This window comes from Phocoena phocoena, chromosome 12, assembly GCF_963924675.1.
Source record: "Phocoena phocoena chromosome 12, mPhoPho1.1, whole genome shotgun sequence".
NCBI classification, from domain to species: Eukaryota; Metazoa; Chordata; class Mammalia; order Artiodactyla; family Phocoenidae; genus Phocoena; species Phocoena phocoena.
In genome coordinates, this window is record NC_089230.1 from 30,685,925 (window position 1) to 30,807,820 (window position 121,896).

The 121,896-nt window shown below is 38.3% G+C and overlaps 2 protein-coding genes across 2 annotated transcripts; one reads left to right on the top strand and one right to left on the bottom strand.

The window, feature by feature from the left end:
* Positions 1-7,996: 7,996 nt before the first annotated feature.
* CCN2 (cellular communication network factor 2) lies at positions 7,997-11,202 on the top strand. Its single transcript, XM_065888489.1, has 5 exons — positions 7,997-8,278; positions 8,387-8,609; positions 8,882-9,133; positions 9,265-9,476; positions 9,874-11,202. The coding sequence occupies exons 1-5, from the start codon at positions 8,213-8,215 to the stop codon at positions 10,168-10,170; spliced, it is 1,050 nt and encodes a 349-aa protein (XP_065744561.1). The 5' UTR covers positions 7,997-8,212; the 3' UTR covers positions 10,171-11,202.
* Positions 11,203-56,323: 45,121 nt separating this feature from the next.
* Positions 56,324-121,676, bottom strand: ENPP1 (ectonucleotide pyrophosphatase/phosphodiesterase 1). Its single transcript, XM_065888627.1, has 25 exons — positions 121,437-121,676; positions 88,499-88,571; positions 86,187-86,303; positions 85,329-85,454; positions 84,363-84,423; positions 82,124-82,221; positions 79,942-80,021; positions 78,922-79,041; positions 77,521-77,630; positions 76,075-76,140; positions 75,695-75,767; positions 74,433-74,541; positions 73,321-73,452; positions 71,151-71,182; positions 70,275-70,402; positions 68,940-69,009; positions 67,983-68,070; positions 66,369-66,538; positions 65,481-65,532; positions 63,906-64,060; positions 61,984-62,113; positions 60,831-60,911; positions 59,869-60,001; positions 58,089-58,251; positions 56,324-56,494 (listed from the first exon to the last, which is right to left on the bottom strand). Exons 1-25 carry the CDS (start codon positions 121,674-121,676, stop codon positions 56,324-56,326), a joined length of 2,778 nt encoding a protein of 925 aa, XP_065744699.1.
* Between the last annotated feature and the right edge of the window lie 220 nt (positions 121,677-121,896).

Sequence of the window (121,896 nt, forward strand, 5' to 3'; positions counted from 1 at the left end):
GGACCAGATGGCTTCACAGGTGAATTCGATCAAACATTTAGAGAAGAGCTAACACCTATCCTTCTAAAACTCTTTCAAAATATAGCAGAGAGGAACACTCCCAAACTCATTCTACGAGGCCACCATCACCCTGATACCAAAACCAGACAAAGATTTCACAAAGAAAGTAAACTACAGGCCAATAACACTGACGAACATAGATGCAAAAATCCTCAACAAAATACTAACAAACAGAATCCAACAGCACATTAAAAGGATCATACACCATGATCAAGTGGGGTTTATTCCAGGAATGCAAGGATTCTTCAATATATGCAAATCAATCAATGTGATACACCATATTAACAAACTGAAGGAGAAAAACCATATGATCATCTCAATAGATGCAGAGAAAGCTTTCGACAAAATTCAACACCCATTTATGATAAAAACCCTGCAGAAAGTAGGCATAGAGGGAACTTTCCTCAACATAATAAAGGCCATATATGACAAAGCCACAGCCAATATCGTCCTCAATGGTGAAAAACTGAAACCATTTCCTCTAAGTTCAGGAACACAAGATCAAGAAGACAAGGTTTCCCACTCTCACCACTCTTATTCAACATAGATTTGGAAGTTCTAGCCACAGCAATCAGAGAAGAAAAAGAAATAAAAGGAATCCAAATCGGAAAAAAAGAAGTAAAGCTGTCACTGTTTGCAGATGACACGATACTATACATAGAGATTCCTAAACATGCTACCAGAAAACTACTAGAGCTAGTCAATGAATTTGGTAGAGTAGCAGGATACAAAATTAATGCACAGAAATCTCTGGCATTCTTATATACACTAATGATGAAAAATCTGAAAGTGAAATTAAGAAAACACTCCCATTTACCATTGCAACAAAAAGAATAAAATATCTAGGAATAAACCTACCTAAGGAGACAAAAGACCTATATGCAGAAAATTATAAGACACTGATGAAAGAAGTTAAAGATGATACAAATAGGTGGAGAGATAAACCATGTTCTTGGATTGGAAGAATCAACATTCTGAAAATGACTCTACTACCCAAAGCAATCTACAGATTCAATGCAATCCCTATCAAACTACCACTGGCATTTTTTACAGAACTAAAACAAAAGATTTCACAATTTGTATGGAAACACAAAAGACCCTGAGTAGCCAAAGCAATCTTGAGAACGAAAAATGGAGCTGGAGGAATCAGGCTGCCCGACTTCAATCTATACTATAAAGCTACAGTAATCAAGACAGTATGGTACTGGCACAAAAACAGAAATATAGATCAACGGAACAGGATAGAGAGCCCAGAGATAAACCCACGCACATATGGTCACCTTATCTTTGATAAAGGAGGCAAGAATATACAGTGGAGAAAAGACAGCCTCTTCAATAAGTGGTGCTGGGAAAACTGGACAGCTATATGTAAAAGTATGAACTTAGAACACTCCCTAACACCATACACAACAATAAACTCAAAATGGATTAAAGACCTAAATGTAAGGCCAGACACTATCAAACTCTTAGAGGAAAACATAGGCAGAACAGTCCATTACATAAATCACAGCAAGATCCTTTTTGACCCACCTCCTAGAGAAATGGAAATAAAAACAAAAATAAACAAATGGGACCTAATGAAACTTAAAAGCTTTTGCACAGCGAAGGAAACCATAAACAAGACAAAAAGGCAACCCTCAGAATGGGAGAAAATATTTGCAAAGGAAGCAACTGACAAAGGATTAATTTCCAAAATTTACAAGCAGCTCATGCAGCTCAATAACAAAAAAACAAACAACCCAATCCAAAAATGGGCAGAAGACCTAGACATTTCTCCAAAGAAGATATACAGATTGCCAACAAACACATGAAACAATGCTCAACATCACTAATCATTAGAGAAATGCAAATCAAAACTACAGGGAGATATTATCTCACACCGGTCAGAATGGCCATCATCAAAAAGTCTAGAAACAATAAATGCTGGAGAGGGTGTGGAGAAAAGGCAACCCTCTTGCACTGTTGGTGGGAATGTAAAGTGATACAGCCACTCTGGAGAACAGTATGGAGGTTCCTTAAAAAACTACAAATAGGGCTTCCCTGGTGGCGCAGTGGTTGAGAGTCCGCCTGCCGATGCAGGAGACGCGGGTTCGTGCCCCGGTCCGGGAAGATCCCGCATGCCGCGGAGCAGCTGGGCCCGTGAGCCATGGCCATTGAGCCTGCACGTCCGGAGCCTGTGCTCCACAACGGGAGAGGCCACAACAGTGAGTGGCCCGTGTACCGCCAAAAAAAAAAAAAAAACTGCAAATAGAACTACCATATGACCCAGCAATCCCACTACTGGGCATATACCCTGAGAAAACCAGAATTCAAAAAGAGTCATGTACTAAAATGTTCCATGCAGCTCTATTTACAATAGCCAGGACGTGGAAGCAACCTAATTGTCCATCAACAGATGAATGGATAAAGAAGATGTGGCACATATATACAATGGAATGTTACTCAGCCATAAAAAGAAACGAAATTGAGTTATTTGTAATGAGGCGGATAGACCTAGAGTCTATCATACAGAGTGCAGTAAGTCAGAAAGAGAAAAACAAATACTGTATGCTAACACATATATATGGAATCTAAGAAAAAAAAAGGTCATGAAGAACCTAGGGTAAGATGGGAATAAAGACACAGACCTACTAGAGCATGGACTTGAGGATATGGGGAGTGGGAAGGGTAGGCTGTGACGAGGTGAGAGACTGGCATGGAAATATATACACTACAAAATGTAAAATAGATAGCTAGTAGGAAGCAGCCGCGTAGCACAGGGAGATTAGCTCCGTGCTTTGTGACCACCTAGAGGGGTGGGATAGGGTGGGTGGGAGGGAGGGAGACGCAGGAGGGAAGAGATATGGGAACATGTGTATATGTATAACTGATTCACTGTGTTATAAAGCAGAAAGTAACACACCATTGTAAAGCAATTATACTCCAATAAAGATGTCAAAAAAAAATCCTCATACGTTATCTAAAAGTACTTTCATAAACATGGTCTCCTTGGGCTGGAAAATAACTATGAGCAGGTGGGAAATTGGGGGCTCAGGGGAGATTAGGCCTGACCCTGAGCTCCCATGGCAGGTAAATGACAGGTGTGGAACTCACACCTCCACCCTCCTAGCCGGTTCTCTGGGTTCTACCTAATGATTTTCAAAAAGTATTCCAGGAAGCCCTGAAGTTGTGAGAAGGGGCTTTCAAAATATTTATCGTTTCATTTACTCCCATTCTTTGAAATAAATTCTCATCTCAATTCTGTCTTCCTCTTAAACCTTTTGATTTGCTTTCCCCAAATCACACATTTGAAAGAATGGTTACCTCCATTCTTTTCATTCCTACTCACCTATCTCCTTAAGTATCACCGAGGGGACTCTACCTGTTTAGGTAGAGAAAACAAGGGGTTGTAAATACTCCTGGTTGCTGTGGTAATACGTTTGAGTTGCTAATCTGTCAGGATAAGTGTTAGAGAGACCCCTCCATGTAGAAGCATCTGTATTCTCCAGCACCATCTCAGACTAATGCAAGCAGACTACAGGCTAACTAAACGAACAGGATAAGTGAGACAAGTAGCAAACTGAAGGAAATAGCATATTTAAAAAAATTCTTTTCCTTCCTCACTCGTCTAAGCCTCAATTCCATTTATCAGCAAGTAAATGAACAGGCAAACATGAAACACAGACCACATGCAACAGTCTTGACTACCTTCTGACAAATAACTTTGCATCAGAAAATATCCTAAGAAAGTCAGAGAACTAATTATAAGGAGGGAAAAACATGAAGGAAATGAATGTAATTTAGATAGTAAACATCCATGCTTCCTTCCCACCTCTGAACTCCCAGGGAGTACGCCCTCTCTTTAACCTACGTTTTAAGCAAATACAAGGAAATGTAAGCCAAGCCAGGGTCCCTGAAGATTTTAGGATAATATTTATGACTATTTTTCAAAAAGCCTTCTGGCACACCATGTTTTTTGCTGGAATTCATTTACATGATTGGATTTGAGGCATGTCAGAAATATCGGAAGCCCACTCCCAACTGACCATCACGACAAATCATTCCCCGTCCAGATGTCCTTATACGGCCAGACTTCCTATAAATCTGATGGCTTAGTGTATGCATTGCGTATGGGTCTTGGCTCTGAGTCACATTCCCTGGGAGCTTTGATTTCCGCTTTGAGGGCTGGCACAGACTCCTGCTTGCTCTTATAAGAAAATGTCTACGACTGAAAGCTGAAATGTGCAAGATTCCTTCTTCAAGTACACAAACACTCCAAGTCTGGCCACTTTCCTGTAGTCCTGCCAGGTTTTCTCTATGTCTGATACCTGATCAAGTAACCTTTTTTTCAGGGAAAAAAAAAAAAACAACAAAAAACATAAGAGAAGGAATGTAGTACATCCGCAGCTGAACATCTTACAAGCCTTAACCAAACGACCTGTACAAATGATGCCTGAGTAGACACACACGTACCTTATATAGCTCTGTAAATAGGACTCAGTGGCCAGCTCAGTGAATTCCTCATTCTACCAGGAAAAAGAAAAAATGCTCTCTAAAAAGCATTTGCTAGATAAACACTTGCTTACAAGACAAAATTAGTGCATCTTAACCATTTTACACACAAATTCAAAGGCCTTTCTCTCCCAATTCTGACCTGCTGTCAATCAAAAGGGTTGGGATAAGTCAGAGCTGGAAGAAGTTATAAGAAGCCACGATCTCCACTTTACTGGCCAGGCACACACAAACATTTGCTGAGTCATTTATAATAGTGCAAGAATTCAAACCCCATGGCATGAGTGAAGGACAGAGTGTCAGCCTTTCCCTTTGAATTTCCTGGCATTTGATGGTCCATATCACAATATAAACATACTTTTGAGTCTATGAAAGTCTTGGGTGTATTCATTCTTTCTCTCCCGCCCTCTTTCTGTCACTGTCTTAATAATCTTTCATTTTAAACCTTTCAAAAGAGTTTTGGTCATAAAGTCCCAATCTAACCTTACATGCACGGCATGTTTTTCTATTCTGAGATTCCATGTTCTGTATATTTCAATATTCTTATTTTCTCTTAGCCAATATTAAAACCATCCAACTGGAGCTAACTATGGACTTTTGAGACTTTGAGGGACCACGTGAATTTTATTAAAACCAAATTCTTTTTATAATACTTCCCGATATTTTTAACAACACAGCAGAATAGGAATATACTTGTTATGCTTGTGGAGAAAGAGAAAATCAAGAAAGATCAAGAAAGATTAAATTAAATAATTTAAAAATAAACTAAAATAAAATAAAGCACCAGTTCTCTGAGAACTGTAGTCTAATTAACTATCATTAAACCATCATTTTATAAATGGAAACTCAGGAATATGACTCCTACTTGTGACTTCCCTAAGATTTGTGAATGGCAGCTCCAAGAATACAACCCAGGTCACCCAGCTGTAACCCAGTCCAGCAATTTAGCCCCTCCATGAATGAGAGTCTCCACTCTGCTGGGCATGAAGTGGTGGCTCTTAGACTCTCCAGAGTATTCAAAAATTCCCAACCAGTTCTCCCATCTACCTCACCCTGCAAGCCACAAGAGCTCATGGCCCAGGCCACATGTCACTTTGGGTGAGGTCCCAGTTTCACATCCCTCCCCTTCTCCATCCACCACACCTTTCCAACCATTAGTGGTAGATATAATTGGGGGTTTAGGTCTTGAAAGATTTCACTGTGGCTTCCCACATATTTTGGACTTTTAAAATCATCCACAGGGGAAGAAAAAGTTGGGGGCCAAGTTGCCTTTAATACACATGTAGCTATTAACATAACTCGGAATGTTCCTTCTTTAAATAGGAACTTTTAAGGCCTCTTCTCTTTGAGGAATGCTTGGAAAGAACATGAAATAACAATGATGAAAATTCTTCCTGAGCTTCAGAGACCCCCGTCGTTGGCTGGCTAATCCCACTGTGGACATGCAACTACACTGTACAACATGTGCACTGCTTAACTAGGTAATTGTGCACAGATGATGTGGTCTGTGCTGAAGTTGGAGTAGTTTTTTTTTTTTTTCTTGGCTCTTTTTCAACAGAATGAAATGAAACTTGAAAAAATGTGGCCAGTTTAAACAGGCTATTTTCAAATTATAAATCTATAATGCTTCTGAAAGTTTGCCTTTGCATCTGAAACAGATAGGTTAATTTCAGCCTATACAAGGGAGCATCAGCAACTAAAATGAATCTACTCATGGGTAATACCAGCATCAAAGGATGTGGCATTACAATAGGGAAAAATGGCATAGCCCTGGAATCATTCTCTTTACATAAAGTGGAAACTGGAGTTATTAACAACAAAAAAAAAAAACTAAACTGGGCTTCCCTGGTGGCGCAGTGGTTGAGAGTCTGCCTGCCGTTGCAGGGGACACGGGTTCGTGTCCCGGTCCGGGAAGATCCCACATGCCGCGGAGCGGCTGGGCCCATGAGCCACGGCCGCTGAGCCTGCGCGTCCGGAGCCTGTGCTCCGCAACGGGAGAGGCCATAACAGTGAGAGGCCCGCGTACCGCAAAAATAAAAAACAAACAAAAAAACTAAACTATAGATTCTAGAGGGAAGCACAGTTAATTAACTGACTCCTTATTGAAGCTAAATAGCAATATTAGGAAAGGGACATATGTTTAGACTTTATTGGCCATATTTGATATCTGCACACAAGCAGAGGGAATAAAACCTATTCTTTCCTTGTCCTGATCTCCCTCTATTAGGCTACAGGCTCCCTGGGTAATAAGAAGTAACAATTACTATTCACAGATGTGTGGAGAGTCACTAAAATATATTACTTACTGACACTCTTAGTTTATAACCAAATATAATGGGGGTACAGTGTTCTCGTTATATAATCAGATTTTTTTTAACTGCAAGACAACTAAATCTTCACATTTGAAGATTATAGGTTTCAGCATAAGAAAAATCACTCATTTCTCAAAGACCCACCAATGTGTTTAAAACTCCCCAAGTGAACCCCAAGCTTCTTGCTGCTCCCCTCCTATATGGTTCCCCTGTCTTCCCACCCCTTTTTCCATCCCAACACCCAGGGCTTCTACCTACCCAACACATAATCACTTGCTCTGACATAACAATAGATGGATTTTTCTGGAAGTGTTGATGTCCACTCATCCCTTTTCCCTCTCTATAGCCCCAACGATAAAACTGCTACACATATTAAGAGAAAACAAAGCAAGAGTGGTGGAAATCCCTCCCAGAAAACTTCATCCATACTCAGACCCCTAGCTTTATTCTCCTTTTCGTCTGGCATGGGAATCCAAACCGTTATTCCAAGTGACAAATGATCAAATTCCTGCATCTCCAATGTGGGATTCAGGAATTTGCAGGTATGCTTCTGCTTCTAGGGGATTTCAAGCAGTTAAAAGCAACGAACTCCTTTTCTGCTCTCTGAAGAGTTTCAAAGGCAGACAGCCTCTAAAACTAAAAATCATTACCAAACCAATAAAAAAGGAAACCCTTTCGAATTTTTTAGGAATCCCTGCTATTAGCCTCTTCAGCTACCTACCTCCTACAAAGGATTTATGTCAGTGTGCAGAACAGGCACAGCTATTAGAAACAGAAGTGAGTGGCATAAAAATAATGATAATCACTGCCGATGTGTTTTTTAAATGATATAAATCAGGAGTGATGCGAAGAGGCAAGAGAAAAAAAAAATCCTATTTGGTGGCTGGAAATACTGAGCCTTTTTTTTTTTTTTTTTTTTTTTGGTGAGCTGGAGTGTGCCAGCTTTTTCAGACGGGAGGAATGCTGAGTGTCAAGGGGTCAGGATCAATCCGGTGTGAGTTGATGAGGCAGGAAGGTGGGGAGGAATGCGAGGAATGTCCCTGTTTGTGTAGGACTCCATTCAGCTCATTGGCGAGCCGGGGCCGCCCTGAGCGTATAAAAGCCTCGGGCCGGCCGTCCTGGCCTCACAAAACAACTCTTCCCCGCCGAGAGGAGGCAGCCAGTGCGACTCCCACCGCCGGCGACCCACTGTCTTCAGTTCGACGGCAGCCGCCCAGGCCGACAGCTCCCGAGACAGCAGCCCGGCGCGTCCCGACCCCGCCTCCGGCCCGAACCCGAGCCGCCAGCCCGGCTGGCCGCGCCGCGCCACGCCCGCCCCGCCGCCTCCCGCCGCCCGTAGCGCCCCGACCATGTCCGCCACCGGCCTGGGCCCCGTCCGCTGCGCCTTCGTGCTCCTGCTCGCCCTCTGCAGCCGGGTAAGCACCGGAGACCCCCCGCGGCGGCCGGGGCCGGGCGGGAGACCGGGAGGGACCCGGGCGGCGCCGAGGGGCGTGCGTCCGGCTGACAGCCGCCTCCCTCCGCAGCCCACCTCCGGCCAGGACTGCGGCGGCCGGTGCCAGTGCGCTGCCGGCCCGGCGCCGCGCTGCCCCGCCGGCGTCAGCCTGGTACTGGACAACTGCGGCTGCTGCCGCGTGTGCGCCAAGCAGCTGGGCGAGCTGTGCACCGAGCGCGACCCCTGCGACCCGCACAAGGGCCTCTTCTGCGACTTCGGCTCCCCGGCCAACCGCAAGATTGGTGTGTGCACCGGTAAGACCTGCAGCCCCCGTCCCCTCCCCGCGCCCCTCGCCCCGCGCCTCCGCCACCGCCACCGGGGCGCCGGGGGACACTCGATGACCCACCACCTCTTCCCTCACGCTCACCGTCCCTCCGGAAAAGAAAGCCGCTCGAATTGCGTCCTTTCCTCAGGCTGTTTCCCTGGAGCCCTGCTCCCAGCTCGCATCCCCGACGCGCTTCCTGTTCAGGCTCGAGAACCGATGCTTGACCCCTGCACGTCCCCTTTTTCCCTTCCGCTCCTTCAGCCAAAGATGGTGCCCCCTGCGTCTTCGGAGGGTCGGTGTACCGGAGCGGAGAGTCCTTCCAGAGCAGCTGCAAATACCAGTGCACTTGCCTGGACGGGGCGGTGGGCTGCGTGCCCCTGTGCAGCATGGATGTCCGCCTGCCCAGCCCCGACTGCCCCTTCCCACGAAGGGTCAAGCTGCCCGGGAAATGCTGCGAGGAGTGGGTGTGTGACGAGCCCAAGGACCACACCGTGGTCGGCCCTGCCCTCGCTGGTGAGCTGAGTCTTCCTCTAAGTCAGCCTCGTGATTCTCGCCCCTGGGGCTGAGTCCTGACTTTGCCAAGGGCAGGGGGAAATGTCTTAGCCTGGGGTCTTACCTCGTGTTTGCGTTCCCTGCTCTCACAGCTTACCGACTGGAAGACACGTTTGGCCCAGACCCAACCATGATTCGAGCCAACTGCCTGGCCCAGACCACAGAGTGGAGTGCCTGTTCCAAGACCTGCGGGATGGGCATCTCCACCCGGGTTACCAATGACAACGCTTTCTGCAGGCTGGAGAAGCAGAGCCGCCTCTGCATGGTCAGGCCTTGTGAAGCTGACCTGGAAGAGAACATTAAGGTACGTTTTCTCCTCCAATTAACTCATAATCATGGAACAAGAGTGGACAGGACCAAAGTTAGGACAGGACCAAAGTTAGGTCTCTTACCACCCTTGTTATTATAGGCCTGTCATCTCCAAAAATATCCAACCATTGAACTGTTTTGATGGAATGAGATGTTATGTAATAGGAGCCACCAGTTTTCCACTCGGAAATCCTCCACAGTGTTAGTTCATTCAAGACATCCCAGAAGAGGCCATGTCTATTTTTGGAAAACTGGCAAATGAGACTCAACCTTCCCATCCTCAAAATATAAACAGAAGTCAGACAGCCCTAAGGCGAGAACACACAGAGGTTGAAGAAAGCCACACCCCTTGCAGAGTCATTGATCTTTCTCTCCTCCCTTGTCTTCCTCAGAAGGGCAAAAAGTGCATCCGGACCCCCAAAATCTCCAAGCCTGTCAAGTTCGAGCTTTCTGGCTGCACCAGCGTAAAGACATTCCGGGCTAAATTCTGCGGCGTGTGCACCGATGGGCGGTGCTGCACCCCACACAGAACCGCAACCCTTCCCGTGGAGTTCAAGTGTCCTGATGGCGAGGTCATGAAGAAAAGCATGATGTTCATCAAGACCTGTGCCTGCCATTACAACTGCCCCGGAGACAATGACATCTTCGAGTCACTGTACTACAGGAAGATGTACGGAGACATGGCCTAAAGCCAGAGACATGAACTCTTTAGGCTGTCACTTGAACTGATTCACATCTCATTTTTGTGTAAACATGATTTCAGTAGCACAGGTTATTGAAATTTGTTTTTCTAACTGGGGAAAAGAAAAATTCCCACCAAGCTCAAAATCTTGTGCCTTATGACATTCAAACAGTCTGTCAACCCCAGACACTGGTTTGAAGGAAGTAAGACTTGACTGTGGGACTGCATTAGTGCATAGCACCAGCATGTATGCTAGGAGCAGTGGGAGGGGACCAATAGAAAGCCTTGTCATCTTACAGTAGTGATGTGCCTGTTATTTGGAGTGTCACTGGGAAGGAAGACTCACTGACCTGCCTGTAGCTCCAGTGACAGCTAGGATGTGCGTTCATGAGGATGAGTCAAGTTCTTCTCTAAGTCATAACAGCAGATTCAGCTCTGACCTTCTGATTCGGATGACAGTGTTCAGGAATCAGAATCCTGTCTATTAGACTGGACAGCTTGTGGCAAGCTAATTTGCCTGTAACAAGCCAGATTGTTTTTTTATTGATATTGTAAATACTGTGTGTATATATATATAAATATATATATATTTGTACAGTTATCTAAGTTAATTTAAAGTTGTTTGTGCCTTTTTGTTTATGTTTTTAATGCTTTGATATTTCAAATGTTAGCCTCAATTCTGAACACCATAGGTAGGACGTAAAGCTTGTCTGATGACTCAAAGCATGAAAGGGATATTCAAATGGAAATTCTGCTCAGAGCAGCAGTCCATCGAAACAGGATTTTTGCTGAAGGTGAGGCAGCAATGTCCTTGAAGTCTGATTTGTAGGTTGGAAATGTGGTAGGCTCACTTTTAATGTACAAATGACCTTTATTAAAAAATGAATGGCTCTGTATAGCTGATTGGTTTTTCCACCTGGAAGCATTTGTTTCTACTTTGACTATGACTGTTTTTTTGGACAGTTTATTTGTTGAGAGTGTGACCAAAAGTTACATGTTTGCACCTTTCTAGTTGAAAATAAAGTATATATTTTTTCTACAAAGGGCTTGGTTATTCATTTATTCTCTAAACATTTCTGAGTAAAAATGGAAAGCTTTTGTTTGTCTTAAAACAATTCACTTATAATTTTCTAGATATCTTTTATCATCTAATCAATTGGTTAATCCCTTCAATAGAACTTTTACATGAATACACCTCACACTGAATCAGGTGTCACAAATTTGCAGGCATATACACTGTATTGAGTACACAGGCATTTTTTTGTTATCTTCACAGTATTTTATAAACACTTCAATGCTCTCTAGATTATTTCAGTCTCCACTAACCCCTGTTGTATTACACTTGGCCCTGTTTACATTTAATACCTCTCTGGCCATTGTAGGCATCTAATTTCCAACCTGTCATCACACAATAGCCCATGTGCCTTGCACATAGAAAAATTTTTTGAATTTGTATGCTCTACTGTAGATCACACACTAGCCTATGTGCCTTGCACATAGAAAAATTTTAACTATTTTTTGAATTTGTATGCTCTACTGTAGATCTATTTCTGAACTTTAATATCTTACTGTTAAGTCTGGAAAAGTATAAAATCTCCACTAAAGTGGAACAACTTAATAAGTCTTATTTTGCATAGTTCTGCTTTCAGTTGCCAGAAAACAAATCACAAATACATGATGGCATAAGTAGAAAAAGAAGGATAAGCAAATCTTCCATTCATTTGTATCATAGAAAGTTGCCTTAAATTAAAAGCAACTCCTCCATTTCCCCAGGCTTTTCACTTTATCACATCTCAAAATCAATAATTTAGCAAATGGTTTGACAAAATGAAATTGTTCAAGAAGCCCTGTGTAGAAATGATATTGGACCTCACCAGGTCTCCACTGAAAAATCAACTGACATAAATGGCAAACAAAAGAAACACTCCAGGGATGACTAAAAGCCCATTTTTTTCTAGATCAGAATAGCTGTGGATTCTAGGGGAAAAAAAAATAGTTGCAGGCAGAAAAGGCCCTCACAGGGTAATCAGCAATGTTGTAGTGCCAGTGTCATTCTAAGAGACAAAAATACATCCGAAAATAAAGACTAGTTCTACAAACAGTACCCATGCCACAAACCAAAGGGAAAGCTTCCCATGTTCAAAATGTGAAAAGTATTTCTGGTCAAAACATTGGACTTTTAGGATACACCTACATACGTATACAGCAATGCCATCAGTAGCTGCACTCCACTTCCCCAAATAAGCCCACATGCAAACACACACACACACAGAGCACACTGTTTGCTTTACATTTCCTTTCTGTCAGTTGACTCCTAGCTGCAAAGATGAAGGGCCATTGTAAATGAGCCTAACTGTTTAAAAAGGAATTTGAGAATTCTGGGAAGATAGTAGTAATAACAGAAGCATAGATTTTAGATTTTCCAAATCTCTACATAAAAACAGAGTAACTAGATTACAAAATCAAAACACCATGAGACATATTTACAACAAAATTAGATGACAAAGCATCCCTTGCCCCAAGATAAGAGAGGGGGAAAATCATCAACCACCACAAGACCCACACTATGTCAGCATAAATGTGAGAAAAAGCAAAGGCATGCAGCAGGGTATCTGATGCTTCTGAGAAAGGGAGAGCTCCAAAATATCCAACAGTGAAATATAGGAGATCAATCTGAGGATAGCTTATGAAACTGGTAAAAGTTTTGCCCATTCCAACAAAACTTAGAAACCAAGGCTCTCTCCCAAGGGAGGACTCCACATTCTTGGGAGTAAAATAAAAATTAAGCAAGTCAGAGACAGCAAAAACATTGAGAGAGAGGGCCCAGGTAAAAATGAGAATAGAAACAGATTCAAAATCTCAGGAAGCAAATGACCATATTTTTAATGCTGCATGAAAACAACCAAAGAGGGAGCTCTACGAAATCAGAAAAGCTATTTAACCCAAGCCTCCTTCCTAAATAAAGTCCAGGAAAACTAACTTTACCTAAAAAATAGAAAAACAAAATTATCAAAGCCAAATCCATAATGATAAAAATCCTCCAGAAAGTAAGCATACAGAGCACTTACCTCAATATAATAAAGGCCATATATGACAAACCCACAGCCAACATCATTCTCAAAGGTGAAAAACTGACACCATTTCCTCTAAGATCAGGAACAAGAAAAGATTGCCCAGTCTCACCACTATTATTCAACATAGTTTTGCAAGTTTTAGCCACAGCGATCAGAGAAGAAAAAGAAAGAAAAGGAATCCAAATCAGAAAAGAAGAAGTAAAGACGTCACGGTTTGCAGATGACATGATGCTATATATAGAGAATCCTAAAGATGCTACCAGAAAACTACTAGAGCTAATCAATGAATTTGGTAAAGTAGCAGGCTACAAAATTAATGCACAGAAATCTCTTGCATTCCTATACACTAATGATGAAAAATCTGAAAGAGAACTTAAGGAAACACTCCCATTTACCATTGCAACAAAAAAATAACATACCTAGGAATAAACCTACCTAAGGAGACAAAAGACCTGTATGCAGAAAATTATAAGATACTGACAAAAGAAAGATGACACAAACAGATGGAGAGATATACCATGTTCTTGGATTGGAAGAATCAACATTGTGAAAATGACTATACTACCCAAAGCAATCTACAGATTCAATGCAGTCCCTATCAAACTACCAATGGCATTTTTCACAGAACTAGAACAAAAAATTTCACAATTTGTTTGGAAACACAAAAGACCCTGAATAGCAAAAGCAATCTTGAGAAAGAAAAACAGAGCTGGAGGAAACAGGCTCCCAGACTTCAGACTATACTACAAACCTACAGTAATCAAAACGGTATGGTACTGGCACAAAAACAGAAATAAAGATCAATGGAACAGGATAGAAAACCCAGAGATAAACCCACGCACATATGGTTACCTTATTTTTGATAAAGGAGGCAAGAATATACAGTGGAGAAAAGACAGCCTCTTCAATAAGTGGTGCTGGGAAAACTGGACAGCTACATGTAAAAGAATGAAATTAGAACACTCCCTAACACCATATACAACAATAAACTCAAAATGTATTAAAGACCTAAATGTAAGGCCAGACACTATCAAACTCTTAGAGGAAAACATAGGCAGGACACTCTATGACATAAATCACAGCAAGATCCTTTTTGACCCACCTCCTAGAGAAATGGAAATAAAAACAAAAATAAACAAATGGGACCTAATGAAACTTCAAAGCTTTTGCACAGCAAAGGAAACCATAAACAAGATGAAAAGACAACCCTCAGAATGGGAGAAAATATTTGCAAATGAAGCAACTGACAAAGGATTAATTTCCAAAATTTACAAGCAGCTCATGCAGCTCAATAACAAAAAAACAAACAACCGAATCCAAAAATGGGCAGAAGACCTAAATAGTCATTTCTCCAAAGAAGATATACAGACTGCCAACAAACACATGAAAGGATGCTCAACATCACTAATCATTAGAGAAATGAAAATCAAAACTACAATCAGGTATCACCTCACACCAGTCAGAATGGCCATCACCAAAAAATCTAGAAACAATAAATGCTGGAGAGGGTGTGGAGAAAAGGCAACCCTCTTGCACTGTTGGTGGGAATGTAAAGTGATACAGCCACTCTGGAGAACAGTATGGAGGCTCCTTAAAAAACTAAAAATAGAACTACCATATGACACAGCAATCCCACTACTGGGCATATACCCTGAGAAAACCAGAATTCAAAAAGAGTCATGTAACACAATGTTCATTGCAGCTCTATTTACAATAGCCAGGACATGGAGGCAACCTAAGTGTCCATTGACAGATGAATGGATAAAGAAGATGTGGCACATATATACAATGGAATATTACTCAGCCATAAAAAGAAACGAAATTGAGTTATTTGTAGTGAGGTAGTTGGACCTAGAGTTTGTCATACAGAGTGAAGTGAGTCAATAAGAGAAAAACAAATACCATATGCTAACACATACATATGGAATCTAAAAAAAAAAAAGGTTCTGAAGAACCTAGGGGTAGGACAGGAATAAAGACACATATGTAGAGAATGGACTTGAGGACACGGGGAGTGGGAAGGGTAAGGTGGGATGAAGTGAGAGAGTGGCATGCCAAATGCCACTACCAAATGTAAAATAGATAGCTAGTGGGAAGCAGCCACATAGCACAGGGAGATCAGCTTGGTGCTTTGTGACCATCTAGAGGGGTGGGATAGGGAGGGTGTGAGGGAGATGCAAGAGGGAGGAGATATGGGAATATATGAATATGTATAGCTGATTCACTTTGTTATACAGCAGAAAGTAACACACCATTGTAAAGCAATTATACTCGAATAAAGATGTTTAAAAAAAAAAGCCAAATGCATACAAAGCTTTATATGAAAAAAATAATAAAGGACAGAATAACATATCTACAGATAGTAAAAGCATGCCAGAAATGCATGCCCAGAAAACATGTCAAAACTATAACCTACTCTTCCAAAAGAACATTAAGAAAATAACACTGGACATAAATGATTAAAAGGTAATGACTAATGACATAAAATAACAACATAAATGAGTGAGTAAAACCTGGAAATATGATGATAAAAACTCAAGAAGGAATTAGAAATTAAAGAAATGTTAGAAAAATAGAAGGAACACAAGAGTGAACAAAGACAACAGTTAATTCCTTAAGAAGAAGAGATAATGAGGAGAGAAATTTTTTTTTTTTTTTTTTAATTTTATATATTTATTTATTTATTTATTATTTTTGGCTGTGTTGGGTCTTCATTTCTGTGCGAGGGCTTTCTCTAGTTGCGGCAAGCGGGGGCGACTCTTCATCGCGGTGCGCGGGCCTCTCACTATCGTGGCCTCTCCTGTTGTGGAGCACAGGCTCCAGACACGCAGGCTCAGTATTTGTGGCTCACGGGCCTAGTTGCTCCGCAGCATGTGGGATCTTCCCAGACCAGGGCTCGAACCCGTGTCCCCTGCATTAGCAGGCAGATTCTCAACCACTGCGCCACCAGGGAAGCCCGAGAGAAATTTTTTTAAATAAAAAAAGAATTAAATGGTTTCAAGAAAAAGTGGTAAATATTACTGATAGGCAAAGAAGGTCCAACATATGAATAGTAGGAGTTCCTGAGGAAGAACAAACCCAAAAACTATAAATCAAGAAAACTGAACTAAAAAGTGATTTGAAAGTGATACTGAAAAGAAAGAGAGAAAGAAAGAAAGAAAGAAAGTGATACTGAAAAAGAATGCCATATACCTAATAAAATCAGCCAACACTAAGACATATTCTAGTAAAATTGCTTCACTATAAAGAAAAAGGAAAAACTTTTGGGACATCTAGGCAAAAAGAACATGAACATTATAAGTAAAAGGAAATTAATTCATTATTCTGATAATGACAGCAACACTTCAAATCAGAAAAATTACAATAACATGTTTAAGATACTGAAGGAAAGAAAATGTGAGCCAGTGAATTTTTACCCTTCAAAACTGATATTCAAGAATAAAGGACACAGACAAATCATCAAAACCATGTAAGACCTCAGGGCATATTGTTCCTATGAACACTTTCTGAGGAGCCTACCTGAGAAGAAGCTCAAAAAACAAAAATGTCTAAGAGATGTTAACGTAAGGACTGGTGGTGAGCATTAAATATAGCTTATCTTTAGAACTAAGACTAAATAAAGGCTAAAGAGGAAAAAGTATAGTATACAGTGGCTATATACTCTGATAGTGTGGAGTGCAACCAAAAAATGTTTGGGGAGAGAATGAAAGTAGCATATGCCACACACACACACACACATTTAACTCCTTTCATTGGTGGTGGTGGTGGTGGGGGTATTGTTATTCTTAGACTGTGGGGTATGTAAGGTGAGATCAAGTAAATTAGCCATTATGGATATTCTAACACTATCCCAAGTGGTGGTGAGTTCCTAGGATTCTTAGTGAGGAAGTCAGAAAATACAGATGTAATATAAAAGTGATTAAGTTAGATTCTGTAGTCCTGACTTTGAATTAGAAATATCAGCGTAAACTTATGATGTATTTTATCTTTTAAAACACACACATGTATGTACATTTCTTCCTACGTCTGCTCACTGAAAAAGCTTAGCTACAATGACAACTAAAAAGCAATGAGCATCCCTAAGTCCAGATTGTGCTCTTGTTATTTTCCACTAAAAGAACCTAAGGCTTCTTGGAGAATGGCTGACTCCAGGACTGAGGCAGTAAATGTGTCAGATAAATACTTTTATGCAGGGAACACCTTTATATATTGGATAATAATGAAGCTAACAAGGACCATTAAGATCATACTGAAAGGATTCAGGAGGCAAATTGAAGAGACTCCTACTAACGATGGGGCAATTTGAGCTTCTATGAGAATAAGAATTGCAGTGTATTAAGCCTATCATCTATCCTTAAATTGATTGGCTCATTATGATAGCTAAAGAAAAAGCCTAATCGACCACCTGAGAATATTAGGAAACCTATTCATTATACACTAAATATAATACTTCCATGACTTTGGTTTCATATCTTTGTTCACATCTTTGTTATTCTACACAGCTCATGGTGCTTCAGAAGAGATTGGTTTAATCTGTACCAACTCCAGACATAATCCAGAGATGACTTTTAAGAGAAATAAATCTCTTAGTAGTATTCATCTCATGATATTCAATATAAAGTAATTTTATATTCTTTAAAAACAATTTTCTATAATTTTCCAAAATGAACATGCATTTTTTTATAATCAGAAAAAGTTTTAAAAAATAAATCTTTTAACTCCTCATTAAAAAAATCGCAAGAATATGCCCAAAAGTGTTAGAGTTTTTCATGATTTCAGATTTCAATAAACAGCTCACGATACATAAACAGATGGCTAAGCCATTCAAGTCACTATTCCTTAATGTGCCAGGGGCCCAGGAGCATGTGCAACACACATATAACCTCTAGGCTACATGTATTCATGTATATTAAGTGTACTCTCTTACCTCATTTTCCAATTCCATAAATAAATTCATGGAAGATTTTCTTCTGTAACTTTACAATAACTATTCTTTATCTCATGAATCATACTGATTATATTTAGACTGTTGCTAGGACTAAGAATAAAGTAAGCAATGTAAAATGTATTCTTAAAATACTGTCACATTCCAAATCTAAATATAGGATCCAAAACAGTAGACATGGAGACCCTCTTCCATATTAGATATTTAAAAGACAAAGAATAGTAAGAAATGTAGAATGTCACTGATTAATTCAAATTTATGTCTCAAGAATATAAAACATATGTAAGATTTGCATTAGGTCAACAAATTCTAATACAGTTTTTGTCAGCACAGTTAACACAATTGGGTTAATTCAAATTGGGAAACTGAGATCAAAATTTAAATTTATACTTCTACATTAACTGCTAACAATGTTTATATTCTCCATTTTTCAATCCAATATATATTTATTTATTCTATGTTTGAGATTGAAGTCCTTTAAAATGGAAACCGTTAGCATTAAAAAAAAGACAAACTATTATTATTTTATTCTTTTTTCAAATGTTCTTTTATATCATTCCAGAGGAATTTTTTTTTTTAACTAAGCATAGGCTCAACTCTTTATTTTTCTCCCCAATTCTTCTCTTCCTGGATTCTTTCTGATCTGTGGTCAGTATTTGTTGTATCCTCTCTAGTGAGTTACTATGAAATACTGAAAATGACATTAAATCCAAGGGCTTAGGAAATATTTTCTACATGACTGTTTTTTGTTTGTTTGTTTTTGCATTTTGCTTATTTGCTGGTTTTTAAACTTTACCCATAATTTGGGCTGATGAATCTCAATATGAAAACTATTTCATGTCACTGATAATTTGTAACTCTAGGCAAGTTTCCATGTTTATATTAAGGAGCTCTGAGAAGTCTGAGAAATTCCCAGAACTCCATTTGCATAAACACCTTGAAATAGGGATGTGGTGAGAGACGGGACATGTGTGGGGCATGAGCCAAACACTAAAATTGCCTAGATTTGAGGAGGGAGTTATGGGATTTATAATGTGACCACTGGGAGATACATTTTAAGGAAGACGGGAGCTTGGCTGGAAGTCTGGGGAAGTCAGTTCATGTGTTCTGCCTTGGTGAACAGCAAAAGAAAGTGGGAAAGACAACTGAAAATGGTGTCCTGTATACAGAATAGTGTACATATTCTCAGTTCTCTCATTTCTGGTTTCTGGTGGCTTTCAACCTTTTGGGATTGAGTCTTTGTCAATTTTCTAACTATCTTTTCCAGGTAGTCTTTCTGTTTCTCTGCTCCAAACATAATAGTCTAGTGACCTCCTACACCCAGAGATGGCTCGGCTAACTGGAGTACATAGAGGACCCCACAATGAGTAAATACCCATCAGTCCTTCAAGCCAGAAGCCCAGCATCTCTGTCTATGGGACTTTTCTACCAGGTATGTAGAGTAACCAATGGAGATATAAAGGACTTTGAAAGAACGGTGTGACATCTTAACTGCCCCTAAAGGGCTTACTAGAGAGCCTACTGAGATATGGGCTTGAGGAGTGATGCTGGAAGTCTAATGCTCCCATTAGTCACTGAGGGAAACCAGAAGACTTTTGAGAAGATGTATGGGATTGAGGTCCTTTACAATTAAATCTTTTAGAATTTAATGGGATTCCAAGGATAAGCTGTCAAGAGCTGTTGGCAATCTCTTGGAGGAAGGAAGGAAGAAAGGAAGGAAGACCTGCTGGGATGTGTTGCTGCTGGTTAGGATCTGTGACAATACGGGTGGCCACTGGAAGCTGCTGCTATGGAAATTCTGGCTGACCACTGTTGGAAGTAGTGGCCAAGAAGTGGTCATTGCCAAGAGCAACAGCCAAGAGGCTCTCCTGGGAGATGTTGACTGGAAGCACCCTTGGGTGTTTTTAATAGAGAGCTGGGTCCAGGGATCATCTGCTTGAAGAGCTTTTTGAGGGAGGATGTTGTTCGTTTTGTGTAAATATGCTTAGGTGAATCATCCTTGATGTTAGGGAAAAAAGAGGAATACTATTGGTCTTATTATGATCCTCACTAAAAGAACATCATAATTTCTCTCAAAATCAACTTCTCTATGTGACTCTGCATTTCTATTAATAGCACTATTAATCTACTTGTTACCCAGGTGGGAACACTCCATTATCATGGAATCCTCCACTTTCCTTTTACTCATACTCAAATATTTTAACTTCAATTTAGAAATTTATTTATAGAGAAAGTAGTCCCAGACCCAGTCATAAGGGCAGGCCCATGCTTTTGTGAATCTTACCTCCAGGAGCTCTATGAATATTGAAGGAAAATCCCCTCTTGCTTGACGCAGGGGAAAGGGAAAAGTGACCATTTAAAAATACACCAGAGCACTCTGTTCTTCTTAACAAGGCCAGGCCCAAGGAGAAATTATTTTACTAGAGCCTTACCTATTGGGATTTTGTTCGAGTCTAACCTACATGGAGGAAGGAAAATACTTAACTTCAGCTCCCTCTAGCTATGTGATCACACCAAAGGGGGGGTTACTGAAAGTACAGAGGCACAAGCTCACCAAAAGACTGAGGCCCAATCATAGGACTATAAAATGCTTCCCCTCCCCCAACACCTTACTACTACATTACTAAAGGCCTATTTACTGAAGTTCCTTTCACTCAGTACATCATGTCTACCTTTCAATAAAAAATTACAAAACATACTGAAAGACAAAAAACAAACAAACAAACAAACAAACAAACAAAACAGTTTGAAGAGACTGAACAAACATCAGAACCAGAGTCAGATATGGTAGAAATATTGGAATTATCAGACTAGGAAATGTTTTTAAACTATAATTAATATGCTGAAGAATTTAATGAAAAAAGTAGACAACATGCAAAAACAGATGGACAATGTAAGCAGAGAGATGGAAATTCTAATAAAGAATCAAGATTAAATGTTAGAGATCACAAAACACTGTAACAGAAATGAAGAATGCTCATCAGTAAACTTGACACAGCTGAGGAAAGAGTTTCTGAGCTTGATATGAAATAGATACATCCAAAACTCAAAGGCAAAGAGAAAAGAGACTGGAAAAAAACCCAGAATATCCAAGGATTGTAGGACAACTACAAAAGATGTAGCATACACATAATGGGAATACCAGAAGAGAATAAAGAGAGAAAGGGACAGAATTGATATTTGAAGCAATAATGACTGAGAATTTCCCATAAATTAATGTCAGACATTAAACCACAGACCCAGGAAGCTCAGAGAATACCAAGCAGGATAAATACCAGAAACGAACAAACAAACAAACAAAAATCCAAAAACTATACCTAGGCATATAATATTCAAACTTCAGACAATAAAAGATAAAGAAAAATTATCAGGAGAAGCCAGAGGAAAAAAATACCTTACCTATAAAGGAGCAGGGATAAGAATTACATCTGATTTCTCTCCAGAAACCATGCAAGCAAGAAGAGAGTAGAGTGAAACAATTGATGTGTTTCCAGCAAAAAGCCCACAAACCTAGAATTCTGTACTTTGTGAAGCTATCTATAAGAAAGAGCATCAAAGAAGAAGTAAGTAAAGTAAAATTAAAACTTTTGCTTTTCTTTAGTTGATCTAAAAATAATAATTTGTCAACAATATACTTATGTATGCTTATGTTTATGAACTAAATAACATCAATGATACAAGAGACTGGAGGGAAGAGTTAGGATTATTTTATTATAAAGTACTACCCGTGAAGTAATATGATGTTATTTGAAAATGCACTTGGATTATTTTAAATGTATAGTGTACTCTAGGGCAATTACTAAAAAAAGTTTAAAAAGAAGTATAACTGATGTGCTAAGAAAGGAGTGAAAATGGAATCATATAGATAATCACATTAAAAGTCAGTGTTCCAACCTATTAAAAGACATAGATTATTAGAATGAATCAAAAAACAAGACCCAACTATAAGTTGTCTACAATTAACCCACTTTAACTGTAAACATATATGTAACTTAAAAGTAAAGAGGTGGAGAAAGATAAGCCATGCTAACAGTAATCAAACGAAAGCAGGAGTAGGTATATTAATTTCAGACAGAGCAGACTTTAGAACTAGGAAAATAAGGAATACAGAGAGGCATTACGTAATGATAAAGAGGTCAGTAGCCCAAAAAGACATAAAAATCTTTAATGTGTATGCACCTAACAACAGAGCATTGATGTATGTGAGGCAAAAACTTAATAGAACTATGAAAAGCAATAGATGAATCCACTATTATACTTGGAGACTTTTGAATCCTCTTTATCAGAAATGGACAGATCCAGCAAGCAGAAGATCAGTAAGGACATAGTTGAACTCCAAAGCACCATCAATCAACTGGATATAATTGACATCTATAGGCTACTTCATCCAACGACAGCATATTACACATTCTTCTCAAGCTCACATGGAACACCCACCAGTATAGACCATATTCAGGGCCATAAAGTATTCTTTAATGAGTTTAAAAGAATTGAAATCATATCATGTCTGCTCTCAGACTACAATGGAATTAAACTAGAAATCAAGAACAGAAAGATTTTCAATAACACATGGGTCAAAGAAGGACTCTCAAGAGAAATTTTAAAATATTTTGAATTAAATGATTCTCTCAGTAGGGCTTCCTAATGGGGCCCAAGCAGTCACTGGGTAGTTCTACTATGTCTTCCGCTTCTCTAACCTCTCAGATGCTTCAGTGAACAGTGGAAACTACTAAGTCCTCTTTTCCTTCTCTCTGAAATCTTCATAAAACTGTTAATTGGGTTGCAGTTCCCTCCATCTTATTCCCAGGTGTCAAAATCCCTTCCCACCTTAATGGTGACAGCTATTACTGCATGCCTACCTTCACAAATCTCTATAGATTTCTATTCACATGCCTCCAAACTCAGAAAATTCTAAACCATCTCCAGCTTTCCATTTCTGTCATTCTTATTACAGATTTCACTACTTTTGCCAGCAATATTTGTATGAGTCTGCTAACTAGTTTTCCTGTTCCTCCACAATTCTTCTTAATTACTGCCATCAGATTATCATCTCTGGTCACATAAGTTTTGTGCTCTGAAAAAGATGCAAAAGTTATTATCAAGGTAAATACCATCTTTGCAGGATGGTATTCAAGATCTACAAAATAACATCAAAGCATCTACTCAGAATAAGTTCATATTACTTTGTTTTTTGCTTTTTTTTTTTTTTTTTGATTGCATTGGGTCTTCCTTGCTGCATGAGGGCTTTCTCTAGTTGCGGCGAGCGTGGGCTACTCCTTGCTGTGGTACACAGGTTTCTCGTTGCGGTGGCTTCTCTTATTGCAGAGCACGGGCACTAGGCACGCGGGCTTCAGTAGTTGTGGCACGTGGGCTCAGTAGTTGTGGCTCGCGGGCTCTAGAGCTCAGGCTTAGTAGTTGTGGCACATGGGCTTAGTTGCTCTGCGGCATGTGGGATCTTCCCGGACCTGGGCTCGAACCCGTGTCCCCTGCATTGGCAGGCGGATTCTTAACCACTGTGCCACCAGGGAAGTCCAAGTTCATATTACTCTTGTACATACTTTTTATGCCAAAACCAAACTGGGCTTACCATAGTTTCCAAATAGTTTCCACATTTTGCCTTCATTCAGTCTAGTCCCTCTGCCTGGAAAATTCTTCCCCTGATTCTTCCATAATGTGTATGTGTGTAAATGCATAAATACATTTATATATGTCAACCCTACACATCTTTTAAAACCCTTCCCAGAAGTCACTTGCACAAATCCTTTCCTGGTTCTCTTGACCTATCAGCAGCCATCTTTTCTTTAAAACTATCTAGCAAACATTCTGTTTATATCTGTACTATGTCACTTATGTCAATTTTACCCACATTCTAGTTCTTTGCTGTCCAATAGACAAATGTGGCTATTAAACTTAAATGAATTAAAATTAAATAAAGTGTAAAATTCAGCTTCTCTCTCACATTAGCATTATTTCAAATGCTCAGAAGCCAGTGGCTTCCAGATCAGACAACGCAGATATCGCAAACATCTTCATTATCACAGAAAGTTGTACTTGAAAGCACCATTCTAGTTGTTCATAGATTTACTTTCTCTATCAACTCCAAAGTTCTTGAGCTCAGAAACTCAGCTTCGACATGGAAGATTCTCAATAAACATGGGTTAAATTAAATGGGTTATTTAATTATGTGAGTACATAAATATATGGGTCATATCTTTAAATTAATCAGGTCTCATGTTTATTTGTGAATAATTTTAAAAATTTAAATATCTTTTTAAAGAGTTGATCATTTGCATTTAAATTCCAAAGCTAGAAATGCAAGACAAATCAGGCATAATATATGTAAATAGCTTATTGAATGGATTGAATTCAGTAGAGTACACTTAGGAAATAGTTTAATTTCTCACCCATCCCCAAACCCCTAGCCATTACACATTTTTTATAAGTATCCTGATCCTATTTCTTTATATTTTAGGTAGATCCCAGAGATTTGGTTTATTTTTAGCTATTATACAATTTTTATATTGAGGTATTTAAAAAAAATCTATTCCAATCTAAATCAAAACTATAATCTGCATCTAATTTAAATATCTTCTCCTTCCAAGTAGGGAGCAAAGTTTGCAGGGGTGGTGGGGAGGGAGGTGGCACTTGTTTTCTCTTTCACTCAACTTGTTCTACTTCATTTTGCCTCATCTTTAACTTGTAGCTTCAAATTAAACTGCTACCAAGGCGCACTCAGTGATTTGCTTACCATCTTTTAAGTCCTTACTATGGTAGTGCTATGCATTGTGTTAGGTTCTAGGGGAAATGCATAGGTGAGTAAGATGTGCTTTCTGCTCTCACAGACCTTAAAACCTATGTATAGAGTAGAAATATTTCCCAAATAATCACAAAGTAAGGTAGAACATGTTAAATTTCCCAAGTGTTGCACTGGAAAAAGATCCTATAGGAGAGGAAAGGAATGAAAATTCACTTTCTGCTGAGACTTTATGACAAAGGAACAATTTGAGTTGGGTTTTCTAGGAAAGATAAAATGTCTAAGGCATACATTTCTTAATGTCATCTCAACATCAGACAAATCACATATATTATGACTCAGCATGACATCCATTTACATCTATTATGTTTCTTTCAGTGGCAAATGACCAAAAAACTCAGTCTAGCCTGGCTTAAGCAAAAAGGGGATTTATTGAAAAAAAAGGAATTTAACAGAAAAGTCCTAGGTACACTGGTTTGAGACAGGACTGGATGAAAGAATTCAAAGTACATGACCAGGGTTTGGTTCTCTCTCCCTCTCTCTCTCTCCCCCCACCCCCCTCCTTCTGCACCCCCTCTTCCTCTCTCTCTCCATCTCTCTCTCCAGAACTCTTCTTTTCCATCTTGTATTCTTTTGTCGCCTAAAAAAGAGGTACCAGCACTTCTAGACCTACAGCCTTCTGGATTCACAAAAAGCTGTAGTCTTTGACCCAGAATTCCAGGCAAAATTCTGAGTTCTCATAAATTAGACCAGCTGAGGTCAGCGCTCACTCCTGAACTGGTCACTCATGCCAGTGGAAGGGAATGTGGAGAGTGGTTTAACGCAGGCGGACCTTGGAGTCTATGAGTGGAATCAGCCTTACCCAAGGCACCTGGGTTGAAAGCTGGAGGATGATGATTCCACCAGTGCAGGGATCAGCAAACTTGTTCTGTAAAAAGCCCCATAATAAACATTTTAGCCTTTGAGGAACATATAGTCTCTGTCTATTCAACTTTGTCATTTGTAGCTCAGAAGCAGCCATGGACATTATGTCAACAAATGGGGATGGCCTCATACCAATAAAACTTTATTTACAAAATCAGGAGGCAGGCCCTGTACTAGAGAGAAATTGAATACAATTATCAGGATGGAAGTCAGGCAACAAAAAAACAAACAGTAGGTATCTACGACATGCATAGTACAATATAGGTACACCTGCTTCTCTGAGTCTTCAGCCCTGCCCCCTCTTTATAATGAGAATCTTAACAGATGACTTTCAGGAGGCTGCTTTTCCTTTAAGTCCACCTGGCTTCATATTAAAATAGTCTACTGAGTGTCCAGGTGGCTCTTACAAATACTTGGAACCCAGGAAGAAAGGTGACAGCCTTCATGATAACAAGTACCAGTTCCAGCAACAGATAATATGCCTCTGGATACAACACTTTCATGTGCTAAGATATATAATCTCTCCCCACTGCTCCACACCCAAATAATTTGCTTCTTCCCCAGTCTTTTCCATGCCAGGTAATGCTACTGCCTTTTAGCCAATCATCCAGACCTAAAGCTGAGGTGTCGTCCTTGAATATTTTTCTGCTCACACCCCACAGTCAGCCAGTCAGCAAGATCTACATCCAAAATACATTCTGAATCTGACCCCTTCTTCCTACTGTCACTGCCACAACTCCAGTCCACGTCACATCATCGCGGTCCCTCTCCTGGATTTCTCTAACCACCTTCCCAGAGGTCTCCCTATGTCCTCTTGCCCTTCTACTCTCCTTTCTCTATTCAGCAGTGGGGTGATCTTTGGAAAATATAAATCCTCCCATGGCTTCCCATTACGCTTGGAAAAAATCTGGATTTCTTAACATAGTTCACAAGGCTCCCATGATCTAGAGTTTGTCAACTTTCCCAGCCTCATCTCCTAACACTCTCCCCTTTTTAGCTCTATTTCAGCAACATTATCTTCTGGCTGTGCCTTAAATGGTCTAAGCTCAACCATGCCTCACAGCTTTTTGACTTTCTATTCCCTCTACCAAGGCAGATCTTTTCCTACAAATTTTCTAACAATGTTAAGTCCAATGGAATAAGATATTGTTTCTCTTGTATATCGGTAGGGAATACAACAGTACTTGACATGTAGTCAATAAATATCTTCTGGATGAATGAATGAGGCAAATGTGGCGGGAAAAATAAGGGCAGACACAGAGACAATGGGATAACGCAGAAATGTTCAGATTAGTGCAATTCCAAGGTTCCACAAGAAGACAGACCATCCCTCTGTATAAAGTTTTACTGTCTGGTCCGAGAACTACACTAAGAAAAATTAAAAGTAGCATTCACTCAATAAATAAAAGTAAACCAGAAACAACAACCACAAAAAAATAATCTTAGTAGTTGCTGCTTTAATTAATGAAAGGTTACGTTCTTCTGAGTCAAGGTACTTTATCTAGAGCTCAGAGAAGAAACAACAGATTTTCACCATAAAGAAATAAGTAGTGTGCTAAATTAAGCCTTTGGGAAATGAGTTGATTTAATTAATGCTGATTTTCTAAGTACAGAAAGAACCTTGCAAAGAATTCCTAACACTAGCAAAATTGGCAACAAAAATACTTCACACTTATAATTGAAAAACATAAAATGCCTACGTCAGTAAATCCCAGAAGATGTCATTAGGGACAAATAAGTAATTTTACTGGAGTCCAGATATCTCTATGACTCCATCCTGACATGGACCCTTGTGGCATGTGACAGGTGGCACAGGGATTATACCCTTAATGTTAATTTACTCATTCTGTTTAAGTGTTAATTACTGTAAATTATGCACAACCCTATTCTGGGGAGAGTGAAACATGCTGGTGTTCTTTACTGCTTATTAATGCAAAAATCGTCTTTTTCAAATTAGATCAATAAAAGAACAAGGCGAATAATCCTCTTACTTGGAAGTGTCTACCTCCTAAACGCCTGTATTAATCGGCTTTCCTGTGGTGACAAACAAGTCCCAAATCTCAGTGACTTGTAACAACAAATGTTTGTTTCTCGCACAGTTCCACGTTAGTAGCTTTGCCTTGGCTGCTGTGGCTTTGCTCCATGTGCCTTATCATGCCAGGAACAGGGCTAAAAGAGCAGCCCCTCTTTGGGACACTACATCATTATTGAGTCCAAGGGGAAAGGACAAGACGCAGAGCCAAACCACCCAACTGCCCTTAAAGCTATTACTTGGATGTGGCATTTGCATTTCCATTGGCTGAAACAAGCCACATGGCCAAGTTGACACGGTGGCCAAGTGTATTCAGCCCATAGGGTGGCTCTACAAGTCCTGTGGCAATGGGTGAGAATGCATAATTATCCTACAGGGAAGGGGAGTGAGTCGTGGGTACAGTGATGTAACTACCATGAGAGTCAATTAACGTAGGTATCTTAAGTGTATCTTTCTTGCAGTAAATGATGCTGAATTTTGTAAAGTTTGTGGTTCTGAAACCTCCTGCAGTTTTTAACTCCTTAGTTAAGTCCTTGATGACGAGTTCAGTTTTATTCCTCTGTTTCTGTTCTGCCATGGGATACAAGGATTTAACCCATCCTCTCTCTTTCTAGACTGTCCTACCAACCTGCTAGATACTGAACTCAGTTGTCATCTTATGTAATCCTCCCAGGAATCTCTGAGTATTCAAATAAATGAAAGGTCTGAGAGGCTTATGAAGTTGCCAACTTTCTCACTGCTAGAAATTGATTTGTCCAGGATGTGAATTTCATGGACTTTCTAACACATCATGCTGTCTGCTGTGTGGACTTGTCTTATCCAGGAACAGAAAAGGCGGGGTATGGGCTGGGTGGAGAGGGGTTTTCAGGGTAATTTTAAGGCCTTGTTAGGCCCTGAGTTCTTTTATTATGGAGGCTTCACACTGCATCACATAAAACATATCAAAACAAATCTGCATCCTACACTAAATATAATTTTCAGCTGTAAATTTTTTTAAAAGGATGCTTATAATTTTACCTTTGAAGTTATTTGGCTACAAATAGCATTTGATTGATGGTTGACTATGATTTGTCAGCTATCACCATGTATACTTAGGAAGTATTTCAAAGTAAGAAATTCCAAATACCAAAATTATATTCAAAGGCAATGAAATTGGTATAAATACTAAATTTGACAATTAATACAGTTGACATGGTGCTATATTTGTAGATTTTAGTTAAACACTTATTACTTTCAATTTTCCAGTCTTCTTATATTATTTGGAGCCATACGTGTTTTTCTCAGGACTCAAATATTTTACGGGGGGTGGGAGAGGGGTCTCTAAAATGCTTATAGGCTCCAGGATTTGTGCATACGCCGCCCAGTGGGTTAAAGCTTTATCCTAGAACTATTCTGGGTAGGGAAAAACACATCCTCAAAATGTGGAGCCCAGAGACAGAGCTTCGAGAAGAAATTAAAAGTCAGATATCATCCAAAGATCAAAGACTAGAATCTATGTGTGAGACAGCAGGACAAAAGTGAGAAATTTGAGATTAAACCTGAGGAATATGAGTGAATGGGAGAAGTGTGGAAAGAGATGCTTATGCAGTGAGATGCCTGCAGACACTGGTAGCTCCGTGGCCTCTGGGGAGGTGGGAGCTGCTGAAAAGCTGGCTTTTAAGTCCAGCACATTTTTGTGGTTGACCCAGGGCAAAAATGTGCCTTGAACTTTCTGGCCCCAAATGACTGCTCCCCCAGACTCCAGAACTCCTGCACTGATACCATTCTCACTCTCTCCATCTTTCCAAGAGATCTCTGTAGCTCCCCTTCTGGGCTCCTTGCAGGAGGCACTTCTTTTCCTGAGTGGCCCCAAGGGTTTCTCCCTCGGGCATTTGGCTGTCCTGAACTTTCAATGAAGGGTCACTGACTTTGATCCCAGGAAAGCCTAGTTCCTCTTCCTGATTTAACTTGTCCAGTGGAAACTGTTCAGTTGTTGAGGCAGATTCCTTCTGTAAGTAAAGCTGCATTTCTGCTCCCAAGATTCAAAGTGATTTCTACATCCCACTCTCACTTTATTACTCTACAGAAATAACTCTATTACTTTTAGAGTCATGGGACCTCAAAAATTAATGGATTTCTCTTACTGTGATGGAGCATCTCAGCCCTCTGGTTTTTTCCATTTCCCATTGAATTCATGTTTCTAGTCTAAAGAAGATACCACTAGGTTTCCTCTTGATTTTGAAGCAGAGGTGATTGATATACCATTAGTAAAACTGTTTCCATAGCTTCTCTTTAATGATAAAATCAGGTGACTCTTCACCTAATTCCAGCAAGAGAACTTCTGGAATCTAATTACTGTTTCATATTTTTATAAAAATATTTTTTCACCTTCAGTACCTTGATTGATGAGGACCAAGATTATGAGTCTGACTCCCAGGTCTAATCTCATCCCTTCTTCATCATGGAACATAAGGATATTGTCTCAATCAATTTCTAATCACAGAGCTATTACGGAGGTGTCCGTTCATGTTAAAGAGATCTTCAGAGGAGACGTGGCTGCCTGCCTGGATTCTGGGCAGACTTGGAGGAAAGTTGAGGAGCTGGAGCAGAGCACATCACAAGAGAGATCTGATGGAGGGAAAACCTGGACCTGAGGGTGCTCTGGATGGCCCGCCCACCAGGACAGTCTTTAGGTGAGACTGACCTGCAGCAGCATCAAAGTCCACTAGCAGGGCACTACAGGGCAAGTGGTATCCCCTGGAATTATGCTGCATGCCATCTGTGTAACTATATACTGTGGGCCTGACAAAGGGAACTGTGTCTGCTAAGAGAGAAATGGCATTGGGAGCAGGCCAAGCTAGCAGAGGGCAGAGCCTCAGCTGTCCTGGGCGTCAGAACAGGAAGACCATCCTCTGCGGTCTGGAAGTGATTATGCAGTCAGAGACTTCGTGAAAATAATGTTATTACCGCACCATCCAGAAAGGCAGCCACTAGCCACATGTAGCCATTGAGCACTTGAAGTGTGTCTAGTGTAACTGAAGAACTAATTCTTAAATTTTAATTTTTTTTTTTTTTTTTTTTTTTGCGGTACGCGGGCCTCTCACTGTTGTGGCCTCTCCCGTTGCGGAGCACAGGCTCCGGACGCGCAGGCTCAGCGGCCATGGCTCATGGGCCCAGCCGCTCCGCGGCATGCGGGATCTTCCCGGACCGGGGCACGAACCTGCGTCCCCTGCATCGGCAGGCGGCCTCTCAACCACTGCGCCACCAGGGAAGCCCTAAAACTTAACTTTAATTAATTTAACTTTAAAATTGACATTCAATTCAGTTATTGGAAAACTTTTATGTATGACTTATGAAATGGAATAACTCAGTATATGAACCTATTTTTAGCTATAAATTTTATGAAATCTAAACACGTCAAATTTAGTGTCCAAATTGAGATGGGTTGTAAATGTAAATATGCACCCGATTTCAAAGACTAATGTGAAAAAAATGTAAAGTATATCTATATATATATAATTTTATATTGATTTCACATATAAATAAAATCAGTCAATATATCATTAATATATTTTATTATATAGATTAATATATTGTTAAAATATATTATTAATAGGATGAATTAACATATTTAAATATAAAATTTATATATTGTGTAAAATATATACATAAATATATACATGTAAAATTAATATAGTTTAGAACATTTAATATATCATTCCAATTAATTTCACCTATTTCTTTTTGCTTTTTAAATGTGACTTCTAGAAACTTTAAAATTACATATGTGACTCATATTTCTATTAAACAGTGCTGCTGTATTATGTATTCATGTATATCCTCTAGATTGTTAAATAAACATAATTTTTAATGGTCAAGTACTATGCAAACTTTTTAATAACGTTTTTTCCACTTCTCGACGTTAAGAACATTTTGTCATATGAATAGATATTCATCTACAACCTCATCAGGACTAAAATAAATGAGATCCTTGTTTGCTGGGTGAGCTTATTGCAGAGCAAATTATGAGTTGAATCTCCATTCCTTAATTAGACTTTTTCCTAAAATATTGATGGCAGAGAGCTAGTAGGTGGGGGAGCCCTGGACCATTCAGTGAGATGTGTTTTTAGGAAACAGAGTAGAGACTTGGATGAAAGGAGTGTTTGTAAGCTAAACCTTTCATATTACACTTGCCCTAGTTGCAGTAACAATAACAGACTATTGTCTGTCAGTAGTAGCTGTGGGCTATTCTCTCGTACATGCTTATCATCAAGCAATAATACTATTTTTAGGAGGTGACTCTGTAGAGTTGACAAAGCATAAAGTAGCTACAGACTGCCTCTAAGCAACCAGTATAAAACAGATTGATGGGACGTGCTGCATTTAAAGTCTTATAAGAGAATGGGGAATAATAAAGTCTCAAAATAGATTTTCCTATAAGAAACTTTCCCCTTAAATGTCAACTTTTGAAGTTCAACTCAAATATAGCAAATCTGGACTTCTCATACATAAAGAATAATTATTTTGTACATATGCCTACATATACTGGCATAGAAAGGCTTAGTTACTTCACAAGTTTCCAGATCCCAAAGCAATAGTAAATGGCACCAATATGCCTTGCACGGTAAAAATTGTCCAGAGACAACATTCACTGTTAATGCTACTTCTCAGAGAAGTAGCATGGTAGTGTGGAAAAATCATGAGTTTCTAGTGTCTAAGACATTTAACTCCTGGATCGACATTTACGGTTGTGTGGCCTTAGCATGTAATTTAACCTTTCTAAACTTCAGTTTTCCCATCCTTAAAAAGTAACAATAGTAAACGCCTCCTTTTGTGAGGCGTGAATATCAAATTTAGTATTGCATTCAATGAATTCTCTCAATCGTCTATTAGGTAGCAGGCACATAGTAGCTGATATAAAGTAAGAAATCAGTAAATATTCTTTCTTTTTCATCTTACGTTACTTAAACATCTAATGTCATTACATTAGAGAACGCACAGGAAAAAGAGCAGAGATAAGAAGAAAATAGAAATCAAGCATGATACCCTGCCAAAACAGACTAATAGGGCTATATAGTCTGGGTTTTTTTCTCGTTTCATTTGCCTATAATTATTTAGTTTTGAAAGACATTTTAGTGGGAGTCTACTGTAGCATAGTCATTTGTTCTTTCCTTTAATTACACCAATATTTGTGGTCATCTGAACACATGTCTGGAAATTGACGATTGTCCGTCTGCATATTTAACCTTCATCTGCAGGGATGCCATACGAGGAGTTGAGTCTCTATGTTCAAGAAGTAAATAACGAAACAAGACCAAAGTATACACTTATTTTGACGGTGCACATCATATCAAACGTACTAAAACGCACCCACATTCCTAATTAAACATATAGATAATTATAAGAATTGAGGTTTGGTTGACTGACATATTGTTTTGTGTTGTAGATAGTGACCTATTTATGAATTTTGATTTACAGTTTGGCATTTTCTTTTTGTGACTTGTAGATGAAACTTTGTTTTTCAAATTACAAACGTTTTTGTAGGGCTTCACAATCTTATGTACCTGGGCAAGCACTGTATCAGAGTATCTAACAGATAAAAGACTGATTGTGTTGTGAGGCGGGGTTTCTCATAAGTTAGTGGAAACAGACTGTTGGTCCCCGCACCTAGAGTTTTTGACTCAGCCCATCTGGGTAGAATATGAGAATTTGCATTTCCAACAAGTTTCCTGGTGATGTTGATACTATTAGTGTAGCGACCACGCTTTGAGAATCATTAGTGTTGTGTTTGTAACTACTACAGTGTAGACGATCTAGAGCAGACCGTTAGTGAGGGTACTGCACTTAAATAAGCAAAGATGTGTGAAGATATACAGGAGATGTTTGAGTTGTACTCAAACAGCTTACTGCGTGGCAAGAGTTAGTGTCTGAAAGACGTGACATTGGTACAGAGAACAGTGGAGTTTCAGTTTTAACAGTAATTGGTAGAATTCTCTTGGGAAAGTCACTTCTTTCTGGGTCCCGGTGCTGCCTGCTTAGAGTGGGTTTTGAGTATCAGTAAATTACTAAATAGTAATCACTATATTAAAAAAGTTTTTTTTTCTTTTTTAGTATAAGTGAGAAGTGAAAAGAATGGGAGCTTAATATCCTTGAGAAAAATATACACAGTCTAAACACTACTGCAAAACAGGAGGGCAAGAATCTGAGTGAGAATAAGCTGGTTGGCACAGTGGTTGGCTGAGGCGAAAAGGCCCTAAGGACCTGCTACTCTGTCACAGCTTTAGAAAACAATGGCTGAAAATCTGAGAGTGAACTAAAAGAGCTGTAACCTTGCTGTCTAAATGAGGCAACCAGCAAGGAAGAAATTTGTAGCAGTAAACAACCGTCCCTGGACCCGGCCGGACTCACGCTCAACAGCGACACCATGTGGCAATGACTGACAATAGCTGTGTTGAGGTACAGGGCAGTTCTCTCCGCCTGGGGCTGGAAGAGGACTGACTCCCTTTGTATTAAATAATCCCTAGGAGTTCTTGAATAATTTGCTGAGAGGGTGAGGCCTCAAAAGAGAGACATTGGACTTTTTCAATAAAGGCAGCTGGATTTAAAGTGATTCCACAGAAAAATAAAGAAATGTGACTGTATTTGTACACTAAAAATTGGTGATTTGGTTCATGTCTGAACTATATTGTTTCTGCCATGAGGAGTAGAAGGCAGGACTCAGTCTTCTATATCTAAGCCTGTAGAGGTCCAAATAATCAGATAGGAAGACATTGTCACAGGTCCCATTCTGTTTTCATGTATGTCTATGGATGCTAAGGACGGCTTGAATGATGTTAGGTTTTAAGTGTTTGCCAGATGGATTTCTGTTTCTGAGCAGTAGACAACTTGAACATTCTCCAACCATGTCTAAACCTAGAAATTCTGGGTAAAATACAGCCAACAATCTTTAAAATGCATGGTTGAGCTCTCAAGAAAAGAAGGAATTCTATAGGACCTTCAAATAATAAGATATTAAAAACTAAAGCTATGAGTGCAAAATAACACTGAGGTTATCCTGGGAGGGAAGAGGGTTCCAGCCCTGGGAACCGTAAGTCTGGGGTCTTAGCACTCACATGAACACAGCATATGAAGCTCTGATGCCAGGAGGTGGAGATGAAAATAAGACCACCACCCCAAGCTCTTCTCCCAGTAAAGCCAGAACATTTGAAAGGGTGGTCTAGAAAAAAAAAAAAATCAAACTACTAGCACAAGAGAAAGTTTTGTCTGACTGGATAGGAAAAAAAAGTCTCTTCTGGCATTAATAGTTGTGGGCTTTCCCATAAGTAGTTTGAGGTTTGAAGGAGCACTACTTATATAGTCTGGGAACCCTCAAGCTAGGAGATTAATATAAAGGTTAGTCCCAAAATGCTAATATCTTCAGTGTGCCTGACTAAAGCAAACTGGAAACCATTTTGGGGCGGCATATTCCCAAGTCAGGCTGTGGAGAATTTCCATGGATAAATATGTGTTCACAATTCAAAATTATAAAACCTTGATTAAATAACCTTTCATGAGGGAATGTTAGGGCACAAAAACAGGGATTTTAGACCCCTAAAAATTAATGTAATGGGGGAGTAGCATATCAGTTCGGGAGGGGTTTTGGGGTGAGAAATAGGTCTCTACTCTGTGCAAATGGCAATGGCTATGAATGGCTCCCCTGAGCTCTTGAGTTGAGAGGATTCTGAGGCCGCGTCCAGGCTCAGTGGAAAAGCCTGGTTGTCGTATGTAGTGTTCTCTTCTTATTGGAAAAGTTTGTTTGTCTATTTTATCTCTCTGGATCAGGGATTCCAGGGCCTAACAAGTAGTTTGCAATAATAAAGTATGTAACTAAAAGAGACAAAAATAGCAGTGAAGCATTCTCAGTCCTCCATAATGCCTCCCCCAACTTACTCCCTCCTACAAGTCTCCATTGCACTTTGTATATCCATTAATTATAATTTATCAGGAACTAATATTAGAAGTGTACAGATCTGCCTCCTGTACTAGGCAGTGAGCTCCTTAAAGGAAAAATAGATGATGTTTCATTCAAATATGTATACCTAAGGCCTATCAAAGTACTTAGCACAGAGCATGGGTTTACTAAAAGTGTGCTGAATTGAACTGAGGGAGAGGAGTGAGCGATGGGGCGTAAGCAGCCACTTCATTCTTTATGCTGTCTTGCCAGGCAAACGAAAACCATTCACTTTATCCAAAGTACCAAAGAGGAAAAAACAAACAAACAAAATTTGAATCACATATTTATTTTTGTATATCTCCCTCTAACAAACTCTCGATAAGTGATTGATAGATCAGCTTTTTCAAAACAAAGCTCTTTAACTCTTTGCTAATCTACCTGTCTTTCTGGAATCCCAGATTCTATGGCCATGGTAGTGACACCAAATGGTTAGATACATCAAAGGCAGCAATCAGCCTTCAGAGGACAGTCCCCGAGGGACACAGGAAGTCAGCTAATGGAAGGGTTAGCAGCCCAACTGCCTCATGTGCCACCTAAAAGCTACTATTTTTATTCCTCATAAGATATTTTCCACATCAAAATTGTTGCCTTTTTCCCCTTGATATATCTCTTACTTCCCAATTAAGTTTCAGGCTTTCTTTTTCTTTTCCAGTTTCAACCCCAAATTCCCTCCCCAGAGATATCTCTCCAAACATGGTTTTATGAGGAAGGCTAACAGTCCTGGCCTGGAGGGTGGTAACGGTACCTTTGATACGGGTGAGAGCACAAATGCCCCTCTCACCTCCAGGGAGGGCTGCCAAACAGGCAACCAGTTTAAAGAGATAGAACTCAAGCCCTTCCCTCCTTCCCTTCATTATACCCCACATCCAAAATCTCTATCTATCACTCACACTCCTGTTTGGTCTGGACAAGGGAGTGACTTTGGCAAGGCTCTCAGAATATTCATGAACTCTGGCATTCCCCTTTGCGGTCCAGTCAACCACAGTGGATTAGTTCAGTTTCCCCTTTTCATGGAATATTAGGAGTTAGTGGACAAATTTGGAGACGTGCTGTTGAGAGATCAAATTACTTAGAGTGGCAGAATCGAAAGAATAAGGAGGAAAAAAAAGCTCCACAGAAGATAAGGCATTTGAGCAAGACCTTGAGGGAAATGGATAAAGATACTCCATGGGGACAGGGCAGAGCACACACAAAGATGGAGACGATCGGAGGTGGCCATGGGGTACATCAAGGGTCATGGTTTGAGTAAAATGTAACAAATATAACAGGATAAATGAAAATGAGAAGTAAAAAGTGATGTTAATAATCTGGTTGGGGTCAGATGATCAACGTAAAAGAATTGCAAAGTTATTCTGTGGCAACAACCAAAACCACAACCATTTGAGTAGCTACTATGTGCCAAGTTCTACCATAGCCACTGAGGTTACCATGAGGTCTCAGGTATGGGCTCAAAGTCCCCTCTAGGAACCCACAGTCTAGTATCTACTCACTAGACTTTTGAGAAACACACATTATAAAATAAGGGTATTTTACCCTGTGGCATAAACCAAGTGTCTTAGGAAGCCAGAGGCATGGGGGGAAGTGCAGGGGTCAGAGAAGCAAGTTCAGTATTACTGCAGGAGGAGGTGAATTCGTTTTTTGTGTTTTTAGCTTTTGACCCTGTTCGCCTATTTCCCCTAATCTCCAACTCTGGCAACCACCTATCTGTTCTCTGTTTCTGTAAGTTCAGTTTTTTTAGATTCAACATATTAGTGAGAACATACAGTGTTTGTCTTTCTCTGACTTATTTCACTTTAACAATATCCATCCATGTTGTTGTAAATGGTAAGATTTCCTTTTTTTTGGTCAAATAACATTCTACATTTACACCACAATTTCTTTCTTTATCCATTGGAACACTTAAGGTTGTTTCAGTGTTTTGACTATTATAGATAATGCTGCAATAAACATGAGGGTGCAGATATCTCTTCCAGATAGTGAATTCATTTTCTTTGCATATATACCCAGAAGTGGAATATCTGGATCATGTGGTAGCTTTATTTTTAATTTTTTGAGGAACCTCCTTACTGTTTTCCATGGTGGCTGTACATTGTTATCTCTCGCCTTTTTGATGAGAGTCATTCTCATTGTGCTTTTGATTTGCGTTTCCCTGATGATTAGTGGTTTTGAGCACCTTCTCATGTACCTGTTGGTCATTGGAAAATATCTCTTCAGGTCCTTTGCCCACTTTAAAATTGGATTTACTATTATTATTAATTATTATTGCTATTGAGTTGTGTGCTTTCCTTATATATTTTGAGTATTTACCTCTTATCATATATGTGGTTTGCAAATATTTTCTCCCATTCTGTAGGTTATCTTTTTATTTTGTTGATCATTTCTCTTGCTGTGCAGAAGTTTTTTAGTTTTATATAGTCCCACTTGCTTATTTTTGCTTTTGTTGCTTTGTGCTTTGCTTTAGGTATCATATCCAAAAAAAAAAAAAATCATTGTGAAGACCAATGTCAAGAAGCTCTTTCCCTATATTTTCTTCTAGGAGTTTTATGGTTTCAGGCCTTATATTTAAGTCTTTAATCCATATCGAGTTAATTTTTGTGAGTAGTGTAAGATAGGGGCCCAGTTTCATTCTTTTGCGTGTGAATATCCAATTTTCCAAGCACCATATTGAAGAGACTGTCTTTTCGGCTCCCTTGTCAAATACTGGTTGACCATGGGAGGAAGTGAATTTAAATTGGGCTTTGGAGAGTGAGATAATCAGAGGTTTGGGAATTGATAGGATGTGTGAGCAAGACAAGTGGTATTGTTAAGGGACAAAGCAAGTGTGTTTGGATCAGCAGAATATTGGTAAATATTTAACAACTAGCTGGAAGAGATGGAAGGTACTGGTTTGTAACAACAGAAAATTTCTATTGTAAATGCTTCTGTGATAGACATTTCAAGCTACCAATGTAAAGTCAACCCACTTGCAAACTCTCTGACAAATTATCAATCCGCTTTTATGAGCCTACTGAGGCTGGACACAACACAAAACAGCCTGGTTTGAACATGTTGAATTTGAGGTGACTGTCAGACATCTAGATAGAGGTTAGTCACCTAGTCGTAAGAATTACAGGTCAACTGTTCCAATGAGAAGCTAAGCCAAAGCAGGGTCTTCAAAGTCCCACAGGTCTGCTGTATTGGGGGAGAGTGGCTTCACGCCCCTCTTCAACTAAAGTAGCTCAGCTCTAAATCTGTTTTATGCTTAAGCAGTAGGTACCACTTCACTAGTTTAGAGACACCAAATAAAACAGTGTTTCAGGTGATATTCAAGTTAAAAGATACCTTCAGATTAGCATTGTGTCCCACAAGCCCTCAGAATTACCATTTCTAAGCAGCCTAAGTAAACTCCTAGGTCCTTCACGCTGATGCTTGTTACACTATTTCCCATAATCGCTTATCGCCACCTGCTGGATGAAGAGAAGCAGCGCTCAAGGACAAATTGTATCTCAAGGACAAACTGAACTCTTAAGTAGCTATAGCTTCTGGGCTGTTTGTCCTCTGTCACTGTTGTCGTTAAAGCAAAAGCCAGTTGATAAAAGATAGTACAGACAGTTCAGAGAAATGGCATCTTCCACGGACATCTGCAGCCATCGTTGGCTGTTCTGAGAGCATCTACATGCCTGCTGAAGGTCTCTGCTGATTGGCCCAGACTTCAGTGACTTGTGAGATACAAGGGGAGGTACTTCTCCTACATGATACTCTTGCAAACAGTTCCTCTCAGTGGTCAGTGCTCTAACGGAAACTCAAAATGATAGGCAGTGCTTCCCAAGGAATTCCCATGGCATCTGTATATTTAGTTCATGAACATCATACACCCTTAATATTTCCCAACCTGAAGGGATCCTATGGTGACATTTCACTGTGATCTAATAATATTTTAAATGTTTTGATTATCCACTTTATCCTATCAATAAAATGAGAGTCACCTCAATTTTTTGGCAAAGTGATTACGGCTTATCAATTCTACATAAACATAATGGCCAGGGCCAACTATAGCTGCTGACTTTTTCTTTTCCTACTTTAATTCATAATAATGAGGATTTTGTTATAAGAAGAAAAACAATAACCAAGAGAAAATACAAAAGATATCTTAAAGTAATTGGTCAGATAATTATTAATGTGATCACTGCTCTTCATATAATCACTGCAAGGTGAAAAATTCTACCAGGAGTATGAGTTTTCTTTGTATTGAAGGGGTTCAGAACAAGTCTCCCCAAAATGTGTCACTGTGGTGTGTGGATTATTTTGCACTAAAGGCGATGGAGAACTTGTAGATTCAAGAGAAACTTTTGCCCCTCCTGTGAGTACCTGGAAGAATTTAAATTAGGAGTTTTTCCCAGAATTAGAGTTATTGCCAGAGATCAGTTTTATTTGCGTGGCCCATCTGTGTGGCAGGGCAAACATCTAATTACCCAACATCTGCTTTTCTTCTTATTGTCCTGTGAATGACCCCCCTAACCTTGGAAGGCTCAGGCCCCTAAGCCATTCCTTAGCTCAGAATGGCATATAGACTTCATTTTACCTTTCTGTCTTTGAACCTCTCATGTATATGGAGTTCTCATATGTTCAAAATTAAACTTTGTTTTTCTCCTGTTTATCTGTTTCACATCAATTTGATCATTAGACGAGCTGAAAGAAACTTTGAAGAGTAGAGGAAAATTCTTTCTCCACAACAGTATTATCTATTATTTTTTCTAATTGTTTTATATAAACCTACTGTTTTTATAAACAAAAAATGGATGCTCATCAGAAACATAGCAACTAACGTTCAGATTTAATCTGATTGAGAAAAATTAAATAAAATGGCATCTCTATCAACCAACATTTGTCAAAAAACCTCCACTTAACATTATTGTTAAAGGTGAAAAATAATGTTTGCTTGCTAGGACTGGGAACAAGGTAAGGACGCCCATTCACCACTGCTATTCAACATAATACTGTATGTTCTAGCCAGTGATATAAAGCAAAAAAGGAAATAAAAGGAATACAGATTGGAAAGGAAGAAATATAACTGTCCTCATTTGCAGATGATATGATTATCTACATAAAAAATTCCAAGAAATCTATTCAAAAAAATCCTAGAGCTAGTAAAAGAGTTCAGCAAAATTGCATGATACAAGATCAATATACAAAAACGAATTGTATTTCTATACACTAGCAATGAACACTTGGAGATCAAAATCCTAAATACAATACTATTTACAATTGCTAAAAAAAGAAAAATGCTTCGGTGTAAATCTAATAAAAACATGATGAAAACTGTAAAATATAAATGAAAGAAATCAAAGACCTAAATAAATGAAGAGACATACTGCTGTCATGGACTGGAAAACTCAACATAGAAAAGATGTCCATTCTCTTCAAATTGATATACAGGTTTATTGCAATTTCTGTCAAAATTCCAGAAGATATTTTGTTGGTAAGGACAAGATTATTTTAAAATATATACGGAAAGGTAAAGTAGCTAGAATAGTTAAAACAATTTTGAAGCAAAAAAAAAAAGAATCACATGGGAAGACTCACTCTACCTGATTTCAACATTTACTATATAGGTTCAGTAAACAACATAGATCAATGGAAAAAAATAGAGAACCCAGAAATAGACCCACAAAAATATGCCTAATTAGTTTTTGACAAAGGTACAAAAGCAATGCAATGGAAGAAGGATAGATGTTTCAGCATATAATGTTAGAGAAATTGAATACTCACAGGCAAAAATATAAACTAAACACACATTTTGTACAAAAATTAATTCAAGGTTTTGGATCATAGATTTATATGTAAAACATAAAATGATAATGCTTTAGAAGAAATCACAGGAGAGAATCTTCAGGACCTAAGGCTTGGTGAAGTGTTCTTAGACCTGACACCAAAATCATGATTCATTTAAAAAAAAAAAAAAAAGGATAAATTAGACTTCATCAAAATTAAAAGCATTTTAATTTTGCTAAGTAAGTGCATCAAAAGTTCCTCACAAGGCCCTGTTAAGAGGTTGAAAAGACAATCTACAGACCAAGAGAAGACTATTTCCAAGCCACATATCTGATAAAGAATTCATATACAGACTTTTAAAAGAATTCTCAAAACACAACAGTAAAAAATTTAATTAAATAAACCATCCAATTAAAAAATGGGCAAAAGACAGGAAGAGATATTGCACTAGAGGATATACAGATGGCAAATAGGACATGAAAACATTCAACATCATTAGCAAATAAAGAAAAGCACATTAAGATCTCTATGAGATATTGCACACCTATCAAAATGGCAAAAATGAAATACTGACACCCAGCTTGTTGGCAAGGATGAGGGAAAACTGGATCTTTCATACATGACACGTGGCGATGTAAAATGGTACAGTCGTTCTGGAAAATAGGTTGGCAGTTTCTCAGAAAAACTAAGCATACACTCACTATACAACCCAGCAATTGTCCTGCTGGGCATCTACCCCAGAGAAATGAAGACTTATGTCTAAACAAAAACCTGCACGTGATCGTTCATAGCAGTTTTACATGAGATAAAAACTGGAAATAACCAAAATAGATGAATGTTTAAACAGACCATGTGCATCCATAAAAAGTATGCTACTCCGAAATTTAAAACAAAAAAAGAACTAGTGATATATGTAACAACTAGGATGGATCTCAAGGACATTGTACTGTGTAGCGATAAAAGCCAATATCAAAAATCCACATACTATATGATTCCATTTATATAACATTCCTGAAATGACAAACTACCTTAATATATGTATATATCTCCTGAATTTGATTTACATGATTTACCTGTCTATATCTTTCTATTAGTTGTTATCTCTGGGGGCCAATGTCATCTTTTACAGATGAACTGTTGTTAGGAGTTAGGGATGATGGAGGGAGGAGGTGAGTGTGACTCTCCAGGGTTAGCTGTGGGAAGTCTGTGGTGATGGAATACTTCTGAATCTTGATTGCAGTGGCACTTACGAAATCTAAACATCTGATAAAATGACACAGAACTATGCACACACTTTATACCATTATCAACTTTCTGTTTTGAAGATGCAATCACTGGGAAAAGATGCAATCACTGGGAAAAAAGGATGCAACTTCCTGTGAATCTATAATTATTTCAATATAAAGAGCCATTCTTGAAAAATCCAACTAGAGAAAAAAGAGAATGTATTAATGTACAATTAATATATTAATATTTGTATGATCAGATTACTTCTTCTTAGTGAATTCTAAGGGCAGGGATCCCATTTACTAATTATACTTCCGCTGAGTCTCTTTATGCCCCAATTTTTATTCTCTAGTACACAGACAAATTCTATCACATTTATAACTCTTTACTGAATTTAATGATTTACGTGTCAATGTCACTCTGTTAGATGCCAAATTCAGTTCTACACCAGTGTCATCTTTGAAACCTGTGTTTACCACAGCTCCTGGCACCTATATTAGGGGTTAAATAAAGGTTGGTGAATGAGTGAGCTATATCCAAATGAACTGTACGTTCATTTAAAACAAAATGGAAGAATGAATGAGTGAATAATTGCAGATAACAGCTATGGGAGTTTAGAGTCTCTACAGGAAATATTTTGGTAAATGAAAGCACCTAATCTTACAGGGAGCATGCTTATTCCACCAGTCCTGGTTATTTCCTAAAATGGAACAATTCCAAGATGGCCAGCAGGAGGCGAACTGCTCCTTAGTTTAGTGCTGAAATCTACCAAGTACCGTGGCTACAGGAGTTTCCTATATTCAGTTTATCCCATGTTTACATTTACAGAACTAACAATGTTTCTAAAATGACACATTTTTTTGTTATTTTTGCTCCTGCTATATTTATTTTTGCTGTGAAGCATAACTGTAAACTTGCAAATTCCTCATCTACAATCAGGATTTACCACCTATCTTGTCACCATGTCCTTCCCCACCCCTCGATTGAAAAAAAAAAAAAAATGTGGTCAAACAAACAAAAACCACCTTACTTAAAATATACTGTGTTGGGCTTCCCTGGTGGCGCAGGGGTTGAGAGTCCGCCTGCCGATGCAAGGGATACTGATTCGTGCCCCGGTCCGGAAAGATCCCACATGCCGCGGAGCGGCTGGGCCCGTGAGCCATGGCCGCTGAGCTTGCGCATCCGGAGCCTGTGCTCCGCAACGGGAGAGGCCACAACAGTGAGAGGCCCGCGTACCACACACACACACACACACAAAAATACCGTGTTAACCATTTTTAAGTGTACAGATCAGTAGTGGTGAATATATTTGCACTGTTGTGCGACAGATCTCCAGAACTTTTTTGTCTTGCAAAACAGATGCCCATTTAACATTTCCCTATTTTCCCCACCTACACACCACTGGTAACCACCATTCTACTTTCTGTTTCTGTGAATTTGACACTTTAGAAGCCCCATATAAGTGGAACCATACAATACTGTCTTTTGTTGACTGACTTATTCGCCTATGTCCTCCAGGTTCATATATGTTGGAGCATGTAACAGATTTTCTTTCCTTTTAAGGCTGAGTAATATTTTATTGTATGTATCGACAACATTTTGCTTATCTGTTCATCCATCCATGGACATTGGGGTTGCTCTCAGCTATCGTGAATAATGCGTCAATGAACACTGATGTACAGCAATGTGTCCTTTCAAACATGGAATCAACACTCGCACACAAATGCCTTACGTCTCAACTTTCAGCTCAGCCTTGTCCCCTTCAGAGTGTTTTACAAACAACTGGAGACAGATTTTGAAGAACAGCAACATCGTATAACACAAGTAGTCCTTTCTTTTGCCTTCAACAGTCTCTACCATTTCCAGCCTCTGCCCACTGCCTGGTTCCAAAGCCAATGTCACATATCTCAAGTTGGCCTTATGATACCATCCATGTTCAGCTATCAATTATATATTTTTGCATAAAAACCTCCCTAAGACATAGTAGCTTAAAATAATGCTTTAATATTTCTCATGATTCTGTGACTGATCAGCTGGGTGGTTCTTCTGATGGTTTCCTTTGGGGCCACTCATACAGCTGCAGTCATCTGGCAGCTCCATTGGGGCTAGAGGCCATCCTCTCATTTGGGCCCTTGGAACAGGCTGCGAGCTGAGCCTCTCTCCTACATAGTTCCTCATCATTCAGTAGTTAAGCACCGACTTCCTTACATGGTAGTAGGAGCATTTTCAGAGCCAGAAGCATAAGTGGCAAGGTGACCTCACTGGTGGACAACCTCATCAGTGGAGAAGTGTCACTTCTGCCACATTCTGTTGGTCAAAGTAAGTCACAAGGCTAACCCACATTCAAGGGATGGAGCAGCAAAGCCACATAGCAAAGAGGCATTCGGAATGGAAAGAGCCAACCATCTATTATAATGGTTAACTAGGGACATAGTGGGAGGAAAACCAGTGAAACAGAGAAAGAGAAAATACGGTTGACAGATATGTGAAATCTCTTTGGTATGCACTAAATTGGAGAAATAAGTCAAAGTCTACAATTATCCAACATAGGATTTTTTAACCTAAGGTGAATTGTACCTTTCTCTGAGACACAATCTCTGAAGAAGGAAAGATCTCAAATATCCTAGAAAGTCTAAGACAACCTCAGTCCATCTTTCCTCCCATCCCTACACTCCCCTTGGACTTCAGAAAATTGGATAGGACATAAAATATTCCTCCCTGACACAGTTTAAAGGAAAACACAAACAACTCTCAGATACCACTGGAAGATGATTGCCTCATCTCAGAACAAAATAGGATGAGTAATATGAAAAGAAATGGCATTAAGCTCAGCAAATTAATACAGGATATAAAAGGTGGAAGGCTGGAAGGAAGGGCGGGAGAGAAGAAGGAAAGAAGGGAGGGAGGGAGGAAGGAAGGAACAAAGGAAGGAAGGAGGGAAGAAAGGAAGAGCTCATTACATCAATCCCATCTAGAAGAAAAACACAGGTCAAAGAAATGTTTCCCATTACAGAACAGGTTAACAGAAATGTGAATCCAAAAAATAAAAATAAACTTAAGGAAGGTATAATAAAACAATAGGAGGAGATTTTAAAAGAGGGGATAGTAAGCTCAAAGAAGTAATAATATAGAAATAATAAATTACAAATAAGAAAGAAGAAAATAAACATTACTGAAAAATGGAATCTGGGCCATGTAAGGAGGCTTAAGATAATCATAGTGTTTGAAAATATAAAACAAAAAGATTAATGCAATTATCAATAAGTTAATAAACTAGAAAGGATGTTAACAGTGGGTGGCTGCACCGGATGATTTGTTATTTTCCTCCTTATATTTTACAATATATTTTTTAAATTGCCAAAATAAAAATAAAATCTGTCAATTAGGAAATTGTTATTTTTTTTAAGAGAGGTTATACGAAGTAGTGAAGTTTGGAGAGGTGGTCTGAAACCAATTTATTGGAGTTTCCAAAAAAGGGGAGAGGTTGGTGAAGAAATAACATCAGGAAATAAAAACCAATCACTTATCTGTCCTTTCCTACAGTGAGAGGAGAAGACTGAGGGAGCCAGAGGGAACAGATGCCACAGGGTAAATACTTTAGAAAAATAGAAGAAGGACACGTGCATAGTCAAAGCAGAGATGTGGAATCAGTTCAGAGGCAGGAATCACAGATGTGTGTGTGAGAAAGAAGCATTAATCATTAAGAAAACAAAGCCCTGGAGGAAGTGAGGAGTCAGGTCTGGGGAAAAAAAAAAAGAATCACACTTCTTCTATGATGGATTAGAAGGAAGTTGGACCAGGTGTGCACACAGAAAACAGGAAGGAAGATGATAAAAGACACATGTCTTGTGCAGTATGGCAGAATTCAAGTCAGAATGGGCCTTTTGGAATTGTGTTAGCATCACCATGGCAGACAGCAATGTGATGAGGGAATGGCACATACACACTATTAATCTGTACCTAGCCAATATCCTTTGGTACTGGATCCTTTCTGCTGTTCAGACATTTATTACCACCTATATAGACATGGGTAAAGACACTTCAAATACTTCATGAATTTTCAAAATATTTTTTGCCTAAATGAATTTTACTGTTTTTTTCCAGATTATAAAATTAATGCATTATAGGGGAACAAGAAACTGAGGATCACCCCAAATCCCACCACTCAGATACAAATATTGTTAATATTTTAGGGCATTAACTTCCAGAGGGAACAATGAGAGGAGTGACACTGAAGAGGAGAGAAAGAGAAGAAAAGGAAGAGAAGAAAGAAGGGGAAAGAGGAGGAAAAGGGATTTTATTTTTCCTTTCACCAGAATCGATAAATTATCATATGCTATTTTAGAAGCTGTCATCTTGAATTCCTATGGTGTGAAGTTTTCCACTTTAGTAAATTTAGATAAGCATCACTTTTTAAGAGTTTATTCTACTATATGAATATACTATACCATTACTGTTTCTCTAGTAATAGTCAACCATTTAGACTGAGCATTACTTTGTATCTTCCAGCAGTTGAATCATGGCTTCTTCAGAACAAATTTGAAGAACTATAAGTTCTTCATACCGAAGACTGAAGTGTTTGTGGACAATTTTTGGACTTTCAGAACACAGTTATCAAATTGCCGTCAGAGATGTCATAGCATCTTATGTTGTGCTGCTCTCCTCAAGGTCTGACTGCCTATAACTTTGAAACACTGGAGATCTGCATCTTTTAAATCTTTTTCCCACGTGGTAAGCACAAAAGTACATTAATTAATGAATTAAAACATTTCATGCATTTATGTTTGCCCTTTTCATTTCTTTCCTGTGCATGTCTTAATCCAGACTTTTGCCCATTTTTCAATTGAGGGTTAACGTATCTTTGTTTTATTTTAAGTGCTTTTTTTTAATTGATGATATGTCATACTATTAATACACCATTAATAAATTTATTTCAAGAACTGTTTCAGAGTTCAGTTACTGATGGAGTACAACTTGATGAACTTGAACATTTTCAATGTGTTTATTAAGAAGTCAATATGACATACTCCTTAAATGTATGAACTTTGCCAGGACCTGGGTTCAAATCCCTGCCAGGGATAACCCACTAGCTATGGTTAGATGAGTATTTTCACATTACAGGATTGTTGAGAATATATATGTAAATCATTTAGCAAATGTCTGGAACAAAATAAGTACCCGGTAATGGGTAGTTATTATAATTAACATCATATTTGATTGATCTCAAGATCTTTGTTATCGTAATAATATTACTGATTCATTGGTTATTTGAGAATTTAAGTTTAATCATTTGTCAACCTTCCATCAGAGATGGATGGGATGATTTCACCCGCCTCTAACACTTCTTGGTTCACTAATATCTTAGCTAATGCTAGATTCCATTGCCCTACATTTCAAAGATAGGAGGAAGGTGTAGGAAAGAGGAAAATCTCTCTTCTTTGGTAAAGGGACGTTGCCTGAAGTCTGTCTGTTCCAGAAGCTCCGGTGTGGTTGCTACCACCTACCTATTTCTTCCAGGCTGATTTGCTTTCCCCCACAGCAGAAGGTGTAACCTGGAGTTGATGAACATGAGAACTAAGATATTCTCCTGTATGAGATGTGAGGCTCCCTCTTGGGGCCCTAGCTGAACCAAGGCCCCCCCCACCGCCACCCCCGAGCTCGGTCAGCGGCTTCTTTCCCACTCAGGTTCGCGCTGCCAATAATGAAACTGAGTTTGGTGCAAGCAAGACAGGCTTTTATTCAATGGCCAGAGAATGGAGAAGGAGAGCTCATGCTCTAAAGGCACCATCTCCTCTAAGGGAGGGGAGTAAGGGAATTTTAAGGGTCAGACAGGTCATCAAGGCACTAGGAAAGGGGTGGAGATTTCCAGGGGAACTCCAGGCGTGCGCGGTCTTCCACACTCCTTTGCACACGGCACCAATTGTGCAAGCAGAGTACAAATCCCCCCGTTGGGCAAAGATCTTAGCATGGGGATGAAGCAAAGGTAACTCTTAGACTCCTCCAGGTTTCATCTGCACAGGTGTGGTCCTGTGGTCAAGTCAGGGCCGGGTTTGGAGCAGCTGACTGCTGTGTATCTCTCAAAGCATGTAGTATAGCTGCAAAGCACCTCTGCCCAACACCAGGTACTTTTGAAACAAGCAGAGATGAGTCAGGGGAAGTGTCTTTCAGCTTTCAAGTGTTGGTATGGAAACACAGAGATAAATCAAGGCAAGGAAAGTGGTGACATTTCGCCTACTTTGTCCACCATCTTGGATCAAGCCAGTTCAGTCTGGTTTGCCCCAGGCCTTTGTGGCAGCCTGTTGATAAAACGCAACTAGCCTGTATGGTTAAAAAAACAGTTTTTGCTCCTGGGGCCTGGGCTACATAGCATGGATGACACTCCCATGCACCTTCACCTTTCCCATTGAAGGTTTATGACAGCAGCTTGTTACTGGAGAAACGCTGTGTGCTTTATGGAGAGGTTTTCGTTTGACATGTCAAAACTCTGAAGAGTTCCTAGTTTTGTTTTCAGTTCACCAGACATCATACGTTCCACAGGATGTAGTCAATGAAACAACTGTGAACGACCCTTGAGAGGCATTCTTGATCTTTTGTTTATTATTTTTTTAAAAAATCTGCGTTGTGCACTAGAAACATATCTATAGATGAACTCTTTTTAAAAACTATCCCATTGAGGGCTTCCCTGGTGGCGCAGTGGTTGAGAGTCCGCCTGCCGATGCAGGGGACACGGGTTCATGCCCCAGTCTGGGAAGAGCCCACATGCCGCGGAGCGGCTGGGCCCGTGAGCCTTGGCCGCTGAGCCTGCGTGTCGGAGCCTGTGCTCTGCAACGGAGAGGCCACAACAGTGAGAGGCCCGCGTACCACAAAAAAAAAAAAAAAAAAACTATCCCATTGAAAATTCCATCTGGTGCTTAAAAACTAGGGATGCAAAGAATAATTAATTTCAGTGTGATTGTCCTCCAGCTGCATTTCTGTAACCTGTGATTCCTTGGCTATCGTAAATGGATATTTTGCTAGGATCGTCTCATTGGTTTTTATTCACCTGGGCATTTTTTAAATTGAGCAACTACTACGTGCCAGGCATTGTGCTAGAAACAGAGGATATAAAGATTATTTCTGTTCTCAGTGACAGATGACTTTGCAGACAAGAAAATAGATACATGAAAGGAATATATCAATTTAAGAAACATGCTAAATACCAAATGAGAGTTATGTGAAATAAAATTCATATTTATGGCAAGACAGGAAAAATTTAAACATAAAAATTCTTTTTTGCCCTTTGTCCTCCCCTCTCCCCCCACTGTGCATTGTGTATCTGCCTTATGCATTTACCAAACCTTCCCCTTCAGCAGGAATACCTGCTCAACCATAAAGAGCAACATTCTCCTAGCATCAACAAGACAAGTCCTTAGAAGATAACATTCCTTCTTAATCTTGTAAAGGATCACATGACCCACCATCATGGTACTTAGATCTGGATTATGTAAACTGTCAATAATACATCATTTCATGTACAGCCATCTGTCTCAAAAAACTTATATAAACTGTGTCTTGACTTTTAACAGGCAGAACAGTTCTCACAGCTTTCTGAGATGCTCTTCCCGGGTTATAATCCTCAAATTTGGCTCCAATAAAATTTTCCAATTCTTTCTTAGATTGACAGATTAATTTTCTTTGATGGTTACAACCACTGGGAGGAATGAAATCCCACAGTATAGAGTTGCACTCCTGGCGAAAGAGCACATTCAACATCACTCAACATATATCTCATCAAAGTTATAGCTTTTGGAGATAAGCTCAAAGGATACAGTCTTAGCAAATTTAACAGAAGATCACAGGCTGGGAAAAGTATAGATGATGCAGCTTCTTGGGACTTCTCATTTTCCTTATATGGTTTGTGGTAATGTGTTCTCTTTAGGAGACAATCCTGCCAGGCCCCTCCCTGGAAGCCCCAAGTAGAAGCCAACAATCCTCTTATACCTATAATCACATCACCTTAAGATCATTTTATTTCCTTTTATGGTTGCAGGTTGCCTTTAGCAAGCCATGTATTTAGACCTAGCATGGGGTGGGGGGGCAAGGCGGTGGGGGAAGAGAGGGGTTGGGGACAATCTCTTAGTAGGTCTCAATGCCATCTAGCAACCCTGTGCCCAGTGGAACATGGGCAGTTGGGTGCAACTACCTAAGAATGTCTAGCCTTGAGGGCATGTGCTATTTATAATCTCCAAAGGCTAGGAGGGTATGATCCCATGATTGATCCCTTAGCGGGATAGAGACGAGGTTTCAAAAGGACATGTGCATTGGGCTGGAACTTAAGAGGTTGATAAGTACCAAGGGTGAGGTATCCCATCTGTCCTATTCCCCAGTTTATCTCTAATGCCTAAGTCCTTGACACAGAGTAAGCACAGCTTTGAAATTTATTGTCAATCTTGATCTGATTGAATCTAATCTAGTTGCAGTGTCTTAAAGTGTGCTATGAAGTTAAAAAGTGGCGTTATCTTAAAAACAAACAAGTCCACAAATAAAAGCCCCATAGATCTACCGGCCTGTTTGTTTTGACCTTAATAAAAGTGAGTAACTCTTCAAAAGAGTGAAATTGTGTCCAGGTATAGAATAGCTTATGATTGAGAATTTTGAGAGTTTTTAAATTGTGAAAATCTGAGCAATGAGATCTACTCATTGGACTGAGAAAATTTTGTTCTCATTTATTTAAAATTGTTTCAAGTTTTTATTAGCTTATAAACGTTCAGTTCTGAGACCTGTTTTGCTTCCTTTATTTAAACCCAGCGCAATGCCATCTAAGTGTAGGCATAAACGATTTTTGATAGTGAAAAATACCTGGACATCATGGGACAAAATTATCAAGAGATGTAAAAATCTCATTTCCTGGATGTTTATTGAATTGTTTTGTATCTCTATTCTGTGAATGCCAAAGTCGATTCTGAGTTCTGAATTTCTGATATATAATGAAATTGGATATGAGTTTTTAAAGTAATGTGTTAGATATTTTTATTAAAATCCTCAAATAGTCCCTTGAATTGAGGATTTGAGTGAAAGTATGAAGTTAAATTTAAAACAACCACGTTGGGGTAGGATTACACTGCTTCCTTTTGCCAGCCCATGGGTATAATACCTATTCCAGAGATTCCTTCATTTCTAGTACACTAAAACGTATTTCATACCTCTACGGTTTCTGGTACAGATATGATTTCTAGCAAATATCTTTTCTTTCACTCATTATTTATCTATCACAGAAAGGATAAATGCAAAAATTTTATGTTGAAAAAAAATCTATGGAAGTTACAAGTTGGAGACTTTCCTCCTGGTTTCAGACCATTTGAAATACTGGAAAGATATTTATATATGCCTGTCACTCGTTGTTACCTAGAAGTACGACTAAATGTAATTAAAATAACACAAACAAGGATATAGGTCACAAATCAGAAATGGTTAACTCTGTGAACCTGAAGTGAACTTCAGATCTTTTTTCCTCCTCCTGACAACACAGCTGGAGTTATTTGTCTACAACCCTTGTACTCAGCACCAATCCCTGGAGAAACACCACCATTCGCCCTTCCTGACCCCACCCTCCAAACACACACCCACATCCAGGCAGGAAAGCAGCCAAGATTCTGTATATACAACTTTTATTTGTAAATTCACATTTCTTAGCTTAGAGACACTTATTCTATAGAAGTTTTTTTGTTTTTTGTTTTTTTTTCCCTACCTTACAATATTTAGACTGGCCAAAAAATCAGGGAAAATGCCCTTGGACTACAGCCATGATAAAATTTAACTTGGTGCTTATGAAAGCACCCACACACCAAATTCCTGTGACAGGCTTCAGCGTGAAGTATAATCACATTTAGTTTCGAAGTTCAAGCAACAGTTTCAATTACAGATAAACACGTACCCACAGATCCGGGCTGGACAGTTATTGCAGCTAATGGCAGAAAATAGTCAAGGGGGGGTGGCCGTAGTCTATCCTGGAGGACTCAGTGGTTCAGCTCTATCCCGGTGGGTCTTATCTCCTTAAACAGGACCAACCAGGCCAACTGGCCTAACCATGCTCTGCATACCTCCTTACCCTGCTAGAACCTGAACATTCGCCTTCTTCCCCCTAAGGTTTGCCCTCTTTTCTCTGATTCTTGGAAATATCTTTAGGTTTCACCTGATTTTTTGCTCTGCCATGAATAAACTAACCAGCTAGAAAATTATGTATGAGAGTTACTTACCTCATTTAAGGAGTACTGACTGGAGGCATGGCAGCAAAATTAGGGATAAATAAAGGTTTTGCTGTGCACTTGAAAAGGAAAGAATAGCCTTTATTGAAAAAAGTAGGATACATACATTTCCATATATGATCATGTGAATTTACCATTCAAACTGGGGACTAGTCACATGTCTTAAGTAGATGAAAGAGTGCAAGAAAGGGTCTCTTTCAAGACAAGAGGAAAAAAAAGGCATATTGTATAAGAGCAACTGAAAGCTAAGTAGGAACAGATATGGATGCCTTTTCCTTTAAAGAAACAGCCCAGAATTTATAGTCTGACATTTCTTTTAAGAACGGGAGATTAACAAAGTAAGAAAAATGAAATAGTTGTATATTGTAAGTTGGTCACAGTGACACTTGTAGAAAGTATCGGAAGTAGCAGTAAAGGGAAAAATGCCCCAAATGTATCCACCCAAGGGAGGCTAGAATGCCGTTTTTTCACCTATTCACCTGCAGAGCTCCAATTCATCCTTCACGTCCTAGCCCAGTCATTACCACCTCTGGGAAGCCACTGCTGATACTGCCAAGCAGCACCCAGTGCCTGCTTTGTACTCCCTGGCACCCTGCCCATGGCTCCGTGATAACATTTACCATCTTTTAGGGATCATTTACACTTCTGCTGCCTCCTCTCTCTCACCAGGACTGGAAGGATTGTAACTTGCTTTTCTCTGTATTCTTGCTGTCTGGCAAAGGAGAAAGGCATCTTTCCATTTGATTAAGATCTGCTAAGATGCTCTATGTAGAGGCAGCTGTGTCTGCATGTGTTTTGAAAAAATATATAAAAGTCAATGAGACACTTCTATAAAGAAGTAGATATCCTTCTGCTAAGTGCAGATAAAAATCTTCGTTATTATATATAAAACAAACATAGGAAGATTCTGAAAGGTGGAGAGGAGAAGGCAGACAGGCTAGGGATCTTGGGACCCAAGGAACAACACTGTAATGAGTTCTGCTGGGTTCTCTTTTAGTTCATATATGCCAGACTTGTTGCTGAAGAAGTCAGCAACCTGGAAATGTCAACGAGTACAGACAAAAAGAAGTCCCAAGAAAGGCCTGCTACCTCACCAGCCAAAGGACCAGAAGAGGAGTGGCCTAGCAAGGGAGAAAACAATAACTGCTCCACTCCAACTACACACCACATAAAAGACCATGATCCCACCCATGCCAGCAAAGACAGTGGTTTGCCAGGTTGTGAAAAGGTGCCCCAAGTCCTATGCCAGGATAGCATCAGAGAAGACTCAGTAGGAAACTGGTAATTTCATTCCCACTTAGTGATCATAAAGTTTTCCCTGCCACCCCTGTCCACAACATCAGTGGAGACCACATGGGGGCAGTAACAAGGTGCCCTGCACATCTCAGCCAGGGAAGCATCAATGGAGACCCAGTGGGAAGCTGAATTCTCACCCTGCCTCGTAACAAGGGTGCCCTCTTACCCCATGTCAATAGAGGCTGAGTAAGGAACCTGGCAATAATGAGACAGTGCCCCCTGCTAGGGTGGTGACAGAGAAAGTCAGCTAAAACAGAAGGTTTAAATAAGATCCATAGTTTCATACATAATCCCTAAAATATCCAGGTTTCAGCTGAAAATCATTCACTACAACAAGAACCAGAAAAATCTTTTTGAATGAAAAAAGACAACAGATGTGAACACAAAGATGACACACGTAGGAATTATCTGACAAGGATTTTACAACAGCCATCATAAAAATCTTCAATAAGCAATTATGAACATGTTTGAAACAAATGCAAAAATGGAAAGTCTCAGCAAAGAGAGAAAATTTCTCAGCAAAGAAATAAAAGCTACAAAGAAGAATCAAATGGAAATTTTAGAAATAAAAAAAACAATAGCTGAAATACAAAAATCAGTGGGTGGGCTCAACAGCAGAATGGATTAGACAGAGGAAAGAATCCGTGAACTTGAAGACAGATAGAACAATAGAAATTACCCAATCTGAACAACAGAGAAAAAAACAGACTGGGGGGAAAAAATGTACAGAACCTCAGGGATCTGTGGGACTAAAACAAAACCAATGAGACTTTCTAAATTAGTAAATAATTTTCAGATGCAAATTGTATTATCTAAATTAGGTCTTTGTGGCCCCTATGCTTTTGAAGAACAAGTATCATATGAAGGACAAATACAGATCTTTGTTGTATTAATATAGCAGTCATATCAGACCCAAGTAGCCTAAAAGTGAATGTAGCTTTTGAAAGTCCACAGGTTGGTACTAAAGGGTATAGTCTATGAAACAGAGAAATCAGGTTCATTTATCATGACTACCAAGAAGATATAAAATGATGGTAATACATTCTCTTCAAATCAATGAAACTTCAAAATGAACAGCTCAGAACAGTATAGCTCTGCTGCTGGTAGCATCATTTTTTGTGCACAGAGGAAAACATTCCTACTATCTGGAAGAAAAATGCCACCTTGCATGAGTTGACAAGCTCTGTGAAGCTTCACTAAGACAAGACACACTTTTAACAGTCTAAAATCACCATTTGGGGAGTTATTTCCAACCTATGTTAAATACCAGTGAGAAGGATGGGAATATTTTTCTTCTTTGGTACAAATGTTGAGTAAAATTTTATAAAAGGATGTACTCAATACAGGTCTTCCCTCAAAGTTTAACTTGAAAGAATCATTAAATCTGAAGAAGCCCACTCACAGTTAAAAAATAACACAGGATTACATACTTTGGCTTTTGAGGGGCTGTACAGAAAAGACTCTTTTATGATTAAAATTAAAATAAACTCCAAGTTAAAAAGAATCCAGAATCACTTTTAAATTCTTATGAAGAAACGAATGAAACATGGCCTATTCCAATCCTACTCATTAGTGTAGTGTTTGCCAGCAACATAGAAGTTTATTAATGATAGTAAGATTCAAACATCTGGTGTCCAGAGAATGTTCACAGCTACTTCTGCCCTTAAGAGAAGTAGAAGAGCAGTTTTAGGTATGGTCTGTCTTTATTCCCAAATCTGAACAATTCTTACACATTCAGACACGTGCGTGACTCAATAGGAACACTTTCCTACTGTTATGCGGAGGCCACAAGTTTCCCTGAGATGGTTGTGTATCACAAGAGGATTCCCAGTTCTAACTCTGGTCAACAGTCTCCAAACAATGCAATAGTGTAAATAGAGGATGTATAAAATAGAAGGTTCTTTCAAAAAGATTTACGGCGTGGTTTTGGAATAAAAAACATCAGCCTTCTTGGTTAAAGGTTGGCAAATGTGTTTTCAACTTTAAAATGTCTGAAATTGGCTCTTTTCTTTCTTGATAGAAGCTGAGTCCAGTGATGTGTTCAACATCTGTGATTCGAGCTCTGTGTCGCCTCAACAACTCTTCAACCCATGAGGATTCATGCTTCCCATGCTATGAGCGTGGGAAAGGAAGAAAAGTCACTGGAGAGCAGTCAGTCAATTAACCTTCCCTATGAACTTTCCATCTCCCCCATTTTAATCAGCCGTGACACCCTGGCTTTTAAATGGCTTATACCACGAGAGTTGTTAGGCATAATCCCTGCTCTTGAGTAGCTCGCTATCTAATACGTACCATGCATGCTTGTTTAATAGATGTATCAAATCTGGGAAAAGTATATGTGGAACAGATGTTCCTCTATTACTTTGGTGCAAGAAACGTCAACAGTATGGGGTTAAAAAATGTTAGAAAACAGAAGCAACAGGCCATGTAGAAAGAATATGGAAATTAGCATAAAGAAACTTGGATTCAAGTCCTGTTTCTACCATTCTCCTACCAGGTAAACTGAGGCAAGTTATTTAACATCTGAATCCTAATTCTCTCACCTGCACCCTCCTTACTGGGTTACTCTGAAGATCAAATGTAATGATGTGTGCAAACGCACCGTACAAACGCTAGCTCTCATCTGAATCAGTTATCTATGTGGTTGCGATGAAGAAAGGATTAGGGCAAGTGGTAAAACGCACTTTCATTTCTGGTGAGGCAGTGAAGTTTTAGCTAATACGAGATCAAAAAAGAATTAAAGCCTTATGCTCTGGCACATGGAAGCAGAGATGGTAGCTAAGGCAGGTAATAGGGATGGAAATCATACATCCATGTGTTGGTATACATTTTTCTGAAAATGGCTACTGGAGAAAGTCAGATGAAGAATATATCCACTGGCTGGTGTGCTATGATTATACTTTAAAGGCATACTTCAATAAAGGTTCATGTACCCTTAAGATATTGTTAGTTGGAAATGGCAAATATAGACGTTTCACATAAAAAGGAACAGACCAATAATTTCCACTTTCCCATTAGCCTCCAATCATCCACTGCCCAAAACTGCTGTTCCACTCAGTCTCCTCCTCTGCAGCAGTCCTCACTCTCTGACTCAATAGACTACTTGGCCAGTAGATATCTGCCATCTGTTCCAGTATTTACAGGAATAAATAAAAAGTACACACAAGGGATCTGTTCTCTCAGGCCAATATCCAGTTAATCCTCAGTCACTATTTCTGTAAGTATGTGTGATACACCTTCAAATAATCCTCTTTCTGGATCACGTTCAATATTTAGTATCTTCTAATTACACTGCCATTATAGAATTTGTTAAACGCTTGTATTTAAGATATCGGTACAATAGCTTTTGGAATGTACAGATGGAAAAGGAACTCAATGCCTAATTCATGGCACTTAACATCACTGTGGTCAGTGAAATGTAAGCGTAAGTCTATTGCTGCCTTTTTTTGCAGGGGAGGGCCCAGAATTCATACATGGATTTAATGGCTAAGCCATACGAAGTCACTACGTTTCGACATTTTGATCTTACTGTTAGTGCTTTTAACAGACAAGAATGATCTTCTCTGAAGATATGTCATCTTAGAGGATCAAATTTAAAACCACCCTATAATGTCGAAGTACATGTATGTACCTGTTATGTTAGATATGACACACACAAACATATTTATGTATCAATGTTTAAGGTAAATTAAAAAAGGTTACTTACAGCACAGCTCTCACTGTTATCAGTCCTGTGAGGCAAAATGAAAGCCAAGGTATCTAGATTTTCACACTGTGAGGGAGTCTGAGATGTATCTTTACAACTTGTTAGCACAATGAAGAAGTGAGTTGGAATCAGAATTTCTTGATTACGGATGATTCTGCTGTTTCTGTAAAATATGGTAATATTCACTTTAAGAAAGAAATAACTATCTCCCTCTTATTGAATATTTCACTCAAGTATATTGTTAATACAATACATCCCAAAATAAAATTCAGTCAAATAATTAAACATACTGTAAGAAGCTAGTTACCATAATACCTCAACATTTTCTGCCAGATGGAGAAAGAAAAAGAATTAGAAGACAGCTAAACACAATCCAAATAATGTGATTTTCTATAGAAATTTATTAAACTTTGGGTTTTGGGGGGTAATTCTACATTAACAAACTGAAATTGAGACACTAAAGAGAAAAATATCAATTTTGAATATGTACAACCAAGACTCTAAAGCATTACTGATAGCCTTTTATATTCTAGGCAGTTATGAACAGAGAGTGAAAGAGAACTGGTCTGGGACTTTTTTATTCTAGATCCTTCAGAGAACCTATGAATTCTCCTATGTTTTACCTGGATCTTCTTTCCTATCCCATAACTTTTTTTTTTTTAATTGAAGCATATTCTCAAAGATGTCCCAAGTGACACTTTTACCTCATCTTAATTCTGCCATTTCCTTTGGTCTCAAAACTAGATTTGTTTGAAATTAAAAAAAAAGACAACCTAGATTTGTTTGGGTGGTATTTTAGCATCTTTCAAAATTTAAGGTAGTGGTATCATTGTTTTTAAACATAATCGTATGTGGAACCATGATACATAAAATAGATGGAAACAGCGCTCTGGTTGAAGCTGTGAATGGGAAAGGTATAAGTTCTCTTCTTTACCTGTTCTACTGCTGTCATCTCTGAGGCATTTACATGGGACCCTTATGCCTCAAGGGATATAGTAAAAACAACAAAAAGAAAAATGTAATTTTACAAACTAAAGTGGTCACAGGTGTATGTGTGTAAACAGCAATCCCTAAATCTGCCTGAGAGAGTGGTTCTCAGAAAGGGGCTGAATCTCAGTGGATGTTTCACTCTCTTTTTCTTACAGTCTGAATAGCAACAAAATTGCTCCCAAAAATCTTGTTAATTATTGTTTTAATAAAGATTAACTAGTCTCTAAAATGTTCTTCCCCTCTCCTTTATAAAAACAGCACCACTGATGGTTTCTCAAGAAGGTCACTGTATCATTCCCCTCCCGGCAGAGTTGGGTAAAAGCTGTGACATTAGACCAGGGGCAACCCTGGGGCACTACTACTTTATAAGCCTTCTGCTTCCTTGACTCAGGGTGCCTCCAGCCACTATATCATATCATTATATGATATATCATTCTTCATCTTCTAATTGGCAGTATGCAAGTTAAGACAGTATCTTAACAACAGCCACACAGAGAGATTTTCAACACTGATGTTATCTTCTTAACAAAGGCAGAGTTCAGTATTTAATAGGAACTACAGAATTATTCATCAGAGCTGAGTGGGCGATAAACGCTACTTTCATCTAAAAAATATTTAACACTGAGCAAAACATCAAAATTAATCAGATATTTCAAGGGGCTTCCAGCGTAATCAGAAATGTCATGTACATAAATATGAACAGTATCAGATAGAAAAGGTTCTGCTGACTCAGCTGGATGGTAATCTCACTTGAGAGCTGTTTTTAAGAGTAAATGAAATACGTTCTTACTGTTTCAGAGTCTCCAAGGAATCATAATGTCCGTCATAATCAAAATCAAAGACGGGACCACTGACAACATTGAGACCATTTCTTTCTTCAGCATACCTTTGCAGTAGGGTGCCATGAAAGTAGTGCCATATAACTGAAACAAGAAGGAAGACAGTATAGTTTCAAAAGAACAAGGTGCCATGTTGTCATGTGAAATAAATCAACACCATGATTCCAAATTAGCATTTGTCATAATTAGGGATAAAGTCAAGCTTGGCCAGAAATACACTGTTCAGCTTTGGCCCTTGGAAGGACTAACCAGCAAATGCTGAATTCAACTCTATTTCAGGCATCCTTAAACATGTGCATTATCATGAAGCTGTGATCACACATTATCATTAAGCATAAAAAGAAATCATGAACACAAACAAGGCGGGTTATTCAAATTCATTGTTAATATCTGAAATTTTTTGAAATACTCAAAAGCATTCTAGATGTAAATTAGAGTAAAAATTTCCTTGTATGCTCTATATTTTGAAATTCTATATGTCACAAAGCATAAATGTGTATTCTTATAAGAGTCAAGTATTGCAATAACTAATAATGATGTAAAATCTATTCATTTTAAAATAAAAAACAATTATCAAGAACTTCGAAATAGTTACATAGTACAACAGACTGAAATTTAATATATGCTAGTAGAACGTATTAGCTATATAACTTAGGAAGAACATTACATACTTTTTCCACCAGAAATGCTTGTAAACACTTAAGTACAAAGCATAATAATAACTATAGGAATATATCCATAAAAACTATAGGAATTTTTTATGTACTGGTATTCTCAAAGTTAAACAAACCTATAAGAACACATCTGATGTTTAGTCATTTAATTTAGAGCATCAGTCTTAGTACATATAAATCATACCTATAATTTAGGGAAATTCATTGAAATTATGAGATATAAGATTAAAATTTTTTACCTTGAAAACTCTGGTACATGGGCACTATATTAGTAATAAGCAATGCTTCAGAATATACTTGACTTGAACCTTTATTTAATTCTACAAAGAAAATAACAAGGTCAACTATTTCATTCTTCACAAATAACACCAGGAATTATACTTTCTCATGGGAGGCATTTAAAAACATCAGCTGAGTATCATCTTAAACTTGTAAAACTTTCCCAGGTACTGGGTCAAGGGGAAATGCAATGTGTTTGGTCGAGTCCCTTGAAAAAAACAAAATATTTGGATCTTTTCTTCTTCAAGATGAATTTATCAATGAAACAGAATCTTTAATATGAAGCTCCCAAATTAAACATATTCAAAGTTTACCTCATTTGCCTTATTTCAACTAAAGTATATAGTGTTAACAATCTTCTTTCCTTAAACTCTCTCAGAGTGAAAAGAAAAAAAGAGAATATCTGGCTTCAGAACAACACCTACTAACTAGAAAAAACATCACAGGATGTCTGCCCCAAAATGCTGTACAAGGCTTCTTTGTATGGACTTCTGGCTTAGACCTGTCTATTTTTATAATGCAATAGCCAAGTTCTGACTTCAGAAGCTTGCTCTGGGGACTCGATTGGATATTGAGTGTATTTGAGCACCTGGAGGCTTCTGAGTTTTGCCTTTTTAGGACAGATTCAAATTGTCTTCTCATTCAGATACAAGTCTGCCACTTGAAAACACAGAACACTTAACTTCCAAAAAAGCCATTCCCTGGGGGCCTTGTATCAGTGAAAGAACAAGCACACTTAGGCTCTCCCTTTACCTAATTCTTTGACAAGTCACATTCTTCTTTTCAAACAACAAAATGATATCTCCTTCCTAAGAACCCTGATGCATCCTTCTGACCTGAGTTTTCCCAAATTCTGTTGAAAAGAAATGCAGAAAAGTGAAGAATGTTCTACCTACAGTGCCTGCACTAAATCCATCACCCTCCAAACAAAAGTAAAAAGGTTTCCAAAACTCAAGTTTTAGACACTTGACAATTTTCCCTAATAGTTCTACCTCCCATTCACAGTTTTCACCAATAAATAAACAAGACGTACACTGCCCCATAAGAAAGAAAAGGAAATGCAAGAGAGAGAGAAGATAAGGGAAAGGGAAGGTCAAAGAGGAAGTGACTTACGTGGTGGGGAAAGGAACCCATAACTCAGTTTAGTGTTATTTTTATAAAACGAACATTTATGGACAGGTCTAAGAGGAATTCGGAGATCCTGGTAAAGACAATTGGAAAAGTCTTCTGTAGAGAAACTATCCTGAAGAACAAAATGAAAAGGACCATCAGGGATCAGCCATACGGAAGGAAAAGAGAGAGTTTTATAAATAGTTAAAGGTGAACCACAACATAAAATCATGGAGTTCTGGCTGTCGGTTCATGTCCTTCACCATTTTCCATTTTTCTGCGAGAGTATTTATTCATCTTGCTTCTAACCGAAGTGTAAGAACTCTTTAAAATATTAGGGTATTAATCATATATGTGCAAATATTTTCCTACTATGTTGTGCTAATTTTGTTTATAATGTTTTTGTCTACTCAGTTTCAAACTTTTGTGTAGTGAATTGCTGATTTTTAGAGATCAGACTCTTTCATATCCAACACAGCCACAACAACAGAAGTAGTGGGGCTTAGGGGGTGGAGAAAAGCCACTGAACAGCAATTCGATATGAAAATCTCAGGAGTAGTGATGACTCTGAATTTTTGCAGCTTTCATTATATAAGAAGACTGAAAATTCAGAGTCCAAGAACACCATAATTAAGGTATTAAACAACAATAAATAGGATGGGGACCTACAAAACACTGGGTAAACTGCTATATACTACAAAGTCAAGTAAAATGTGTTTAAAGTGTTTGAAGATGCTCTTTAAAAATTAAAAATCAAATTAAGGTAAAAACATGTTAATATGTGAAATGTCTGTGTGTATTCAATATACCGAAATTACATATATATACGTCTCCCTATCTTTTTATTTAGCAGTCTTAGTGAGTAGTAACAAAAGCTCTGTTTTTATTTTATTTTATTTTTATTTTTTATTTTATTTTTTTTTTGCGGTACACAGGCCTCTCACTGTTGTGGCCTCTCCCGTTGCGGAGCACAGGCTCCGGACGCTCAGGCTCAGCAGCCATGGCTCATGGGCCCAGCCGCTCCGTGGCATGTGGGATCTTCCCGGACCGGGGCACGAACCCATGTCCCCTGCATCGGCAGGCAGACTCTCAACCACTGCGCCACCAGGGAAGCCCCAGAAGCTCTGTTTTTAAAATCTAACTGCTACAGTCAACTAAGCTCTCTCAAATCCCCTTTCCATCCCTTAAGGGCATCCTATAGCTTGCCAGACATTTTCAGTTTTTGAAAATCTGGTCAGCCTAGTTTAAAACTTCACTTCCAGATAAGATCTAAATCTCATCTCCTCCCCCCATTCTCTTTCTCAAGGCCTATTTCCTTCATCATTTATCTTTCTACCACTGCACCCAAGGGATGAGAGTGAGGCGGAATGGTGGTCTTATTCTGGGATATTTTCCCCTACTTCTTTCAAAGCCAAACTCTTCTAGTCTGGGTGGTAGACAGGATCCCTGACCTTTCCCTGGTTTGGTGTGGGTGTCTTCCTATAGGTGGTATACACAGTGAGGTAAGTGAACTTTAATGGCCTTCTCCATCACTGAGGACCCCCTACGATTTGGGCAGCCAAGGGAGATCCTTGTACTTACACAGATATGTATTTTGAGATAAATTGATTGTAAAACTGAGTTCATTAAATTAGAAATTAGAATCATCAAATATTAAAACTGAGAAAAAACAAAAGCAAGGGAGAAATCCTCACTGCACACCCTCATTTCACAAAAGAAGTTTGCTCTGAGTGTCAAAGTCACGTAGCTAGTTAGCAGCAGAGCTAGAACCAGAATCTAATTTTTCTGACTCTTAGTTCAGTTATCTTCTAATTTGGGAACTGATTACAGAGCCAAAATTGACAGTGAGAAACTATGCTTTCAATGTTTTGCTTAATGATAATATAAAATAACCACACAGAGATAAAGAGGTGACAAATACTTGCATTTCTGTCGACGGTGTAGGCTGTCCAAAGGGGCATCAGGATGTCATGGCTGTAACCACTCACAAACTGGTGCTGGTAAAGCAGACAGACAGTGCTGTTCTTCCAGAGAACTCTGGGTCTTCCATAAGGTAGAGTGCCATGCTTAACGGCCTTCTCTTGGGTCATAGGGGGAAAATGAAACCACCATTCAAACATACTTAGTGTGCATGATATGATAATACATAATGATACACTGATCTAATTCTTTCCTCTACTTAATCCTATTGAAAAATTATTTGTAACTATAAACTAATATACAAATATAATATATATATAATATATATAATAATATAAACTAATGTATAAACTAATTACAAAGAGCAGAACTATAAACAATTTACAATAAAAGGAGTTCACTGCAGTTTTTGCCTATAAAGATTCTGAAAGATCAATGTAATACTAAGATATCACAAGACACTACATGAAATTGCTAGGAATTTCAGCAATTAGGACTTAAATTATATTACTAAAATACTTTAACATTGTCCTTATTACTTATTTTCCAGGATACACTACAGAAGGAAAATTTTCTGGATGATGTGTGTACCTGGAAAGCAAAAGTTCAAAACTGAAATGATGAGACTACACTAAATGAAACAACAATAGTATGTATACCGTTTACTGCCCCTTTTTCCAAGCATCAGATGCTTTTTTAGAGTTCTTTGTATACATCATTGAATTGAATTCTTATAGAGCCCTAAGAATTAAGGTTATATGCCCATTTTATCGATGAGAAAACAGCAATTTATAGGGAGTAAATGCTTTTTCAATGGACATACGGTTCCTAAGCTCATATTCAAACCCATATCTGCTCAGTTCCAAGGCGTCACTTTTCACAACAAAACTTTGCCACCATGGGGCCATCAGAGATTTCTCTAATCTGAACATTTACAGAGATTTTATATAGAGAAGTTCTATATGAATAGAACTTCATTCATATAAATGAATGCAGAACTTCATTCACTCTGCATATATGAATGCATAATTCACCTTTTTATTCCAGCAAGAAAAAGCTGTGAGCCAAGTAACTTGAGGGTCAGAGACTGTGTCAAAGTGATACTAAATATCCACGTTTCATCAGCTGCCTGCATATTCTTAATTTTCATTCAAAAGTTATGAAGAAATAACTTTAGATAAATAAATCAATTTATACTCCCTTATAATTAACTAAGAATTAGGTAAGATAGAAAGCTAATGGGTATTTTAAATGGAAATCTGAGGATCTATTATTATAATAGTGCATAAACCTATAAATATCTTCAAAATCTCAAAACACTCCACTAAGTTCATAAAGAATGATTCAGCTTCCGCTAATTATATTACATGCTGTTTCCACTGTAAACACGCCTTCTTTCCTTGTGATTAATAGTCTAGACTATCAAGCAAAGAAATCTCTCCGGTTCATCAGGTGGTCCTCCATTACCACCTTATTTTGTTGGTTATTCCCAAACAATGACCCAAAACTAATTCTGTGGTTCACATTGTTGAGAAAAAGCTTGCTTCCACATCCCAGGCTCAAGACTAAGCATGCCTTACCTTCTGCCATTGTCAGATTCAACTGTGTCTGAAAATCCACAATTGGCAAAATCTAAAAAATTCATGATACAATTTTTAAGGACTGAGAAACATGCTTTCATTTTGTAATAAATGAATTTTACAGTATTCCACCATAGAACAAAGATAAATATAAAATCATTTTGTGCAAGTGAAAGTTATTTTTTTTGAAGAAGAGATAAAAGAATAGGGATAACAGTTGCAAAAAGACAAAATTGTTAGCATAGCATAACACAAGCCATCGAAAACAAGAATGTACTTGCTGCTTTATAATTCTTATCTCTACTCTAACAGTCTTTATACAAGTCTAAATTAAACCTAAAACAAAATGGAAAGCATAAGATGAACTACTCAAATGTCTATTTTTATGGACACTATCAATTTTGTTCATAACTTGTCATATATTTTCATCTCCTTACAACAACTGTATATTATGATAGGAGTAAAAAAGGAAAAGTGTCATAAATCCATTTCATGCCAAAAACTGATATTTTCCCTCTAAATTTAAAATAGGTTGGGATGTATTTTAGAAAAGGAATATTGTGATTGGTTCATAAAAGACCTCACTGCTAGGATATCAGCACGGATTCTGGGATTCAGGACATTTCAGGACTCAGCTAGACCTCTCCCAGCCTGCAGCCAATTCAAGTCTTGACACAGGGGGATAAAAATAGAGCGAGAGTGCAAACACCCGGAGCAGGAAAAATAAATAATAAGAAGGTCGGCACGTGTCACTGGAATTGAAAATAAATATATGTTTACTCCCACTCATAAATTTTAATTTAATCATTATGTATTTCTACAACATATGCTATGCAGAGGGTGTTAAAAAATCATACCCACTGGGCTAAACTTCTTGGGACTACTTACCGAGGGATCACACGAGCAATCAAGGCTCTCCCTGGGGGCTCTTGTGAAGGGGCACTGGACCAAGGAGCGGAACTCTTTGGGATGCTTTGGGGTATAAACAGGATTCTTTAGAAGGTGGTTAAGGCTTCCATGAGTTCCATTATTAGGAGCTGGTGTCAAATTCAGTAAATCTGCATAATTTCAAGAATGGTAAATAAAGATTTACTTAGAAATTTCTAAACTAAATAAATAGTAGACTGGCACTACGAATTTTATCTTTTAAAGCCAAATCTATTTCAGAGTCCTTAACTCTTTACCTAAAATAAAACTATAACTCTGTCTCTCTTAGGTTGTAGAGTATTTACGACCATGCTATTCTCAATGGAAATACTGATACGCATGCTGTACTTCTCTATAAAAATTTCTAAATTTTAATGTATACAATAAATATAGTTATCTCCTGTTGAATGCTTATTATATGCCGATCAGTATGCTAATATATTTTTCTTACTTAATCCTCAAAACAATTTAATAAGTTACTGTCAATACCTGGTAGATGAGTACAGGCAGGGTCGTTTTACTGCACTTCAGAGACACTGCATTTTTTACAAATTGGTTTGGGGCAACCCCACATTGTCAGATGATGGTTAGCATGTTTTAATAATAAAGTACTTTTCAATTAAGGTATGTACCTTGTTTCTTTAGACAGAAGCTATCGCACACTTAATAGACTACAGTATAATATAAATGTAACTTTTATAAGCACTGGGAATCCAAAAAAATCATGTGACTTGCTTTATTACAGTATTCACTTTATTGCGGTGGTGTAGAACTGAACCCGCGATTTCTCTAAGGTATGCCTGTAACCAGAGTGCTTAGCTCAAGATTTCAAGCTACTAATGTAGTAGACCTAGGATTCAAAACCAGCTCTGTCCAAGTCTAAGACTCACGCTCTTGATAATGATGGCAAACACTTATACACTAAAGCACTTAATATATGCCAGGCACTGTTTAAGTGCTTTAGGATATACTAACTCATTTAAGTATACAGGCTCTCACTAAAATAATTATACTTAGAACATATTTAAGGTTTTACAAATGCCCAGTATTGTCATCAGAAAAAGGAAGTAATATTTAAAATGCAATACTCAACCATAAAAGTACTAATTTGGAAGGTACAGAGTCAACTAAGAACATATTCAATATGTCCTCCTCCACTTCTATAACCCTGATATTGCCATCCATTCAACTATTATTGCTACCAGAGGATTCACCTGTTTTGTCTACCTTTCACAACCCCAAACTCTTTTCTCTGGCTTCCACCCTGATCTGGTTCAACTGTCATTTAATGAAGTCCAGGGCCTGGCAAAGTACTGGGCGCTTGGGATGTACAGACCTCCCTACTCTGAGTGTTGTACCATACCACTGTACAGTCTAGTGGAAGGAACAGGTCAGTCATCAGATGATTAAGTTCTGCACATTTTTTCAATGACTCTAGGTCAGAAAGGTGGAAATACAAGGGTCTGTCTTGCCGTATCATCACTTCCAGAAAGGTGCCCAACATGTGACCTACTTTTGATAATCCTATTCCAGCTCTGTGTTCAGAAGGGAGAAAAGATGCCTGTTCACACTTACCACACATTAAGTTATAGACTTCAATATTTTCAAAGGAGTCAACTTCAATGCCATGCTTGAATCCAGGTCCGTAGCCAATAAAGAGGGCCTACGTTGGCCAGAAAAGAAACAGTTTATCTACTCATTTCAGTTATGTATGGAGCTGGTCACCAAAGAGGTATTTTATATCTTCCCCATTGTACATATATAAACTGGTTATATTAAGGTAAGTGGAAAAATACTGTGCCCAGTGGACTTTCTAGGATATTATTTTAACCCCTGTTGTACTTTTAATCCAAGGACATCTAGGTTATTTTTCTTAACTGCATTATAATTCCTAACGTGACAATCAGAACAGAATGATGATGAAATCTTTTTTCAACTGTGAAATGGGATCTAAATCTCATTCTTCCCACCACACACAGTGCCACAGGGATCAAATCAGAAAATTATTATGAGTATATTTTGAAATTTTTAAAGTGCTAGGTAAATGGAAGGCATTATTATTTTGGGGGCGGCCGCACTGCATAGCTTGTGGGATTTTACTTCCCTGACCAGAGATTGAACCCAGGTCCTCAACAGTGAGAGCACGGAGTCCTGACCACTGGACCACCAGGGAATTCCCGGCATTATCTTTATTTAAAACATAACTATGATATCTTTTCACCTATTAAATTACTGGCTTTCATTTACTGTGGAGCAACATTCTTAATGAAGCACAAATACATACAAAATAATTACTAGAAATTTAGTATGAGGCATAAGTCACATTCATAAAACATGAATATAAATATTTAACAAAATTCTATTAATTTATTTAATGTCCAAAGTAAAACAGCTACATGAAATTATAAGCTTCATTAATTCTCATTCAAGACATACAATGACAGTCTATGATTTTTAAGTCTAAAACTTTATATATCAGTTTTTTTCTTCAGATGTAAACTATAATTTTTACTGTATAATAGGTTTACTCACTTGCATATTTGAAAATGCATTGTCAGAGCCGTGAAATCCACCTCCACAATATTTCCTTTCTGAAGGATTCCTAATTTTCACATAATATAAATTAACAATGTAAAGTCCATTCATAAAGCAAAACTGACAATCATGACATTATTTCCATTAATAAGGAGTAACTATTCTTTAATATTTTTCTTTAATATTTTTGTACATTTTTTAATATTCTTTGATAAAAAATAAGTAACTATTGTTAAGCAAATCAAAAAAAAAGTAAATAAAACCACTTGTCTTTGAAAAGCATTAAGGGACAGCCACCTTTATCTTTCATTTTGTAGACAAATCGATTATAAGCAATATGGTATAAAGGAGAAAACCATTAGCATGGTTTTGAACCCTAACCATACTATTTACTCAGCTGTGACTTTGGCGATTTAATTTTCTTCTCATGGTTTCAATTTGTCATGCTGGGTTTATAAAAATTAAATGGTTTGTACTAAAGAAGTGCTTAGAACACAGTAGATGCTCACTAATATTAGTTCTCCCATGAAGGTAAGGACCTCCTCTCCTTTCATATTCTTTTTCTAAACACTGAAAGCACAGCTCTCTAATAAAGCAGAGACAGTGCAATTCTGTTGACTGAATTCTGGTTCCCTGCTTAGGTTTTGCTGGACAGGGGTATTTATCATCCCTGGCTTCCTGGCAACCATACAGAATTAATGATCAAGTTTCGAGATATTAACAATACGAACCATCCAAATAATTTGCTGAACACACCAATAAACTGAGGTTTATTAATGGACTAGTATAACAAGAATGAAAAAACAGCTTTGTCTAATGAAGACGGTAATGGCTCATTATTAGAAAGAGTTTTGCCAATTATTTGTTAGACTCTGAAGGTATTATTAGGCATAACTAATAGGCAGAACTATTAGGCAGAAGAGATACAACGGCAAGTGGTTACACAAATGTGGAGCATAAGAAATAATCAAGACGGATGTGAGGGGACAGAGCAGTGGTTCTCAGCTGGAGGCGACTCCCCTCCCCAGGGGACTTCAGGCAATGTCTGCAGATATTTTTGGTTGTCACAACTACAGAAAAGGTGTTTTTTCATCTAGTGAGTAGAAGCCAGGGATGTTTTCAAATATCCCACAACAGACAGGACAACTCCCCAACCACAAAGAATTATCTGATCCAAAATGTCAATAGGCCAAGGTTGAGAGACCCTGGGATAGAGTGAAGAGAATCATATTTGTAGTTTTCATATAACGACATCATTGGAAAGGGCCCAATGGTTACCTTGAATTACTATAAGATCAAGCTAAGTTTACCTGGGAGATTGTCAGAACTTACAATGCAAGTTGCCACTGAGGGTCCAAATAGAATGTCAAGGGCTCAATCCTGTCACTTTTGGCAAAGTGCAAACGCTTGGGTAAGAAATGTTTCAGGTAAGGTTTGAAGTGCTGGTTTGGTTCCTGGCACTGAAATTGTAGAAGGCAAAGAAAAACCATTATTTCCATATTTTCTTAAGTGTAAACTTCCCTTGAAATTGCTTTCTAACTCCATATGAATTTTTTCTCACAAACATTTAATCAGTATGCCCAAGAAGTCACAGATGCAAATAAACTGAGTTCTCACTACCTATATAAAGTACAAGTTGAATATTCCCAACTACTGAATATTCTTATTTTTCTAGAAAAATCATAATTATTACATAAGAGTCCCAGGATGCTTAGACTGAGTCACTCGTTTACCTTTGTGTTACTACTGATGATCATATTTTCAAATGCTCTTATAACAATTTTAAGAATTTTCTTTAAAATTGTAAGAATTTTCTATCAAGTAAAAACACGTAGTATAGATAAATCAGCACTAGGACAAAAGCTGATTTTAAAAAATAGGCATAAGAAAGACTGGTAGAAAATACATCATAATGCTAACAGTGTTTATGGTAGTACAGCTATAGGGCTTTCCCTTCTATTGTTTTCAGTTATTTCTTGTACTGTCATATAAATTTAACAATATCAATAAATAAATTTTAAAAACCTACATTATTGGGGTATGTCCTTAAAGATCTTTAAAAACTACAGAGCATTTAAATGTTGGCCCAGATACTCAAAAAATCAGATTAAATTCTACAATCCCAAGAACAAATACTGAAACTTTCTTCTAAATATATTTTATACAAAACTAGTAATAACAAAGTAATGGGGGAAAAAAGATACTCACAGAAAGATTTTTGGCAATGCCTTCATAATTAACTGAAGGGGGGCAAAGATAAGAATTAATAGTTGAATGGTATGCTACCATTAGAAATAAAAATAATACAAAAAATATATAATGTCAGACTCAAACCCTATATTTAAATACCAAAGCTGGTTTCAAACAGATCATTTAAATCAGGGGTCCCCAACCCCCAGGCCACGTACCGGTACCGGTCTGCGGCCTGTTAGGGACTGGGCCACACAGCAAGAAGCGAGCAGCGGGCTAGCGAACAAAGCTTCATCTGCCGCTCCCTGCCGCTCCCCATCGCTCCCCACTGCTCGCATTACTGCCTGAACTATCCCCCCTCCCCATCCGTGGAAAAATTGTCTTCCACGAAACCAGTCCCTGGTGCTAAAAAGGTTGGGGACCAATGATTTCAATTATTATATATTAGCCATTGACAGGAATTAGACAGATCTTTAGGAACCACCCAACCTCCACTACCACCATGCCTGTGAAATTACGTCCCATTGTTAAGTGAAAAGGCAAGTTATAGAACATCAGTTTATCCATCTGTCATTCATATGTGTGTCCATTCATCCATCTGCCTGTCCATCTGCCTATCCATCCATCCATCTATCTATCTCTCCATGCATCCAAATATCTATCCATCCTTCCATCCACACATCTAGATCCTGTATAATGTCACTTTGTAAAAATAAAAATGAATGTGTTTTACATATACATGGCAAATACCTGGGAAGACACATCCCAAATCTAAGTATTTATCTCTCGAGAGAGGAACTGAGCTGTGAATTAGGGGGATTTAGGGTGGAAAACTGTTACTTTTTACATACTTTGATATTCAAGGATAATTCCAGAATTTCCAAATAAGGACATAGGGGGATTTAGAAGTGAGGGCAGGTAGAAGAGTTCTGAAACTGAATTTTCACAGCAAGCCCACAGTGTACTTACTTAGTGTACTCTGTGATGGAAACAGTAGCTGCCTAGCTCCCTACGATTCTTTTAGCTATACTTTACATAAGTTTGAGAAAATTATCCAGATAAAAGAATATGTACTCTCTATATATTTTAATGTGTGAGTGTAGATACAGAGATACATAATTTTTACTTGAAATTGGGAAACTTAGGGGCCTAATTGAGATAAGGGTGTGCGTGGCTTAGCCATTCTATCCTAAACATCCCTGGGGACTGCCATTGCCTGTATAGTTTTATAACAGGTTTTATAACGATCATGTACTACTTTAAAAAATTGTTTAAACACTAATTCAAACTTGTTATCGTACAAGTTAGTGTCTGTGCTCTGGGTTACTATGTTAATATATTTGCATAACTATTTTCCTGCAGGGAAATCTACTTCTTCTCATGAATATTCAACAGTATCTACTGAAACATATAGCACTGCATATACCCAAACCTAATCCAATGCTGATGACTGCCAGAAAAGCTCTTTTCTCTTTCCATTTCAAAGGTAATTGTAACAAAAAGATAAACAAAAACTGCCCTTAGTATTTGCGAATTACCAAGGATGGTAATCAAAAAGAGGGGTATAATAGAGGTGTAATCAGTTCTGAAATAGGCTTGACTTTCAAAAGAATGAATATTTAAAATTTCTTGGTAGTTTAGTTTGAGTACAACATGGGGTCAAGAGAGAATGTGAAATTTCTTCTTCTCTATTCAAAAAACACATTCTCATTGTTTTTTGGAATAGTTTAAGAAAGTCATTTCTGAGAATAGAAATTAGTTGCTTATAGAATTAATCATCTCTGCCAGCATTCCTCCTCATAATGGAATATTATCCTATAATATCTGTAAATTATTTTAATGAAATGACATTAATTAAAGTTCAATAAATGTAGTCGAACTTTTCTCTTAAGTTTTTATTTTTCTAGTACAAGTAATCTTGAACCCAACACAAGCAAAAGACACAACGATAACATAAAATTGTACCAAGTTCATCAAATAATATTCTTAGCCATGAATAACAGATAAGCGGTTAGACTTGTGCCCTCACATCTAGTTCCATAAAATCCCTTGGGTGCAGAAGATCAGCCCTGGAGATTTAATCATGAAAAGGAAATTAACTGATCCTCTTTAATTTAGAGACATAATGATTCTGAGGGACGTGTTGTGAATATAATCATATTCAAAATTAGCATAGAGATATACTTACATGAATAGTATTTATCTGGTACATCAGAGGGTCTCAATCGAGCTGCAGGTCCATATATAACTTTAACATTTTTAATATCCCCCAGATATTTACTCAGATACACATATTTCTTACAACTGCCTTGTTCCATGCCTAGGAGAAAAAAAATCCCCAAATGTGTTACAACTTTAATAAAAAACATTTAACATGTAGGACAGAATTTCTTTCCCTTCCAGAATTTAAATCAATAAACATGAGGTCAGCACTCATGACAGCTGAACATCTAATAGGTAAGACACAGAATTTCATGTATATCTACCACGTCACTTAAAAAAAAATCTTTTCCCTTTCCTTCATCCAAAATTAGTGTTTCTTCTTATTTATATATTACAGTAACTTTATGTGAGTGATGAGGAATATCACAGTTTTAGACTGAATATGAAAGCGTAGTTACTTTCTCAGAATCACCTAGCATATTAACTATGAGTATAAAACTCTCAACCTCATTCCAGGACTGGGGGCTTCTTTAGGATACAGCTTCTTAGGACTGTTTCTAGAAATAGTTTTCAGTAATTATTTCTGAAGCAAACAATAATAACAACAACAAAAAACAAACAAAAAGAACCTCTTTCCTATTTTCTTGTATATACATTGCTTTTACAGTCCCAAGGCTATACACATACATGTTCTAAAGGTCACAGTAAGTAAAAGTTAACTTAAAATATTGCCAAAATTAATACATACTGCTTTTAAAAGTCAGCTTTCTCATGCTAGAGAAAACAGAAGCAGCACATAATAATCTATTCAAATTACACCTAAAATTTTTAGAGTAGATTTACCAAAATTTAATATTAAAAAATTTGTTTTAACTCTCCAAGTTCCTGGTGTAAGCCCACCCCAAATCAGGAGATGAGTGCATTGTGGTTAATAGGCTCTTAGGTTTCTGTGAATTCTACGTTTCACTTGTGATTTATATTTAATGTAGTATTTTCTAAAGGCTTTCTACAAGAAATCACATTTAAAAGAAAGAATTAACTACAAAAGTCAGGGGAAATAATAAAACAATAATCAATCTAGTAAACTTCTGGGGGCACCATTTAACCTGAAGGAAAAATGATGCAAATTCAGGTTACCATGATCTGAGATAAGGATGAGGTTCAAACATCTATGCAAGTTCAACTCTTTTAGACCATCCATCAGCATGCCAACCATGTTGTCAACCCTCTGCAAAGCTCTGATGACCTAAGAAAGGGAAACAACCTCACGTCATGCAGTTAAAAGTATTCATGAAATGCTTCTTATAGTTCTATGTACTTAATTTTTTTTAATTAAATTAAAATTCTAGGAATACAGCCCATTGTTTCCATACAAACTGTATTATTTTGTATATGAATATCACAAGGACACAGAATGGTGTATGATTTTGGCAAATTACCTCTGGCTCTTCTCTCCTCCTCTCTCCGGGCAAAACCACGGGAGGCAAATTCTTGTGCAGTTTTGCCTGTGTCTTCGGTACCATATCAAAACAGTCTAACCTTTATCTATAGTCTGTGTATTTCACTGTATTATGAAACGAGCTCTTTCAACATGGTCTTTCTTTCACTCAAAGATATCCAAGCAACATGGATTGGAATTTTTAAGTATGAAGATAAAGTGGGTTTCGATGAGCCAATAATACTAGCGTTTAACTGAGTTTATAAATTGATGAATATGATTTGAAAAGCGATGGGCTCGACCTTGACTGTAGATGAAACAGAAAAGCAGGTACTTTGGGAAATCTTTAGTGAACAGAAAAAATAGCACTGGTCTTAAAACTTATGTGATCTGATAATCAATTACAAAATGATCCTTAGACTTACTTGTAGCCAAACTGACCTCGACACAGGTCTTAATAGTGAAAGGATAAAAATTATACTAGCATCTGGCTAATTGTTCGAACCAAGATAAGAACTACAGGAAACTTCCATTTGTCTAATTATGACATGGCTGCATTGACGGCCACACATCTCCCACCTCTAAGAAGGAGCATTTCTGCTTAGCTGAAGGACAGAATCAAAGCAAGGGCATGTGGGTTAACTACACTGAAGTTACTGGAGATAGGTTTTGATGGAAAGAGTACAAAGGGTGGAGTGTGACAGGTCTCATTTGAAATTGAAAATATAGAATTTAACTCATCACTGGTTCAATTTAGCACTGTAGATAGCATAAAACAAAACAATGATCCCAACTCTTTTTGATTAAAGTGCATCTTTTGGTTTAATAAAAATGTGCTTAATACTCACTCTTTCCAGAAATCATGGATTCTTACAGAATGGTCTAGAAACCTGCTTCAAAGCAAAGTTCAGTGAGATATTACCAGGCTTAATGAAGTAATCATTGATAAAAATGTACTTACTTCACTGCTGACTGGTCCATAAGAGTGACCTGAAGAATCTGGTTCTTCTAAATACAGAGTGTAAAAGTGTGGTCTAAATCAAACAGTATCAAAATGTAATATTTTACGAACACATTGTAAAACAGAATAGAAAGAATAATTCAACAACTGATAGTGAATAGAAGTTAATACAACACTGGGGTAACATTTCTAAAATTGCTGAGAAATAATTTACATGTTTAGAGTTCTTCAAAATGTGGCTGTAATAGGACACTAAAGAGTTAATTTAGATATAAAACATCATAGCCAATAGCAAAGTTTTCCTGTCATCTATTTAAAATATTCTGATGTTTTTATAAAACAAAGGAGTATTTTATGACAGAAATTAATCGTCTACATACCTTTCATCTTTAGGAAGCTGCAGCCACTTAAGAACAGCTAAAATTCTTTCTTCAAATGGTACTGAACTAATATGAAAGATAAACAAAATGAAAACAAATCTGTGACAGCTGTTTGGGTTTAAGATATAAATGTGTGTCTCACTGAAAATTTCATTCAGAGAGCCTAAAACAATTCAAGGCATCAAATGTGTTCCAAGCAATGTAAGAGCTTCATCTGAAAACTTAAAATTGTTTTCTCGACAAAGAAACGAACATTAAATTTTACACATATGGAAGTTGTAGCCGGGTTTAAGAGATTTGCTTCCTATACTCTACCTGAGGATCTTACTCCTGGACCTGAGAATAGCAATTGCTATGGCATGAATAACCCATGTGTCAATACACTCTTCAAAGAGGACCTCATGAAGAACTCACTCATTGACGACTCTTAGTAAAATTGGGAAGTGGACACCTAATGAGCAGACAGTTCTCCAGGCAATGATTTCTGGGCAGAATTAACAACACCTTCCTGTGGGCACAGGATTTTGCTTACATGTCTCCATCAGAGTGCTTGCCCAACCTCCAGTACACTTAGTTGTACCTTGAGAAGGTCTCTATCAGACCTTGAGAAGCCAGAGAACATATATCACCACTCTTCAAATCCCCCAGGCCTAGGACAGTGCCCGTCACATAGAATCTCAATAACCATCTATGGAATGAAACTAACAGCAAATAACAAGGTGTCCGTGTGTACCCTAAGGAATAAACAACAGCATAAGGTCACCATAGAAAATCATTATGCATTTCTTGTTTGGAATTTATGAACTTTTCCTTTCGTTCCTCAAATACATTATCGTATTGATTTTATGACATAAATTTCCCAAGTGAAAGACGAAACTATTTTGCTAGTCTCCCTAAAATGATCCAAAGAGAGTTTTCCAGAAAAAAAGTTTCTGTTTTTTTCGTGGTACCTCATGGATTTTGAATATCACAGGGAGGTTACTCCGATCAGTTCTCACATTAAATGGAACGTTTAACAAAGGAATTTGAAAATGCAAATCCAGGGGTGCCATTAATATCTTCTTTTAAATAATATTTCCAGATACCAGAGAGTCACTCCTACCTGTGTCCCTTTAATACTTTCACCTCCTTCTCCTCGTTCTTTCTCCCTAGAGTGAAAATGTGCAGGACCTCTACTTTCACCAGGACTTCCATCTTATTCCTGCCCAAAGATCTGAATGCAAACTCTAACATGTTACCAGTGCTTTCTAGAAAACCTCCAGGAAAAAACTTGTCATAGTTTTACTGTCTATCTATCATCCATCTAAAACTCTTTGAGACAGAGTTCTTATTCTGACAGGTCTCATTTTTCAAACAACATATCATTCAAATGCGAGAACTCAGGCTATGATAAGAAAATAAACAATTCTATGTTATAGGTCCTAGAAAAAGTACAGCTATACATACCCATTATACATCTTATAGATGTCTGGGAAAATTCCATTAATTTTCACATCTGATCCTGGCCAAAAAAATGTGCCCGTCTTCAGGCCTTGATATTTAGCCGTAAGCCAAATCTGGGGAAGCCAGTGAAGGAAAGTTAGGAAATTATGCAAGCATTCATTTCTTAGGAAAATATCTGTTCATGCAACCCTAATGCTTTCCTCCCAAATGCTAGAATGTTTTTGACGTTAATAAGCTCCAGCAGTTAGACTACAAAATAACAATGTAATATGACTTTGAACAGCAGTAAAGAGAAATTAAATAATCAGAAATTAAATTAACCTAAAAAATATGAACAGTTGATAACTCCTGCAACTTTTATAGTCATACTTCTACTTAATAGGTTCCTTCTTTTTTTTTTTTTAACATCTTTATTGGGGTATAATTGCTTTACAATGGTGTGTTAGTTTCTGCTTTATAACAAAGTGAGTAAGTTAAACATATACATATGTTCCCATATCTCTTCCCTCTTGCATCTCCCTCCCTCCCACCCTCCCTATCCCACCCCTCCAGGCAGTCGCAAAGCACCGAGCTGATATCCCTGTGCTATGCGGCTGCTTCCCACTAGAATAGGTTCCTTCTTAAAAGAAGAAAAATTCATGAAAGGAAAAAGAAAAGAAAAATTTACAAATATACATATCTTTAACTTATTGACATTTTTGCTTATGTAACTAACATTTATTGAGCACTTATTATTGCCAATTACAGTTCTAAATAGTATTCTAGATTATCAATTCAACTAATCATCACAATAACTCTATGAGGTAGTTAACAGTATTTACAGTATTATTTACAGTACAGATAGGAGAAGATTGAGGCACAGAAAGAATAATTTACCCAAAGTCACACAGCTTCAAATGTCAGATCTAAAATCTGAATTTATAACTTGCAAATGCTCTTCTCCTTCCAAGAGGAATACCAAGACTATCCAAATAGACCTTATAGAATTGTCATGGCAATTTATAAAAACTCAAAAGGAGAGCACATCTAAGTCACAATCAGAGAGAATCTTCTAAGTTAGCAAATACAAACAAAGTCAAAGTTTACACCTGTAGAAACAGTCAGCTTTGTGTAGATCAAAATATTACCCCCAGACTACTGCTCTTCGCTACTAGAACAAAAAGGTAAAATCAAGCAGAAAAGAGAACTGGCTCAGCATAACCCAAACCCCACTCTGGAACAGACTACATAATGATACAAGCTATATTTAGAGTTACCTGAATTCATCTCTGTTTGCATAAGGATGGCATAAAACACAGTAAATGAAATGAGTTATTAAAAGCTCCAGGGAATGTGGTATTTTACTCTGCTAGAAACAGATAAGAATAATAAAAATAATTTTAATAGATAAAACAAACAACTCACTGGTTCTCCTTTGTACCACTCAGGATTAAATTTCTCTTTACTTTTAAGTGCAAAGTAAGCATTCCTTTGGGGATCATACATCTTATTGTCAATGAGGCCATGGGATTCTGGATAAAGTCCCTAAAAAATATAAAATAGAAGTTTTATGCAAGTTTTAAGTTTTTAAAGTTACAGAACAAAATCATCAAAGAGAAATAGACAACTTAAGCTACACAGAACTTAACCCAGCTTAAGGAGAGAAGAACAAAACAATGGGTATTGTTAAAACATAACCAACCACTCGAGATTTTATGGAGTATTTGTGTTTTAATTTATGTAATAGGAGAAAATAAATTAGGAATGATATGGATGAAGTTCTATATAAAGAAGCAGCCTAATTTTGAAAAAAGTACTGTGTTGTCCTTTTGCATTGCTCAGTGAAACATTTCTTCAGAACAAACTCCTTTTTGGTTGGGTCCAAGAGTAGCTTGTACCAACACAAGCTAAAGTATTAATTCTCTGGCTTCAACCCTAAGGCCTAATGAATTCTCCTTTTTTTTTCTGGATTCAAATTAAATCTCCAAACTTTGAGTGAAACAAAAATAGAGCTGTAATCCTACCTAAAGTCAGGCAAAGTGGCTTGCTTAGAACTCATACATCAAGATGACTGGAAAGACAGCTGAGAACATGGGAGTGCAGACAGTCTGGGGCTCAAATAAAGTAAGATAAAAACTAATCAGAAAAAACAGGACCCAAGAATCAGAGACTCTTAAATTGAAAGGGAACCAAGAAATCATTTCTTGGAGTCTTTAGTCACCTCTTTTCACAGATGGGAAATGGAGACCCAGAAAGTAAAGTGACCTGCCCAAGGCCACAACTAGTTAGTAGAAAAGCTAAGACCAGAACCTAGGTTTCCTTGCTTAACTACACAATGAAAAAGAAGTTATTTTTTTCTGATCTGAAATCTACTTATTCTCTTGAAAAATGTTACATTTACATCTCACTTCTGTGAACATATAAAAGTTGAAATGCAGAGCTTACTGTGACAATGCTGTAGTGATTGGGGAAAGTTTTTGTTGGATATACTGGTCTCATGTTTTTAGCATATGTTCCACAGGTTCCTACAAGGAAAAAAAATTAAATATTTTTATTAAATACAACTAACAATCTGTTTCCCTCATTTAGCTTTGGTACCACAGACTTCTAAATAGTTCTAAAAAGTGAACCCAGAAGGGATTTACAACCATATAAAAATTCAGGGTGAATTACAAAGCAACATTTTGGACTCGAATTCAATGTTAAGAGTTAGTTTTTCTCTTACTTAGAAAATCATTAAACAAAATAGTTAAGCCAATGAAATAATTATCCCATACTTATCAATAACATTAAGTTCCAGATGGACCATAATGATTCTTGCTAGATCTTTGTCTGCTACTACTTGGTGGTAACATACTAAATTATAGGATGTAGTTATATTTTAACAACAAAAAACTGCACTAGTAGCTAAATCTGCAAAATTAAAACAAGAATGAAGCAGTAGCTGGGATGACAGTGTCCCACCCCAAAAATCCAATCTAGCTAACTCTAGACAAGTTCAACACTGCTCTAAAGATAAAAAGCGTCTTCCGGCTTCAAGAAAGGACACAAGTCAAACTGTTGCTGATTTAGCCCTAGTGTCACATTCGTCTTCTGCCTCTACCATTGAAGAGGGAATACATAACTAATGATTCTAGCATATCAATACCTCATTGCCTGAAAATATTCCTCAGATTGGCATGTGTCTATCTATCTCACTGCCTTCCAAATAGTTCAGAATTACAAGCTACATTCCCCAGCTACCCAAAGAGAGGACTTAGTCTAACTGTGTATTGATTTCCTTTCAACTTTCAACTTCATGTATAGGTACCTACAGCTCCTTAATTCTGAACTCAGGTTCTGAACTCATATTTGGTGCTATGGAAACAAACTTTCCTCCTGATGATAACAAAGGGCCATATTCAAACCTCAAAGCTCATGAGCCTGGCTGGTAAGAACAGAGCCTTCCTTGCCCATGCAAGCTCTCTGCTAAAGACTTTTTTAGGTCAAATGATTATTTATAAAAACTATTTTCTTCCCAGGAGAAATTAGAAACTGAAAATTTTTAAAGTTCTCCAAATATTATTTTGGCTTGTCACAAAAGAAGTAGAATAAACGTACCTATGTATTTACTGAGAGTGACTTTGATGTTTAAACCAACCTCATATACTCGTCTAGTAAATAATGTTTCAGAGCTCCAGAAGAACACCAAAACAGTGTATTTACTTACTTCTATTTCAGTCCAGCATTACACTGTGGCTACTTAAATACTGATCACTGATAACAAGCAATGTTCTACAGTTTTTATACCCATATTTAATTTTTTTTTCAGTAACAATGATGATACAAGTGATGCCCATATTACTGGTGGTTAATGTGATTTAAAACTTTGGCATTAATACTAAGAAAAGACAATTCTACTATTGCGTTAGTAACTTACACAATAATCATTCAATTAAGGCTTTATTGAGATAAAGAAGTTGGAAAGATGCTACATGATACTATAAGATAAATAACAAATATTCTATATCTACCCTACTAGAAACATAGCAGTTTTTTTTTTTTTTTTTGTGGTACGGGGGCCTCACTGCTGTGGCCTCTCCCGTTGTGGAGCACAGGCTCCGGACGCGCAGGCTCAGCAGCCATGACTCACGGGCCCAGTCGCTCCGCGGCATGTGGGATCTTCCCGGACCGGGGCACGAACCTGTGTCCCCTGCATCGGCAGGCGGACTCTCAACCACTGGGCCACCAGGGAAGCCCACATAGCAGTTTTTGAAATGCTATTTTAGTTTTTGAAATGCTATTTTAAGATGTAATACATATTAGATAAATATATAAATAATTTTTCCATAAAAGGAATCCAGAAGTCTAAGAAAAAAAAGTATATCTTATCTCATCCTTATATCTACAACTATCACCAAGGGATAAAAATCCTAAAATAACTACTATTATCGCAGAATTATTTAAAAGGCAGTTTCAGAACAATTACAATATTAAACACTAGTTCCTTATCATTAGGTTTAACTCTTTTGCAATAGAGGAGTTTAGTAAAACAGATTCTGCCAGTATTTTTCGAAAAAAAGACTCCTTCCTTAGTCTATCTCACTGAAACTGTGGCACTCCAATAGTAAACTCTGAAGTTACTCACTCAGCTTGCTAATAACAGGAAGAAGTCCGCCCCAAGTGTGTAAATATTCTGCCCTGAAACCATCCAAAGAAAATAAGAGGGTAGGAGGCATTTCAAACCTGGATAATGAGAAAGAAAGGAAAAAAAATTGTTTAAAGAAGAAGAAAGAAGACACAGAGCCAGTGAAGATTTTCCACTGAGGTTGGTATGTAATCTTAGGTAAACTAACAAGCTCAACAAACATCTTCATAAAGAATATTTTGTAAGCATCTATATTCACATATATGCTTTTATATTTTATAATATATATCATCAACTAGTACTGATTAAGCACTCATACCATTCTGAGCCACCATACAGAGACCATCATTTATGATTCCTGCTATTCCAAAAGCTAGACCAAAAGCAACTAAAATGTAATAATATTTTCCCAATTTGCAAGAGAATAAATGTTAACAAATAGCATGTTCTAAATTATGTTTCTTGTTTCCACTATTTTTTTTTCTGTAAAAGCATTTTCTGATATTGTCTCTACTTGAAACTAATAGATAGTATCTCATATCACATAAATTATATACAATATTTAGCTTTTAAGTTTACCATATTTAAAAGATATTAATATTTAATAGAGAAGTTGGTGAGGTATTTACTACAGTTAAATATATAAACAACAAAGAAATGATCCAAAGCTAGAAATGAACAATGAAGGTACACACACACACACACACACACACACACACACACACACACACACAGATTTACATGTGTGGTATGGAAATCCAAAGAGGGAAGCAAAAAAAAAAAATGTATAATGATATTCCCAACAAAAGAGAATAACTATGGACAACCATTCCATGGCTACACCAAAACAGGCATGGTTCAGAAATTTTACAGCTTCTAATGACATCTGATAGACAGTAGGAAAGTCGTGTATCACTGGATAACCATGAAAAAACTTTCCACTGAAAGTTTACTCAGTAATTTAAAAATCTGAGCACAAAGATTTACCTTACCTTACCTTTTCCAACTCTACTGCCTCCCCAGCTTACTCTCATACCCAAACACAAATGGAAAAAGGAGGAAATTTGTGTATAATTTCCACTAACTAGTATTTGTACCATAGTTCTGCTGGGAAACTCTGCAGAATCAGCTCCATATAGTCTCAATGGTCCATGTCTGTATAAAATTATTTCTATTCAATCAACAGAAAACATAAAAACAGTTTGCTGGGCCTCCAGGTAAATATACGGGTATAATAATTTCCCGTATAATAAAATGTGTCCTAAATTACGGTCTTCTTGTAAAGAAAGAAGGACTTATATTTTCCACTAACAGAGTCAACATTACAATTGGAAAATAATAGTCAATGTTTAGAAGGAAAAGGAAGATTCAAAATTCATTAAGTGTAAAATTTCCAATATATCTTGGACTTAACAGACATCTTAGGATATATGAGAAGTCCTCTTTGAAAAAAGTCTCTTCTGTTGGAATTTTTTGGGTTTAGTTTTGGCTGCTATTACTGCTGTTTTAAACAGAAAAGAACTCTTCCATCCAACAGAAAACAAAAATACATATTGAAAAAACAAAAATAAATTATATACATAAGTAAGCTAAAATACAGCTTTAAAATGTTTAACAGTCTGGAAAAATCATTATTTTAAAGACATAAAAATATATTTCTGAAGATTAATAATTCAAATTATATGAATTTGAATTCATATATCTTTGTTCAAGTGGAGCAAAGATGATTATGTTTAATACTGTCACCAAATTTCCACCTTCTGAATTCCACACAAATTTTTTTTGATGACCTTGTAAACATAAGGTATTATAAAAATACTCTAAATACAAAAATAACAAGTATAAATTATAAAAATTATGTAACATCTTCTCACAGACATGTTATCCCAACAATATATAAATGAACCAAAACACACAAAAAAAATAAAAAGAAGCTGTAATTTGCTGTAAGTTCAACTTGAAAAATTTCAAATGAATGTAAAGATCCTTCCTTCCTAAGAAGGAAAACACAAATACTTTCACCCAACACTCATGAATACTAAATATTTATGATCTCTCTTTTTTCCACTAGCTTCCAGAGTGGGGAGTCACGCCATAATCATCTCTACACCACCAGTGCCAAAAGAGGGCTTAACTAAAAATAATATTTACTGAACCAATGAATAATTATTATTTTTATTTGGAAAGGGAAAAAAATGGTACGCCTAAAAAAAATTAGTATCTCAGAATATAATCTCACCCTGCTGGACACTGTGGATCATTAATGCTGTCACATGTTTCTTCTGCCCAACTTTTCTCACCTAAAACATTTTCAAGAAGTACAATGAGTTAAACACACTCAACAGAAACAATGATTGTGATGCCTGTGAGACACATTAGGACAGATTCCAAAAACAAAATATGTTAAACAGATACATAGATAATATGGGACGTGATTCTAGGGAAACAAAACAAATAAAGGGAGTTATTCTGTTTCAAAATAAAAGTTAGCTGATATCAGGAATTAAAAAATGAATGTATAATTGCAAGACTAAAACATACTACTGCATTTGGGAGAACTTGAAGGCACCTTTTCCATTTTCAAATTGTTAATATTTTCAGCCAAAATTTACAACCCTCCTTCTATCCACCCAACAAAATCTTCTGGTATTAAATCCTTGATGTCTTAGTTCCTCTCATACAGAGCCAGGTTCTGTCAAAGAATTTCAAGGAACCCTGTAACACCTAGACGAGACATCATCATAACATCAGTTTACACAGAATCTTATGCCCTAACTTCACATCCACTCTCTCAACGCACAGTAGACATTGTCCTCACTTACTACAAAGGAACCTGTTATATAGTCAGCCAGGACCGCAAAAGTGATCTTTCCACAAGTACAGCGTTAAATATGCAGCTAATATCAAAAGAACATGAGGGGGTTGTAGCGGAAGAGTGAGTGACTACAGATAAAACAACATTGGCCATGTTAGATAATGGTAATTATTAAGCTCGGTGATGCAAGCTTCATCACATATTCTCTCTATTCAGGTATATCTGTTTGAAATTTTCCTTAATACCATGTTTTTAAAATATTTTTTCAGCTAATATGGTGGGTCAATAACTATGACTTCTAATGTAAAAAATACATCTGTGCTAAACCCCGCTAGGACCTAGGAAGATGTAAGCCTGCCTCTGAACCCGGCGAGGGCATGACCTCCTGACCTCGGCACACGGAGCCATGGTTGATGCAGCAGTCGCCCTTGTCCTTGCAGTCATCCGAACAGGAGCAGAGGCTTCGGGACAACCTTTTCTCACCACACCTGAATTTGCTGCAAGTCCATATCCGTTCTAGAAACAAATATCAACATAATACATTTCATGGTCCAAATTCAACATGTCCAAAGTGAATACAGAAATGTCTCTGGAACATGATCCATGAAGAGACAATGGACCATTTTCTAACCCTTAGTCAGTCACAGAACCTGCCACCACAGTGGTCAATCTGAACTAAGAGAAAATATGCAGGCAGTAATTATTATTCACTAAAAAGCCAGAATCTCATCATTTTAAAATGTAAACAAACGTAATTCTTATTATACAACTCCCATGTCCATCTTGGCTTCTTCCAACAGTCATTGTCAGAGTTCTCAAAATTTAATCTAAACCTGGCTCGCTCTCATTTAAATGTTATTGCATGTCATACGTAGAGAAGACCAAATCAAACAGAAAATTTCCATAGTCTGATGGTCTTACTTTGAAGTTTAAGTGGACATCTTAAGAACTCTTGCTTTAATAAGCCCACAGAAATATTCATGTATTTTAAGCAGCCTTTTTGAACTTAGGTGAAATGCAAATTAGACTAAATAGGCTATCAGCATACATTAAAAACAGGCAGTTTTGCTATCCATAAAACTTTTAACAAGGCAAAATATGTAAATTTTTTTCTCTCAGAAAATATAAAGGCCAAATTTTTAAAAATCTCAAATGGGTTAGGTAAATCACATACCTAAAAGATGCAGAACTTTTCTTTGCTCTTTTACCAAGGCCCATGACTCCATCTTTTCCCCTGCATATTTTTACCTGGTTCTATACACGTCTCCTGGTAATCTAGACAGCAGTTTCCAAGGTCAACGCAAGCAACATCACAGCGACAGTTCCCAAATGTTCTCTCAAAACAGCGACCTTTGCAACTTTTAACTGAAAATATTGAAAGATGTTTCTAATCATTATATAATTACAAAGCAAACATCAATTAATACACCTAAGTTAGTTATAGTCAGGTTCAAATATTGTTTTAGAAAACACAGATGGCGTGGGCAATAAAGTTAACCAAGAATCTTTTCACAAATACATGTAGAAAGTGACACAAACAGAAGGCGGTAACCTTACAGAGTTTGCAATTTTATCTCTTGCCATAGGAAAAAAAGATGACTTTTTTCTTTTATATGTTATAAACCTTACTGGGGGTAATAAAACTGAAATACTTTTGAATAATAAAGAAAAGAAAAATAAGAAGAGCTTGTTCTGAAGATTTTATGCAGAGTTCTCTAAAAAGTGATAATCTATGAATATTTCAGAAAGACAGAGAATACCTGACTTACATCATTCTCAGTCTGGTGTAAAGGAGAAGTAATGTGTTTGTACGTAACATGTTCTGCGGGACCCAGCTCCCACCATCACCTAGAACATCCACTGCACCTTCAGATCCAGGCTGTTCCCTTTGAGAAACTTTCCCAAACTCCCAGTCAAGGTCCTTTTTCCTTTTCTTAAGTTTGTATAAAACCTTACCCTTCATCTCAGTCACTCACTTCCATTTGTAACTAGATCATCTGGTTAATATCCCAGTCTCACCCTAGAGCACAAACTTCTTAAGAACAAAGACCACATCTGGAAGTTACCCAGTACACTGTATCCCTGGTACCTAGCAAGAGCCTTGACTATAGCTGGTACTAATAAGTTTTTGTTAAATGGATAAATGGCAGATATGGAAGGAAAATACTTTTCATTAAAAACAATTTTACATTGTAACTCTTCACTAGTTACCTAGAATAAGCTAGGTTTTTATTGGATTACTAAAAAATCAGGGTGGTAAGAAAAAAAATCCACTTATAAAATAATGGAAGTCAAAAAGAAAAAAATGAATAATCCTAGCTCTTGACTGCAATGGTCTCCTGACCCAAGAAGACACTGCCACAGAGTTTAACTCTCATTTAACACCGGGAAACTAGGCAATTTCAAGGACATGAAATGACAATAATAATTTCTAGGGTCAAAAATATTAACTTTCCTGACCCAAGGGGGAAAAGCTATTATAATAATAGCTATTACTTGGAGCTCACTAATATGTTCCTAGTCATTTAAAAAATAATATGCATTCCATGTTGAGTTTAGATTAAAATTACTGTTTTCAATCATTCGGTTTTATTTTTACATGCCAAACTGAACTCAAGGGGAATTACTTTGGGTCTAAAGGCTACACAGGTGAACACTAAAGTCTATAGCTTTTTAATTTTATTAAACATTGACAGTTTGCTCTGAATAGTTGCTAACTAAATATATAAAATTACATTTCATTCATTTCAACTATAAATGACAGCTTAACAATCACTAACATTTTTTAAATGACTAATATCACAATTACAGAATAGTTGAACAGAAGGATTTGTTCAATTTTCAAAACCAAATTCCCTAGGAAGACCATCAGTGATTTTAACAGGGAAAAAATAAAAAACTACCTCAGAGCCAAAATAATGACTGCTACAGTGTACTGTGATTCATAGTTTTATTATTCATAGTAATCTTGTCAGTGTTGGCTAGATTTCTGCACTCAATAATATATATATATATATATATTAGCTTAAAAATATCACTGTTGCTTTGAAATGTCTGCAATTTTAAAAGACTTAAAAGCATGTAAGGATAAGTTTCTGGTTGCCCAGGGATGCTAATTGGTTACCTAGTAACCTCCAGGGCTAACTCCTTAGGGAGAAAAAGTGTTTGGGAGTCACTTGAGGAAGTCAGGGAGACAGGCTCCAAGAGCACAGCACCAGAACCTGTCAGCCAGCTGCTTGTTTGTGTCTTTGTTCTTTATTTTTTGCTGTTTTGAGGTTTTTCTGTTTGTTTGACTGGTGGGTTGGTTTTTTGGTCATAGCCCCTCTTCATCATTATGGGATGAAGTTCTGCAAGTAAATAAAATAGTATATGGCTAAAATAATAAAAGAGCTTCAAGAAAAAGGCTCAAACCAGCATCAAATTTGCACTATCTATGGAGTACTCAAGGGATTAGGACATAACGCTTATCTCAATCACATTCTGAAAAAGGCTGACTAGTACCCCTACACACACACACACACACACACACACACACACACACAAATTACTGTACTAATTACCTTCTTTGGCACAGCTTGGTTTCAACCCAAATATACAACCAAGGATTGTCGTTAACACACAGACTGACAATACCTGTGGAGAGAAAAAAAAAAAAAAGATGTAGTTTCCAAGCCCTTTTATTTCTTCAAATGTTTTATTTCTTTAAATACTTCTAAACTTGGCGCTGCTCTGTTTCCTGATCTGGTGCTGGTCACATGATGTGTGCACCTTGGAAAAATTCAAACTGCACATTTCTGCTTCAGGTACTGTTCTGTATGTACGTCATACTTCAACAACAAGTTTACTTAAATATTAGCAAACAAATCTGTGCCTTCCTAGGTTAATGTTGCCAGAAATTTCCCAGTGGATGTAAATGAATCCAGTCCAAAAACTTATAATAATTAAGGTAGGGAGAAAAGAAAACCTAACAATTTTCTACTTGTTAACTGTTCTGTATGTACGTCATACTTCAACAACAAGTTTACTTAAATATTAGCAAACAAATCTGTGCCTTCCTAGGTTAATGTTGCCAGAAATTTCCCAGTGGATGTAAATGAATCCAGTCCAAAAACTTATAATAATTAAGGTAGGGAGAAAAGAAAACCTAACAATTTTCTACTTGTTAATCCATAAAAGGCAATATGAGAATATCAGATGCCTCTTTTAACAGTTTAATTACACAAACCTAAACACTATTCTCATATTCACTGTGACAGCTTGTGGGAATGAGCAACAGACAGGGTTGGACGACTACATCCCGGACCCAAATGTTACCACAAACTGGTTGTGTAGAGATTTGGAGCAGGTCACTTTAACATTCCAGACATCAATTTACTCACTTATAAAATTAAAGGGCTGGACTCCTTGGATCCCTAAAAATCTTTCCAGCTCTACCATTTTGCAACTTTCTCATTCTCCACTATTCTGGACTTTGACATTTGACTTTAACTAGATCATTTGGTGAATATGGTGTAAGTGATTACACCATATAACTCCCAAGAACAATGACAGAAGTTTATTTGTGAGTTAGAAAAAAAAAAAAAGCAGAATAATCTACAAAATAGTCCTCAATATTTTTCAGTGGAATGGAGTTCCCTTGGCAGCTCTCTGGAATGTCACATTTCAGGACAATTCAATAAAATATTCATTGAGCACCAACTATGTGTAAAGACTATATTATGCATTGAAGGAAAGAATAAGAGACCCTCCAGGGAGCTTCTACTTTTTGGGAAAAGGCAAAAGCAACAGTACAAATGGTTCATATTTGGTAGCCTCTAGTTGCAAAGTTCTATAGCTGTTTAAAGAAGAAAGGCTGGGGTGGCCGGTGAGAAAGAGATCAGAAAAGACTTCATAGAGGAAGGCTCTGGGCTGGACTCTGAAGAGGGGAAATGATGGCATGATATTGTCAGGCAGAGCTGATGGAAGCGAAGAGAGGGCAGAGCAGAGAAAAGCCAGTATAAGGAAAGGCTTGCAGGAAGGAAGGCATATGGGAGGTGGCAGATGAATGATGAGCAGCCTACTTTGGCTGGAACCCAGAATATGAAAAAGGGGAATGGACACAGTATGGAAGGGTGGCGTGGCATTTCCCCAAAGCCAAGATGAAGAGATACTAAAGACAGGAGGGATGGGTGAATGGCACAGGGTGGGTGGTGGGTAGAGGCTTTTTTATGTTTTCTGAACTCATTCCCTCCAATAAAACATACTGAGTATTGACTGTATGCTGATCTGTAGTTTAGGTACTGGGTACTCAGTAATAAAAGAGACATGACCTCTGTCCTCAGCATGCCTACTGTCAAGGGACTGCAGAACTAAAGAGGAAGTGAATGGCAAATAAACTGAGGAAGCAGGTCTAACACATTTCAAAAGAAAACGAAGGTAAAGGAAAAAAGAGTGAAAGTACAGTGGGTCTAAAATACAACAGGGTCTAGGTCAGGTTCTTTTTTTAGGAAATCAAAAACCTAAATGTATATATTTCCATTAAAATAAAGAGCCATCAGAAGAAGAGCTTGAACAAATAAGTAAAGAATGGCAGATAGAACAATGTCGTAAGAGTACTAATGGATTCTCCTAAGCCTTTAATGGTGGTGTAAACTAACACAAACATATGGAAGAGTAATTCTGAAGGATCTATCAAAATCAATAAAAACTCTCTTACTGTCAATTATAAATATATAGGGAAATGAAAAAATAGTAAAACGAATCTGTATTTAGTATCCTGTAATTTAAACCACGGAAAATTAAAGTTTTATTTCTTTGTAATAAACCTATCAAGAATAGTTTGAACAGCGTTTTATCCACTTCTCACAATACGGAGTGAGAATCTTTTATATGCCTTGGCAAATTGTCACATTCCTTTCTAAGTTTAGATAAGTTTCCAACGTTTTAACCTTTGTACTTTTAATACCATGAAATATCTCCAAAAATTCCATTAGTATGAATCTTTGTATCACTGTCACTTCCTCTGGGACGTCTTCATCCTTTCCATCACAGCCATGCTTCTCATGTCAATAAATTCGCTGTCACTAGGTTCCTTTGGCTGCTTATGTAGAGTCCGTTGAACAGCGGCAGTGTTAGCCTACCCACAGTCAGCTATCTCTTCCGCAACCCCATCCACATTTGATCTGAATTTCATTTCCAGCATTATCACTTTTCTTTTTTGCGGTGTGTGGGCCTCTCTGTTGTGGCCTCTCCCGTTGCGGAGCACAGGCTCCGCGATGGCTCACGGGCCCAGCCACTCTGCGGCATGTGGGATCTTCCCGGACCGGGGCACAAACCCGTGTCCCCTGCATCGACAGGCGGACTCTCAACCACTGTGCCACCAGGGAAGCCCATCACTTTTCTTTTTTTAACTGCACTTTATCGGCCAATTCCCTCTTTCAATTATTCATTTCTATAAAATGTGATGGAGGTCTACCACTGGCAGATAGAAAAGCAACACAAGTACTTGTTTTTCTGTCTGTGCTGAACTGACCAACAGATGCATAGTAACCAATCACTGACACACTTTAAAAGAAGTGACACTGGTCACTGACCATGATATGCATCTGCTGTTTGCATAGTGTTTTGTGGACTGAAAAAGCTAGTAGCAAAGATTGTACTTTGCAATTACTCATGGTCAATAAATCTTAGTTACTGAAATTTGAACCATGTTGTTGGGAGGCTGGTGTTATTTAATCAAACTGTGGGAACTGAAATTGTACATGTCAGAGAACCATGCAAAGCTAGCACTGCCTGTACTCTCACAAGTGGGCAGTAATATAGTATATAACATAATAATATATATATCCAAGGATGTTTAATTCAGAACTGTTTGTATTTGAAAAAAAATAAAACAAAACAGAAACAACCTAAGCTCATTATAAGAAACTGGTTTAAACAGTCAGGTTAATCATACAATAAAATACTCTCAGGGGATTAGCCTCAGAGATAGGTGGGTGAGAAGAAGGCTTAAAGATACAAAAACCAAAAAAAGCTGAGGGGTAGCCATAGGAAGTTGGAAGCAGCCCTTCAATCCTTCTCTGTAAGTAAGAAGCATCTATGGGGAGTGAGGAAGCCAAGGTGGGGCTCTGAAGTGATGAAGGGGGCTTAGGAGACCCCACGTGAAGGATGGCAGCAAATCAGTAGGGACAACAGAGATGGAGTCAATAATGGAAGAGTGAACAGACCCTCCAGCTCTGGGGGCCCAGCTTAACTGAGATCATGAATTGTTTGTAATAAGACCCAGAGGCCTGGAATTCCAGGAGTGGGAGTGGGGGAGTGGGGTAAAAAGATAACATGGCATGGGGAGATAGGAAGGGAGGGGAAACAGAAAAGGGAACAAGAGACTCAAGGTGTGACTGCAAGAGCTGAACAGGGAGGGTTAGGACCACGTGAACATGGGTATTTGGATGGAGAACCGTGAGAAGTGAAGGATCGAGTGAGTGAAGGAGTGGGAATGAGGGAGGGAGTGAGGAAGGAAGAAGAACAGAAGTTATGGACTCTGAAGAGAATTTCAGAGTCTGAGTTCTCAGAAGTGGGACGGTTTGGAGTGGAGGTGAACCCAAAAGTAGAAACCTGAAATTGGCATAAGGTACTTGCTGGAAGTAAGAAGACGAAAAAGTTCTACTACTTTTACTAGTCATCGGAGTTAACTTTTGACAATGAATGAAAATCACGATAAGAGAAGTTATTTATATTCTCAACTTTATTGACTTACAATACATATTCCCTCACTGCTGAAGAAATTCAGTCATGAAGATGTATTACCAATAACCTTACTGTTCTAACTAAATATAAAACAAAACTTGTGAACAGTTCTGCTACAAATAAGTCTCATCTTGAAAAAACTATGAAAAGATTTAGTGGTAAGCAAGCATTTAAATTGCAACCATGAGTTTAAAGCATACATGATATATGAAAATCTTTGCCCTCTTGTTAAGCTACAGAAGAGGCATGCTGATTTTTTTAATCACCTCTTTGTTACTAAAAGATATTATTTAGATTTACCTTTTAGATAATGCATAGCATGAAACTGAAACTAAAGTATGACCATAGGAACAATCATTTCACCTCTGTAAAAGATGAAATTTAAATTACCTACTACTTTGTTACACAACACCCAATCAGAATAGTTTTTAGTAGGAAATTTCTCTCCAACGATTATCAGAGCTGTGAAATCTAATTCAATTTGAATTTTCTTCTCAAAGTAGTTTAATCCAACAATGTCAAAATCCACCATCCTTTCATACCTCTATAACAATTTAGGTAGTTTTCAAGTTTTGATATTTTCTTAGAAGCTATAGCCAAAATATTTTATCTTAGAAAACATGAAGCTTGGAGACATATAAGCAAAAGTAAAGTTGTTGGAATATTTTGCCTCTATGTTAGAACAATATTTATTTGGAGTATCCTGCTTGTTTAGTTAGAGTCCCTGAATCATTTCTTGGCCATTTAGTGAACCAAAACAGATATAAAGAAATCACTCAATTTTTTTTCTCACAAATTCCCTCAAACACAGTGGCATTAACATAATGAGTATTATTCTTTCTTTATCAAGTATTCATACAAATGTGTCTACTGGCCTTTGCTAAAGGCCAGAGATGCAAATGAGAGCAATTCCTCCCCTGACAGAGAAAGCATGTGGACATTAAAATGAATGATTACAATGGAACTGGAAAAGAGCTACAGTTGAAATATGTAAAAAATGTTAACATGCTACCAGCACAGTGGAGAGAAGAAAAGGAGAGAATGGTTACAAAAGCCTTCACAAAGAGAAAGGGGGGAAAAAAGGAGTTTCCCCTTCAATCAATAAACAAATGTTTGAGCGCCTGCAATATGCACTGGACTTCGATTCTGTGGAGAAGCACAAAATTAAAACAAAAAGAATTTGTGGTGAAATCCCTAATCTGAGTTGATAATCTACTCAGGGCAACAACTCTAGAATTTGTTGATGATAAAGACATGAGACAGTGAGAAGTAACCTAAGAATTAAACTACATAGTGACAATGTGTCACCCAAGCACCCATGCATAAGTACAGAAACTATTTTTTAACTGTACAGGCTAGCTGTGTTTTATCAACAAGATGCCACAAAGGCCCGCGCAAAACCAGACTGAACCAGCTAGATCCAAGATGGCAGACAAAGCAGGCTAATGGTCACTATTTTCCTTGAGTTGATTTATCTCTGTGTTTCCGTATCGACCCCTGAGAGCTGAAGGACACTTGCCCTGATTTATCTCTGTGTTTGTTTCAAAAGTACCTGGTGTTGGGCCGGTGGTTTTCAGCTCTACTGGGAGAGATACATGCTTTGAGTGTTACACAGTGGTCAACCGCTCAGAACCTGGCCCTGACTTGACCACAGGACCACACCTGTGCAGATGAAACCTGGAGGAGTCCAAGAGAAGAGTTACCTTTGCTTCATCCCTATGCTAAGATCTTTGCCCAGTGGGGGGATTTGTACTCTGCTTGCACAATTGGTGCCGTGTGCAAAGGAGTGTGGAAGACCGCGCATGCCCGGGCTGCCCCTGGAAATCTCCACCCCTTTCCTAGTGTCCTGATGACCTGTCTGCCTCCTGACCCTTAAGATTCCCTCACTTCCCTCCCTTAGAGGAGATGGTACCTTTAGAGCATGAGCTCCCCTTCTCCATTCTCTGGCCATTGAATAAAAGCCTGTCTTGCTTGCACCAAACTCAGTTTCGTTATTGGCAGCGTGAACCTGAGCGCGGGAAAGAACTCCCTGAGCCAGCCAGGGGGCCTCAGTTCAGCTAGCGCCCCAAGAGAGGGGCCTGGTGTCTAATTCAGTAACAAATCTATGCAATGGTGCTTTGTGCGAAGCCAGGGAAGTATAGAAAATAACACCAGTCTGGGAAAGAGAGAATAACAGTGATTACAGTAGTAGCCATCACTTCTACAGAACAACAGCAACTATCCCTTCGGTAGTACTTCCTATGTGCTAGGCACTTTTCTAAGAGTTTTCTATCAAACCATTTAATCCTCACAATAACACTGTGACACAGATTATTGTATTTACCCAGTTTAAGGAAACTTAGCCGCAGAGAGGTTAGCAACTTGCCAAGGATCACAGAGTTGATAAGTGACATGGGCAAGATTAGGACTTAAGCAGTCAGATTGTAAAGGGAGTGGGGCAGGAGGTGGGGACACGGGAGTGGCTGAAAGGTGGCTGTGGCCTTATAAATCCAGTGACTGGATTTATAAATTCTAGAAAGATCCTTTGGTGACACTGTGAAAGGCTGTGCCATAAGCCACTCACCTGCCTGTCTTCTCTCAGGAGATGCTCTGTCCTCCTCTGGGTCTTTCCAATTACTGCAGCCCTGACCATGCTCTGGGAGATTTGTTTATCTGTGTGTCTTTGACTGGACTGTGAGCTCCAGGGAGGCGTGGATTTATTGACTCATCTCTGTATTTTCTAGGTCTAGCAGAGTGCCTAGCGCATAGATATTCAAAATAACTGTTGGCCTGAAAAATCAGTAACCTGATTTAATTAAACAATTTGGGGGAAAACTATAAATCTCCCCCTTTTCTTCATCTGAGTTGACAAAGTCAATCAGTTTGTTAAGTGCCTTTATATAAAGGGTGCCTATAATAAATATAGGGGAAAAGCATTTTTTTAGGAAATGGACAACTGCTGGATTTGGTATTCAAATGTGACAGATGCCTCTCCAATTTGAAGATGAATTAGCTGACCACATTGCCTATCAGTCAGTCCTCTGACCTTTTACTCAAGCAGCATGCTTTCTGGAAACGACTCTGTGGGAACTCGGACCTATGCGTTGCTGGAGTCTTCGGGGGATTTCCTTTCCTAGAGGATAAGGATTAGATCCTAATGCAGCGAGCCCAGTGCCAAGAAACTCCCACCGGCGGCTCAGAGGGATGTCACGCTCAAAGATAATGTCTTGTTTTTGAAGAACTTTGAAGTGTTACAAAGTTCAGTGTAGAAGTTAGAACAACTGCTTGAGTGTATTGAGAAGTTTTTTAAAGACAAGGTTCTAACTTTTGCTTGGCCTCTTATATACGCAGTATCGTTTTAGTTACATTTGACTTAACTGAAGGTTCTCCCAAATGGCAGTGAAATTTTACGTGAAGCAATTTATATAACTGGTCAAATGAAAAGGGGGAAGGAGAAACTACGCCCTGGACAAGCACATCACTTAGAGGCAAACCTCACGCTCAACCTCTCAGTGAAACCTGAACACGCTGAAGAAGTTGACATCTACCTGGCAGAAAGGGGTTCTGTTTCAAAACGGCGAGCGTTCAAATCCCACCTCTGTTCATTCCTTTTTTTCAGCATTCAACAAATATTTCCTGAGAGGCTACCACGTGTTAAGAAGAGTCTCGTGGGCTTCCCTGGTGGTGCAATGGTTGGGAGTCTGCCTGCCGATGCAGGGGACGCGGGTTCGTGCCCCGGTCCGGGAGGATCCCACATGGCGCGGAGTGGCTGGGCCCGTGAGCCGTGGCCACTGGGCCTGCGCGTCTGGAGCCTGTGCTCCGCGACGGGAGAGGCCACAGCAGAGAGAGGCCCACGTACCGCAAAAAAAAAAGGAAAAAAGAAGAGTCTCGTGCTGGGTATACACCAGGAAATGGAAACATTTCAGTGCTTTCATGGAGCCATGGAGCTTACCTTCTTGTGACTTATAGACAACCACCAACTATGTGACTTAGAAATGTTCCATATCCTTGCTAAACATTATTTTTTATCTATGAAGTGGTGATAATACACACCTCAAAAAATTGGCACAAACCTTGGACATAATTTACAGAAAGTACCCAGATTGGTGACTGGGACACTGAGGTACTCCATAAATGACAGTTCCTACTAGGAATATCCAACTCACTTAGAGCACTGAGACATTACAGATTCTTCCACAGGAACAATATAACCTTATCAATGTTTAATCAAACTTCAGGGCATTCTTTCTTATTTGCTGTTAAAAGAAATGCCATAAACTAGTATACTAATATTTCCCTTTTTCTTGGGGGGGGTGGTTAATTCTGCAGTAATCTGTTTAACAGTGGTTGAAGACCATGCACTGGTAAAGAAAATATGTCAAAAAGGTGTAATAGAGAAGAAAAGCAAATTATTATTTTGCAGGGAATGGCTGTACTGGTAACTTTAGTTGTACCTATACAGCAGCTCTCCAACCCATGCCACTGAAAAAGGGATCCATGTAAACACCTATCTGTGTATTAGAGATTACTACAGATTCATATCTGCACACTTAACAAAGATTAGCTGTGGATTGATCCAAGCACTGTGCATATAAAAATCTCTAGAAAAAGTCTGAAACAAACACCTTAAAGTATATATACTTCTCAAAAACTACACTTCATCCTAAGGCAAAAAAATTACGTACGAATATTTAGATACAAATATATACATGCAGTACTATTTATAACAAAAAATAGACATAGGTACAATGTCTAATAATAGGAAAATAGCTAAAGAAAATATGGACTATGTATATGAGTATTATACAGCCATTAACAGTTATGATTTAGAAGAATATTTAATGACCTGGGGAAAGACACCGTTGAGTATGAACTGCAAACTATAAAACAGAATAGGCAATATGGTGCTAATTTTATGTTATACATAATACATAGTTTACAAATAGTCTTATCTCTGGCTGATGGGCTCACAGTGATTCTTGGTACTTACCTTTGTTTTCCAGTTTCCACAATGAACCCATATACTTTTAGAATCAGTATACTGGAGAACCCAGGGGGCTAGCATGGATACCAGTGACCCAGAGTAAAGTTTACCTCATTCTGGCATTTTAGTGATCTTCAGCATAACAGGAAGTCCTCCCTGCCCACTTCCTCTAAGCAAACTCTAATCAACAAATTCTGCCTCCATTTAACCTACCGAATCCCTCATTCTTAAATATCAATGAATCACCATGATTCACCAGTCATTGGAGGTAAGCCTACAATATGAGATCAACAAAAAGAAAAGGTCTAAGATCAACACAAAGGAAAAACAGGAAGGAGAAGAGAGAAAAACATTTGAAACAAACCCATCTAAATAGTATTCTCAATAGGATTCAAGAAGTTACATACAAATCTTGAAATCAACAGGCTCATACTACTAATATCAAGTAAGCAGAATAATAAATCAAAGGCTCACACTTATTCACATCACCATAAAATACCAGAACACTAACAGTAACAAGACCTTCAAGCGAAAGGCTATGCCAACTTCACGTCACGATAAGCAGTGAAGAAGTATAAGATCAGAGTTAGTTTTTCCTTGAAGGATAGAACTAACTGTGGAAGCTCACTGGGCCTAGAAAGGTCTGTGCAAGAAGTTTATTAACTTCTGGTTCAATCTCTTCATTGATTATAGAATTACTTAGATTCTCTAATTTTTCTTGACTCAGTTTTTCTTGGAATTTTTCACTTCATCTGCAGTTTCAACTACATTGGTATAAAGTGATTTACAATAATCACTTGTTATTTTTTCAGTGTCTGTAGCACTGAATTTGTGTTCCTTTATTTCATTCCTGATGTAATTTGTGCCTTCTCTCTTTTTGGGGGTAATCAGGCTCACCATGGGGGATCATACCTTTTCAAAGAATCTGCTTTTTACTTTGTCAGTCTCTTTTTTATTTTACTGATTTCTGGTCTTATCTTTACTTTTTTCTTTCCTTCCATATCCCAGGTCTAATTTTCTGGGTTTTCTTTTATTAAGTTGTTGATATGGATGCTTAGGTTTTAGCTTTTTTAGATTTTATTCTCTTTTAATATTACTTTTATTCTAACTTTTCAACCCCTAAGACATTGTTGTTTTATAAGTACATTTAGGTTTACCCAAATATTTACAAGTTTATGCATTTTAATGCATTTTTTCCTTTACACTTTTCATCTGGAAACATCTGGAATCAGTTTCCTTCTGCATAAAGAAATCTTTAAAAATTTTCCTCACGGCAGATTCTGTCCGTGTCTGTTAGTATATACATGTCTTTATTTTATTCTCGTCCTTGAACGGTATTTCTGCAGGGGATACAATTCCAGTCTGACAATTGTTTTCTTTCGGCACAGTGAAGATCTCATTATACTATGAGAATTCAGCTGTCAGTCCGTCACACTTGAAGAAAATTTATCATTTTTCTCCTATACCTCCAATGATTTTTATTTTTACCTTTGTATTCTGCAATGTTATTGTGTTGTTTTTTGACATATATTTCTTCTGCTTACGATTCAATGAGCTACTTGAACCTAAGGACTGATGTCTTTCGTCAGTTCTAGAAAATTGTCATCTCTTCAAATACTGTCCAAAATAAAAGGAAAAAGGGATAATACTATCAGTAATCAGGAAACCTAGACAGTTTTTCAAAGAACCAAATAAAATTTTTAGAAATAAAATGAAAAATAAAATGAACTAAATTAATTAAGGGATTAGGCTTCACATCAGAAGAGATGTAGTGGAAGACAGAATTTGTGAGCTGAAAAATAGATCGGAAGACATTATCTAGCATGTATCACAAAGAAAGGTCACAAGAAATTATCCTTCTAATTCAATTCACTATTATTTCTTCCATATTTTCTTTAAAAAGGACAAGAATTTTATAATCTGTGTCTGATAACACTACCATCTGAAGCCACTGTTTGTTTGCTTCTGCTGTGTGATACTTCTGCTGGTTTTTGCTCATGTTGCCATTTTCTTTTGTGTGCTTAGTTGTATTTAACTGTGTTCTGTTCATTGATGTTAAAAATTTTCAGGATTCTTTGAAGCTGAGGATGATGGCGTTTTCCTCCAAAAAGGATTTATGTTTTGCTTCTGCCAAAAACATTGGGGAAATTTCAAGTTTGAGACCACCTTCACAACTTGAGGTAGGTAAAGTGAGATCAGCTTGTATATATCTTTATATATGGAGGATACGCCATAAATTACACAATACCTATGTCCTCCACAGGATGTTCCAACTTCATACAACATATTACATATATAAGATAATTCACTTATAATATAATACATAGCTTATAAGGTATATAAGCATGCACAATTTCTTCATAAAATGAAATTATGACTTCAAAACCATATCTCAATTTCTGATTTCTGACAGTTTCCAAAAACATATCTTTTATATCTCTGTCTCTCTGGCCCATGCTCAACCTCTTCAATTTCAATTTAAGAAATATTAGTCCCTGCCAGTACTATTCCAGGAAATATCTCATATGACAACCGTATTAAGCTGAATGTCCTTTACCCTCACAATTACATCAGCATTGGCAATTAAGAAAATAATGATAATATTTATTCTCTTATTGACAGGTCTCAATTAGGAGTCACAGAAATCATTATCACAATACCAACTTATGACTAGCATAGGCTGAAGATTACAATGACAGAGGGAAGAAGAGGTGCTAAAATAGAAGTGTAATGGGGGAGTCATTTTATGAAGTTTCAAGCAATAACTAGCAATTTCTTAAACTATAATACACACACACACACACACACACACACACACACACACACACACAAAGAATGACGACAAAACCCCAAAAATATCCAGGGTCTTGGTGATCAAGGCCATTTATCAAACCACTGCTTATAAGAGTAACTAGAAGGACCAGTCACGAGGCTAATGACAACATAACGGAGAGGAACACCATGGTGGGTTCCTTTGACTCTGGACAGATCCATACATGTGGGGTAGAACGTGTCACTACCTGCGCAAGCCCAGCTGCTAAAGCACTTCTAGGACCTCTGTATGAGTTATAACCAAGCTAAGATCACAAGCCATAGCACTCCCCCTCAGAGAGACTCTTACTTCTATGGATAGAAGGAACCTCTGCTCTGAGGATACTATATTTTCCACAAACTTTATAAAAGGGAAAATATTACCTTTAAAATGAGAGATGCTAAGACAGGAGTCCACAAAAACAAGCTTCAAAGACGTATCACAGAAATTTTGGTTGACTTTCTAAGGAATTCATCATTGACACAATTTTTTACAATAATGATTAACAGAATTGCTGGATGTATACCATCATTTCCAACAGTACTTCTTCCAATTTATGTCAGAAATATTGCCATGAAATCTGGCACATTTCTTAAGATACAAACTACTTCTCATATTTAGTGAATGGGGGAAATCAGTAGCAGGCTGAGTTTAATAGACTTTACCAAAGTGAATTCTAGTCATGAGTAAAAAGAAATATATTCACATTGAGAAACTACACACTCTTCCTTGGTATTCTTTTTTCTCATATCCTTTTAAAAAAGAACAGAGGAGAAATAAACTTAGAAGGCAGTAGGGCAGTTTTATGAGGTACAAAATATCATTAAATTAATATTTAAACATTTAATGTAATATTTATGTGATTATTATTTTAATACTGGCTCTTAAAGGCTCCCCCCATCCGTCACTCAGAGGTTCTGAGCTTTTAACCCTTTCCTAAGTGAGAAAGAAAGATAATGGCAGACATATTTTTTTACCATTCAGATATGACACTACGTACATGAAATATAGAGAAGATAATGCCCTCAATCAAATGTAAATCTGTTAGGAGTCGCTGATAATAGAAAGTGCAGTTCAAAACAATTATCTTGAATAAGCACAGTGCTGTACACACTTGGTTGAACCAGTCTCCCGGGCAGATAAAACTATGAGGGTCTTGTCTAAACTCTAATAGTCCAGAGAAGGGTTTTGGCACTTTTAATATTCAAGCAAATAGTCATTTCATCATTTCCCTAATTTTCAATGAATTATCCTGGTAAAATAAGCATTTGAAGAAAAGTCTCAAAGAAAGCTCAAATTAGTGGCCCATGGGAGCTAGTAATGATAATTGGAAAATATTTTTTAAATGGAATATCAAATTAGAACTCTAGCTTAAGAAAACAGAAACAATGTTAGAACTTTACCATAAACTGTAAGGAAATTATTTAAATTCTATCCATTTTTGGTTAAAAATATAAGTCTGGCAAAATTGTAGCCCTAATCTCAAAGAGACCAATAACTCTCATGCCTTTATATCCAAATTAAGATGTGAGTTACTTCTGGAGCCTTGTGATATTGAGAAAAGCATGTTATCTATAGCCCCTTTATTGGGTTGGACTGGGTATTTTCTCTTCTCCCTACTAAATCTAAAATATCTATGAATCTACTTTCCCCTGACATTTGATCTTACCTTTATTTGGATCACCCCTAACCCCACATCCTGTACCCTCCTCTCTTAAGGAATATTACCCCAAATATATACATGTATTAAGATTTCTTGTTGAACACAGGCCATTGGAATAAACTATTAGGCCTGTCATGAGAAGTACCTGAAACACTAGCCTGCAAGCCTTACTTTCCCAGGTGAAGCAGAAAGGGGGTCGGAAACTCACCTGAGCCATATCCTCCGTATCAGAACTTTTCCTGGGGACCCTGCAAGGCCTCCAGAGAACTGCTTTATCTAGGCCAGTAATTCTCCTTTCCTATAGTGTTCATTTTTTCCCCCCAGTTTTATTAAGAAATAATTAACATATATCACTGTATAAGTTTCAGGCGCACAGTATGATGGTTTGATTTAAATATATAGTGAAATGATTACCACAACAGGCTCAGCTAACATTCATCATCTCATACAGATACAATAAAAAGAAAAACATGATCATTTATTTTTGCTTCCAAAAGTACCAAACATTTTCAAAGGAAAAAACATCCAGTACTTATAACTTCTGCTTGAGTGAGCAAATCACTTCTCCCAGATCGCAGTGACTGCTTTCACAGACATTTCCCTCTGAAGACTTTCCTTCACAGACTTTTCCCTCTGTTTCCCTCTGAAGTTAAAGGTCAAAGGATAAAAGTCCATTTGGTAGTTTAACGTAATGGTCTCAGCAGAGATTCAGCTTTGATGGCGAGCTTCCTTCCATGACTCCCACACCCTCACTGAATCTTGAGATGCAAGCAACTAATCAACAAGATCAGTAACAGCAAACACCTCAACACAAAGCAGGATCCTCTTAAAAAGCTGGTGGGTAACTCCTGAGATATAGCCTCCTGCCCCTAGAATTTCTATTTACATCCACCAATGGGTAATGCCCACAAGGGATCACAGAATTATTAAATATCAACGCTGTTCTTAGTCTGATGGCTTATTTAACCGTTTTCTGTCTTCAACAGGACTGTTAGTATTGAAAAATACATTTTTGTGGCTTCTCTTTAATCTTCAGAATTACCTTAGCTTTTTAAGAAAAGCAATCTATTGAGAAAAGAGATCTTGAGGGAAGTATACAGTAAACTGGATTTCTATCTCTTGCCTTACAACAAAATAACATCTGAAATAAATATTTAAAGGTTTAACATGAAATCACTAGAAGAAAATATAGGCAAATATTTTTATATTTTTAGGGTGATAAATACCTTTACAAGCATGGCACAAAATCCAAAAATTATAATGGAAAAGCTGATATATTTGATTTCATAAAAATTAGGAATTTCTGTAAAAATTCCAAAAAAAAAAAAAAAGAACCCCTACCACAAGAAAAATCAGGGTGGGAGAAACTAAGGTAAAACTTTCCAACATATGACAAAAAGTTAATTTCCATGATAGGTTATGAGTGTATAAAAGTTAAGTAGAAAAAGATAACTCACAATTTTAAAATACCAAAAGTAATAAACCAGATATTTCAGGAAATAAAACAGCTAATAAAAATATGTCATACGCCTTCACTAAAAATCAAAGAAGTATAAATCAAAGAGTCCCTTTTTTACCCAATGAAATCGACAGATGTTAAAAAGATTGATAATTACAAGTGCTGGCGAGGATATAAGGAGAGACAGGCACTTTCACACTGTCTTCATAGAAGCATAAGTGTCTTTCTCAAAGGTCATTTAGATGAATCTATCTAAATTCAAAATGTACTTATCCTCCACTCTTGCAATTCCAAATCTCTTAACTTATCTGATAGAAAGGTTCACATAAGCAGATGAGGATATGCACAGAGATATTTATTTATTGCAGCATTATTTGTAATACCAAAGACATGCAAATAACCTAAATTTCTGTTAATAAACAACTGAGTTAATATAATGCATTATGGTAAACCCAAACAATATAAAATACTATCCAATTACTTTAAAATTATGTAAATCCATCACTGAAATACTTACTCTTAAAGCCTTCAGCCCCCTTGCTGGCAGTCTACTCTGAGGCCATCATGTTGTGAGTAAGCCCAGACTATCCCAGGCACAGAGACCAGTGGGGAAGTCCTGAAACTATATGAAGTGGGAGAGAGATGCCTGGCCAGCATCTAGATGCTCCATTCCCTGTTGCAACTCCAGCCACCATCTGACTGCAACTGCATGACAGACCCTGAGCCACACCTGCCCAGCCAAGCCTTTCCTGAATCCCTGACCCATCAAAAACCACTGGGGGCTTTTGAGTCTACAGAGCTGATGACCAGATGCTGAACAGAGATGAATTTATCAAGCTGGTAGTACTAACCAACATGGCTTCCTGACCACATGAGAACATGCTTGCTTTTCTTTCTCCCAGACTTTATGCCTAAACCATTTCCACAGCAAAATGGTAAATGAAGGAATCTAATAGCTGATTCTACTGAAAGTGCACAGCTGGCCAGCTTCATTCAGAGCTAAGCACCTGGTTCTTCATCACTTCACAGAGAAGGGAAATGTCTGGAAACTATTCCACAGAGTGATAAAGGGATGTGAGTGGTGTGATGTGTACTTTTCTCCCTTTGGTAAATGCACAGAGAGTTTAGGCATATATGTTTACATAAGTCCACTTCTAATTTTCAGGTGGAAAAGTGGACTTTTGGTTACACTCACTAGTTTTATAGCAGCAAGAATGTTAGTAAACATTTAGGGGGAAAAAAATAGGACAAGAGGAGCCTAAAAATCCTATCCCAGAAAATAAGGGGAGGCACACATACACTCACATACAGACACACACACACGCCCACACAATGATGGGGTATGTCAAAAGGTATAAACTCCCAGTTATATAATAAATAAGTGATAAAGTGCTGGAGATGTAATATACAGTATCGTGACTATAATTACTAATACTGTAGTGTATATTTGAAAGTTGCTAAGAGAGTAGAACTTAACATTTCTCATCACAAGACAAAAAACTGTAACCATGTGTGATGACGTTTTAGACTTTCAGATTCATCTTCTAGCACCAGAAAGTAAGGGAGTACTAAACACATATACACAATGATAGGGGTATGTCAAAGGGACACAGGAGCCAACTCCCAATGGCCAAAACTGGAATAATTTTGAGCAAAAATATGAACAACATATTATTAGGTTATAATCCAAAGTGTAAAATAAATATCAATGAGTTAATAGTGATATAAATAAATGATTGAATAAATTAATAAGAGTAGACAAATCTCCAGTACAGAAGAATTCCAAACAATCTATGTAGATACCCCACTCTCAAGGTGAAACAGAACTCTCTCCTCTTTAAGTGTGGGCTGAACACAGCGACTTCCTGCCAAAGAGTACAGAATGGAAAGGCACAAAAGACAGTATCTTTGAGGTGGAGAATCCTGATAGACACTACCTCAGCCAGGTAATTAAAGTTAACATCATCGATGATTAAGTCACATTAATAGCATGGACTCTTGATATGGTACGTTGAGAACGACACTTTACCTCTGTAGTCTGTCTCCCGAAAGCCCGTGATACTCGTCTCAGCATGAGGAAAACATCAGACATTCCACGAATATACACGACCAGGCCTCCTCAAAACTGTCCAGGTCACCAAAAACAAGGAAAGTCTGAGAATGTCTGAGAAACTCAGCCAAGAGGAACCTAACGAGACGTGACATTGAAATGTAACATGGTATTCCTGGGTTGGATACCAGAACAACAAACAAAAAGGACCTCAGGAAAAAATTAAGGAAATATGAATGAAGTTTGGATGTTAGTTAATAAGGCTGTACCAACATTGGTTCATTAGTTGTGACAAATGTACTATACTAATATAAGATGTTAGTGACAGGGAAACTGGGTGTGTGGTATATCGACACTGTACTAGCTTTGCAACTTTTCAGTAAACATAAAACCATTCTATAAATAAAAAGTTTATTTAAAAAGGGAAGAAAAGAAAGAAATAGGCATGAATCCATATTATTCCACCACAAAATTTCCACTGTTTAAAAACGCTGGCTACTTTTAATTTTTTAAAAAATGCATGCACACACACATAAATGTACACAAGTTTTTCTATACACATTTTTTAAATCAAGAAATTATTCTATACATAATTTTGTTTCTTTTTTGCATGTAATACTATTTCATAAGCATTTCTTATTTTATCAATAAATTCTTTAAAATATATATATATTATTAAATTTAGGTAGAGCCATAGGTTGGGATATGGACCCATTTAAACAATACATGGTATTGTTAAGTGAAAAAGCTGAACCTCCGCTTTATATATTTCAGTACTATATGATTTTTAAAACTAAACAATGTGCAGACACTGCTTTCACGTCTGCTGCCGTCAGTGATGGAGACTGTGATGAGCTGCCTGGATTTGCTTTTGGGAAGGAAGGAATTACTCCCCTGGCTGCTGGGGGTGCCAGCTGGCAGGGCCTGCCTCAAACTGAAGAGAGCACCTGCCCAATGCCACACCCCTTCCCAGGAAAGCCAGCTCCCTCCTGGACAGCTCTAAATGGTCATGCTAGGAGGAAGAGTTCACGGAGTCGGGGGAGGCCTCCACTGAGAGACTGCCTCACAGCTCACCTCACCCTCCCCGCAGTCCTTTTCCTTCCATAGGAGCTGACCTCAAGGGCACACCTGATAAAACCCCTGGGATGCCAGTCTCCATCTCAGAGTCAGTTTCCTGAGAAACCCAAACTCTGACACTGTCTTTCTCCTGAGCTGCTATCTCAGAGAAAGGACATCTTAGTAAATATCAGTATATTGCCCAGGCTCCCTGGCTCCAGCATCAGACCAGGATAAGCCAATGAGAAACACTGACAGAAGATCAGAGGGTGGGAGGACGGGAGAAGTCTGAATACATCTTCCCTGTTCTAGCCTCAGACAGGACCCCTGGCAGGGGCTGCATCTCTCCAGAGTCCCAGCTCCTACAGGGAAGTCCTGGCTGCCAGCTCTGGGTTTCATCAGCTTTTCCCTTTGCCTTTCCTGCCCTCAAGGTAGTACAAGCTTCTTTCTGGTACTATTCCCTGGGTTGCCACATTGCCATACCATCCCGTTTGGCTTTCGGCTCTTCCAATACTTGACTTTCAGCTCCTCCAACACCTTTGTAACTGGTTTCTTATATTAAATTCTCTTGATTAAATTACCAGGTATGGACTTTTCTTCTTCTAATTGGCCGTACAGCAAATGATCAGACATCAGATATACACATACACATACCCCAAGGCATAAACGAAGCTAAATTAAATATAGGCAAAGAACTTTTCATTCTGAGAGTTTACTTGTTTTTAATTCTCAGTCTCCTAGATGCAAAACATATTTTAATTAGATCTTGCTTCAGCTGGATCTCAAGGGGAAACAACAAAAGCACTGCCAAAATCATCCTGAAAACAGTTTGTTTCATTAGAAGCTACAATCAAGAAAGACATGACTCACTAAATAAAAGGAGTATTAAGTCATTTTAGGAAAAATGTTTTAAGTTTTGCTTCAGCTCATATGACAGGAAAGAGAGGAAACCAGTTTATTAATGGTACAGGACAGCCCTTGCCACCCTCACGTGGAGGATGAAACAGATGGACTAAGAGGTAAAGGGCCATGGGCTTTGTCTAAACGACATTGTTTTTCTTGCCTAGGCAGGTTTCCTGCCTATGCAGGTGGTACGTCAGAGATGAAGAAACACAAAAAGAGAAAGAACATCATATTCAGTTAAGTTTATGTGATTGATTTCTAGTTTTTTCTGAAACAATTTTTGGAACATAATGACTAGAGCACCTTGCATTTATTCTTGAAAAATGAGCTCAGTGGAAATAGACAACAAAAAGATAACTTCCAGGGGCTTCCCTGGTGGCGCAGTGGTTGAGAGTCCACCTGCCGATGCAGGGGACACGGGTTCGAGCCCTGGTCTGGGAGGATCCCACATGCCGCGGAGCAACTGGGTCCGTGAGCCACAACTACTGAGCCTGCGCGTCTGGAGCCTGTGCTCCGCAACAAGAGAGGTCGCGATGGTGAGAGGCCCACGCACCGTGATGAAGAGTGGTCCCCATTTGCCACAACTAGAGAAAGCCCTCGCACAGAATCGAAGACCCAACACAGCAAAAATAAATAAATAAATAAATAAACTCCTACCCCCAACATCTTCTTAAAAACAAACAAACAAAACCCTGCTGTGTCCATACAGCATGATTCACTTTAAAAAAAAAAAAAAAAAAACTTCCAGAGGAATTTTGGTATTCTCCCTGAGGACAGAATAGGATTAACAGGGAGATTAAAATGACCATTTACTTTCTTCAAAGATCCAGTGGTTAGGTACTCAATCACAATTACACTCAATCACAATTACAGTCGCAACTTAAAGACAGAACTTAAAATCTGGTAATGGATACAGAGGTTTATAATTTAGGAGGGAACCATAATTTTAGAAATGTGTCACCATTTAATGTGTATATTTAGGCTTCAGTCAACAAAATTACATGCGTCCAATTGGATAAGGAATCTTAAAATTATATTTGTAAAAACATTCACAACTTAGCTCTCTTAAGCAACTTCTTTTCTTCTAACAAATGTTTCTTCAACAAACAACATTTGTTTTATGCACATTTTCATTATTACTTGCTGGAAAAAAACATAAAACACCCTATGATATCACCATCTTTGGCATGATTCAATTCAAGTTTTTAAGATGATAAAATGTTCCCTCTGTCTGTGCTGCCCTACAGGGTGGTACCAGCACATCACTGCTGAGTACTTAAAAAGTGGCCAGCATGATGAGGAACTGAATTCCTTTTTACGCTTTTGAACTTTAATTCATGCAAATTTTAATTTGCATAGTCACATGTGAAACTTAAAAATCTAGTAGAAAAGAGAAAGTAGTTATGAAATAGCCAAGTAAAAAAATAAGACGGTGCTCTTTCTACACCGACATGCTCTCTTTAATTTGTTCTTGCCGCTAAAGCTAAAATGACCTTTCCAAAATGTAAATGAGACTTTGTCACTATGAACAAAAGTGGAAACAAAACCAAGCAAACAGAAAAATATGTCAGTGATTTTCGATTGCTCTTAAAACAAAACCCAAAAGCCCTAAGATGGTCTGCAAGGCCCTGCCTGGACCTGGCCCCTGACTACCTTTCCTGCCTCATCACCCATCACACATCTCTCTGCCTACCAGCTACCTGGTCATCTCCCAATTCTGGGTCACACCATGCTAACTGCTACCCCAGGCCCTTTGTATGTGCTGCTGCCTCCCTTCAGAATCCTCTTCTGCTCGCCTGTCACTTCCTCCTGGACACCTTCGTAGGCCTCTCTGACTAAGCCAACTCCCCCTCACTACCCTCTCTCACAGCCCTGCATATAATTTCTAGGCAACACCAATCACAGCTGCAGTGAGAGACACTCTTGCAGGATTTTTTGATAAACATCCAGTCCTGTGGGGATGGACCATGAGAACATGGAGTAAGTCTTTCCTCTCCCCTCACCACCATTTAGCCCCCAGCCTCTTAACCATTACTGCCCACACAATAGGAACTCTAAATATTTGCTGAAAAAGTTACTAACCATAACCATAATAATAACAATAACCCCTAATCTAGCCTCTACTATCTTTCAGGCACTTTTCTAATTAGTTTACATAGATTAAGTCATATAACCCTCAAAACACACCTGTGAGGGCTTCCCTGGTGGCGCAGTGGTTGAGAGTCTGCCTGCTGATGCAGGGGACCCGGGTTCGTGCCCCAGTCCAGGAAGATCCCACATGCCGCGGAGCGGCTGGGCCCGTGAGCCATGGCCGCTGAGCCTGCACGTCCGGAGCCTGTGCTCCGCAACGGGAGAGGCCACAACAGTGAGAGGCCCACGTACCGCACACAAAAAAAAACAAAAAACCCCACAAACCTGTGAGGTAGCTACTATTATTATCTCCACTTTATAGGTGAGGAGACTGAGGCATAGAGAAGTTAAGGGACTTGCCCAAGGACACACAACAGTTACGGGCAGAGACAGGATTCAACTCCAGCACTCTGGCCCTTAACCTCTAAGCTCTACGGCCTTTATATGATTAAGTGGCAACTGCAGTTAAGTGATCCAGGGACAGGGGATACAAGCCAAAGAGCAGTAAAGGAGCGTTTCCTTTGGGAGGATAAATTCAGTTGGATTCCAGCGGGTACCTGGTGTTGGGTGAGAAAAAAGGAGGTGAAAGACCACTTCTGGGGTAGAGAAAAGAAATGGTCCCTGTAAAGTGTATCTGGCGAACAGCAAAAATCTGAGCTGTAATGGAAGGTGTGTTTCAACACAGCTGGAACTTTTGTGAGACAGGCATCTTGAGACCCTTTCTGACCCTCTAAATTGGAAAGTACCACCAGACCAGAAGCTGAAAAATAACCTGAACCCTTTGAACTTCTAAATCCAAGTTATGCATATAACATGTGCGAGTCCCCTACAACATACGGGACATAGAGTCCCTTGAGGTGTGGGCTCCATACCAGACTCACTCACCAGCCAACACGTTTGCTCCCTTCTGCCTCACACAACTGTGCCAATTAAGCAGATAAAGGGCTTAACATAGGGTCTGACATATAGTAAACTCAATAGAGGCATATGGGAATTCAACAAACACACAGCACTTACTATGTGATGGGTCTGCTCTGAGTGCTTAACAAATATGGACTAATAAATGGCTACACATATATGTCCCAGGCCTGCAGGATTGCTATGAATGGATGAAGCTGTAAGTGTTAAGCCCTCAGTGGTAACACTGTTACCTGAGTGACGATAAATAAGGCTGAAAAGAAGAGTGCTTTTAGGAGTACACAATTTCCCACATGTGTTGTGGCAGTCTCTGAGAAATTCTGAGTGGAAACAAAGTGCAAGGAAGTAATTATTTTCAGAAAACTAATAATTGAACCATAAGAAGAGACATAGGCAATGGAGATGGAGTTGAGGGAAGAATAAAACAAAAACTGTGTCCTAAAAAATATTTAAATTCTTGGGGAATGATTATGTCTGAGGTATGAGTAGAGATGCTTTCAAAGATTACCCCATGAACTAAAGTTGATAAAAGTCTCAAAATCCCATTCATGAAAGGTGCATTAAAAAGCTGTCTAGCAGGACTTCCCTGGTGGTCCAGTGGTAAAGAATCCACCTTCCAATGCAGGGGACGCGGGTTCAATCCCTGGTCGGGGAACTAAGATCCCCCATGCCGCAGGACAACTAAGCCCAAGTGCCACAAATACTGAACCCGTGCACCTCAAGTAGAGAACCTGAGTGCCACAAACTACAGAGCTCAGGCACTCTGGAGCCACGCGCCACAAATAGAGAAGAGAAAACCTGCACGCCACAACTAGAGAAGCCTGCACACCGCAAGGAAGAGCACGCACGCTGCAATGAAAGATCCCACGTGCATCAACGAAGATCCTGCGTGCCACAACTAAGATCTGACACAGCCAAAAATTAAAAAAAAAAAAAGCCATCTAGCAATGGGAAAATCTCATAATGGAAAATATAAGTTAAAAAAGAAAATAGAACAGTATATGCAGCATGATCCCATTTTTGTTAAAAAAAAAAAAAAGAAGTGATACATACACATAGAAAAGTCCTGAGAGAAAAAACCAAAATATTAATAACAGATAATAACAAGTACACAATCTTTATTTTCTCCTTTATACTTTTTTTATACTTTCTGAAATTTCTGCAATACGTAGTATCTTTATAACAAGGGGAAAATATTATAAGCTCTCTATACAAAGATTTAAAACCTAGAAGAAATCCACCTAATCCAAAACTCTCATATTATGGTCACAGAAAGTGAAACAACTGCTCAAAGGTCACACAGCAAATAATTCTTGTGACTCCAGGTTTAGTACCCTTACATGACCCATCTCTCAAGATCTTTGAAGCTTCCCAGAAAAATCAATGTTCTCTTTTCCTTTGAAAGTTTCCAAGAAATGACAAAGGCATAAATACTTTCCTATGTCAACATTCTTCACATTTACTTCCTGTGAGCTGATCAGTAAGGTATTTAAATAGTGTACAAGCAGAGCTGTTTTGTACTGTTTCTCTGGTTAATCCAAAAGGAGATAAGATCAACAGTCTATTCACAGTGCTCCTAACCCACACCCTTCCCACCTGATATACTTCATTCACCTATTTCTCCTGGTCTCAGAAGTTTCTAATCTAAATGGTGCGGGGTGGCACTTTATAGGAAGCCAGTGTGTTTGGACGATGAAGTATCATGGAGTAAACTCTGTGCCAAACACATCAAACCTAACTCAATACCTCAACACCACTTGAAAAAGCCCTGGTCTTAAGACTCCTTTGTTTTGGTATTATGTCAAGTATATTGTAGATTGTTGAGAATGTACTGAAGTGGAAACTTGGAATTGAAGAGTTCTATTGATGGAGCAATGTAAAGTGAAATCTACTTGATATTCTGATAGATGGATGGTTGAATTGGGAAGAACATTGTAGTGTTATCAGATCACAGCAAAGGCAGAAGACTGGCACAGCGGACAGCAGTAAAGAGCAATTAAAGGACAAGCCAAGGCAGGGTAAGGAAAGGCAATTAAAGAAACAAACAGACTGTGTATGAAATGTCCTGTAGACATGACAAAAGCGGTGGGGCTACTTTAATCAATGTGCCTCTTAAGTTCAAGGTAGGAAGGGGCAAATGCAACCAGCCGCAGCACCACTTCCACACAACGCTAACACAGTTGAGGTCAGTAAGGAATATTCAGTAATTTTTTTTTTTAAATCATAGCAACATGTATGAAGTCAATGACAGGATAAGGGTTGACTGGAACCCCCAGCCAAAGAAATCCAGGTTGGGGCGCCTTCTGTGCCTCCTCATAGCCCTATGGAGTGTTCCTCAAAGTTCAATGTGCAGACACATCCCTGGGGATTGTGAAAATATAGATTCTGGTATGGTAGGTCTGGGGTGGGGCCCAAGAGTCTGCATTCTGTAGAAGTTCCAAGGAGAAGATGCTGATATGCTAGTCTACAGACCACACTTTGGGTAGCAAAGATGTAAAGTGTCTTCTGAATAAGGAAAAATTTAAAAATTCAGTAACACTGAAGCTTATCAAAAATAACAAGAAAATGACCACTTATTCGGGGCACACTATGTGCCACTTTGTATACTTTATCTAATTTAATTCTCCTAACAACACCTAACAGGGTTTTATCAAGCCTATCTTATGGTTGTGGAAGCTGATATTCAGGAAATTTAAGTTATTTGCCTACCTTCAAAAAGAACAGTACCCGGATTTAAATCCAATTCTGTCTGACTTCATTTCTCAATAAGCTACGGCAATGAGATTAAGAGAATAATTATACTAGTCTTGTAATCTTGGAAAGCCCCCTTAATTTCTCTGAGCATGATTTTTTCATCTCTAACATGGAGATAATGGCAGAACTGTGGTTTGGACCAAACCAGGTGGTAGATGTAAAAGTATTTTGAAATCCATAAAGGACCTTACCTAAATAAAGATACAACTGTTGTAAATAGCTGATTCTTTTTATATGTCTTAATTTCCTTTCCCTCTCTCCCTAGTACTAAAAATAGTATTGAATGAACACACCTTTCCTTAAAGCAGATATTCTCAAAACTGTTGGTTTCAAAATCCCTTTATACTCTTAAAAATTACTGAGGACCCTAAGAAGACTTTTCAGATAATTGTGTACATTCTTATTTAAAACTAGACTAAAATTCTTAGTTATAATTTCTTAAAGGTGAAATGCAACATGAAACTTGAAACAATATTAATGAACTTTTCATACCATTATATTAAAATTCATTAGTCTATCTTGCAGTTTGATTGGAACTTACACCCATGCATAATTTTGTAAATCATCCATTGGTCCTTTGGAAAATATTGGTTCACTGAGCTACGTATTTCTTTCAAATGTTGACACATGTCATTGTACCAGATGAAAAAAAATCACATTCCTTACTATCTCCATCTATTTCGTCCGAAAAATCTTTAAGGATTGGGACGCTGTCAAGCTTACAGTGGCAGAAACAAGTTCTCCAAAATTTCGAGTTTTACCTAAAAGATCGAATTTTGTCACAGGCAGCAGGTACCTCATTTTGTTTTCCTGGAAGTGACAAGCTAATGCTTCTCATTTTTGCGAAAGTGTGTGTCGAATACCTAAGTCTGAATCACTGGTCTGTCAGTTGCTCTTTCCAATAAAAATGGTGTTCCACGAAAAAGGCAGCTAGTTCAGCTCACAACTCAAACAGCAGCTCGACTGCTTTCCCTCCAGAAAACAACAGTACTTCAGGCTGCAGCAGACGTGCTAAAGGCAGACTTCCAATGTCGTCGCACAGAATATTAAAAAGGAAGGTAATTTAGATTCAAATTTAATAAAATCTGCTTCATTGAGGACATTTTTACTTCTTCATTAAGTGAAACTGGCCTTTTTGGTTTTAACTGCAGATGCATGAGGACTTGTACAATTAATTGGTGCCACTGCCCTGATTCCTGCTGAGGAAGCAGTTTTCCGGCAGTGTGAACGGCAGCACAGTGAGAAGGGTGAATAATGTCTATCAACGTTCAAACGGTTTAGGCTTCACAGTCCCCTTGGAAGGCTCTTAGGGACCCCTCGGGGATTTACAGACCACACTTTGAGAACTGTTGCTTGAAATACTCTGGGGCTGAAGCTTTGTTCTACCTGTCTTGCCTTTTGCTTCTGAACATATTTATCCAAAATCACTTACAGGTACTCTGGAGTAATATGCAACTCTATTTGGAAAAAAAAAAAATCACATAATAATAGCTAAATTTATTTTATTGTATAATAGCATCATAAAAAAACTGTTGAGCTTTTCAGTTCTCTCTCTCCATGAGAGACCAAAGGCTCCAGATGCTCGCTAATGCCAAAAAACTTACCAAGGGAAAGAAATCAGCTCTAGGAATACACTATTGGGTTGGCCAAAAAGTTCCTTCGGTTTTAAGTAAACATAAAAGACATTTTTCATTTTCACCAAGAACTTTATTGAACAACATAGTCATTAACCGAACAAACTTTTTGGCCAGCCCAATACTTTCTCAGGACTATTCCCTGAAAACCAAGATAGAGTGATCTTTAAGGGTCTCAAACCACATCAGTGATAGGATATTTGCCACCTAAATCTGTGTCAAGTCCTAAGGTATGGTGAGAAAATGACTGACCCACAAATGAGATATGCTTGAGAAAATTCACTCACTCCAAAACGACTACCATGACCCTATTTTCCTGTTGTGGTACATCTAAAGATATATTAAGAAGGAAACTCAGATTAAGAAGGAAGTCACTTTTCCCCAAATCTGTATACTTTGGAAGCTCACGATAACATGATTATTGACTTCACACCGATAAAAGGGAAATAAATGGGGGAGGGGGGGTTAGCCATTAGTCCAGAATAAAAATCCGTAGTTAAAAGTCCTTTCAGTTATCATAGTTCACTACTTACAAATGATGTGACATAGGCCTATAAATTTAACCCACTGTTTCTAGAAGTGGAATAACTAAACCAACTACATCTGAACAACTTGAGGTACTTGTTTAAAAAATAGAGATTCTTTAGATCCACTCCTACCTTAGTCTGCTCAAGTTGCTATAACAAAACGCCATAGACTGGGTAGCTTAAATAACAGAAATGTATTTCTCACAGTTCTAGAGGCTCAGAAGTCCAAGATGAAGGAATTGACCAATTTGCTTCCTGGTGAGGGCTCTTTCCCTGGCTGGCAGATGGCTGCCTTCTCACTATGTCTTCACATGGTCTTTCCTCTATGGGAGGGTGTGTGTGCTCAGATCTCCTCTCTCTCTTCCCCTTTTTACAAGGCCACAAATCCCATCATGAGAGTTCCATCCTCATGACCTCATCTAAATCTAATTACCTCTGAAAGGCCCCACTGCCATGTATCATCACATTGGTGGGTTGGGACTTCAACATATGAATTCGGGAGGGACACAAACCTTCAGTCCATAAGAATTTCAGATCTTCTAAATCACAATCTCTGGGATTGGAGCCCTGGAATCTGTGGTCTTTTAACAGTTCCCAGCTGGTTCCCATGCACCCTAATGTTTAAGAAACACCTCTGCGAGCCTCAGTTTCCTTACCTGTAAACTAGGATTGACTGTCACCATACTTCCCTATTTCAGAGTTGCTGATATGCCAAGGATCAATTAAAAATATATGAGAAAATGCTTCTGAAAGTGCAAAGTGCTATGGAATAATCATCTGAACTTTTACCGCCTACTTTTCCACCGAACGTTATTCTAAAAACCAAAAGTGGGAGGATAAAATGAAAAATACTATCGATAATATGTTTTTGTTTGTTTGTTAATGAAGACTCTCAGGGAGGTGGGAGGGGGCCCAGCACAAGACAGACTGACTTAGATGGAACTAGAAAGGATTTTCAGAACTGATTTCTACATCACTGACCTTATACTTGCTTAAAAATGACATGTTTACATCTTCCCACGCTCCCCTACCTATGGATGCTCAGCTTGATTATAATATTTTTCTCATCTCTGAATTTGCTCAAGATCAAGGTAAAATTAGTATCTCACCTTATGAGATGAAATTTAAAAAAAGAGAAATGTTAGATTTTAATAGTGGTATTCTTTCACTAACTATTAAGTTATTTATTTCTTCTAGCATACTTCATATTTTAGACAAATGTCACATTATTTGATTTCTATAATGATATCGATAATATCTTAATTCTTGGAATCAAACCTCATACAATTAAAACACTCAGGAAACAGAATGTTCCAGTTAATATTTAGCTGAACGTTCGGGTCATTCTTTTGAGAAGCCCTTTTAAATATATTATTATACTTTCTTTCCTTGGTAAATACATAACTTAGCTCTCGTTTGATGCCAAAGGGTTTTCATATTGGGTCAGCACTCTGAGTATCAGTTCTTGTTGCACAGAACTTAGAAGAGTAATCTATGTTCTGCCTTGGGCTCATTTGCTAAAAGGTTTCTTGTTTATTTTTGTTGTGTGGGGGATATTTCATGGTTGATGGAGGCATGTTTATTTTAACCAGAGGCAGATCTCTAATTACAAGTTGTATTCCAAAAGGTTTTTGTTCCTATGTTGTTTGAAACTTGAAGTGGCTTTCCCCCTACCTACCCTCCCAAAAAGTTATGAATCATGATTAAGTTCTTTGGCTTGTCTAAAATGTCCATAATATAGATGAAATACAGTTGCTATGTCTTAAGAGTAACACAGATATTTTGCAATGGAAATGATCAAACTCAAAAACAAAACTGAATTTAAAACTATTTTCATTTGCCTTTAATACTGATATCTGAGAAAAAGAGTTGCCTGGAGGAAGATAAGAAGCTGATAAAAAAATTCCTATAAATATTCTAAAAAGGCTAATGGTCCCAAGATCTTTATTATACAAAATGCATAAGGTCCCTCAACATGGCTCTAGCGAGAGTCATGATTCACAGTCATGATTAGGATATGATAGGGCAGGAGACAGCAAAACTGAGCGCCCAGAGGTAACTGAAAAAGTGGAATAGAATGGAAAAAAAAAAGGGTTGAAAGGGTGCCTGTGTATTCCTAAGAGGCTGCATGAAGTAGAAACAGCTGAAATATAAATGGTGAGAGAAAGACCAGAATATGACTCAAAGCAGAAGAAAGGGAGTCACAGAACGCAATGCTGAAGAAAACAGTTCCCTACAAGAGCCACAAGGACTGCATCTGGGGTGTGACAGCAAAGTCACCAAAACAGAAGATGCCTTGGTATAAGCAAGGGAGACCCATTTGTACCTGAAGGATGGCCTTATTTGTACCTGCCAAACGGCTGCACCTGCCTTGTTTCTTTCTGAGGGCATGCCCAGTAGCTAGATCTTGATTCTGAATCCAAGTTATCACGGAGGCCCTGCTGGCCTCTTCGGTATGCTGGCCTTAGTTGGGAACTTTTGTTTATCATTCATTCACTGCCTCTTCTGTCTCCCTATGTGCTAAACAAATGATATTCCAGTTTGATCTTATCCCTGAATTGATACCCAATGTCATCTCTATTAATGCATCTATATTTGGATTCCTGACTTTCAACTGGCCATATGGGTACGTGGTTGTGTATTTAGTCTTCCCATCTTGTCCTTTTCCAAGTCAAAGTGTTACTCAGTCTAAGTAAAAGTGCACTTCATTCATTCGACCAAAAGCTGACACTGAGTGTGGGGTACCATCTCAGGCCCAGAAGTAAACACAACAGTCTTGCTGGGTTCCTAGAAACCTTGGGTACATTTTATTAGAACACGTGCAACAAACACCATAAGGGGAAAACAGGAGATGTCTCTGGCCCCTAAGATGTTCTGGTCATTTTTGAAATAAAACGCTCAACTATAGCTGGACAGATATAACATTTTACAAACCAAAAAGCAATGTCAATTCTGAGTCAGATTAAGAGCAGAGGACTGTCTTGAATATTCTCCATGCTGTATTCTAGAAATAAGATGATATGATGCAAGGGGGAGAGAAAAGCTAACAGAATTAATAACTTTCACACTCAAATTTCTAATAAACAAGGCAACTTCTGCCACTTACAAAGAACTCTTTCATCAAAAGGTGAAAGTTGTCTTCACTCACAGCCACCCACACACAAGGCTCCTTATGAACACACACACAAGTATATGTATTCATGAGGACAGCAGAAGGTCACAAACACAAAATTGTGCTGTGGAAGAGCTTACTGTACAGTGGAGAAGTGTACTGCAACGTGGTTGAAAATACCTGCCAGGGAACAGGAAAGTTATTTCAAATAAACGTCCGTGGCCAACCTCAGTGGAAGCTGACATTTCAGTTCAAAACTTAACTTGGAACCAGTAAAGGCATCCAGATCTAACATATCTACTAAAGCATGTACTTATTTGCCCTTCTGGGGTTTTCGACAGTCTGGCTCAGTGACTAGGCATGAGTACTTCCAGAGCCCAGGGCCAAAGCCTCCAGAGCAGAGCCTGTGGTCTTCCTAGGGATCAAATGGGGAGAAGCCAGCGTAGGGCGGGATCATCCTTTCTGCATCTACTCTCACATACCTCCGGCATTTAAGTTTATCTGAAACACTTTCAGAAAAGTGCAACAGTCATGTCACCACTGTCTATCTCTCCAGAAGGCAACTCTTGTGTTTATCCTACTAGATAACAACCGTGTGGCTGAGGACCACCTCAGTGGTTGGGCTCTTGTAATCCCAATCCCAGATGCAACTAGTCAACCCATTTCTTCAGGTTTATGAAAAGGGTGCTGATGTTTCACCTGAAAAAGGAATCCCATAATTACAGCTTCTCTCTAGAAGACATGTCCCAGAGCTCTCTGATGACAACTGTCAAGCTCCTCTTGGAGACTTTTCCCTTTAGAAGTGCATCATTTGGGAAAGTCTAGAGGGAAGAAGGGTATTGAAGTAGGGAAGGGAAAGAAGAATGGGTAAGAGGTTTCACTTTCACCTGAAACCATTAATTAAGAGTTTCAAAAATACAGCAATGAGTTTTGGTGTACATTAATGGCCCACTGTATTTCATCAGAAGTCATGAAGTAAGAATTCTGTCCAATTCAACGTGTGTTACAGCAAGAGACCCCTCCTAATGGCATAAAAAATATTCATGATTGTCCTACTTGTAAAAGTACTAAAGACACTTCCATGTCAAAGCCCAGAGTTGCATCATCAGAGCATAAAGAAATGCTTTTTGACCAGCTGACTGCAGGTGTCAAAGACTGAAATGCATGTTCCAAAGGCAGATCTCTGCTGATACCTATTGTGGATTTATGGGTAAATGAATAGGAAAGATTTTAAAATGGAATTTAGCAACTGGCAATTTACCAAACTTTCAAGACTGTAGATTGGCACGTTGAAGTGATTTCACACGGGAGTTACAGATTCGACCTACAATTATTGAATGCCTGCCAAACACTGAAAAGTACTGATACTAAGTTAAGTGATAGTGTTGCAAAAGCTAAGGTCTTCCATTGACAAAAACAAAAAAGGTGACTCAAAAGACTAAAACTAAGTTCTCATCAATATCAGGTGTTCTTAAACAGTGATATATGATGCAGAAATGTATCTTGAGATACAAACGGTATGTGTTTTGGGACACTTACCCTTTGAATCTTAGGCTTATTTTTAAGTACTAATTATATGACACCATCTCTTTAGTCTAGGAATGTTGGTTCCTCAGAGCACTGTATTATCTCTACGATACCCAAGACATAGTGAAAATGGAAATGCTTATGAAAGGAAAGATTTCAAAAATCAGAAAAGATATCCTCTACACTGCATTGTTTAATCATAATATGTAAGTGATTATATGCTTTAAGGTACACTATACATAGAACTGTCACTTGCATATAATACAGTAAAATGATTATATCTCCTTGTACTTTTCGAATTTACTCCTCCACATGCAATGTTGCACAGTGACCCTCACAATAATCTTATCTGATGCACATAGAAGTGATGTTGTCCTCATTTTAACATAGAAGAAATTGAGGTTTGGGGAGAGTTATAGGAGGCCCTAGCAATTAATAACGGCCATGAAAGCAAGAACCCAGGCTTCTGACTCTCAGCCCAGCACTTCCTACCATACATGTAGAATGAAAAGCCACCCCACAATTCATAAAATTGACTGTGGATCCTGCAACTGTCACGACAAAATAGCAGAGGGAGAGTGAGTACTTCTGTTAGCAACAAAAACCGTGTAACCTATGATTGAAAGAGTAGACGAAGAATCATTAACTTTTCTTCACATTCACATAACATGAATATTGACGGAATTTCTGAACAGCTGCATGGAAATTCCTACACAGAGCCAAGAGAAAAAGTATTTTCTAGAGTTCCTGATACAACTTAAAGAGCTCTGTTAAATCTTTTCAAGTGGAATCGGTTAATGTAAGGAAAGTCATCAATACTGCACCCCGATTCCCCCAAAAGAGGTAAAAAATTAAATTAAAAAATAAAATTAAAAAAACAAAACGAAACAAAAACACCTTGTCGGTCCTTCCTAAGACCAACAAGTTTCGGGCTGGTCATTTTTCCCCACGAAAAACCTTGTGCTCTCTCGGGGCGGGGGAGAGGTGGGATTTCTAAAGATCTCGATTTTTAACAGCCTGGTTTCATAAACAGGCCCTTCTGAGCATCAGTAATACAAGTGAGAGTGAACTATTCCCTCGGGGGGAAGAGAAGGCTCGGCGGTGATGAGCACCGATAAAGCCGGTAGAGGAGAGCGAGAAGGCGAAGAGGAGCGGCACAAAAGCTGTCTCTCTCCGGACCCCGGGTGCTGACCGCGCCCGCTCGGAGCGCAGGAGCGGGTGCCGCCCTCCCCGCCCTCCCGCGCGCCGGGCCGGCCGGGACCTACCAGCGAGAGCACTTTATAGGTGTTGGGGTCCTTGGCCGTGCGGGCGCGCGCCGCCTTCTCCAGCGGCTCCTCCCCCAGGTCCATGGGGGCCAGCAGGGACGAGGCCGCCTGTGGCTCCCCGGGCGCCTCGGCTGCAGAGCCTCGGCCCGGGTGGCGGCCGTTCCCCGCAGGGCCCTCCCGGGAGCCGCGCCCGCCCTCGCCGCCGCGGTTCCCAACCCCCACGGAGCCGTCACGCTCCATCGTGGCGCTGGGCACTCGGCTCTCACTGTCCCGCCGCGCCTTTAATAGGCTCCGCACGAGCCCCGCCTCACCCCGCCCCGCCCCGACCGCCGCGCCCGCCCCTGGCCGCCAGACCCTTGGCTCGGCCCCCGCAGCCCGGCGCTGCGAATGAGGGGAAAGCAGCTCAACGCCCCGGATTATTTGGCTTCCTGTCTGATGGCGGTCGCTCTGCGTGTGGGTT

What these genes read in the sequence shown, in the direction of transcription:
- ENPP1 (XM_065888627.1), bottom strand. Translation starts at nt 121,676, where the DNA reads ATGGAGCGTGACGGCTCCGTGGGGGTTGGGAACCGCGGCGGCGAGGGC. An exon ending in ATGCATTTTCAAATATGCAA is followed by an intron (nt 68,071 to 68,939) that starts GTGAGTAAACCT and finishes TGGCCAACGTAG; the next exon opens with GCCCTCTTTATTGGCTACGG. An exon ending in ATTGCTCGTGTGATCCCTCG is followed by an intron (nt 65,533 to 66,368) that starts GTAAGTAGTCCC and finishes TGAATTTTTTAG; the next exon opens with ATTTTGCCAATTGTGGATTT.
- CCN2 (XM_065888489.1), top strand. Translation starts at nt 8,213, where the DNA reads ATGTCCGCCACCGGCCTGGGCCCCGTCCGCTGCGCCTTCGTGCTCCTG. An exon ending in TGCTCGCCCTCTGCAGCCGG is followed by an intron (nt 8,279 to 8,386) that starts GTAAGCACCGGA and finishes CTCCCTCCGCAG; the next exon opens with CCCACCTCCGGCCAGGACTG. An exon ending in GGTCGGCCCTGCCCTCGCTG is followed by an intron (nt 9,134 to 9,264) that starts GTGAGCTGAGTC and finishes CTGCTCTCACAG; the next exon opens with CTTACCGACTGGAAGACACG.